Below are 143429 nucleotides of genomic sequence, written 5' to 3' on the forward strand. Positions count from 1 at the left end.
GTTGAAACTCTGAGGGAGGGGCTGCTGTTTCTCCCCAGACCTCCAGGAGGAAGCAAGATGGCCACTGTCCTGTGTGGCCATGACTCAACAAAAACTCAGCACCCTCCACAGAGTTCTTGTCCAGTCTGCCCTCCCTCTGCCGGAACCCAGGGTGAGTGGCTGTAGCTAATTTAGTGCTCTGTCCTGGCCCTCTGTGCTGTGGAGCCATCTTGAGATTTTAACCCCAAGGGTGCTAGTCACAGCTGAAACCACTGCTGTCCGTGGGCTCCCCGCCCACCACCCTCTCGTGCCTCTGCGAACCTACCAGGCTCCATTCACAGTCCCTGGTTATACGGTCCTCTCCAGCTGCTTTTCTGTAGCTTTTTCCCAACGACTTGTTTTTATTTTAGTTGTAATTCCAGTTCGGTCTGGGGAGATAGTCTGTGTAGCTTCCACTCACTACGCCACAATTTTTTTCCCTGAAATGCCAATATTTTAACATATAGTTAGCCAATTAAAGAAACTTCTTGGTAGACATTAATTAAAAACAAAACACCATAGTGAGGAAACCTGTAATAATAGGGTGTGGTGACCAAAATGGCAGACTAGAAATTTCTATCGTCTTCCCTACAAAGGACACTGATTTTGACAATCACCTCTGGATGGGAGCATCTTTGTAGGGGTTAGAAATCTAACAGAGAAGATCAGACACCATTGGAGCAGAAAGATCCAAGATTAGATGTATTAAAGAGGCCAAGATCATCAGTTTTATTTCCCTGAGTTACGCCTCCCCTAATGTGTGCCTCTTGGGGATTTGGGTTGGAGACCTCCAGTCTTACAGGTTTTATATTTTCCTTGGAAGACTAATGTTCTTAGGGTCAACTTGATCCACTCAAGCTTGTTTTTAAATTAATAATGCACATTAGGGGAGCCTTTACACAGAATAGTTTACTCAGGATATAAATGAAGGAATAAGGCCTCATCTGGCCTCTCTATTAAATGACTGGTGTTTAAAAACTGCTTTCCAATGTGACTGATCACATAAAAATTTCTTCCAGTGTTGTGTGTGCCCTGGGAATCTGACATTTCTTGTTTCCTGGTAGTTCTTCCTCTGGGAGTGATTCTCTGCGCATTCCTGTGGGGTCGCCCTGCACTGTGCTGGGATATATTCCGCCATAGCATCGAGAGACCCCTGTGCAAATTTGCAGGGCTCTCTTATTCCACAGTTCTCTCCACTCTGCTCATCTAAAATAAAGTTTTAGTGATGTCACCTCTTTGAGAGCACTGATTTTTGTTTCTTCTGTTCATCATGACGACATATTGTGCTGGGGTGTCTTCCTGTGCTGTACCCTGGAAAATCCCTCCTCCCAGTGAAGACACTTGGAGACTAGAGCTCACGTCGCTTTCCTCGGTCTCTGGGCGCTGCGGGCAGGCGTGGGGTGTCCATGTGCCTCACGAGGCTGCTGCCCTAGATTTGCTTCAGTTTCCTCGTCAGTATGGCTGGCACCCTCATTATTCTTTCCTTGTAGTTATCGATTTTATTACAGTTTTCCATGAACCACCTTTTATCTCTATGCATTTTCTCTTGAGTTTGTTTTCTCTTTTACTCTTCTCATATATTTCTTTTTCCAATTGATTTTTCTTTTATCAGTGTTAATCAAGTGTAATTGAAAAATGGGAATACATATGTGTGAAGTGCACAGCTCTCTGTTCTGTTATTTGCACAGGTTGAGAAAGGAGCACCAGCTCAGCCAAGGGAGCACATGCGTAGCTCACAGTTCCCACTGTTTCTCACGTGCTGAGAACACTTAAGCTCCAGCTCTTAGCAATACTGCACACAGGTCGGTCCTGGGCAAGGACCCCTGGCGGGGAGCGCTCTGCATGCTGGGAAGTTTCTGTTTCACTAGACAAACAGGTTCTGATAATTTCTTACAAAGCATTCTGAGTATTTTAAATATTCCTTAGTTCCAAACATAGTTTTTTGATACCTTGATATAATATTTTTAGAAACTCATAGCTTATTTTCTCTGACACTATTCAGTGGATGACTTGGTTTTTTACCATGTTTTCATCTACAAATGATTTTTGATGCTGTAATATTGTTTGAGTTCTTATTAAAATGTTTACTGACCACCTTCTTATGTTCTCCTTATGCTCGTTTCCATTTAAAAATGTGTTCAAAATCAGATGTAAATATTGAGAATGGATTCATTTCTGAATTTCAACCTTCATTTCCTTTACACAAACAAACACAATATAAGTGCAAAGACGGTTATATAACAGAAGCTGGTCAAACATCAGGATATATTACCTATCTCAGCAGCAATGGTCAGAGCAACCCAAATGCATTAGTAAGTCATTCTTGATGACCGTGTTCATTATTTTAATGACTGTTAAACCAAAGTTTACGTGAACTGAATTCTTTTTCTTGGCGTGACAGAAGGTACAGTAGTTCTATTTGGAAAGATGAATGAAAAGTTTTGAGAAAACACATGCAAGTTTTTTCCTTTTAAAATAATTACTGATAGGGCAGGTATAGTCCATCTTTACTTCAGGGTTTTTCCACCAGAAAACACCCTGTGATGGGCAGAGGGGGGAGGGAGCTTTTCCTGTGTTCTGATGTCAACTCATCTGTTTTAAGCTGAGACCTTTGCCTGTGGTCTCTGTAGATGATCCGACTTTTATGTCAGTCTTTTTTTCTAGACATAAAAGTTAAGTTTTTGAGTGGAAATATGGACTCATAGCACATAATTTTGGGATAACCTCACTTGTGTCATTTATGTGTTTGACAATATAAGGTAGGTTCTTTCTGAAAAATCATTCCCTTTGGAAAACCCACTGAAACAGGCAGTTAGTGGCCAACGACTACACAGACCAGATTCTTCTGTGTTAAAAATTTCTCTGCTCTACTACCTCGATGTTTAGGATAATTTTTTCAAAAAAACGGTGTGCTTATTTTATCTTATTCATCCCAAAGCCACTCAGGGGTACTTTTATTTACTTTAAGTAAAGTGCACATTTAAATGTCCATTTCTATTATTTTCAGTTATTAATTTCTGCACTCACTATGGGAGCTAGCTGAAAGTAAATGATAACGGTTGTTTCCTCCACAAACTCATTTTACATTAATTTGTGACCAATTATTTACTACAACACTCTTCTTAGGAAAGAAAAAATGTCTCTACTGTTATTTTTACTATTATAGTTTTGCTTAATTTTTTTAAAACTTCAAGCTAGCTGACTCCATCATATGTTACCAAATTTCAGGGAAATTATTTAAACCTTTATTAGCATCGCTCCAGTATAGTGTTAGTAAAAATTGAGACCATTTGTTAACATTGTACTGTCTTATACTAATTATATACCTAGAACTATTTCTACATTCTGTCTTGACAGGTATAAAAGACTGTCCAATCATTAAGAAATATTTAAAAACACTAAATAAGTATGTGAGCTTTAAAAATTAGTATGTTTTAAAGTAGAGTTTTCTAGAATGTTTAAAAATGTATGGTCATTGTTGGAAACTAGTTTTTTTGTTGAATCCATTTCTTTCCTCTGGCATGCTTGTCCCAGTGGCTAATAAGTTTACATCTCCATTCACAAAATGCGTAACTGCTTTGCTAAAAAAAAAAAAAAGGACAGTTTGTCTGTTATGGCCTCTTTTAATGCTAGCATGGAATAAATGTCTAAGTAAAATGGAATTGAAAAAATATCTTTAAATCAATTTTTAGATGACTTAAATCCTGGTAAAACTGCTGTGCAAAAATACATGTTCATTTGATGAGTAACGATTTTAGGACAAGGATTTAACACTGGTATTGTTAGAATGCTTTTGTGTGATACATGATTTCTTAGCATATACTAAGTGATAACGCACTCCGATTGGGATGCAACATAACGCTCTTCGATTGTTCGTGAAATAATATGGAAAATGAAACCTTCAACTCTATCGTGCGCTAGAATCTTGTGCTGTGCCAGTATTTGGGAATGCCACAGCCATAATCACTGGAAAACCATTCAGACCCAGTGACACATTGGACTATCAGTGCCTGGATGGACATGAAAACAAACGGGAACAGCATGGTTCCAGGGTGTGCGGTGAGGATACTTGGTCCCCCTTACCAACCTGCTTGAGTGAGTCTTTTTATTCCAATATTTCCTTTGTCAAGATTTGAGAAGTGTATTTGTACGCAGTCCTTGTTGGTGGGTGGGTTATCTAGGACACTTTTAACACATAAGATGTACAATGAAAGAAAGAGAGACAGTAGTTCCTAGGGAGTTTTATATAAATAATTCCCAACACGACGACGAAAATTTCTTCAACATTTAAAAGGCTATTTTTCAGAATCGGCAGGAAAGTGTGGGCCTCCTCCAACTATTAGCAATGGAGATATCAGCTCCTTCCCATTAACAATGTACCTTCCGTGGTCAAGGGTCCAAGACCAGTGCCAGGCAACTATCAGCTCCAGGGTCCTTGGCATGTAACCTGCCATTATGCGAAGTGGTCAGAACCCCCGCGATGTGTAGGTAAGTTCTTAGTGTTCTCTCCTTCCAGAGGACATGAGAGTGACGCTGCTGTGCTCATTTTCAGTCTAATTCTTCACGGAGTGATGTTCCAGACCTGTGCCCACAACAGCTATTCTGCTGGATGTCGGCTCCGAACGTTCATGTGTATGGCTGCATAGAAGCTTGGAGAATTGCTGTGTTAACAATGACAGATTTCACTGAAACAGCCAGGCCCGGCCGGTGTGGCTCAGGGGTAGAGCATCCACCCATGCACCAAGGGGTTGCAAGTTCGATTCCTGGTCAGGGCACATGCCCAGGTTGTGGGCCTGATCCCCACTGTAGGGCATGCAGAAGGCGACCCATCAATGTTCTCTCTCATCAATATCTCTATCTCTCTCTCCCTCTCCCTCTTCTCTCTCTAAAATCAATAAAGAAAATTGTTTAAAAGAAAAATAACAGGCCTGGTCAGATAGGTCAATTCTGATACAACGGACCCACTGTGGGCCAAGCCTTACTCCTGTTCACGTGTACCCTACAGTTGGGACCAGAGCAAATCTTGACTCCAAACGCTGGAAGGGGCAGGACCAGGGATAAAAATTAATGCACACAACTCAGAATAGTCTAGAAATGGATGCAAACTAGACTTTATTTTTAGAAACCATTGAATTTCAAAGATAAACTGTACATCTGAACTTTGAATGACTGAGTCAATGGATAAGAATAAGACATGTCTCCCAGTACAGGCATTACCTATTCCAAACACTAAGAAGAGGGTGCCATTATCATTATTCAAGGACATAACATCAGTCCTGGGTCAGAGGTGAGCCTTTATTTTGAGACTTTGATTGCAGAGAGCAGGGCGCATTCAAGAAGATCATCAAGGCACCATCCAGCGTCGTGTAAACATCTTCACAGACATGTGGTATGTTAAGGCAGTGAGGGAAATGCTTCGCTTGGAATAGTAAAGAAAGAAAGTTCTGGGAAATGTTTCTGGAGAGGTGCGTAGAACTCAGAGAGTATAGACTGTTGGATACAGACAGTACCTGGATGGACTGATGAATGCTTGAGTAGTTTTGGATATGAGGAGTCACAGGTATTATTTTATAAAGCTTCATAATGTAAGAGTTAATGGATGTGTTAGAATATAATTGGGAGGCATTTCTAAGGCCTAATCATGTCCCTGAGGGCTGAACTAGAATGTAATATACTTGGGGTAAGAGAAGAGAAAGTGAGGTCTGTGATATCTTTAAAATTTGATACATACTTGAATAAAGGTGATGTACATATCACAAGGGAATGTTGCTCAGACACAAAAAGATGGAATATTGCCTTTTGCGGCAACATGAATGCATCTTGAGAATATGTGATAAGTGAAATGTCCAACAGAAAAAGATACAAATTGTATGATTTCACTCATATGTAGAATATTAAATCGAAAACAATTCATGAACAAAAAAGAAAAATAACCAGAAACTCATAGTCACCACCACAGTGTGGTGTTTGCCGTAGGGTAGGTCTTTCGGGGGATAGTAAAGTGTAGAGGGGTCAAATATATGGTGATGAAAAAGTGTTTGACTTTGTGTGGTGGGCACACAATGCAATATACAGATGATGGATCACAGAACTGCACACTTGAAACCTGTATAATCATATTAACCAATATCATCCCATTAATTTAATTTTTAAGAGAGTAATTTGAAAATTTTAGCATGTGTGAATTCCTACAATGTAATAACAGTGTGCCTACAGGAAAAAGACAAGGTCTTAAACTTCTTTAAAATATATGAAATGTTGCTTTCAGTCACATTGCGATAGTGATAGATTAGAGTCTCCCTGATGTTTCTTTGAAAAATGCCTAAAGAAGGTAACACTCGCAGTGATTCTACAGATGGGGGCACAGTGAGATAGGGGAGTGAGTCTATGATCAGGGTGCGATTCAAACTTGTCTATGTGCATATCCTTGCATCCACAGCCTGTGCTTACAGAGAAAATGAAGATGATAGATAGATGATAGATAGATAGATAGATAGATAGATAGATAGATAGATAGATAGATGATAGATGAAAGATAATAGATGATAGGTACTTAGGTAGGTAGGAAGGTAGGTAGATAAAAAGATAGATAAATAGATACATACATACATAGAAATATAGAAAGATAAATAGATAGATAGATAAATGATTGATAGATAGATAGATGATAGATGACTGATAGATGATAGATGATAGATGACTTATAGATAATAGATGACTGATAGATGATAGATGATTGATGACGGATAGATAATAGATGACTGATAGATGATAGATGATGGATAGATGATAGATGACTGATAGATGATAGATGATAGATGACTTATAGATAATAGATGACTGATAGATGATAGATGATAGATGACTTATAGATAATAGATGACTGATAGATGATAGATGATTGATGACGGATAGATAATAGATGACTGATAGATGATAGATGACGGATAGATGATAGATGATAAATGATAGATGACTGATAGATAATAGAAGACTGATAGATGATAGATGACTGATAGATGATAGATGACTGATAAGAGATGATAGATGACTGATAGATGATAGATGACTGATAGATGATAGATGACTGATAGATGATAGACGATTGATAGATGATAGATGACTGATAGATGATAGATGACTGATAGATGATAGATGACTGATAAGAGATGATAGATGACTGATAGATGATAGATGACTGATAGATGATAGATGACGGATAGATGATAGACGATTGATAGATGATAGATGACTGATAGATGATAGATGACTGATAAGAGATGATAGATGACTGATAGATGATAGATGACTGATAGATGATAGACGATTGATAGATGATAGATGACTGATAGATGATAGATGACTGATAGATGATAGATGACTGACAGACATCTCAGGTGGGACTGGGGCCGCACCTACAGAGGGGCTGGGATGCTCAGACCCGTGCAGAGAACAGTGCTCCGCCCACATTCACCTGTACCAGCGATTTCAGTTATTTCGTCATCTTATGTGATCCCGAACCAGTCATTTGGGAGAAGCTTTATTAATCCATACAAGGAGAGATTATTAACTATTTTTCTTTCTTTCTTCTACTTTCAGAACCATGTGTAATATATGAAAGAAGCATGAGTGAAAGCAACATACAGTTGAAAGGGAAAGATAAGAAAACCTTTTATGCAGAAACAGGGACTCTCATTGAATTCGTGTGCGAACAGGGACACAGCGCGGTGACCTCAGTGCGATCCTTCCAAGCCACGTGTCGGGACGGGAGAGCGGAGCTCCCCAGATGTGAATGAAACACCACTGTTCGCCCAGACGTGGGCCAGCAGCCGCCGGTCGCTCCCACGCCTCCAACTTGCCACAGACCGCCCACATTGCCTGCTCCCTTCCACTGTACTGCACAGAAAATAAAGACAATAAGTAGTCTCACCTTCAACTTCACCTACTCCCAAAGGTGCTAATTACATCATCGCTCACACTTGTCCCAGACAGCGATTATTCACCCTCCTGGGGACCAGACTACTGGCCAATAGATTAATAAACAGCAATTTGGTTAACGGCCTGCCTTTCTGCATATTGAATCAGATGATTCACCAAACAAAACACGTGAGCTTAGAGTTTACTGAGAATAGCACAATAAAAAGTTAGGTGTTGAAATACTAAGTGAAAATAACCCCAGTGGGATATTCTCTTTTGAGTGTGAGCGGTGAGGAGGGGTCAGAGGGTGGACCCCTGGACTGAAGAAGAATCTCTGTGGGAAGAAAGATAGTTTTCATTCTCTGACCTCTTTCCAAATGTAGGGGTTGCACTGTTTACGCGGTCGATGAGTTGCTGTTTGTTTGACAAAATTGATCCATTATTTTAAAGCCGCAAAATTTAACATATCCGGCCATAGGACAATTTACCTGATGCTAAGAAAATATAGGAACTGAATTTTTATTTTCTCGTACGTTAATTTGAAAGCATATAAAAACAAGTTAAAGACCCTGCCCAATGGAGACCCTGCGGGTTAACTAATCTCCGATTCGTATTCGAGCAGAAGTCTATTAACCAAACTCGTTCTCAGTCTGGGTGAGACTTTTCCCCTCCCATTGTCTCGGTTGCATGCCTCTGAATGGACTGTACCCCAAAATAAGGTGCCTCACAGTAGGTTAATGTCCAGGATTGGGTGCCAAGAATGTGCTGGAACTCTCGGACTCGGTGGTGTGGTCTATGGTGAGTTTGCAAGAAAACAACGGATGCTTTTCTAGGACAGGGAAGTGCAGAGGGGAACAGGCCCAGCCCCTTGGCTGGTGCTCAGGGGCCCATGGGAACTAAAGTCAGGGACGGCCTAGAGGAAGTTGCAGGCACTTGGACAGAGTTAGAGCTGAAACTCCTGCTTGAGAAAGAACCTCACTCTTTCTCAAGAACTGTGCCAGGAACAGATTAGAGCGTTATCACCCTGCAGCCAGTCCGTTACAGTCACGAGGTTGCACAGTCCACATCAGGGAGCGAAACCAGGAAACGGCCACAACACACATTGTAACATGTACACACATTGTAAAACTCTTTGAACTTCAACATTTCCTGAGTGAGTGCACTAGCTTCCTGGTCGTGCACTTATATTCAGAGTCACACTCGATAACTGCTCCGGAGCGGGGTCGAGCCCCAAGCTGCACCGCTGGAACCTCTGGCTGAGACCCCATCGCGAGAGCGAACATGCTGCTCCTGGTCAGCGCCCTTCTCTCCGGGTGGGTGTCCTGGGCTCACGGACAAGGTAAGCTGAGACGGACTGAATATTTAGCCTCCTTCTGAAAAATGATGTTGCCTGTTCTCATTTGTCTTTGTTTTTTGAGTGAGTTGATGGTCGGAACCCCCGTGCTGCAGGGTAACCATGAGGAATGAATTCCTGTGGAGTATCTCACATATTCACCGGGGAAAGCACAGTGGGTTGTTCTCTGTCTTCTGAGATCCACAGGGTGAGCCACTGCACAGCGACTGGGGAGACACCTGATGTGCTCACCAGAACGGGACAGAAAAACCCATCACAGAAAAGCTAGACCGTGACTCCAGACGTCAGGGGACTCTTATTTCCAACACAAAAAATTAGAGAGCGTGGATGTTTTCATAATCTCCCATGGCGATGATTTCATAGATTCCAATGTCTTACCTCTCAGGTCATACATTTAAAAATTTTTAGTTCACCATGTCTTAATTTTAACTTTCTAAAGTTACTAAGTCATTCATCTCACCATCAGTTTACTATTTTAACAATATTAAACATATGCAACAGATATATTTCCTTTTAATTAATTAATTATTTTTAATCCTCACCCGAGGATATATTTTCCATTGATTTTTGGAGAGAGCGGAGGGAGGGAGAGATGGGGAGAGAGAGAAAGAAGGAGAAATTGGACGTGAATGAGATACATTGATTGGTTCCCACCTGCGTGACCCCAACAAGCCAGGGACGTGCCTTTGACCAGGAATCAAACCCTCGACTCCTTGGTCCACTGGCTGACACACTAACCATTTAACCAGCCTGACAACAGCCATATTTCTATTCTTTTTTTCTTTAAGATAGATATTTTTAATTTCCAGTGAAATCTCAATACGTTTCATTAGATTTCTGAGATCATGAACAATCACTGAAAATTTAAACATTTAAAAAAATTTTTGAATACACGTTGCATCACTGTCTGTCATTACCTTCATGATTTGTTACAGGCCGGGGTTTCATACATTATTTAATTTAGGCAATTTTCTTCAGTATCAACAATCAAAAGACAGTATTGCTCCTACGTGTGCAGTTAAGAGCACCCGGTCCCTGGCTCCCTGGAGGAAGGACCTGAGCATCCATTGGGAGGATGCTGGGAGCCGTCCTGGGACCAACCCTTCAGGGTCCGCAGGCCAGGGCTCCACGTGCTGGAAGGGGGAGACTCGGGGACCTGTGACAGTTCTCACCACCACTGCACAGCCCAGGCCCTTGCGGGAAGAGGAAGCGCAGTTGCAGAGGTGGATGCTGAGCTCATGGCCACACAGGGAGCACGAGGAGGGAGGGGGTGGCCTTGGGGAAAGGGATTCGGAGGGAGGGCACAGCACTCCAGGCGGGGTGTGAGGGGGGCTGGGGGTGGGCGGACGGCCGCTGTGCTCATCTCTGTGCCATTCTGCTGGATGGCGAGTCAAAATATGACACCGCTTTATTCTCATGTACGTGACTGTTTTCATGAGCAGTGATTTGTCCATGAGCCACGTGTCCTCGTTCTTTTCAGAAGTTACATGTGATCCTCCAAGATTTGCAAACAGTCACTACACTCCTGACAGGACCAGTTACGGACTGGGACATGTAATCACATACGGCTGTAAAAGTGGCTTCTATCCCCCACCCCGAGGAAATACTGCAAAATGCACTCCTGTGGGCTGGGATCCTCCTCCAAGATGTAGCTGTAAGTTGCCGACATATCTTGACCTGCTTCTTAATTCTGAATTTACTTCTCTTAAACTTAAATGTAATGGGAACCTAATCAGTCCAAATCCTTGCCTCAATGAGAATGTAAAGCCGAAAGGATTTAATCCTTTTTTAATGATTTTTGTTGTATTTTTTAGAGAGAGAGGAAGGGAGAGAGAGAAACAGCGATGTGAGAGAGGAACATCAATCGGCTGCCTCCTAAAGCAGAGAGAATCTAGAGGCATCTTTACTTCTAAAGGAGCCAGTTCTACTTAATATCATAAGCATATCTTTGTCAATAAAACACTGAATTTTTTCTAATGTTAAGTATGTGTACGTGCGTATGAATACATATTTCTCTCACTAATTTTCAAGTGTGAATTAAAACATTGTGTAAGCCTGGCAGGTGTGGCTCAGTGGCTGAGCGTCGACCCCTGCACCAAGAGGTCAACGGTTCGATTCCGGGTCAGGGCACATGCCCAGGTTGTGGGTCCAACCCAGTAGGGGGGCATGCAGGAGTCAGCCAGTCGATGTTGTCTCTCATCCATGTTTCTATCTGTCTCTCCCTCTGTCTTCCTCTCTCTCTAAAAATCAATAAAGAAAAAGAAAAAATCCCTGAGTAAGAACTGTACCACTTAACCCCTACTACATTAGGTGTGACCTCTGCGTCACCATGTTCCCCAGCATACGGCCTTCAGTCCACAGCTCTGGGTCTCAGGGGTTGCAGGTCGGGATGTGGGAGCAGCTGGGCGGCCGGCTCTGGTCACTCCCGCTGCTGCCCTGGAAGCTGCCCAGGCTGCAGGCAGAGGCTGGGCCGGGCTGCAGGATGTGCTTCCCAGGGGGGCCCCGAGTTCTAGCAGAGCCTCAGTGACCAGCCACCCGGGCATCTTCATGGTAGCTCGCTTCCCCAGAGCTGGGGACCTCAGAGACCTGGAGGACGCGTCCATGGTGCTCACGACCTGGACACACACTGTCACCTCGGCTGGACGTGCCCTTCAGAGGAGACTCCCTGAGTCAGCCCTCACTCGAGGGGAGGGGAATTGGGTTCCCTGTAGGAGGCAGGCCTGTGGGAGACATTGTTGGTTTTCTAGAACCATCACATGTCACGAGATGCCACTCAGTTCCGCAGGGGATTTAATTTCTGGAGGTGTTGCTTTTGCCCCATCGAGGAGGATTCTGTAGCTGCAGTCACATGTGTTTCTTCCTGTGTCACTTCATTGCCAAGGGCTCCACATTGAAGCTGCATCTTCTATGAATGAAAAATGAAATGATAGAAATGATAGGTCAGTGGCCTCAGTGTTAATTCGATGCCAAGTGCAAATGAATGTTCAAAGTATGATCCCCTTAAGGACACTGTAACCACATGGAACAGACTTTAGTGTGCATAACAATTACCAGGAAAGTGATTGTTTATTGATGGATTGATTAAAATAAATTTGACATATAGCATTATATTTGTTTCTGGTTCACAATATAACAATTTGATATCATAATACATTGTAAAATGATCAGAAAACAAGTGTTACTTGCATCATCTGAATATTATAACTTTTCTTGTCCAAGAAACCCTAATGAAATGAGTATTATTATGTTCATAAAAAATATAATTCTCCAATGAAACCATTGATCTCCCATTTGATTTCTGTTCAAGTGAAACATTACTTATGTTGTTTGTTTCTTTCTTTCCATTGCAAGTTAAGCCCTGTGAATTTCCCGAAGTTAAACATGGACGGCTGTATAATGAAGATAGATATAGACCATACTTTCCAGCACGTGTAGGACAATGGTTTTACTATTCCTGTGATGACAACTACTCGACCCCTTCACAACAAACCTGGGGTCACATTACTTGCACCCAACAAGGATGGTCACCGGAAGTGCCCTGCCTCAGTGAGTCCCCTCTTCACCCCGTGTATGTAGATATTTCAGAGTGGACAGAGCGACGCACAGTGAGGACTCTTAAACCTGTGTGACAAGAGCCGGTGGAGGGATGACTTCTATGAGCAGAGACCAACACAGGACTCTTCTCTCCCAAAGGTTCTTCCTAAAACCATGAGAGATGAAAATAGACTCTCCGGGAATCCCTATGTCATTTATAAATAGTTTAATTGTAAAAACTAAGATAACATTTCATAATGACTTTAAAAAGTACATTTGGTAGCATCCCTAGTTTTTTTTTAATTTATGTGTTATGTTTTGTTGCTTCTGCATTCTAATTTAAGTATTATGAAGATAATTTTAATGTATTACTTTAACCAAATTTATGTCTTTTCATCATCATTTTGTCATTCTTAGGAAAGTGTGTTTTCAACTATTTGGAAAATGGACGTTCTCCAGCTTCTCCACAAACACACCTCCAGGGGGCATCTGTCCTGGTGAACTGCCATCCTGGCTTCAGTCTCCAAGACCAGCAGACCACCATGAACTGCACAGAGAGTGGCTGGTCCCCTCTGCCGAACTGCATTCTTGTCGGTAAGAAAAATGCCCTGAGATCCTGTCTGTTGGATTTTCCAGGACACACCTGTGATAACTGGCAAAAGGTGTTACCTGCTTCTTGTTTTGCCAGTAAACCTACGTGACTTCACTTTTTCAACTATGAATGGGTGTAAACGCCAATTTTTAACATATACTTAGCCAATTAAAGAAGCCTATTGGTAGACGTTAATTAAAAACAAAACACCACAATGAGGAAACCAGTAATAATAGGGTGTGGTGACTAAATAGCTGATCGGACATTCTGTGGTCTTCCCCACAAAGGACACCGAGTTTGACACTCACCCCTGGGTGGGAGCATCTTTGGGGGCGTCCTGGAATCTAACAGAGAGGTTCACACACCATTGGAGCAGAAAGATCCAAGATGGGATGTATTGAAGAAGCCAGATCAACAGTTCTACCTCCCTGAGTTACCCCTCCCCTAACGTGTGCCTCTTGGGGATTTGGGCCGGAGACCTGGAGTCTTACAGGTTTTATACTTTGTTTTGAAAGGCTACGATTGTTAGGGTCAACTTGATCCACTCAAGCTTGTTTTTAAACTAATAAGCCTGGCATGGGGAGTCTTTATACAGAATAGTTTACTCAGAATATGAACGAATGAATAGGCCTCTTCTGGTCTCTCTACTAAGTAATTTGTTTGTTAAGGACACCTTTCCAGTGTGACTCGTCAAATATAAATACTTTACCACTGCTGTGTGTGCCCTGGGAATCTGACATTTCTTGTTTCCTGGTAGTTCTTCCTCTGGGAGTGATTCTCTGCGCATTCCTGTGGGGTCGCCCTGCACTGTGCTGGGACATATTCCGCCATAGCATCGAGGGACCCTGTGCAGATCTGCAGGGCTCTCCTATCCCACAGTTCTCTCCACTCCGCTCATTCGATTCAAGTTTCGTGATGTCACCTCTTTGGGAGCACTGATCTTGTTTCTTCTGTTCACCATTGACCTGTGGTGCTGGGGTGTCTCCCTGTGCTGTGCCCTGGAAAATCCCTCCTCCCAGTGAAGACGCCAGGAGACTAGAGCTCACGTCGCTTTCCTCGGTCTCTGGGCGCTGCGGGCAGGCGTGGGGTGTCCATGTGCCTCACGAGGCTGCTGCCCTAGATTTGCTTCCGTTTCCTCGTCAGTATGGCTGGCACCCTCATTATTCTTTCCTTGCAGTTATCGATGTTATTACAGTTTTCCAAGACCCACCTTTTATCTCTATGCATTTTCTCCCGAGTTTGGTTGTGATTTGACTTCTGCTCCTGTTTCTATTTTTTCCCATGTGTGTTTCTTCTGTCAGCTTTAATGGAGTGTAATTGAAACACGGGATTGCATCTCCATTCGCACACTGCTTTACGGCATGGCTAGAACGAGGGCACTATGTCTGCTATGGGCTCCTTTGATGTCTCGCCAGGAATACTTGTCTAAGTGTAACTGAATTGAGAAAAATGATATCTGATTTTCTAAGATGTTTGATGTAATGGTGGGAAGTGATTTGGACAGAAGCAAAACGTAGAAATACGTACATGCTGCACTTGATCTGCGTGGACAGGTAAGAATTCGGGTGTAAGGGTTTGTCTTCAATCATTACCTGTATGTCTCTCTCTTCAGGCTTTTCCATAGCATTGTTCACATGTTCCTTTTTTTATATGTAGAATCGTTCAATGTAATTAAGTGAAGACTGCTGACATAGTTTCAAGTTATAGGAAAACTGTTGCCCAATGTCCAATGGTTTGGCGTGTACCAATTGCTCTAGAGTATAATCATTGACCAATATGTATTTGTAAAGATTTACTGAACAAGTATATTGTTGTTGTTTTCAGAGAGAACTTGTTCTGACCCACCCCGCTATGCTAATGCCATACTCATAGGCCAGAGGAGGAAATCATATCAGCCTGGAGACAAAGTAGCTTATAAATGTCCAGAATATTACCAAATAAACGGATCCAGTTCAGTGGAGTGTAGGCACGGCAGGTGGATAGGGGAACCACTATGCAGACTTATGATGATGAAGTTTTCAAATGTATCTTTAAAGTGTCTTAAGTAACATGATACAGAATTGCTTCCAGCATCATTATAAAGTGGACACAGGTTCCAGTCTTGGCCTGAAGAAGGAAGGCTCTGCCTTAGCATGGAGGGATGGATGTGCCCTCAGTGGTGGACTTAGAGCCCGTAGTTCTCAGAGTGTGTCCCTGAAAGGGTTGCATCGGTATCTCCGGGGAATGGGTAGAAATGCAAATGCAAAGTCACAGGCTCACGCAGACTCAGCATCAGAGACTCCGGGGTTGTGACCCTGACCCTGTTGTGGCCGTTCCAGCACATTTCACACACACATTGTTGGGAGAGTAGCTTCCGCCTCTCACTACCTGATACCACGAGTGTCACGTGACTCCACCCTGCTCACTGCACTGTCCTGGAGCACGCGGGCTCCCGGGGAGCGTGTTGGAACATTACAGATGTCTCCTGTTTCCCTCCATTTCTGTTTGGATCATGTCAGTGATGACCTTCTGCCTTCAACTGTATGGCATTCCTCAAAGCAGGTTAATTCTAGACTCATTCTGTAAGGAAGTGGCTACTGTGCTTATTACTCTGAGGTCCAAAAATTACAATTCAAAACCATGATGTTTGCAAACCAAATTCTGATGCCAAATAATTATGTATTACGAGTGTCCTGGGTTTATAGATTTCTTTTAAATTTATAGAATCTATGCTTGTTTTAATAAAACTTAAAGAAATATGTCCAGAAAAAATATTATTTTCTTTTCTTCTTTTTTTTTTCTTGGTCTTTTTATAAATTTTCATTGGCCTAAATATGTCTAGTAAACTTCAAAAACGGGTAGGAAAGAAATGTAAGATATAGAAGCTTCACTCTTCCAAAAAACATATTGGCTTTATCTCCTGTTATCAACCCTACATGTAATTTTATGAAAATTTTCATTCTTAATGGCGGATTAACTATTGATTTTAAATCCCCCAGAAGGATATTGGATTCTCATTTGTTGATATGAGTTCTAAAGGATTGTTACATTAGAGACCCATTCTATTCTTTTTCTTTTCTTTTATCTTTGTTGTTGAAAGTATTGTGGATGTTCCCCTCTTCTAGCCCATGGACGCCTCCTCCCCGTCCCCCATCCCCTCCCTGACTTCACCACACTGTTGACTGTGTCAGTGGTTATGCATAAATGCATATTGGTGTTTCGGCTCCTCTCTCCCGGCCCACCCCCCGTTTCTGTTTCCCCAGATGTTTCCTGTGGCAGTCCCCCCACAGTGGAACATGTCTTCATACAGAACCAGAAGACTCGGTATCGCTCTGGGGACACCGTACGCTATGAATGCAGGAAAGCTCTGCACCCGTTTGGGAATGTAGAAGTGACATGTTTAAGTGGGACCTGGACAGACCCACCTCGGTGCAAAGGAAGGGCACCTGATTCATCCCTTCCCCAATTTTAGAGAATATATATAAGAGCAAAGGGTGTTGATAGAAATATATAATGAAGAAGTTCCTAGGGAATGAAAAATAATGCAAATAAAATGATGGTGCTTGAAGTCCAATTCTTTTTGTGGACTGAATGAGTAATAAGGTAGGTTTATTGTATGAAAGCTTTGACCACATTAGAAGAGGAGTTGGAACCATGGAAAATTCTCTCTGGAAAATTAAGCCACGTCCTTGTATCTTCCTCGGTTTCTTTCTTCAGTATCCTATAATTTTCAGAGTACAGGTCTTTTATCTTCTTCGTTATATTTCTTCCTACTTACTTTATTGTTATTGTTGTTACAACAGTCAGTGGGATTGTTTCCTTAGTTTCTCGTGCTGATAAGCATTATTGGTGTATGAAAATGCCACCCATTTCTGAATATTGATTTTGAATCCAGCAAATTTCTAGTTTCATAGCACTTTGGTCAGATTTGATGCAAGACCTAACTTCAATCTTCTCAAATTTATGGAGACTTGTGTTGTGTCTAATATGTGGTTTCTTTGGTAAAAGGGACCATGCACTCAATGTGGGACAGTGGCCCCTACTCCAGAGCCACAGACTAGTCTTTGCAACAATCATCAACTCCAGATGTCCCAGGAGGAGCTTGGCAGGTTGAGGTTGGGTACAGACAGTTGTCCCCAGTGCAGGATCCAGTTCAGCAGGGCAGAGGCATCGGGACTCAGGAGGGGAGATCAAAATTGGGGGTAGTGCCGACCAAGCCTGCAGCAGGGAGGAAAGACTGGCCTCCATTCCAACCCACACACCTCAAAGATTGTGAGTCTCTGCCTACAGCTTCTCCAGGAAAGAACTGCCCCAAAGGTCCCTGTTCCATGCAGTCAACAGACCTGTAAAAGGGCTCACGCTCAGGAGGGCGCTGCTGCCCGAAGTTAGGGTCTGGGTTAGTGCTCTCCTCAGGCTGGTGCTGTAGGAATAGGAGTGCTCCGCCCTGGGAGTTGGCACTTGAGGGTGGTGTGAGATAAGGGCCTAAGACAGGGACCTCAGTGGTTGACCCTCCATCTCTCTCCCTGGGGCATGGCTTCCAGATTTTCTCTTTGTGACTCCCGAATGCCCTAGGTCACCTTCCTTCTACTGGAGCCCTGGGCGAGTGTCTGACAGCAAGGGCCTGTGCCTTGTCCTTGAGTAGAGCACCTGGGATACTAGCAGACCCCTCCTCTTCCAGGCACACAGACCCCCACGGAGGTTCACTGCAGATGCTCTGCCTGCTCCTCTTCCAGCCTCCACTGCGCTTCCTTTAGAATCTCCGCAGGAGGTGGGACCCCAGGCTCCTCAGTGGAGACTTTGTAGCCCAGATACCTCTCAGCCACCCCTGCAGGTGCGGGGACCAGCCCTCTCTGCGTCTCTGTCCTTCTTACCAGTCTCTGTGCAGCTTCTTCTGTAAACACTTGGTTATAATCCTCCTTTTCACGTTGATTGTTCTATAACTAACTGAAAATCGATTTTTAGCTGGGAGGAAGTGAGTGTAGCTTCCCCCTAATCAAAAATTACCTTAAATTCTCCTGATCTCTCAAGAAATCAACTTGTATCTTTATTTTAGATTCCAAAGGGCAATGTGGGCCCCCTCCATCGATTGACAATGGAGACACTACCACATTTCCATCCAAAGTCTATGCTCCAGGATCTTCGGTGGAGTACCGGTGCCAGTCCTACTATGAACTGCAGGGAGACAGGACAATAACATGTCGGGATGGAGAGTGGTCAGAACCACCAAAATGCTTAGGTAAGGACTTCAGTAATCTCATGGTCCTGGAAAATCTGTGTAATGAATGTCATGTTTTGCTGTTTATAATACAACTTCGATAGACTAATTACCATTCTGTTGGTTGCTTGACTGCCAAATAGTAATATGTGAAGAAATAAAGTTTGAAAAAATTTTGAGCAACAACAAAAATTATTTTTTCTCTATTTCATTTTTTTACATCACCATTTATCCTCCCTACACCCTTTCCACCATCACCCACCCCCTTCAGTGATTCTTTAATGGAAGCTCTACATATTAGTGACATTAAGATCTTTGGTTATAACATTTAATTATCAGACATTACACATAGTATGTCGTTTTAACATCATTAATCATTTTGAATTATTTACATCTACATGATAGCTTTTCAATGAGTTTGTTTGGAAGGTTATAAGAATTAATTGCTGGATCTGTGTAGAAGTTTCTACATGAAAGTCTAAAATCATGTGGAAAATATTTGTACTGTACTTAACATTTTATGTTCTTTTTATCTTCAGAGCCCTGTGTATTATCCGAAGAAATCATGGAAAAACACAACATACAGTTACAGTGGTCATACGAGAAAAAAATTTATTCTAAAACAAATGATGTTGTTGAATTTAGGTGCCGACGTGGATACCGTAAGGCGACACCAGAAACTAAATTTCGAGTACAGTGTCGGGAAGGGGTACTGGCTTATCCCACTTGTGTAAAACGGTAGTTACGTTGCAGTCTTAAGCTTAACGTGTGCACATTCATTCTGAATCATTTATTATTAATCCAATTCTTCACAATTTAATTTTTTCAAATATGATTTAACTCATTTTTATGTATAAAAAAAATGTGTGTTCAATATCATGAGAAAGATGTCATTATAACCTGAGAGAAGAAGGAATCACTTCTTTAAAGCATCAGATTAAAATATGACCAAACAAAACGCTCTCTGTTCTGTTCATGGGACGTCTATGGTAGAAAGTAGATGCCATCTCTTCTCAACCCGCTTCTGCCCTCCATCCTCTACCTTTCTCAATGCTTTCTCCAAATCTGCTGATGCATTTGGAGACTCTTAGTTTAGAGGAAATGCAAAAGGTGCTTGTCTCCATCTTCAAAATAAAAGTCTTCAAAAACACATAAACACCAGAAATGTGAAAAGTGACAATCTCATTATTTCTAAACAAAGAACAATAAGAGGAAAGGCGGTATCTCATTCAAAAATTAAGAGAAAAAATATAAGAAAACAAACGGTCCTTAAATATCTTCAAGGCAAAGGAGCACATTCATAATAAAATACACATAAAACTGCACAGACATGCCATGAGTCTACCAAAGAGGGAAAATGTCTAACAGGTGGACGGCAGAGCCCTGTGAGAAAGGAGTAGAAACATCTATGAAATTGTTTGATGACCCATTAATTTCCCTTCTGGCGGTTTATCCAGACAATATGTCCACCCGAGGGTGCTCGTTGCATCATTCCCTCCCGCACAGTACACTCCCTGGACTCCTCAGGATTTCTAAGGGTCCATATCTCCCCAACAAACAAACGAGCAAAGTGAGCAGGCCTTTCAGGGTCTGGCAGAGCCCCACACTCAAAACCCCAAAGCGATGGCTGTCCCCCAAGTGTTACCAATCGGGGCAGGTTTTCTTCCAGCAAAGCGCCATCTCCAATGTCCAGGCTCCAGGACACAGTATCGAGGGCAGACTCCCGGTGTCCTCAGATCAAGTGGAGAGGAAAGGGGTTTGGGAGATTCAGAGTAAACACGTAGGACACGTGCATGTGTGTGAACCTGAGAATCGTGGACACGATGCTGCTGAGGCTACCTCTGTTTGCCTTTCCCTGCAAGTGTGACTCTGCATCGTCCACAGGGAACTTCACGTGGTTCCCCGGTGAGCTCTGCACATCTCTGGGCGACAGAGGACGCGATGCCCGGTGTCCTGGCCAGTGCAGTGAGCGCATCACACTGGGAAAGGCCAGCGAGAGCCCACAGAGCCGCCTGCAGCAGAAGGGCCCAGAGCCCAGCAGTCCTCCTGCCCGAGGGACGTCCAGGGTTGGAAAGGTGCAGAGGTGGTGGTCCAGCCGCATCACCATAGACTTGCCTAAGGGGCTTGTACAGGAAACCATCTTAGAGCATGACTGGGTTATAGAGGCTTCTCCAGATGGGGACAGCAACTGCACCTGTTCACCTGATGTGGTTTTGTCGCTTGAGAAATTAATACATTTCCTGTAACATCTAAGAACATGCTGGTAGGTGTACTAGGCCTGACAAATGCTGTTTCCCCCATACCTGTTGGGACAGACCAGCTACAGCAATTCTCTTCCTGTTGACTAAGCTGTCAGGACACTTGTGCTGTCCTACCTCCAGAGTACATCAAGTCAGTTGATCTAAGTCATATCGTAGACTGCAAGGACCTTGACCACCTTCCCCATCCATAAGAAATCACACTGGTCCATTACGTTGGTGACATGATGCTCATTGAACCTAAGGAAAAAGAAGGAGCCAAGAGCCCATATCAGTTTGGCTAGACTGGTAGAGCACCATCCTAGGGACCAGAGTCTCGGGTCCAGTTCCAGTCAAGGACACGTGCCTCAGTGGCCTTTGTCCCAGTCCCTAGTCGGGGTCATGCAGGAGGCAACGAGCTGATGTGTCTCTCTCACACTGATGTTTCTCTCTCACCCTCTCTCTCTCTCACTGTATCTGAATATAATTAGATAAATATATCCTTGAATGAGGATTAAAAATAAAAGAATTTGTCAAGTATATTGTTTAATATTTTATTGTTGTTATGTTTATAAAGGACAGTGTTGTTATAACATTTCACTTTCTAATGTTTGTCTGTAATGTAAAGTAAAAGGTTTTGTATATTAGTTCTGGTAGCTCTTTTTTGGTGGAACTCTTAAAGGTTTTCTAAATTACTCATATTTTTTCCTTTCCTTAGGGTATTCATGCCTTGTTCCCCTGCCTTAGTGAACTCAATATCACCGGGATGGAATATTTTATTGTTATGAAACACTCTTCATTATTGTCTGATGTTTCTCTTTTGAATTGTATCGTATGTGATGTTCCCATAACCACTCACCTCCGCAGGCTCTGTTCCTACAACCTTTACATGTTCCCAGTTTTCCTTTCCACTCGTCACGTGTTTACGTTTAGACTGGTCTTTTTGGAGACCGCTTACAGTTGTTTTCTTCACATTCAATTCTGCTTCGTGGTTTACTGGCTTTTCATTTTAATTCAATACCAATAATGAGAAGTGATGACTTACGGTACCGTTTGCTAATTGCTCCCACTTTGTCGCATCCACTTGTGAGCATCCGTCCGCCTCCCTGCTCCCTGCTGCCTGGGTCTGTGCCGCTACATTTCATCTCATACATGTTGGCTCCTACGTATCTGTGCTGAGCAGCGGACTGGGGCTCCTATGACACACTTTTGGCATCACATTGCTAGTTGATTATTACTGGTAATTGAGCATTTTTGCAAAACTCTTTGAACTTTGATATTTACTGAGAGACCTGAGTGCACTAGCTTCCTGGTCGTGCACTTATATTCAGAGTCACACTTGATAACTGCTCAGGAGCCGGGTCGAGCCCCAAGCTGCACCGCTGGAACCTCCGGCTGAGACCCCATCGGGAGAGCGAACATGCTGCTCCTGGTCAGCGCCCTTCTCTCCGGGTGGGTGTCCTGGGCTCACGGACAAGGTAAGCTGAGACCAGCGATGGATACTCACCTTCTCTCTTACCCGTGACTTCATGTGGTTTCTACCTTATGGGTCTGCATTTTTAATGAATCCACTAGTAAGAATAGTCCATATTGTGCGATTATAATAGAGAATAACTGTTCAGGAAGATTACCTTATATTCAGCTAAAGGGAAAATAAAATAATGTTTCATTTTATTGCCTGAGTTTTACAGCAAACGTCTCTCAATGCCAAATATGGAAATATTTGAATGTTTTCACACAAATTTGGGATGCTTTTTGGGACAATCGGTATTTTCATAATCTTACCTGTGGTGATCGTTTTATCGTTTTATCTGTGAAAATTCATTAAATCAGTCATTTCATACATATGTAGTTTACTATATTTCAATTATAACTTAATAAACCTGCACAAATAATCAACATTACAATCAATTTAATATTTCAATAAAATTAGCAGCAGATAAAAAGAAATACGTATTTTAACAAAAAGTAAGATATATTCTGCCCTGGCCGATTTGGCTCAGCGGTTGGAGCGTCGGCCTGCGGTACAGAGAGACCTAGGTTTGGTTCCCGCTAAGGGCGCGTACCTCGGTTGCAGTTTGTCCCCAGCCCTGGTTGGTCGTGCGGGTGGCAGCCACTCGATGTGTCCCTTCGCATCGATGTTTCTCTCTCTCTCTCTTCCTCTCTCTCCCTCCCGCTCTATCAAAACAAAGGATGGAAAAATGTCCTCGGGTGAGGATAAAAAAAAAAAAAAAGTAAGATATATTCTTAATTTCCAATGAAATGACAATAAATTTTTATAAGCTTACTGAATTCCCTGGTAAATGCTGAGTAAATAAATTTCTTCCATAATATTATCCCTATTGTTCATTGATGTATATTCACCTTTATAGCAATATTGTCTACATTATCGCTGAATCCAATCCTATGTCTTGAAAAATTGTATCTGATACAAATATAATTGGCAGTTTCTTTAACTTATCTTTCATTAAAAGCAATTTATTTTGAATACTAGTTCTAATAGCATTTATTGCATGTATAGAACTTTTAAGAATTTATTTCCATAATTATGTTTTTCTCCTTCCTTCTGAAGTCTTTATCATATCTTTTCAAAGCCCCTTATTTTCCTTTAAAATCAAATACTGTCATCCCTGCGTGACTGTGATACTCGAACATGCCTTCGGATGCTTCGTTCCGCCGCTCACGAGCAGGTTGTGAATCCCAGGGGGCTTCCTCAGTTCTCGAGAGAAATCCCTCTACCTTGCGTTCTGCGTGCTGGGCTTGTCTGCCTCCGCGGTTTCTACCCGGGCAGTTCCTTCCCTGCCCTCCACCACAGCCGCTCCACAGAGCTTCCTAATCAGTCCCACATAGTCTTCCTCGATGAACTCTTTCTAAAAGTAACCTTCGAGCCCTGGCCGGTGTGGGTCAGTGGTTAGAGTGTCAGCCCGAGGACCAAAGGCTCTCAGGTTTGATTCCGTGACCACATGCCTGGGTTGCAGGTTTGATCCCCGGCCCTGGTCCTGCTCTGGGTGTGTTCAGGAGGCAACCAAGTGATGTCTCTCTGACATCGATGTCTCTCTCTCTCTCTCTCTGCCCCTCCCTCCCTCCCACTCTCTCTAAAAATCAATGGAAACAATATCCTTGGGTGAGGACTAAAAAGATGAAAAAGTAAACTTTGTGCTCAACACCCTGCGGTTTGGGGCGCACAGTCTTTGTCAAAGAGAAAGGAACCCACTTGGGGGAAAAACATTTTTGTATATTTCATTGACATCAGTTGAATTGTCTGTTTCCAAATTCGTATGTTGAACTCTAACCTCTCAGATCCGGAGGGTTGCTAGGTTCAAACGCCTTCATTCTCTGCCTCAGCATTTGTATTTCCCTGCGCGATTCTGATCTTGGAAATACTTCGGAAGAACTTCAACCTTAAACATCACTGCTCCTCAAACCCCTTTGAGCCCTTAACGAGAGATGATCCCAATTCTCCAGTCAGTAATACAAGTGGGGAAAGTCAGCAAATAGAATCATAAATGCGTCCACAGCATTAATCAAATACAGAAGAATTCTTTATCCACGCGGGATACTACTTTTTTTTTCCTTCAGGAAAAACTTGTGACTTTCCGGAAATACAACATGGAAACATATATGAGGAAAACAGATATAAACAAACCTTAGCAGTTGCTACGGGAACATATTTCTACTACTCCTGTGACCACAGCTTTGCGTCTCCTTCACACTCACTCTGGACCCGAATAAGCTGTACAGAGGAAGGATGGTCACCGACACCCAAGTGTCTCCGTGAGTAAATACCCCATCGTGACCCGGATGGATGACTCCGTGTAGTCAGGGAGGGGCCGGGGAGAGGGGCGTGTGCAGGAGGACTCAGAGTCTAGAAGTTACAACATCAGGGGCTGGAGGACCCAGAAAGAGTAAGCTATGTCATTCTTCAGAAGTTAGATCAGCAAGAAGTAGCCCTGGCCAGTGTTGTTCAGCAGTTAGAGCATAGGCGCTTGGACCCAAAAGTCCAGGTTTCCATTCCCTGTCAAGGGTACGTACCCGGGCTGCAGGTTCGATCCCTGGCCCTGGTCGGGGTCATGTGGGAGGCAACCAATCAATATGTCTCTGTAACATCGATGTTTCTCTCTCCCTTCCTCCCTCCCTCCACTCAATCTAAAAACCAATAGAAAAGTATCTTCAGATGAGAATTAACAACAATAAAAAAATCAGTAAAAAATGAGATACAAACTTTGTGAAATACCTAACCTCTTTCATTTCAAATACTAACGGTCGATCATTTTAACTGCTAACACTTCATTTTAGCAGCCTCACCTGGTAGTCATAGGAACACAGATTTTTCTCAGGAGGGTTCATTTATACATGTAATTTCTGTTCAAAATAGGCTGTGCCTTTGGATGCTCAGGGAGCATTTTTCACTATTCTCCTCACTTCTGTGTTTCGTTAGTTGCACCTTAGTGAGTCGGGGCTCGCACTCTCGGGAAGAGTGACACCTGCAGGAAACAGGAGGCAGAAGAAACAAAGAGGCAGACAGAGAAGGGACGTCTAGACAGCTATTTAGTCGATGAAATGAGAAAAAAGTGCAGTCTGATATCTCAAGGAACTTGACAGATGTACAGATGTTTTTATGCATAAGTAATGGTCAATGACATTGCCTATTAAGATGTTAACCTGCATGATATAATGTTTGCACTGGATGGGGGTTTGGGGCAACATGTACTACTCTGCCGGTGCAAGACTCATGAGTCCTCTTTTGGATTTTCAGGACAGTGCTTTTTCCCGTGGGTGGAAAACGGTCATTCTACAGCTTCAGGACAAACACATCAGGAAGGAGACACTGTGCAAATCATCTGTGATGAGGGCTACAGCCTCCCCAACAATCAGAGTGGCATCAGGTGTGCCAACAGTGGCTGGTCGACCCCTCCTGTGTGCAGTCCTGTCTGTGAGTAGACCACTGTCCTCCGGACCCCTGATTCTCCTTCACTGATAAACAAGCTCTAGGACGTATGCGCGGGGTCCCCGTTGCTGCTGCGGCACCTTTGTGCTGTTAGGGTTCCAAACCGGGCTGAGCAGACGTGCCAATATCTGGAGAATCGCTAGAAAATGATTGTGCCTACTCGCATAAATTCAACGTGGGCAAAATTAGAAAACGCTCATCAAAAACACACTGAAAAGCCTTTGCAAGACACATGTTTATGTAACACGAACTTCATATTTATAATGAGATTATGCAAAATCAATTGATGCGAATAAAATTAAATTTTACACAGAATGATCCTTAAAATATCGCATTTGCAAAACCATATGGTCAGGGAACAAATTTACTTAGCATTTACCTTTTTTTGGTAGAAGTTAACTATATACCATTTACGGAGTAGCACCGCCCTGGCCAGTTTTTGCTCCGTGGTTGGAGTGTCAGCCCACAGACCGAAGGGTGTAGGTTTCGATTCCTGGTCAAGAGCACCTACCTGGGTTGCAGGTTGCTACAGGCCCGGGTCAGGGTCTCTCTCACACCAGTGTTTTTCTTTTTTTTTTATCCTCACCTGAGGATATTTTTCCATTTTTTGTACAGATAGAGTGGGAGGGAGAGAGGGGAAGGGAGAGAGAGTGAGAAACATCGACGTGAAGGGACACATCGAGTGGCTGCCACCCGCACGACCAACCAGGGCCGGGGACAAACTGCAACCGAAGCACGTGCCCTTAGCGGGAACCGAACCCGGGTCTCTCCGGACCGCAGGCCGACGCTCTAACCGCTGAGCCAAACCGGCCAGGGCCACACCAGTGTCTCCCTCCCTATACCCCTCCCTCCTTCCCTTCCACTCTATAAAAGTCAATGGGAAAACATCCTCCGCTGAGGATTCACTGCAAAAACAAAGACTAACACACAAGCACCAATAACGCCCACATGGCCAGAGCTCTGTATCTCTGAATCTTAGGTTGCCAGGGTATAATTCATAACATGGAAAGCTCTTCATTAAGAAACCACATGAGCCCTGGCCGGTTTGGCTCAGCGGTTAGAGTGTCCACCTGCGGTCCGGAGAGGCCCGGGTTCGGTTCCCGCTAAGGGCATGTACCTCGGTTGCAGTTTGTCCCCGGCCCTGGTTGGTCGTGCGGGTGGCAGCCACTCGATGTGTCCCTTTCACATCGATGTTTCCCTCTCTCTCTTCCTCTCTCTCCCTCCCACTCTGTACAAAAAATGGAAAAAAAAAAATGTCCTCGGATGAGGATTAAAAAATAAATAAATAAAATAAAATAAAAAGAAACCACATGAAAAAGAAGAAAAGTAAAGTCGACCTGGAGTTTATTCTTTGCTATGCAAACAAAACAGTAGCCGGAATTGAATAAGGGGCGTGGGAGCGCACGAATCAGGTCCCTGGAGCGCAGCCTTCGCCCGGCCTGCGGAGTCTCCCCGCCCCCGCGGGAAGTGTGGTCGGGGTTCATCCATCTCATCAGCGTGTCCGGCTCCGGCATTCAGTTCTGTCTACTCTGCACCTTTCTTGTGCCGTGTAAGTCTGAGGCACCTTTACCTGGCTTTCTAGACTCCTTTAGGTACCGTCGGGGAGAAACAGCTGTCTGCGGTCTTGGGCTGCTCCTCTCCTTTGGCGAGAGAAAGAGCAGGCTGTGCCTGGGGCTGTTTACTGTGACTCTCTGGCTCTTTCTATGTGGGAGGTTGTCCCGTCCTCTGAGGGAAAAAGACACCCAAGCACCTCACAGTGGTGGCGTTCGTTTAGTTCCTGTAACCCCAGGTGGTTTGCTTTCCCCTCTATGTCAACCAGTCTTTTTTATTTTTATTTTTTTCATTAATTAATTTATTTTTGTTACAGATGATTCTCCTTTAACCCCCAGACACCCTCCTCCCTCTCCCGCCCCACCCCCGGCCCCCAGCCAAGCACTGTTGTCTATGTCCATTGGTTATGCATACATTCATATAAGTTCTTTGGTTTATCTCACCCCTCCCCTCCCCCACTACCCACCTCTGAACTGTACTCCTTTCTATGTCTCTGGGTCTATTTTGTTCATCAGCTTTTTTTGTTCATTATATTTCACAAATCAGTGAGATCATATGGTATTTGTCTTTCTCTGACTGGCTTATTTCACTTAGCATAACAGTCTATAGGTCCTTCTATGTCATCTCAAAGGATAAGAGATCATTCTTTTTTACAGCTGCATAGTATTCCATAGTGTATATGTACCACAGCTTCTTTATCCACTCATCTACTGATGGACACTTGGGCTGTTTCCAGATCTAAGCAATCATAAATAGTGCACAGTCTTTTAAATGTGTTTATTTTATTTGTCCAGAAGTTGTAAATAGGAGAAGGGGTAGAAAGCTATGCTTCTTATCCATCTTTCTGAAAAAGAATTCATATACCCTTTCTACCTTCTACCAATTTGTTGCTTAAATTTCTGCCAGTTTTGTCTTTTTAATGAAAATAAAAATTAAATACCTCAAGTCCCAAGGGACCCGGCAGTAGGCTGTAGGAGAGCACAAGGACCTTCTGTGGCCAGAGCCGTGTGTCTGTCCAGCATTAGTTATTGCAAAAACGTATGTTTACACCACAGTATGCAAAGCAGATGCATTTCGTTGTGATGTGTGTGAGCTCCACTGTGTCATCAACAGAAGGGCTGTAGGACATTGAGATGCTCACTCTGTATGATCAGAATTTCTCCAGTGACTCCTTTCCTTCCTCAGATGACACAAGCCTTCCTAGTACACACTGCAGCGGCGTTGGTCATTCCTCTGTTTTCGGTCTGATGGTCTTGTCTCTTCATAAATCAAATATTTCTAGATTCAGAAAGAAAATGCGGGCCTCCTCCTTCTGTTAGGCACGCGGCCATTACCACAATCCCATTCGAGACCTATGCTCCAGGATCTTCGGTGGAGTACCAGTGCCAGTCCAACTATGAACTGCAGGGAAACAGGAGAATAACATGTCGGGATGGAGAGTGGTCAGAACCACCAAAATGCTCAGGTGAGGACTTGAATATTCTTGTGGGTTCTGAGAAAAGCAGTGTAATGCCTATATTTTGCTGTTCGTGATCAAATTTTGATTAATTAATAAACAATTCTACTGAATTCTTGACTACCAAATGTTAATATGTGAGGAAATAAAGTTAATCAAACAAGAATAGCAACAACAGATTCTTTAGTGTAAGATGCTCATATTAGTAACACTGTGAACTTTGATGATAACATTTAAAATGATCACACATTACGCATATGTCATTTTTACATCATTAATCATTTTGAATGGTTTACATCTACATGATGGCTTTTCTTTTTTTAATTTTTTTTTTCTATATTGATATTAGAGTTAGAGAGAGAGGAAGGGAGAGGGAGAGAGAGATAGAAACATGGATGAGAAAGAATACTGATTGGCCGCCTCCTGCACGCCCCCCACTGGGGATCGGGCCCACATTCTAGGTGTGTGCGCTGACCAGGAATCGAATCGGCAATCTCTTGGTGTATAGATCGATGCTCAACCACTGAGCCACACAGGCTGGGCCATGATGGCTTTTCAAAGAGTTGACTTGGAAAGGTTCCAAGAACAAATTCCTGGATTTGTGCAGAAGATTCTGCATGCAAGTCTAAAATCACGTGGAAAATAGGTGTCCAGTACTTAACATTTTATGGTCTTTTTTTTCCCCTTCAGATGCATGTGTAATATCAGAAGAAATTATGAAAAAACACAACTTACAGTTTAAATGGTCATCCAAGAAGAAAAATTACTCTAAAACAAGTGATACTGTTGAATTTGACTGTCAAGCTGGGTACCGCAGGGCGTCACCACGAGCTCTCTTCCGAATACGATGCAGGGAAGGGAAACTGACGTATCCCACTTGTGTATAATGGTCGTTATGGCGCAGTCTTACAATTAAGCTATGCACGTTCATTCGGAACATTTTATCATTAACCCAATTCTTCATCATGTAATTTTTTCAAGTATAGTTTAACTCATTTTTATTCAAAAACCAAAATGTGTGTTCAGTATTATGTGGAAGATGTCATTATAATCTGCGAGACCAATGAATCACTTCTTAAAAGCATCTCATTAAAATGTGACAAATCAAAACGCTGTATGGGTGGTTCATGAAACGTCTTTGGCCAGGAATCACTGGGCACCTGTGTCTGTCCATCATTCACTGTTTTCAACTTCGTAGAGTGGAATTACATCTGACTAAGATCTTTGCAACTGGCCTTTTCTTTTGAGAAAATGTCTGTGATCTCCATCCACGCTGCTGTATGTAGCTGTAGTGGGTCACACATGTCATTGCCAAGTGGTGCCCCTTGGCTACACAAAGCAAAAAGCATCCATCATTCCCCCTCCGCCAGCAATTGGCTATTACAAAACATCTTCTCTAAAAGACCTAGTGTATAACTCTCAAAGGAAATGCACACTTACTTCTTTTAAAATCGACCTGTGTGTGAAATCAGTCACCAAAGCATTCCCGACAGTGACGGTCCCATTTTAACCTTCCCGTGGTGAAATAGGGGACCAGGGGACCCTGATAGCTACAGAAACTTGGTAAGATCAGACTGTGAACCAGCCATTGTCGGGGTGTGTGGTGATAGTGTTTCTCTTTGAGTGTTATAAGTAGTGATAGCAAACATATACATAGGTTTCTGAGGTTTTTTTTGTCATGTTTAAGTTTGGATGTTTATTTTTTTCTGCTGGTGTATGAATTTACTTTGTATGTGATGTGTGTGAGTCTTTTATCCAACATGGATTGCACCTGTCTCCTCCCAACCTGTGGCGCGCTTTGCTTTTTTGGAATAATTTTTTGATGGGTTGGAAATTTAAATGATTCCTGAAATCCAGTCTGTATTTGATTAAATAAATATTGCTCTGCCATTAATGATGGAAAGAATAAGACTATTCTTGTCTTAGGGCTATAATCCAACTTTCCTTCATTTATTTTGCTTCATTGTGTTTACTATATGAAAATCGAATTGTTACCTCCCCATTTCCTGGGGAAAACTGTGTTTCCCCAATCAATCACCTGGGTGCACGAAACAAGTGATCGATCCGGGGGTGTGTGTGTGTGTATTTCTGGACTTCCTTCTTCCCATAGGTCAATGTGTTTATCATTATGACCCTTCCATACAGGACATGGACAACTATGCTGGGCGCGGGGCGGGGGAGCGGGAGCGGGAGGAGGGTGTCAATGGGAGGAAAAGGAGAAACATCTGTCACAAAAACAAACTAATAAAAAATCAATTTAATCAAATAGACATTTCCATACAGTGATAGAGAATATTTATTCTATATTTAGATATTGAGGATTAAAATCTCCCATTTGTTCTCTCATGATTGCTCTAGCCATGTCCACGTGAATTTTTGATGCACGTTGACAATTATTTTTGGTCAAATAAGAGAATTTGACTCGGGTCATATTCAAGGCATAAGTTAATTAGGGAGAATGGGCATCTCAGTGATCATAAGGGTTCCAAGCCATAAACATCATGAACTTGTTCTTCATGTGTCTTTAAATTTTTTCTCAGTAATGTTTTGCAATTTTCAGTGGAGCGCTCTTAGAAATATTTTGGCAAATGTATTCCTTACTGTTTTCAGTTTTTAAAATACTTATGAAGGACAATGTTCTTTTTAAATTTTTGTTTTCCAAGTACTGTTCCGAATATAAAGAAGCTACACCTATGTATTAGGTGTAGTTCTGGTGGCTCCTTTTTGTGGAATTCTTAACGTTTCTCTAAGTTGTAAAATTATATTTTATTTACTTATTACAATTGGATTGAATATTCTATTGTTATGAAACACTCTTCATTATTCTCTGGTGTTTCTCTTTTCAGTTGTATTTATCTGGTATTAACACATACCTTTCCCAGGATGAGTTCATACAAGGTTTGTATGCGTCAGCATTTTGCTTTCAACGTATCAGTGTTTTTATATATAAATTGGAAGTTTCCTTGGAAACATTTTTATCCAATTCTCCTTTACCTTCTTTTGTATTGGCCTAGTTGATTTTAATTTAACATCAATAATGAGTATCGGTGGATATGTACACCGTTTTCCAGTGGCTTCTAATTGGTCCCATCTATTTGTTAGTATTCTTTAGAATCTCCCCTGCATTCTTTTACATTAGTCTCATGATTTTAGCATTTCATTTTATACAATTTGCTGGTTATTATGTATCCATTTCTAGTAAATGGTGTAGGTCCTCATCTCCCCTGCTTTCATTTGACCAGCGCAGCCTCGTCAGTTTCCGTGGCCAGGCCTTTGCAAACACCAGCCCATGAGCTCTGGAGACCCTCGGAGCCCAGAACTCGGCCCCCATCTGACCTCACCCCCAGCAACTCCCGTCACGGACATCTTCCAACCGATGACTCTGAGTTATGCTCAATGCTCTGCTCTTTTTCAATTTAAAAAATGTTCAAATCACAGTTTACAGTTCATATTATTTTGTATTTGTTATGCTCAATGCTCTGCTCTTTTTCAAGTTAAAAAATGTTCAAATCACAGTTTACAGTTCATATTATTTTGTATTTGTTATGCTCAATGCTCTGCTCTTTTTCAATTTAAAAAATGTTCAAATCACAGTTTACAGTTCATATTATTTTGTATTGTTTCAGGTGTATAGCATAGTGGTCAGACAATCATCCGTTTACAAAGGGCAGCGTACAAGTTATTACAAGATTACTATGTTCCCCACGCTGAACTTCACCTCCCGTGACCGTTCTGACTTCCGCTCTGTGCCTCTGAAACCCTTTGGTACCCAGCCCCCCCCCTCCATCCCCCCCACCCCCCCACCCCCACCCCCAGTGCTCGGCTCTGGTCTCCAGGCTTGTGCAACGCGAACAGCTTGCGTTCCCGGGCGAGTGGGCTACGAGGTGGAAATGAGCAGCTAAGAGGGTTTTCAGGGACACTCTTGGGATGCACCCCTGTGGAAGGGAAATAAAGGCAGTGAGGTGCAGACGCTGACCCGAAGGGAAGTCTCGGGTGCTGGTGCCCACGGCCCCGCGGGGAGCTCTCGGGTGCTGGTGCCGTCGGCCCCCCGGGGGGCTCTCGGGTGCTGGTGCCGTCGGCCCCCCGCGGGGCTCTCGGGTGCTGGTGCCCAGCTCTCGGGTGCCGGTGCCCGTCCCCCGCGGGGGGCTCTCGGGTGCTGGTGCCCTCGGCCCAGCGGGGAGCCCTGGAGCTGGGACCACTCTGCAGAGTTATTCTAAGTTGGGGTGAGCAGACTTTTCTCCATTTTTATTTATTTATTACCTTTATTGTTGAGAGTATTACAGATGTCTCCCCTATTAGTCCCCCGTTGTCCCCTCCACCCGGTTCCCACTCAGGCCCAGGCGGGCTCCGCCTGCTCTCTGTCCACGGGCTATGCACCGACACAGACAACTTCTTTGGTCCACCTCTCCCCTGCCCCACCCTGCCCCCTGAGGTGCAGGTCTGTTCTGTGTCCAGGCCCCTGACGGGAAAGAAGCCAATCAGAGAAAGACAAATATCATGTGAGCTCACTTATATGTGGAGTCTAAGAAACAAAATCAACGGATGAACAAAACAGATCCAGAGACACCGAAGTGAGGGACAGACTGAAGAACCTCGGAGGGAAGGGAGGAAGGGGCCGGAAGAGAGAAACTGGTGTGTTTTGTTTGTTTGTTTGTTTGTTTTTCCCTTTATTGATTTTAGAGAGAAAGGAAGGAAGAGAGAGAAAAACATGGATGAGAGAGAACATCAATTGGCTGCATGCCCCCCACTGGGGATCGGGCCCACAACCTGGGCATGTGCCCTGACGGGGAATCGAACCAGCAACCTCTTGGTTCATGGGTTGACACTAAACCACCGAGCCACACCAGCTGGGCAAAAACTGGTGTGTTTTTTTAAAACCACTGTAGCATCATGTCAAACCGTGACTTCCCCAAGTCTCTTCTGTGTTTAATAAAGTAAATATTCTAATACAATGAACAGTTTCTTATTACAACTGAGTTTATTTTCTTGAATATTGATTTAAAGATTGAATTAAAAATAGTGGACGTAAATGGACAATGGAAGACAGAAAGATTTTGATGCATGGATCAACAGTACAACAGACAGAAGGCAAGTAATCAAGATTAGATCAATCACTCAAACTAGAAATAAAAGGACCTGTTCCGAATTTTATTTACAAGCAAAGAAAATGTTCATCATAAACAATTTAGATTCAAATCTTCAGGCAAGTTAAAACTTAAGAGTTTTCTAATTCAACAGTTTCCTTCTCGAAATTATGTTTCTCAAGGGATTCTCCGATGTGTTGAAATAAGGTTTTTCTTTCTGCCACATTTCATGTCCTGAAGGGTTCTTGATAAGACAGTGTCCTTAGAGAGAGAGAGATTTTTTTAATAAACATCATCTCTGGTTAAATATTTATTACAGTCTTGGCCCTTTGATATTTCATATAATTAGTCTTTTTTTACTAGATACTTCTGAAGCATAAAACCACACTTGAAAAATGATGCCACCAATTTGTTTTTATAGACTCAGTGTCATTTACAACAGTAACACTGGTCCCCCACACACACACACACACACCTTTTTCTAAGTTACTTACTTATTTTTCTCTTAGGAATTAGAAACCCAAGATACATTAAAACATTAAATAGCATAGAACATTTTTCTATTCTGATTTTTAACACAGTTAAAAATTTTAAAAAGTTATACACCATCATTTTATTGTATTATTTTAATGATTTGCTGGGGGGTGGTTATTTTTCATTTATCAAGAAGTAGAAAATAGCCCTGGCCAGTTTGGATCAGCGGTTAGAGCGTCGGCCCGTGGTCCAGAGAGACCCAGGTTCGGTTCCCGCTAAGGGCATGTACCTCGGTTGCTGTCCCTGGCCCTGGCTGGTTGTGCGGGTGGCAGCCACTTGATGTGTCCCTTTCGTGTTGATGTTTCTCTCTCTCTCTCTCTTCCTCTCACTCCCTCCCACTCTATCTGAACAAAAAGTGGGAAAATGTCCTCGGGTAAGGATAAATTAAAAAATAAAAAAAGTAAAAAATATATTTTTAAAACTATCATATGAGGAAACACTACAGTAAGTAATTCCAAATTTGTACATAGAGATGCATTCCTGGTAATAAATACCATCCTTTTAATTATAGTCATTAGCCTGCTCTGCTATCAGCAGAAAGATTGGTACAACTGTGTGTCCGACGTTTATTAATCATTCATGAACCTATACTGGGAAGTGGGAGAAAATGTGATTTCTATCTCAGAACACATAGGCTAATTTTTCCACATTTAAATATTGCACGCACGCCCTGGCCAGCAGTTAGAGCACCGGCCCTTGGACCAAAGAGTCTCGGGTTCAATTCTGGTCAAAGGCATGTACCTCGGTTGCAGTTCGATCCCCGGCCCTGGTGTGGGTTGTGTGGGAGGCAACCAGTTGATGTGTCCCTCTCACATCAATGTCTGTCTGTCTGTCTCTCTCTCTTTCTCTCTCTCTCCCTTCCTTCCTGCCTCCAACTCTATCTAAAAATCAATGGAAAAATAGCCTAATTATTTTTATAATTTATTAAAATAATAATAATAAATTAAGTAAATAAATATTGCACCTATAAATTGATTTATTTACCAAATTGCCAAAGTGTCCCATAGCACACAGTGCTTTGAATTCAGACAACTCAGAAAGCTTGTTGAATTAATTAATACTTCTAGGAGCTTGCTTGGTTTTAAAAAAAATAAAGAAAAATATTGTTCTTCTGTATAATGACCACAAAGTGCAAGTGTTATAGAAGCTAACATTTCTGAAATTTACAATGCGATGGATCTCTCGAGTAACAATATGAGCAAAAAAAAGCTGTAGGCCTCTTGTTACCTCTGTCTTGGAACACATTTTGGGTATTTCAGCTTCCCTTTGTCACAGGGCACTCTGAGTTCAGTTTTAATAACAGACGAGTCCATCATGTAAGTATCTCTCACGCAGAGAAAATGAATATAGTCTCCATGAAAAATAAACGGTCTATTGTCGAAAGTCCATTTCAGGAGTAAATTATTCTGTTGCATTTCAGCCCAAGATAATATGCAGGGCTCTGAAACAGAAAAAAAATAGATACATCTTGCTACATCTTGGGGTGAGCAGGAAGCATTGTGTTGCCAACTACTCATGATGACATTAAAATTTCCAGGCAGGAGAGTGGTAAGGACATTAGTTAAGATTGATATTTAAATCGGAAGAAAACATAATCAGAGCTCCCAGGCCGCATCCTGCCATTTTCACTGTGGTCCTTGGTGGACATCAGTACCTCCGTGAGGATCCTAGCTAATGAGATATTAACTTCCTTTATCTTTCTAGGTGGAAAGGGATGTGCCTTTTTATTTCTACACCGTGCTCATGTTTTCTATTTATAGTACCAATCACACTGGATGGCAGACACTACTGTATATATTTACCTTATCACCATGGCACATTGGTCTTACCCCCACCGTCCATCAGTACCTGGAGGGTGGTGTGTCTGTAACGAGTATTTGTTAGAGCGAGCTGGACTGTAATTATTTATGATCCAGAGGAAAGAATAGAAACCAGTGATTAAATAACACAAACAAAATAACACAAATGTGGCACGTTAAGCCTTGTAAGTAGCATTGAAACAGGAAGTAAAGGTGGTTTTATTTTATTAAATAGAGGTAAATAGTAGCACATACCTAAGCACGATGGTGGTGTGGTCCACACTCCCTCTATGCAGTAGGAATATTTAGACCCTTGTAGGAAATGGTACTGGAAACACCTGTATTCCACTGAGGAACCGTTTTCATAGATGCCAGTTTTTGAACTAATAAAGACTCCATTGTTAATCAGTAGAGGAGAGGGACAGAAGCCTTTGGATTCTGCAAACACATATAACAATGAATTGCTATAATCAGGACTCAGCGCTCTCATAATTGCCAGAGAAATACAATGAAATAGTTCATGGAAAAGCATTTATAAGAAGTAGAAAGTACATGTTTTTAAATTGTCACCTGAGAGCATTTCTGCAATAGTTTCATACTACAGAATTTCCTGTTGCAGTTAGAATCGCATATTATAATATGTAAGTACACACTGAAAATTAGCCAAGTATTGACGAGCATGATTTTATTTTTCCCTTTCTATCTAGCTGAAAGTGAAAATGTATGAGATTCCTCTTGAAACCACACTTCATGTATTCCCTTCCTTATTTTTTTCTTAAAAGTCACAGTTTTAGGTCCAAGGAGTACACAAAACCTGTCTCTACATCAAGCCCCTTTCTGAGAGCACGCTCCCCAGCAAACCCTAAGGAGAGCAATGCATTCCAACACTGGCTTGTTCGAAAGGCGGTGATCCATCCCCCCCATGCCCGGTGGTATTGATCAAACTTCTTGACCTTTCCCTTTGCAAAATTCACTTCTTGAAATTAAATGATGTCAGCTTAGTCACCCTGTTTAAGTGTATGCGTCGACTGGAAACTGATCAGACCATTCCCAGTTTTATACATTAGAAGGTGATGGTGGAGCGTGGCCTTGGGTCTTCCACTTTGAACCCAAGTGTTGACACTGATCACCTGCGAAACTGTAGAAAGCACCGCAGTTTTACCTTTTTTCACACATAAAGGGTACTGCACGCGTCCTCTGTCACACCGCACAGATAATGTAGACGGTGGAGTTGATGGGGATAAACCAAACCCCTGTTTACATGAAAAGTCTATTAAATCTCCATGTAAGATCTCTCCTTCATACTTCCACTTCATCTGTATGTTGTTTCTGTGCATGTCGTCCTGGCTTACAGTGCACGGCTCTGGAAAGCAAAACACTCCTTTAAGTGCTTGACTCATCCGGCAAATAGGGAAGTGATATGTTCTTAAAATAAAAATGACGACAGGCACCAACCGCAACATTTTATATTTAACATTTATCATTATTAAAGCTCCTCAAACACACACATAAGGAAGGATTTACTTTTTATGACTATCAAATGAATGTATACATTCTTTATTATCTTCATTTTATATAGTAAAACCACTTAATTTGTTTTTTATAATTTTACATGCTTCCATTACAGGTGACATACGATATTATATTAGTTTCAGGTGTACAACATAGTGATTAGACATTTATAGAACTTATGAAGTGAACCACCCCCCCATAAGTCTAGTACCCATCTGACACCATCCGTAGTTAATACAATATTATAACCCCTTGCTTTTGTCGTTTAAAAGGCTAGTATTTTAAATTAAATGACTATTTGATTTTAACTTGTAGGGAATTTATCATGCCATTCTCTATTTGTAAAAGTCACAATGTAACATGTTAATTACAACTGTGGTGACCAGTCACATTACTTATAAATGGAACTCTGACTAGCAAAGGTATAAAATGAGGCAAACCTATATAGGCTTGAAATGAGGACAATATTATTTTCTCAAAGTTATTTCAGCTCAGGTAATTATTTAGCTAGCTCCCTCAGTTCTCTACTTGAAATGTGACCGTTAGTTATGCCATGTCCTTTTCTTTGTCTTTATTGAATTTTAGAGAGAGGAAGGGAGAGGGAGAGAGAGATAGAAGCATCGATGAGAGAGAACATTGATTGGCCGCCTCCTGCACGCCCCCCACTGGGGATCAGGCCCACAACCTGGGCATGTGCCCTGACTGGGAATCAAACTGGCGACCTCCTGATGCATGGGTTGATGGTTGACGCTCAACCACTGAGCCACACCGGCTGAGCTATACCATGTCTTAATGCAAAATATATTGAGAATAACTCCAAGCTCGTTTTCATGTGCTCAACAAGATGAAGAAAGGGTGATCAACCATTCAAGTGTAGAAGCAGTAGCAGATACTATCGCCAATACGCGTCCTAAGGAAAGAATTCGATTGATTGGTCTTCTCTCCAAGTGACTTTCTGAGAACAGAAGCAGAGACACTGAGCACTATAATGATGGGAGATTTTAGTTAGGAGAAAGCAACACAAAAGGTGATGAGTCACAGGCCTGGTGGGTGTTGCCAAGTGGTTAGAGCGTCGGCCCACACACGAGAGGGTCACAGGTTCATTCCCAGCCAAGGGCACATCCTGGGTTGCAGGTTGGAACCTGGCCCGGGTCAGGGTGTGTCTGAGAGGCAACCAATCGACATGTCTCTCTGACATCGATGTCTCTCTCTCTCCCTCCCTCCCTTCCACTCTCTCTAACAATCAATGGAAAAATATCCTCAGGTGAGGATTAACAACAACAACAAAGTAATGAGTCACAAAAAATATGCGTATACATAATGCCACTGAAATGCACACTTACAAATGGTAAAAATGATACAATGTTGTTGTCCCTATTTTACCACCATTTTTAAAAGTAGCAGGGTATGAACGAATGTCGTCCTAGACTCTAAACTACTGGGGATTCTCTACTTACAGAAATAAGGGAAAAAAGAAAAGGATTTATACCAAATCATTATTTCCACACTATAAAGCCTTGTGTGAAAATTGCTTAAAAATACAAACACAGAGCAAAAGAAAAATCCACATGTTCTGTTATAAGAGTAACAGGCTCCAGGGGTCTCATGTACAGCATGGGGACGACAGCCAACAGCATTGTTTTGTGTACTCGAAAGGTACCAGACAAGCAGATATTAAATGCTCTCATTAAAAATAGCAACAAAACATGGTAATTACGTGAGGGCCATCTTAAGTAACATAACTGTGGGAATCACTTCACAATACTATACGAGTTTATCAAACCATCGCACTGAACACCTTGATCTCATGCAATGTTACACATCAGTTGTATCCCTAAAGCCGAGGAAAAGCTTTTTTAGGAGATGTCGACGTGTTTTCTGTCTTACCTAAGCACACAGGTGGGGGTGTCCAGTGTCCGTAGTCACAGTAGGACATCTGTGTTCCCCTCATTATGTAATATTCATTGCACCTATATTCCACAGAGGCCCCGGCAGCGTATCTCCCCGATAACTGATCAATAACAGCTCCGTTCGTTATGTTGGGTGGGGGGTTACACGTCTCAATGTTTTCTAAGAAAAAGATTATTTATAAAATCAATATGAACTTATAACAGCATAATGATATACTAGACTTCCCCAGACGACAGTGTCTCACTATTTGTATCTTATAACATAGACAACTGATTCCTAAATTCACCAGGAATGAGAAACGCGATGGAGCTCAGGTATCTTCCAGGTTGACTAAGACCAGGTGGAGAAGGAAGGTTTTCCACCTTTCTTGCCTGTGAGTGACTGGTGATGTCGATGTTCTTCATGGATGGAAGGGTAAGCAATGCTCGCTACCCTGAGAATCAGGGTCAGATCTAAACCTGTCCCTGTCATTATCCCCAGGAGCGGGGACGAGCCGGCTGTCCCTTCAGTGGAATGAAGACCAGGCACGTCTCCGAAGGGGAGTGGAGGGCTCTGAAGGGCCCCCGTGAGTGTACGATGGCAGGACTGCGGAGTCAGAGCAGAGTGCTCTCTCCTGACCTTGTGGGGCACAGAGGGAGAGGAGGTCATCCAGATAACGGCCGGTCACTCCTTCCAACAGGTCCTTGTTTTCTCGAATGAGGCAGAACATCACCAGCATCAACCACCTGGGCTGCTTCTGGTTAACATTTAAAACCTGTTCCTTATAACACACTCACTTGGAAAAACTAACTAACTAACTAACTAACTAACTAACTAACTAGTAGCCCTGGCTGGTTTGGCTCCGTGGTTAGAGCATCAGCCTGTGGACCAAAGGGTTGCGGGTTTGACTTCCAGTCAAAGGAAGGTAGTTGGGTTGCAGGTTCAATCCCCTGCCCGGTAAGTTCCTGCAGGAGGCAACTAATCGATGTGTTTCTCTCTCTCCCTCCCTCCCTTTCACTCTCTAAAAATCAATGGAAAAATATCCGCGGGTGAAAATTAACACAAAACACCAATAAATAAACAAATAAATAATAAAGCCCATGAGTCAGGGCATCAAACCAGTGAGAGCAGCGAACCTCGCCCCTAATGCACATTCGAAAGGGCTGTGCCTGCCCGGGGACCCACGCGGGCGGCCGTCCTGGGCCCGGGGACCCACGCGGGCGGCCGTCCTGCGCCCGGGGACCCACGCGGGCGGCCGTCCTGCCCCCCGGGGACCCACGCGGGCGGCCGTCCTGGGCCCGGGGACCCACGCGGGCGGCCGTCCTGCCCCCCGGGGACCCACGCGGGCGGCCGTCCTGCCCCCGGGGACCCACGCGGGCGGCCGTCCTGGGCCCGGGGACCCACGCGGGCGGCCGTCCTGGGCCCGGGGACCACGCGGGCGGCCGTCCTGCGCCCGGGGACCCACGCGGGCGGCCCTCCCGCACACGGCTCCCTACATTCACAAACAACCACAACAAGGAAACCCAAAACCAGCGAGCGCCTAACTGTTCCAGGCAACGGGCTCTCGCCCTAAGGACGCGGGTTCACTTGAGAAGGAAACACTTGGCCCCGCAGCCTCAGCTGTGGGTGTCGCTTCACGCGTACCCACACACTCGGGGGGGGTTGTCCACCTTCCACGCTGGCAGATTATTTCCTTCGGCCCCAGGCGGTGGAAGCCGCGGCTGCAGACGTAGGTCACTCGGTCCCCACTGCGATACGCCTCGGAGGGCAGGTGCACGGCCCCGTTCTGCACCGGGGGTGGCGCCTCGCAGGCCACCTTCTGTTCCTCTGCAAAGGCACAAGTTCAGGGGGGGACGTCACTGAGCAGGAGGGCCCGCCACCTTCCTTCCAGGCAAAGCGTGGGGGGCGGGGGGCGCTCACCGACGCACTGCGGAGGCTCCGTCCACTTGCCGTTGTCACAGCGTATTTCCTCCGGTCCCTGGATCTCGAAATTCAGCTCGCACTCGACCCGCGCTGTCTCCCCGTCACGGTACGTGGTCGAGGGCGCTTGGATTTTGGCTTTTACGGGCAGAGGTGGAGGAGGACATCGGTTTCTTTTTCCTTGGGGAAAAACAGCAGCAGATTAAGCCATGTGATTACCAAAAAACAGTGCTTAAGGGTCAGGAGGCACTGCCCGAGCCAGTGCGGCTCAGTCGGCTGGGCGTCGTCCCATGCAACGAAAGGTTGTGGGTTCGAGTCCCAATTGGGGCACGTGCCCGGGTTACGGGCTTGATCCCCAGCAGGGGGTGTGCAGGAGGCAGCCGATCCATGTTAGTGTTTCTCTCTCATTCATGTTTCTCGGTCTCCTTTCTCTCTCTCAAAAAAAAATCACTAAAAAATATTTTTGAAAAAAGATTCATCCAGGCCGGTGTGGCTCAGTGGACTGAGCAGCGCCCCAGGGTCTGAGAGGTCCCAGTTCCATTCCTGGTCAGGGCACATGCCTGGATTTAGGGCTCCATCCCCAGTAGGGGGCGTGCAGGAGGCATTCAATCCATGTTTCTCTCTCACATCGATGTTTCTCTCTCTCCCTTCCTCTGTCTCTCTCTAAAAAAATATCAATAAAAACATATTTAAAAAAAAAAAAAAAAAAAGGATTCAATAGGCATTTTCATTGTGCCAAGTATCATAGAAGTATGGCAGACAGACTCTCGGGTCACCCCCTTGATCCCCACCTTCTGATGTTCAATTCCTGGTTATACTGGTTCCCACGAGGAGGACGTGAGACTCGCTTCTAAGCAACAGCCCACAGCAAAGATGATGGGGTGGACGAGACACAGCTACGGACACAAGGTTTGCAAAGCAACGTGGCAAGGTCATTCTCGCGCAGAGACTGTCTCCGGCTGGTTTGTGACAAGCGAGCTGCCACGCTGTGGTTTCTAGAGGGCACGGGGCACGGGCACGGGCACGGGGGCTGCCTCCACGGGCAGCCGGGAGCAGCTGAGGCCCTGACTGCAGACAGAGCCTGCGGGTCCTGAGTGCTGCCAGCAACCACGCGACTGTGGGAGCCTGTTCGGCCCAGTGGAGTCTCCAGAGGCTGCAGCCCCACCCACAGCCGGGTCCAGCTTTGCTGGACACCGAGGCTCAGGGACCAGTTAAGCTCCGCCCTGAATCCCGGCCCACAGCAACCGGCCCGTGTGTGCAGTTTAAGCGGCTACGTTGTTGATGACGTGGCTTTGCACCAATAGAAACCTGACCAGCAAGCATTTCACCGCCCTGAGCCCTCTGACCCTCCAATGAACGTGAGTGGGCACTGCCACGTCTCCCAGGTTACAGAGCAACTGCAACTTGGGAAGCGGGTAAGTGCACCTGAGTCTCCCTGAATTAAAATCTGCCCCTGACGATTTTGAAATACGGACTGTCTGCATGTCCTGCAGCTGCTTCGGCAAATTGCCACAATTTAGTGGCTTAAAATAGCACAGATTTGTTCTTTTACAGTTCTAGAAGCCGAAAGTCCAGGCTCAGCTCCACGGGGCTAAAATTGGGGTGTCAGGGGAGCCGAGTTCCTTCTGTTGGCTTAGGAGAAGACAGGAGTCGCCTGTCCAAGCTTCTGGAGGCCGCCTGCATTCCTGGCTCATGCGTGACCCCTACTTCCGGTCACCCCATCTTCTACTTCTTTGTCCCGTCTGCTTCCTCTTCTGTGATCCAGCCTTCCTCTGCTCCCTCCTTGTGGATATCTTGGGGGGGGGGGTGGGCAGTATCCAGCCTGCCCTGTCTCTGAGGACTAGTGACCAGGAGAAATAATGAGCAGGTGGCCGTGCTGACCAATTTGGATGGAGGGAGTGTGGATGGGGTGACGGTAGATCTGCCATTTGTGTTTGAAATAATGCAACCATTTGCTCACCGTTGTCCTCTCTACTCGGACACCGGGCTGTTGAGCAACACTGGAAAGCTTTTTAAAGAATTATTAAACAAAGCATTCAAGTAACTGTTGAGTGCATTTGAAGAATTCCGATAGCGCCGGGCACTCCACTGCAAACCCTGGTCTGCTCCCTCTTGGGTTCCTCTTAGCACCTATTTCAGATCTTCAGCACCCTCTTCCTGTCTTTCTCCCACCTCAGTCATGACCCTGTTTTCTAGAACACAGAGAACACAGAGGCTGTCTAGCCCCTGGCTTCTTCTCCCCACCCCTCCCCAGTCCTCCAACTCCTGTCCAGCTCTGAAAGCCCAGCTTGAAGAGTGTCCGCACACCCATCAGAACCGGTCATGACTGTTCAGGTCCTTTGACACCTGCCTTTGTTATTCCCTGGGCCACATGGTATCAGTGGTTTTTCCCCATCTGTTTCCTTTGCTAGAGGTAAGTCCTCCTCCACAGCGCTTCCGGCATGATTAACAGCTGTTTAAAAGCTGTATCCACTCAACGATGTAATATAAAACGTAAGCTTTCTTTAGATGAACTGTATTTAAGTTGGCTGAAACCAACATTGATGTAAAAGACAGTATTTACTTGAATTAGAATTAGAGGCTTTTTTCCATAGAATCAGAGCTGATGAAGATACCCTACTTGGGCCAGAATTGTGTATGGTGCCAGGTGCTGGAAATCTTGGGGGGACCATATAAAGTACATGACTGTCCAACCACCCTGCTGGACACCTGGAACTAATACACAATAATACTGAATGTAAACTCTAATTGAAAAAAAAAAAAATGGAACTTAAAAGAATCAAGCATCACAGTATTTTATCAAAAAGAGAAAGAAGACATGATTGTTTATTTCTCTGCGTGAAATTTTAAAAATTACCTTCGCAGACAGGAGAGTCTGGGTACCAGCCAAAGTGATAGCACTGAATTAAATCAGATCCACTTAGATAGTAATTTTCACGGCAGAAAAACTGAACGACATCCCCTTCTTCATAGGTTTGCTTGACAGGGAGAAAATAACCATTTTCTATTTCTTTTAACGAAGAGCATTTGAATTCTAAGAATGAACAAACAAACACGTTAAACTCCACGGAAGCGTTACTTTTTCCGCTAGAACAAGACTCACCTGCCACGTACCTGGCATACCTGGGATAGAAATGAGCACGTTTGTCACATTTCATGATACAAATGAGAGCTTGTCAAATTATCTATTTATTAAAGATCATGAGGCTAATTTGAATTGAATTATCTGAGCTAGAAGACGGGATTTTTTATTTTCTATCAGAGAGCTTTCAAGGGTCACAGCCTACTGTCAACACAATCGAAACCAGAAGCGAAAAAAAAAAAAGAAAAAAGAAGGATGAAATTGAACATAATTAGCATCACATAATTGACATGCACTTGTGTCCAAGAGGAGTGTCCAGGGTGGAGGAAGATGTGTTCCAAGGAGAACCTACTGGTGCATGTCGGTGGGACAGACCAGCCGTGCGTGTGACATTCGGCCTCCTCCGTCGTCCCTCCCCCCGCCGTGTAGTAGCCAGGATCACACTGGTAGCGGACCGTGTCCCGCACTCGGAACATTTTCTGCGTGGTGGAGTAATTCCCATGCTGTAACTCGGGAGCCAGACATGTCTCTAACAGAGAGTACAGTGACATTTTAGGAACTCGATCACTAACCCTAGAAGAGCCCAGAGAAATCCCCAAGCGAATTTTCCCTGAGTCTTAAGAACAGAGGGCGGAACCCACCCCTGGAAGAAATGAAAAGGGGTCGGACGGTTCTGCCTCCGTCTCCCCTTGTTCCACACCCCTGTGTCCGGCCCCGCCCTTCTATTCTTCCATGTGGAGTCTAGTGTATTTGACCGAAGGCCACAGCTCGACGGAAGGTGGGTGCAATAACAGTTATGTGCATCCGTGGATTTGCACAATTTAAACAACTAACAACACGCTCACAAAGTGGGAGCTTTCACGTTACTGCAGTGTCCTAAGCACCTCTGTATTGGGTGACAGTACACAATACTGCATGCTGTCCCGACCTCTTCTCTAGAGGAGGAAGAGTCACGGAGGTATGTGCTAGACACGGCTTTATCTGAGGTTTTTTTCCTTTTATTCCGCCTCAGCTTTTCAGTAGTATAAAATGAGTTCTCTGCTGGCCAAGGCGTGTTGTGGGAGCTGGAAACTGTGGGCGGGGGAAATGCCTGGCATTTGAGGAAAACAATATAATCACTCCTTACTTTGCAGACATGATGAAAATTTCGATTCTGTTCAATAAAAATGCCCATCCAGCCCTGGCCTGTGGGTCTCCATGGTTTAAAGCATCGGCCCTATGACTGAAGGGTTGAGGGTTTGATTCCCGGTCGAGGGCACGTACCTGGGTTGCAGGTTCGATCCCCAGCCCTGGTCGGGGTTGTGCGGGAGGCAACCAATGGATGTGTCTTTCTGACATTGCTGTTTCTCTCTGTCCCTCCCTCCCTCCCTTTCACTCTAAAACAAACAAACAAACAAAAATCAATGCAAAAATATCCTCAGGCGAGGATGAACAAAAAAGAAAATCAATCAATCAGTCAATGCAAACACCCATCAATATAAGAAGGGAGTAGCCTCCAAGCTCTTATCTTCAGTGGTAGGAAATGATCGTCAAGCACGTACCATGCTCCTTCCTACAGGCCGGTTGAGAAGACCATCCGTCCTTCAGACACTGTACCACCTCTTCATCCTGCCCCCCGGCGGTTTTGTATCCCGAGTCACAACCGTAACGCATGCTCTCTCGAATTGTGTACAATAATTTTGAATCAGAGATGTGACCGTTGACCAGGTCAGGCCTAGTGCATTTTTCTACAGGAAAAAAATATCTTTCCTTAACTTCATGCCATGAAGCTTGTCCTCTACTAAGTCGTAAAAACTAAAGGCACACAGTTTATGTCAGGCTTGGGGTGTTCGGGAGGAAAAGGTTCACCCTACAATGCCTCGCCTTGGTTTCATTTTGGAGACATCCTGCCTGTCCTTCATCAAGCGCGTTATGAAAACTGACTCCGCGTGATGCGCACATTCTCGGCATGTGTTCATTTCGGCTCTTTCTGCCATTCCCATCTCTCCCTGTCTACGGGGAGGAGATCCATCCGAGAGCTGACCACTCACTGTCATTCACAGCAAATAAAAGGACATGGTCCGCACTTACTTCCTACTCTGTCGAGTCACTGTGCCTGCTGACTGCCGACAGCACCCACGAGAGCCCACCCTACCTGATGGACCCTTCACTAGTCTGCAGATGTCCATCTCTTGTCTGGCTTCCTCCTCGTCACTTAAAGTAACTCGCTCTCGTCTCTGTTCCCTCAACGTGCTGAGTAACAATGTCAGGCTTTATGTCTATTCTCTTCACAGGGGATCATTAACAAGTGAAGAAAATAATGTTTTCATGAGAAACATTATTTGCAGAATTTCAGAATATGCCTTCATGTTGTAAAAAAGACAAACAGACAGTGGGCCGGCTATTTCGTTGCGATCTGATGAAAGGACCGGCCACCTGCCGCCGCGAATGGACCCCTTGCATCGGCAAGCGAGGGACTGGGGTGACCCAGCCGTGAAGCCCACACGCTGACTGACTTACTGAAGCATCTGGGTTCTGGGGACCAGCCTGCTGCTGTGCACGTCGTTTTCGCCTCTTGCTTCCCCTTGTCCGTTGTGTAGCCAGCCAAGCAGGAGAAAGACAGTTTTTGGTCTATGCTCATTGGAAAGTAGAAACTTTCAAAAGTGTAGAAATACGGGGCAATCCTCCCATTGTGCACACTAGGAAGACCACAGGGTTTCTCTGAAACAAGTCAACAGTCAAGCTGAGCATCGAGACACGTGTCTGAAACATGACCCCTGCGGCCAAGCGACATCCCCTGTCCTCGCAAGGCAGACATGCTGGCTGCACTTATTCTCATCAACCTAAGTGTTTCAGGACTTGGGTGACCATCCTCTTCCGTCAGAATTGACCTGCCAGGGCCGCCGGGCAGCCCCCGCCGGGACAGCGGTCCCTGACTTCACAAGACGGAGCTTTCTGCGGAACAGCACGCAAACCAGTGATGCTACACTCTCGAGACAGAAAAGTGACCCCGAAGGAAACAATGCGTGCAAATATTATCTTACGGGGGAATTACCGGCCTCCCATTTGTTTCGCTTAATTTGAATTGCAGATCCCTTTTTCTTCCTTTTTCTTTCTTTTTTGGTGAATCCTCCCCCGAGGATGTTTTTCCATTATTTATTGATTTTTAGAGAGCGTGGAAAGGGGAGGGAGAGAGAAAAACGTAGATGTGAGAGAGAATCATCAGTTGATTGGTTGCCTCTCGCATCACCACGACCAGAGCCGGGGATCGAACCTGCAACCCAGATACAAGCCCTTGACGGGGAATCAAGCCCAAGACCCTTCAGTCTGTGGGCTGACACTCTAACTGCTGAGCCAAAGGGGCCAGGGTGCAGATCCTCATTTTGGTAGAAAATTTGTAGTAAACTATTGAACTGAAAGGGAATTATTATTCATGAGGATATTTGATTTCAACACACTCCCTCGGGTGTTTATTTTAGGAAAGTCTTATTGGTGTGGCTCCCTAGTTTTCCTACTCAGTCTCACCGACATTTAATGACCGGCCTGGTTTCTTATCTCTGCGGCCTGATTATATCACACGAATCTCACACGAGGGGATCTGTCTGTAAACACTCCTTACGATTACAGAGTCCACAGCTACTGGATTGTCTAAACTGTTGTCCTGCGCAACCGCTGAGACAGCTTCTCCCCTCTCAAAAGCGTCCTTGTTGGCAAAGTCAATAAAGGGCCCTCCTACTAATCGCCACTTAATGACTTCAACCACTGCATAAATTAGGATTAAAACCATCAGGAGCTGCAGAGCTTTCTGGTACTTTCTGGTTCTTCTCCTCCCCTCCCCCAAACTCCCCACATGAAGCTCTCACTTTACGAACCCAGGCTTTGCAGAGTTAGGGACGGATTCTAGCATGAAATGAGAATTAAGGCTAACACACAACTTCTGAAGAGTAGTGCTGGCGGCCGGATCTCCCTTGAAAAGATTTACAGCTTGGTCTTCTGTGCCCCAAACCTAGAGATACAAAGTGTTTTTGGTCTTGTTCTGTTTTTCTAAGTTATGTTGCTGTAAGAATAATTCACTCGTTTTTCCCAAAGGAACACAATTGATCTAAATATTATAGCAGATTATATTTATAAGAAGTATGTTTTTTTTTAATAAAATGGATACATAAAAATGAAATACTACATTAAAAGCTCAAGTGAAATGAAGGTTAGAATTTCCTTTTATAATTTTGAGAGAATAAAGAGTATTAAAAGTTCATTTTACCTTCTGCATAGAGTTCTCCTGAGATGACTAATATGATAAAGACGGCCAAGTCTTTGGACCTCATCTTCAGTGGTGAGTTTAGCAAAGATTTCTAACAATTCAGAAGCCCTGGGGACTTGTCATTAAGTACTCAGTACTTCCGAGGAAGAAGTTAATTATTTACAACATCGAAGTCCTTTTCTAACAAGCCTTATATTTCAGCTAAAATGTTTTCCACTAATATTGAAATAATGCAACTGTGCTCACTGACAATACTTTTCAAGCCAGAATTCAACAAGAACATGATGACCAATAATGGAAACAATAGCAGCAGCAGGAGGAATAATTAACTCAGGCTGCATAAAAAATAAACTGGATAAATTTTCAACTTGATTCCCTATTATAAGTCCACAGAGTAAAGTTCACCACCGATTTCTCTACCGCAGCTGATCAAATGAAGAGATGAACTTGGGAACATGAGATCACAGACACCTGGTGTTACACACGGTGGGATCTGGGTCACCCTGCTTAAAGAAAACTGACCTGAATAATCTTAAGCAATGACAGCGTGATATTATTGATCACAACAGCTAATGTTCCGCGGCAGGTGCACCGTGTTATCACTGTTCTGAGCTCCCACCAGGCACCAGGTCATGGTGTACTCTTGTGTGCATAGCAATGAAAACATAGGTCAAAATGACTGCCCTTGGGAGTCTCATATGTTTTAATGGGTTTCATTTTATTTTTTAATTATTTTTTAACTCATCTCTATTGTTGAATTTATTACAGATGTCCCCCGTTTTTTCCCCATTGACCCCCTCCTCCCCAGTCCCACCCCCTCCTGCCTTCCCCACACTATTGTTGGTGTCCATTGGTTATGCAGACATGCATAGAAGTTCTTTGGTTTATCTCTTCCAACTTCCCCCCACCCCTTTTTCCCTTTGAGGTTCATCAGTCTAACAACAAATTTGTACTTCTTAATTCCTTCATCTTTTTCACCCATCCCTCCAGCCCCCACCCATCTGGCAAGCAAAAAAATGTTCTCTCTATCTATGAAGTCTGTTTCTGTTCTGCTTACTCATTTTGTTTGTAGATTCAGTTGTTGATATGTATTAATTGCCATTTTATTGTTCATATTTTTGTTCTTCTTCTCCTTCAAGAAGACCCTTCAATATTTCATAGAATACTGGTTTGGTGGTGATGAACTCCTTTAGCTTTTTCTTGTCTGGGAAACTCTTGATATGTCCATTGATTCTAAATGACAGCTTTGCAAGATAGAGTAATCTTGGTTGTAGGTCATTGCTTTTCATCACCTTGAATATCTCTTGCCACTCCTTTCTGGCCTGCAAAATTTCTTTTGAGAAATCAGCTGACAGTCTTATGAGAGCTCCCTTGTAGGTAACTAACTGCTTTTCTCTTGCTGCTTTTAAGATTCTCTCTTGTTGTTTTGTTTTTGTTTTGTTTTTTATCCTCACCCGAGGACATTTTTCCATTTTTTGTTCAGGTAGAGTGGGAGGAAGAGAGAGGAACAGAGAGAGAGAGAAAAACATCAATGTGAAAGGGACACATTGAGTAGCTGCCACCCACATGACCAACCAGGGCCGGGGACAAACTGCAACCGAGGTATACGCCCTTAGTGGGAACCGAACCCAGGTCTCTCAGGACCACAGGCCAATGCTCTAACTGCTGAGCCAAACTGGCCAGGGCAAGATTCTCTCTTGTTTTTAACCTTTGGCATTTTGATGGTGATGTATCTTGGTGTGGACCTCTTTGGCTACATCTTGTTTGGAATTCTCTGTGCTTCCTGGACTTGTATGTCTGTTTCCTTCACCAAATTTAGGAAGTTTTCTGTCATTTTTATTTTAAATAGGTTTTCAATTTCTTGCTCTCTCTCTTCTTCTGGCACCCCTCTGATGCAAATGTTGGCACTCTTGAAGTTGTCCCAGAGGCTTCTTAGACTATCCTCATTTTTTTAGACTCTTTTTTCTTTTTGCTATTCTGATTGGGTGTTTTTTGCTTCCTTATATTCCAAATCAATGGTTTGCTTCTCAGCTTTACCTACTCTACTATCGAGTCCCTGTAAATTATTCTTTATTTCAGTTAGTGCATCCTTCATTTCTGCCTGTTTTTTTTTTTGTTTGTTTCTTTGTTTTTGTTTTTTTATGTTGTTGATGTTCTCACTAAGTTCCTCGGAGATCTCCTTAAGTTCCTTAAAGGTCTCACTAAGTTCTTTGAGCATCCTTATAACCAGTGTTTTGAACTCTGCATCTAATTGAATGCTTATCTCCATTTTGTTTAATTCTTTTCTTGGAGTTTTGTTCTTCTCTTTCATTTGGGACAAGTTTCTTTGTCTCCTCATGTTGGCTGCTTACCTGTGGTTGTTTCTATGTATTAGGTAGAGTTTCTATGTCTCCTAGGCTTCATAGGGTGGCCTGTTGTTGTAGGTGTCTTGTAGGGTCCAGTGGCACAGCCGCCCTGATCACCCCAGCTGGGCCCTCAAGGTGCACCCCTAGTGTGGACTGTACACCCTTCCGTTGTAATTGAGTCTTGATTGCTGTTGGCATGTCAACAGGAGGGATTTACTCAGGCTGATCAGCTGCAAGGACTGGCCATGCCCACTGACCACTGGCCTCTGACTACCTTGGAGGATCATCTGTGTAGGTGCCCACCAGACAAAGCAAGACATACGTAATCAAGGCTCTGGTACCCACTGAGTCTACTCCTTGAGTGTGTTACCTGTGGAGGTGGTTGGGTGGTGGTGCTTCAATATGGTCTGAAGCTGTCCACTGGGTGTGCTGGATCTGGGACAAGGTCAGCCACTGCCTGTGTTGTACCCGGGGCCACCAGGCATAAGCTATGAAGTGATCTGCAGATGGCTGCTTCTTATGCTGGGCTTGGAGGTGCCCAGGAAAAGCCAAGTTGTGAACCAAGACTGCTTCTAATGTCAGGCCTGGAGCCACTTAACTAGAGATATAGCGCTCACTGAGACCAGATGCTGCTTGTTTGAGAGATTTTAGGAAATTCTGAAGCAGGATCCAAGACAGGCCAGTCCTATGGTAAAGGCTTTGGAAACAGCTTGGGTGGGCCTGAAAGTTGGGTGGGGTGGGGCCTCAGGGAGTCAGCAGGGCGGGGCAACCAGTGTGAGCCAGGTTGCTGGAGTCCCAGACATGGCGGCTGTCTGCCCCCCAGGGAAGGGCTCGCCAAAGGAACCAAGGCCTCCGCCAGCAAGGCTGTCTGAGAGAAAGCTGCCCCTCCAGCCCTCATCCCAAGGCCAAACAGCTCATTCCTTCGGGCGCGCCTCAAGCTGCCTCCCCTCTGAGCTTAGAGGAAACAAGTCTGAATAAGTCCGTGCGCGGGCCCTTTAAGAGGAGCTGCCTGGGGCTCCAGCGGCCTCAGCCTCTCTGAGCCTCAGTTCCCACTGGTTTTACAGCCAGAAGTGATGGAGAGTCTCTTCCTGGCACTGGAACCCTGAGCTGGGAGCCTGGTGTGGGATGGGGGCCCCTCAGTCCTCAGGGAGGACCTTCCCAGCCGAGGAGTCCCCCTGATGTTTATCCGCCACACGTGGGTGTGGGACCAGCCTGTCCCCTCCGCCCTCCTACCAGTCTCCCTGTGGTTCCTCTTTAATCTCGTAGTTGTCGGACTTGCCTTCAGCTCGAGGTCAGGCGGTTCTGAAGGATGGTCGCTCTGTACTTTAGTTGTAATTTCGATGTGGTTGTGGGAGGAGGCGAAACTGGTTGACCTACCTACTGTCTTCACTGAAAGTCCTCTGATGGGTCTGACTCTAAACTACAAAATAATGCTGCGAGGTGGGCTCTGATGACTTCAATTTTGTAACTTTTTAAAAATACGGCACATTACGAAACAATGCACAGATCCTAAGGCACAGGTGGGTGGGCTCTCATCCTGAACACCCCGTGACACCAGCGCCCGGAAGGAGGACCCAGTTTCCTTCCAGGTCACTGGCTGTGCTCGCTCCCGGTGGGAAGCGCCCTCGTGACTTCCAACGGCACAGACCAGTTTCAGTGGTTTCATGCTGCATACATAAAATCGTATCGTATTTGTTTGTGTCTAACATCTTATTTTAATATGTTTTTATTGGTTTTAGAAAGAGAGAGAAACACCAATCGGCTGCCTCCTGCATTCCCCCTACTGGGGACCAAGCCCAAAACCCCCACATGTGCCCTGATTGGGCATCGAACCAGTGACCTCTTGGTGCCTGGGACGACACTCAGTCCACTGAGCCACAGTGGTCAGGCATGCCTGACATCTTCTGTTTCACATTTCGTTTGTAAATGCCATCCACTTATCTACATAGAGAGTAGCTCTTTCCTTCTCTATATGTATTTCATTGTGTTCCCACGCCCCAAGTACCCTAGTCATTGGACTGTTCAGGTGTCAATCACCCCACCAGTGAGCTAGGGTACATGGCCACACAACTGGGAGCAATGCAGGCTACACAGACTATCAGGGAGGTAGTAAGACCAACCCCCAATGGATTTATGGCTCAGAATTTTCAACTTGATTCCCTATTATAAGCCCACAGAGTAAAGTTCACCACCGATTTCTTTACCGCAGCTGATCAAATGAAGAGATGAACTTGGGAACTTGAGATAATGGACACCTGGTGTTCAACTGCATAGAGAAAACTGACCTTAATGAGCTTAAGCAACGATAGCCTGATGTCATTGATCCTAACAGTTAACGCTCAGAGCGTCCGCGGCCCGCGGCAGGTGCGCCGTGTTATCACTGTTCTGAGCGCCTACCAGGCACCAGGTCATGGGGTACTCCTGTGTGCACAGCAATGAAAACACAGGTTAAAATGACTGCCCTTGGGAGTCTCCCATGTTCTACTGGGTTTGAATCTAAACTCCAAAGTAATGCTGCGAGGTGATTTCAATTTTGTAACTTTTTAAAAAATAATATGGCACATTACGAGACAAATGCACAGACCATAAAGCACAGGTGGGTGGGCTCTCATCATGAACACCCCGTGACACCAGCACCCGGAACGAGAACCCAGTTTCCTTCCACGTCACTGGCTGTGCTCGCTCCTAGTGGGAAGCACCCTCTTGACTTCTAACCGCACAGACCAGTTTCAATGGTTTTATGCTGCATAAATAAAATCGTATCGTATTTTATGTCAGACATTATTTAATATGTTTCCATTGATTTTAGAAACAGGACACTAGTGAGAGGGAGAGAGAGAAACACCAATCCACTGCTTCCTGCACGCCCCCTATTGGGGATCAAGCCCCAAACCCCCACATGTGCCCTGACTGGGCATCGAACCAGTGACCTCTTGGTGCCTGGGGCAACACTCAGCCCATTGAGCCACAGCGACCAGGCACGCCTGACATCTTCCATCTCACATTACGTTTGTGAGAGCCATCCGTATATCTACATAGAGAGTAGATATTTCCTTCTCTATATGTATTTCATTCTGTTCCCACGCCCCCAGACCCTATTCACTCAACCTGTTCATGGACTTTGAGGCGTGTCAATGAGGGTGACACAGACTGTCGTCGGGGAGATAGTAAGACCAACCCCCAGTGGGCTCAGAACTGGCAGAAGACCAGCTGCAATCACCAACGTGAGGCTAATCTCACCTTGCAGCAACGCCCAGCCTTGTTCATACAGTGTATACATTAGCATCCTACACCCCACACCCCAAGTTGTAGGATCAGTAAATCCGCCGTGGCCAGTTTGGCTCAGCACTAGAGTGTCAGCCTGAGGACCGAAGAGTCAGTGGTTTGATTCCAGGTCAAGAGCATGTACCTGGGTTGCAGGTTCAATCCAGGCCGGGGCCCAGGTCATGTAGGAGGCGGCTAATCTAAGTATCTGTCTCTGTGTCCCTCCCTCCCTTCCACTCTATCTACAAATCAGTGGTGGTGGGGGGGAGGATATCCTCTAGTGAGGATTAACAACAACAACAGAAAGGCAAATCCCACCAGGAGGGGTGGCTCTGTCTTGGGTGGCCCCCTGCCAGGAGGGGTGCTCTGTCTGCAGGGTAGTCCCCCCGCCAGGAGGGGTGCTCTGTGTGCAGGGTAGCCCCCCACAAGGAGGGGCGGCTCTGTCTGCAGGGTAGCCCCCCACCAGGAGGGTGCTCTGTCTGCGGGGTGGCCCCCCACCAGGAGGGGCGGCTCTGTCTGCAGGGTGGCCCCCCACCAGGAGGGGTGCTCTGTGTGCAGGGTAGACCCCCACCAGGAGGGGGGCTCTGTCTGCGGGGTGGCCCCCCGCCAGGAGGGGTGCTCTGTCTGCGGGGTGTTCCCCACCAGGAGGGGTGCTCTGTCTGCGAGGTGGCCCCCCACCAGGAGGGGTGCTCTGTCCGCGGGGTAGTCCCCCACCAGGAGGGGTGCTCTGTCTGCAGGGTAGCCCATCACCAGGAGGGGTGCTCTGTCTGCGGGGTGGCCCCCCGCCAGGAGGGGTGCTCTGTCTGCGGGGTAGCCCGTCACCAGGAGGGGTGCTCTGTCTGCGGGGTGGCCCCCCACCAGGAGGGGGGCTCTGTCTGCGGGGTGGCCTCCTCTCTATCTCACTGCTTCAGTATTAAACTCTGTTTCACCTTAAACTCTGTGCTGCCCAGTTTTAAATCTTTCCTGCGGGAAGCCAAGAACCCCCAGTGGGCCGTGGACTTGCAAGTCCCAGGATCCCTGGATTCTATTATGAACGTGGTATTATACTTCTCAATCACATTTAACCGTCTGTGCATGTATCCTTTCTCTGATGCTGTCAAAGTAAGTTGCAGATGTCTGTGCACGCCCCTCTAAGCACTTGAGCAGATACATCATGGACCCAAACTCAGTGTTTTTACACATCGTTCTTTGGATATGAAATTTACAAAGAAACGCACAGCTTTTTTGTTGTTGTTAATGCTCCCCCGAGGATATTTTTCCATGAAATTTTTAGAGTTGGGGGGGGGGGCAGGGAGAGAAGCATCGACGTGAGACACGCTGATGGGTTGCTTCCCGCAAGGTCAAACCTGCAACCCAGGTGTGTGCCCTTGACCAAGGAATCGAACCCTTGACCCTTTGGCCAGAACAAAATGCACAACTGTTAAACACACCTTCTCTGGTCAGGAGACCTCAATCCCCTGCCAATGACCACAGTCCCAGAAACTCCCCCCAGGCCCCTCCCAGCCCCTCACGGGCAGCAGGTGCTCTGATAACCACCATCCGTGCCAGTGCATCCGCTTTGTGTTCCAGGACTCATGTACATGGAAATATGCAAGCCCTCGTTTCTTGTAGCTTCTTTCACTCAGCATACTGTTTGGGGATTTATCCACATTGTTGGAGGTTCCAGTACTTCATCCCCCCACCCCCCCTTTTTTAAATTTACTGATTTGAGAGCGGAAGGGAAGAGAGAGAGAGAGAAACATCTATTTGTTGTTCCTCTGACCTATGCGTTCATTGGCTGATCCTTGTATATGCCCGGGTGGTGACTGAACCTGAGCCTCACTGTGTTGGGATGACGCTCAGCCCACTGTACTTCCCGGCCAGGGCCACTTCGTTCCCTCCACTGCTCTGTTTTACAAAGTGATGCTCTGACCTTAGTGTTGCAGTTGAAGGGCTTGTCAGAGACCACAAAGCTAGTAAGGGTAGGGCCAGGGTTCAAAGAAAGTCATTTTTATTTTTATTTTTATCCTCACCTGAGGACATTCTTCCATTTTTTGTTCAGATAGAGTCGGAGAGAGAGAGAGAGGAAGAGAGAGAGAGAAACATCGACGTGAAAGGGACACATTGAGCAGCTGCCACCCGCACAACCCAACCAGGGCCGGAGACAAACTGCAACCAAGGTACATGCCCTTAGCGGGAACCGAACCCGGGTCTCTCCAAACCGCAGGCCGATGCTCTAACCGCTGAGCCAAACTGGCCAGGGCAAGAAAGTCATTTTTAAAGAAGTAAAATATATTCTGAGATATCAAAATTAAATATCTAGTTTTTTAATCAATTAAGTTACTAGCTTTTACTAATTTAATAAATATAGGAAGTATATTACATCTAGAAATCAGATGGAACGAGAACATATATTTAACATTTCAAAACTTGCATCTGGAAACATCTTTTACTTCAGGTAAGGACAAAGGTAAACAGCGTCACTTTTCAATGTTTATTTTTTTACGATCAATATATTTACACGGTACGAACTTCAAAGGGTATGAAGTGAAAAGTTGCTGTCACACACATTTCTCCGCCACCCAGGTCCCCTCTCTAGAAGGCAAATAAAGTCCTTAGTAGCTTCTGCATTTTCCCAGACTTATCCCAGGCACAAACAAGCAAATCTATACCTTCTAGCTCATTTCTTGTTGAATGAACAGTAGGTATTGGAGATCCCTCCATTGCAGTATGTTTTTCGACCAGCAGGGTCTCCTAGTATATGGACATATAATTTGAATCAAGTTCATCACTGTTGGGTAAGAAAGTTGCTAAAATGTCTGTAATGTACAGCATGTCATTTTGCACGTGTGGATATCAATTCCCAAAGTGGGATGTGCGTTGGTAATACAGATAAATATCCCTCCATTTTTCTAATGGAGATCATGCCGATGAACTCTCCCGGCAGTACGGGATGTTTTCCCCCAGTCTCACAGTGTCTGCAATTTGACAAGTCAAACCACAGAGTAGGATTTAAATTTCCCTTACAAATGAGATCGAAGCCTTTGACATGGACCTGAAAGCCGTTTTTATTTTATAGCTGGGCACGTTCTTGGCTTATTTTTCCATTGAACTCTTGGTCTTTTCCTTACAGACTTGTGGGAAGTTTTTATAGCTTAAGGAAAATGAATTGGGGCTGTGAGTTTGAGTTGTATGTTACTTTCTTTCTTGGTGTTCTCTTTCTCTCTTACATTGGTTATGGTAGATTTTGCAAGTTAATTCATCTTTTCCTTAGAAGTTTTCGGATCTGTGCTATATAGTGAGAATCAGTCCGAAGTTGTTTTTCAAAAATATTGCCAGTTTCTTAGAGTACTTTTCTTTGTGAATGGAGCCAGTTATGAACACGAGCTCGTTTCTGCCCCGAGTCACCATGCTGCTCCAATTATCAATCAAATAATTCATATTTTATTGCCACTGATCCCAATTTCCACTTTTTTCATATGCTAGACTCCAGTATACATTTTAGGTCTATTTCTAGAGTCTCCATTCTGTTTCATTACTTTGGTCATGATGTTAGCACCAGATTTTTAGCTGCATGAGTCGGTCGGAATACACGTGAGCACGTAGTCGGTCGGGCCCTTCCCCGTCTTCTTCAGAAATGTCGGGCCTGGTTTCGCCTGCAGCTATACTGGGATTCTCCCTCTCGACCACTTTTTCACGACACCAAAACTCAGTGGCCGGTTGAACACTATAAAAACGAAAAGCAGGCCCTTAGCACCCTTAGCTACTAGCAACAAACAATCTAAAAGATAGTGTTTTTGTAACGAGTAAATATTTTTTAAGTACGTGGCTTTCATCGCTAAAACAAAATTAGAAGTTATAAAGATAACAAAGCTGGGGGGGAAATCACTCACCTATTGAGAAAAGTTTGACAACTTGAAATACAGAATGCACAACATGAATTTCTTTCTCTCAAGATGAAGCCGAACTATGGGGTGAAAAAATAATGAGCTGAATTAGGGAGGTGTAGATAAAATTTCCAAGAATGTAAAAGTATGGTTTTATTTGTAAAAAAGCCTAACTCTGCAATATTATTCATATATGCATTTTTTTAAATTGGTTTTTAGAGAATGAGGAAGAGATAGGGAGAGATAGACACATTGATGAGAGAGAACATCCACTGGCTGCCTCCTGCATGCCCCCCACTGGGGATTGGGCCCACAACCTGGGCACGTGCCCTGACCAGGAACTAAACCAGTGACATCTTGAGGCATGGGTCAATGCTCAACCACTGAGCCACACCAGCCGGGCCATATATGCATTTAAAATGAAATAAAAAATGACACAATGATCAGAATGACATCTGGAAATCTGGGTTATTCCAGTTGACAAGAGGGTTCAATTGAAACTCACCTGAAATAAAACTAGATTTCAGTTCATTTAGATTTCTTCTTTAACATAATGTAATCCTGGTAGAAAATAGCTACTTTAAGAGTAAAAGGCTTAATTACTTCTCTTCCGGTCCTCCCAAACACCAGTACACACACAGACACACAACACAGACACAAGCCTTTAGCTTACAGGAAGGCTTAGAAGCCTGGTAGGAATAGACCACATACATTTAGGAGAAATGTTCTCCCTGTAGAAATAGGATGGTGTGGGCATGCTCTCCCCCCAGGGGCGCGCTGTGCCATTCCCTTCCCCCCACCACTCCCCACAGGCACGTTACCTCCTAAACTCCAAGGGACCCCGAGAGACTTGCCCCCAGGGGAGCAATGGGCAGCGGCCGCTCGTCCCCGGCTGACCCCCTGAACCTGTCCCCAAGGCCTCTGTTCTCTGACCACCCACTGAGCCAAAGCAGCGCCGCCTGGGCTCTCCTAAGCCCGCCCCCGTTTTACTATCCTGAGTGGGTTTTGCTGCGGCCAATACATTCCTGCTGGCGTCGCCGCACTTGGTCTCCACCGAAGTCTTTCCTTCAAGACAAGAACCGAGGTCTCGCCAGCTCGCCGGTAACAAGTTGTAGCTCAGCTACGGGCCCGGAAAAGCGGCAAAACCAGAGAAGCGAGGCCGAGGCTGACCTCAGGCCCAGCGCACTGAATAATGCCCCCGCCCTGGCGCTGACCTGTCCGTGGGGACCCGGACCCTGCAAGGACACGCCTGGAACGCTACTGCGTCTCCTACCGAGATCGTCCCCTGCGACCTCCCCTAAACTCTCCCACCAGAAAACCCTTAGGAAGGCGGGCCCAGGAGCACCCCTGCGCCCCCCACGCCCCAGGCTCATGACCATTACCTCCCTCACCTCTGAGCTCCGGGGACCCTTCCTTTACCTCTAGAACTTGTTTCCTAAGCCCATTTCTTCTGTGAAGTCCGCCTCTGTGAGGTCCCAAATAAATGTTATGTAAAAACATAATTTTTAAATAGGACATTGTGTAACATTTTGAGAGTGTTAGTCTGCATTTCAGCAGCACCAAGTTTCGGCCCCTGGGAGCTGTCTTCCCGCGCGGGTACCGTGGAAGAACGAGCTGCCGCGCACACCGACGGCCGGCAACCCCTCCGCGGACCTCGGCACCCAGAACCACGCGGGCTGCTGACCCCGTCCCGCGGCGTGACTCCAAGCCAACAGACGGTCTACCCTAAAATTGTGTCGAAAGAGGAAAACAAAACACTTTGGAGGGTCAACAAAAAACGGTGTCTGAAAAATACGACCACGAGCTCCTGAAACACTTTCTTGGAAGGAAAAAAAAGAAAGCAAATGTATCCCAAATTTGTGCAGTTCATTTCAGTACACGTTTTAATATACCAACGTGATTTTTAAATCTAGCCTAACCAAATTCCAGACACTTTCAGACTGATAGGGCTAAATCCTTCTTCTAAAAACATCTGAGGTAAGTAGCTACATGGTCTCTCCCTCTCCCTCTCCAGCTGTGACTGATTTTCTCTCTTACAAACCTTTATGGCTTCCGCTTATGGACAGATTCTAGGACCCTATCGGATTCCAGAGCCCCGGGAAGTAGGCTTCTGTGGTCCCGGAACCACACAGATGCCGCATTGAGAACAGTGACCCAAAGCTGTAGAAAGTAAGTGTGTTTCACCCCACGGGGGGCCTCAGTGGTTGAGCACGGTCCCGGGCACCAGGTCACCCCGGCTAGATGCCCAGCCAGGGCGTATGTCTGAGTTTCGGGTTCCATCTCCAGTAGGGGGCGTGCAAGTGGCAGCCAATCGATGATTTTCATTTATCATTGTCTCTCAATCCGTCTCCCTTGCTCTTCCTCCCTCTGAAATCAATAAAAATGTATTTGAAAAAAGAGTGTTTCAACACTGAATCATTTTGGTCTGCAGTATCTGACTAGACAACAAAAATCATAAGTGATACCACAGTCTTCCCAGGTCACCGGAGAACCCCAATCAGTTGAAAGTCAGGGTCCTCAGCGGTCAGTCTCCCTAGGGGCTCACTGCCAATCTGATGGTCCAGTTGGCCAAGGACACAGACAGGGACGCTGTCTATCAGCCTTGGTGGGATTATTCTCTCCTCTTCTCACTGTGGGTGGGCAGAATCGTAAATTTCCAACATTCGTGTTACAAAACACCTCGATTTACCTATAAGACAGAGCTAATTTATTTTATTCCCTTAGAAATATGAGGATATTCAAACTAACATGTTTTAAGATAATAAACACAAATAAATTATAGTCATTTTATGACATTATTTTATGTGCATAAAAGAAGCAACGACAAATGTAAAAACAGTTTATTTAGTATATGTATTTTTAAATTTTAATACAAAATCAGATTTTACAAGTTCTACAAAAGAAGGCCCACTTTCCATGCTCATGATTAGCGTTCACGCTCCTCGCTGTGCACACGGAAATGCGCACTGGCTAGTAAGGAATGCCAAGCGTGTCCATCACCATCTGAACAGCCTGCAGCGGGTTTGTGATTTCTTCCACGTTATCCCTGCGCAGAACCCAGTCCGGCTTCAGTCTGTGGAAAGAACACGGGTCTCATTCACCAGCTCTCCTCCTGCAAGTCCCACCCCACTTTCAGTTTCAGCGAACACGTGGCTGCTCCCCAGAGTCCTGAGCACGTCCTGGCACCTCCCACACGTCACCAGCTCCAGACTCTCCCCCTTCCCCCGGGCCACGCAGCTCCCCTGCTCCTCCGCACCTACCAAGCCCGGCTGTGCTTTGTCGCCGTGGCTCTCGGTGCTCTCTCGGCTCCTGTCACCATTCTCAGTAACCTCAACACCCACCTGGTCAAAGAGCCAGCCACCTGTCCGGTCAGTCTGGCCCTCCCCCGTGTCCCACCTCAGCCCAGCCCTTCTCAAGGACCACAGGCCATCGTCGTCAGAAGGGCCCCACGCCAACCTCTCCATCCGAGCCATCCGCTCTCCAGTGCCCGCTCGGACTCCCTCTCAGGTAACGTAGCGCCTCCCCTGCCCAGTTCCTCCACCGCTGGGCACCCATCATCCACCAGGGCGCTGCCCCCACCCCTGGTCTGCTCAGGTCCACTGACTCTGGTCCCTCTTCCCTGCTGAATTCACCGGGAAAGTCCCAGATGGATCCAGACATCCAGGCTCTCCGTTCCGTGCCCCTGGACATCGCTAAAGAAAATCACAGACCCGGCCTGACCGCCCTTGTGCCCATTACTGCGGGCACAGATGGGCACTGAAACCGCCGAGGAGGCTTCCCTCCTCTGCCCCACGGGGACCTGCCCCTTTCTTCTTTCCCAAAGTCCCCCCCACAGGCTGCCGAGCAGCTTCTGCACTGACGTCCGTCATCTCACGCGTGGCCGAGAAAGCAGTGTGCAGGGGGCGCACCCTGCTCACACAATCCCACACTAACGCGCCCCCACCTTACTCCTTCCTGCTAAGGGTCCAACATCTACCAGCTGGTGAGGGGTGGAGCCCAGTACGACACCCACACAGGGAAGGGGCTCAAACCGGACGCCCCGCCCACGCAGCAGGGCTCAAGGGCAGCAGCACAGCCTCCGCCCACTTCTGTCCCCATTTATGTAGCGCAGACAGGGCGGAGCCAAGGTTCTGAAATCACATCTTCAGCAGCTGTCTGTCAGGAGCGGGCGCTGCTGTGATAGGACTAGCTCATCGCCGTGGGCGTGGCTTCACAGCCCCAGGCAGTTGTCAGTCACCTGAACTGCAGCCTGCCAAGGGCTGTTTGAACTGCCGCCAATACTACCCAAACCCTGACTACATCAGAAGGGAAATCCAGCCACGTGCTAATAATAGCTTTTAAAACATAATCACCATTAAAACTCGCCAAATCCTTCAGTGAAAACCACGCAGGAAGGGTCTCTATCAGCACGTGCTCCCGTGGCGGGGAGTCACACCCTCGCAGTTCAGCAGCACGTGCTCCCGTAGCGGGGAGTCACACCCTCGCAGTTCAGCAGCACGTGCTCCCGTGGCGGGAGTCACACCCTCACAGTTCAGCAGCACGTGCTCCCGTGGCGGGGAGTCACACCCTCGCAGTTCAGCAGCACGTGCTCCCGTGGCGGGGAGTCACACCCTCGCAGTTCAGCAGCACGTGCTCCCATGGCGGGGAGTCACACCCTCATAGTTCAGCAGCACGTGCTCCCGTGGCGGGGAGTCACACCCTCACAGTTCAGCAGCACGTGCTCCCGTGGCGGGGAGTCACACCCTCGCAGTTCAGCAGCACGTGCTCCCGTGGCGGGAGTCACACCCTCGCAGTTCAGCAGCAGCCGGGACAGGCTCCGGCGGGGCCCATCCTCCCACACCCACGGCAAGCCCGACTGTTCCTCTCGCACTGGGAACCAATGACATCTTTTCTTCAATATTTTTAGATTATGAATTTCTCCTAGGCTGGCTTCCATATGTCTCAATCCACACTCACCGCCACAGGTCACCACAGAGCTGCGGACCCCATCCCGCCACACCCAGCCGCACTGTCATCCCCAATGAACTCGCCTCCCAGCGGCAGCTGCCCTGACGGGACACTGTCCTCAGAATGTCCTCCTGCCCGCTAAGCCCTGTCAACTCGGGCTGGCTCTTCCTCTACTGACCGCTGGAGGAACTGGGGTCACCTTGAGGTTCCGCTTGGGACTTTCTTTTCTATGCCTTGTCTTCCCCCAGGCTGATCACACCGTCCCCAAGGCCTTACACCGATCTAGAGGCTCCTGATCTAACGGTCCCTCATCTAGGGTCGGGCTGTGCCTGCAGCCCTGGCCCCAGCCTGCTTGTCCAGGCTGCGGTGCCCTGGCCTCACTCCCGAGATCGCCGCCCTGAGGCCCACCAGACTCCCCTCTGTCCAGGGCCGTTTCCCCGTCGTCCAACTCAACACGTCACGTCTCCTGGTTGTCAAGGTTCACGGAATGCATGAGTGACAGCGACACAAAACCACAGAACACAGTTCCCGCTCACCTCGCAACCATGCTGGTTCTCACAGGTGTTTCTGGAATCGTGGGGATGCTGATGGAAGAATTCTTATTCTGCTTACGAAGTATTCTTTCAGTGCTTATTTTATGTTTACGAGCTGTAAGTTTGTAGATGCTATAAACACAGTCAACAACTTTGGACCTGTTTCGGACATCCTAAAAAGGAAAATGCACATTGATTAAACTAGTAAGAAGTAAATTATGCGTCCTTTCTATGCTACCGAATGAATTATAATAAACACTATGTAGTAAACTTAAGAGCTTTTAACAATCAAACACCAAGCTCTCCAGGTTCAGAAGGCAGACCGAGCTGAATTATAAACGAGTCTGTAAGACGACCATGAAGAAGGACAGTATTAAAAACGCACACTGAAATCTACCCTGAATCAAGAGGCGAATGCAGTCAATGCCATTACCTTCACTTACAGGTCTCGAGACTCCACCTCCTCAAGGTTCCCAGTCACCAGGCCTTGGTCGAGCACCACCTCGTGCCTGGCGGCTACACACGCACACTCGCTCTTTCCTTTACAGCACCCCCGCATCCAACATGCTCCCCAAATCCATCCTTCCATCAGCAGCCAGAGCGACGTGAACACCCAAACCGACAGCAGGACTTACAGAGGCCCGATCTGTCGCCTTCAACAACACCGCTAACAGACAGCACGTCCTGGTGAAGATGCTCCCGCTCTTGTCTGCGACTCTGTCCCCAGGCTTTTCTCGGTAGGTCTTCAGAAGCTCCAGCAGTGTGTCCACACAGAGGTCCACGCCGTACACGGCTGACGTGGTCTCCTCATACTGGAAGAGAGCGGAATGAGGGCCCGACCTAGAGGCTCCTGTTCTGAGAAACAGCCCGAGCTAACGAAAACGTGAGCCCAGGTCTCGAACCATCCGCAGCAAGAGAAAGGACCACACAAAATGTCGTTTCGACATGACTATCGATCCTGAATCCATCTCAGACATCTCTGCATTTTAACTGTTTTCTTCCCAGCCGACTTTAAAGTTCCACAGGAAAGGAATCGAACCCGAAACCCCTGAAAGTGGCCGCCCTGCCGGCAAGGCCATCTCGGCGAGAGCTCTCGGGAGAAAGAGGACCCGCCTGTGACGGCGACCACGGGCGAGATCCGGATAAAGGCACATTTCACTAGTCCCCCCAGTCAAGCTTCCTGAGAGGAGGCTGAACCCGCTTTGAAACAAAGTCTGTTGGATACTGGCAAGCCTAGAACATAGTTCCATGCCTCAGTTTCCCCACGGCGCCACTGCACTCATTTTGAAATGTGCACGGTAACACACAATGCCGCGACAGGAAGATAAAGTCACAAGACTGACGGCTGATGCTACTTGGCACTTTGCATCACATGCACGGGCTCTAATTCTGCAATAACATCGTGAGGCAGGTACCAGTACTGCGCCCACGTCGCCATAGAGCAGGGGACAGGGAAGCACAGAGGCTAAGTAGCCTGGAGTGGGCTGTGGGGCGGGATTCAAACCCAGGCACTTTGGCATCAGTGTGATCTTCCCCATGACTGCTCCATGAGAGAAAACGGGGGCAAAGTCCTGAGTGGTGGCTCCAGGGTTGGGTCGGGAAGACAGGTCTGCCACGTCGTCACTTTTGACTGCGTGCATCACACTTGAGGACAGTACCTGCCACCCGTCCCAACCCAGGACTGGAACGTCACTGGGCAGGGCAGCATCTCTCTCTGCAGACCCGAGGCAGCGCGATGCCTGAGAGCACCAGCCGGAGGCGGACGGAAACGGCCCAGGTTCAGCTCTGCCCCTCGTCACACCTGAGTCCTCAGGTAAGAAACTTCCTCAGGTAAAAATGACTCCCTCGCTCTAAAATGGGAACAGTGGCATGAACGACCCCAGAGGCAGGTCTCAGTAAGCGCTAGTGATCACTGTTACTAACATTACAAAGACAGAAGAAACAGAACCTGAAGACTCAGTGTCTCTGAACACTCATGGCAACAGGTCAACCATCTTCCCCTGACTCCTGCCCGGGAAAGGATCTAACTGGGGTCTGCGTCCTGGCGACGAGCACACGGCGACTGCCACCTGCAGAGCCAGCTTTCCGAACCCAAGCTCCCGGCAGAATGGGATCTACCTTGGCGACGTGCAGCAAGACCTGCACAGCAAGGCTGACGACCTCCATACACGGGACGCTGCGGTTGCAGCTTCGGATCAGGACAAATATCTTCGCGATCGCTCCGCTCTGGGCCATGCTCTCGCAGCACAGCGGAGACAACCTGGTAACTACCTCTGAAAGGAAAGAGAGACATTCGCAGCAACAAAGTCAGTTTTCAGCTACTACCGTGTCATTATGACATTTCTCGTACACTCAGAGGTAGAAATGCATTCCTGACCCCACGCAAGACGTGGCTGGGCCCGAGGACTCACCCAGGTGCTTCAGAGCCTCGAGAACAGCAGACAGGTGCTTGTATGTCAGCAGGTGATGGAGCGCGAACGCGGTTCGCTTGCAGAGCTTGTCTTCCTCTCGAATCTCCTCGTTAATAATCTGGAGACTTCTGCGAATAGCTCTGATTTCTGTACAGTCATTCTTCTTCCTCCAAGAGTAGCCTCTCCACAGTGCCTGAGAGACAAAGCTCGTCATCGGAAGACCACAGCCCATGATGTTTTGAACTTGTATCTGCCTTTATTTCCACGAAGTAAATATTCTCAGTAAATTTCTATGTGATCAGACACTTTGCAACTACGACCTCATTTCAGGTTCTAAGAAACAGCTAAATCAACTTTTCCAAACAGAAATACATTACTATTCCTGTATGTAAACTGAGGTTCACACATGGACTAAAGATACCTAACTCTATTCAAAATGCTTATATACTTTTTCGTCTCTCAAACATCAACTTCCCCCAGGGATTCTGAAAGAAAACGGGAGTGAGTAGCAATGAAACGGCGGTAGCTTCGTATTTCTGACTTATTCCCACTCAGCCTGTCACAGACACGCGACCCCTTCCACAGGTCAGAGTTCACCTAAATGAACTAGGGTCCTGAACCACCGGCAGGCTGTTATTTCCGGTCACCTGCAGTCTGACGATCCCACCGGCAGCTCTTTCCCGCCGCTTCCGGAGCAGGAAGCGGCGCACGGCTCTCTGGATGACGGCCGCCGCCCTGTCCCTGTCCCGCTGCCCCAGGCGCTGCTGGGCCTCGTGCTGGATGTTGATGACGCTGTGACAGATCTGCATAAACCTCTTTAGCTGCAGCCGGGTTCGAAACCATCTCTGTTTAAAACATATGAAGACCTTACTTTGGGTTTTTGAAAGAGAATGAACGCACACACACCCCCAGAAACAGGACGCTCTGTTCTCAGCAGGACACCGGAGGCCACGGTCACCCTGCTCGGTGGCAGCACCCCCCCCCCCCCGCCCACCCTCGGGGCTCTGCGCAGCGCTCCGCAGCGTGCCCCTCACGCTCCCTTTCACGTGTGAGTATGTGAGCACACAACCGGGGCTCACATCAGAATACATGGAGAACTCCCGTAAAGCACGAACATGGACGCCCAACAGAAAAATGGGCAAAGTAGATACAGGAAAAGCCACACTGAAAAGCACACAACACACAGAAGAATGTGAATCCAAAACAACGAGATTTCATGACAAGGGCGGAAATCAGAGACCCTGCTGCGGCCACATGCTGGCGAGGACACGGGCCTCACAGGTACATCCCCAGCCTCACTGCGGGGGCTGACCTGGATGCAGATGGCCGACTTCACGCGCTCTGCCGCGTCCCTCGCCGCCAGGTGGCGCCTGTACGCCCTCTGGATTCGGACAGCTGCCAGGTGGCGCCTGTATGCCCTCTGGATTCGGACAGCCGCCAGGTGGCGCCTGTACGCCCTCTGGATTCGGACAGCCGCCAGGTGGCGCCTGTATGCCCTCTGGATTCGGACAGCCGCTAGGTGGCGCCTGTACGCCCTCTGGATTCGGACAGCCGCCAGGTGGCGGCGCACGGTGCCCGTGAAGCCCAGGAGCCCTCTCCTGGCTCCCGGTTCTGAACTCTGGAGGAGAAAATATATCAGTAACCAAATACTCGACTCCTAATCAAAGTTTACTCCCGTAGATCCTCCATATCAAATTATATAACTTAGTAATTAACTTTTCATTAAACTTATTTAAATTGTAACTCGAAAGTGGTTATGACCCTTCACCCTATTTCCAGTTGTGTGAGCCACTGCTGAGAGTCTAGAAAGAAACTTTATTGTGTGCACTTGCCTAAGGCATAAGGGCACTTCGTTTAACCAGAGTGCCAATGACAGCCAGTGAGCTCGCCTGTGCTCAGGCTCGCGTGAGGGGTGTGGACTAGACTCGGGAAAGGCTCCGGCACTGCGGCTGGAGAAGGAGACGCTGCACCGAACAAAATCAGGTGAACTGATTTCTCGTCGCCCAGCGAAGGTCCGGCCGGCGCAAGTCTCCATGGAAGCTCCTGCAGCGGCCGGGAGGCCCGTGCACCTCCCAGCGCAGAGTGCAGTGGCAGAGTTATGATTCGTCTCACATCTCGGCTTAAAAACGCCCTATTTCATAGATAAGGAAAGGCGGTGGTCTGCAGAGAAGAGGGCAGCTCCGTGAGGGGCCAGCCGGGAGGGGAGGCCCTGAGTTGCTCGACAGGACATTTAACTAACACGAGACTACAACAGAGCGCACGGGGGGGGGGGGGGGGGGGGTGTGCGCGGGGCACCAAGAAAGCGCCGCAGGCCCACAGCGGGCTGCACGCACACCTTAGAGGTCTCATTGCAGCGGTCCCCACAACCCGTCTAGCAAGCGTGAGACTGAAACGGGAAGGACACAGGTCAACGCCTACCAGCAGAATGACCCTGGGCAAGTCACTTTGCCTCCCTGGACCTCACCTTCCTCACCTGTAAATGGGCTAATAACAATCACCTCACAGGATTATTACGAGGACCAAGTAAGTAAATATACAGTAGTACGTGTAATAATAGTGGCTATAAGCACAGTAAAGATGACATGAACACCACAATTTCCAAGTAAAATTTTGATGTCTTTAATACAAGACCAGGGGCCCTGCAGTTATTCTAAAGATTCGATGTTAAATATTTTAAACAGACCACCAATTGTGGCTTAAAGAGTATGTTATTAAGTGTATGAGTTTTACTGGATAAAATATGCTACATCTATTATCACTTTCTCAACATAAATTATTTATTCTAAAAGTCACTTCAAAGTTGGGTTTGAAAATGTTTTATAATTGCACATATATAAACAAAAATACTCAAAGAGTATTTTTGTGGTAAATATAGGTCTTAATTAACAACAACGTGTTTAAAACAATGCATAGGTAGGTCTCGAAAACACTTTTTGTTCTATTTCCTAACATAGTTCTTTGCAAATGAGCTGTTTATTTTTAGACCTACTTTCATCATCAAGAAGTGTTCATGAGCTACTCTTCCAGAAAGTATAGCTCTCCATCTTCTCTGAACGATAATTGTTGACGCTCTCACATTCAAAAACCTAAAAAGTAGTTATTGGAAAGCAATTTCAAATTACTTTAATCTATTCAGTAAGTATTTATTGACCCCCATTTACATAAATACAAGAGAATAAAGAAAATATAAGGAAGTGAGAAAAGTATAATTTATCTTAAGTCCTAACAATCGTCATTTTACACACACACACACCCCACACACGCTCTCTCTCTCTCTCTCTCACACACACACACACACACACAGTTGACACCATGAAGAATAAATTTTGCAATTGGCAATATTGCAGTGGATAAGAAGTTCTAGAATAACAAAGAATTCTGAAAAGAATCAAAGGAAAGTACTAGTCTAACACTAGTGTGCCCCCGAAAAGACCTTTGAAAGCATCAGTGACTGATACAATGATTCATCAATTCTGGGTCCTGAAGAAAAATTCTTATACTATGAAGTAAAAAGTAATATAATCTGCTAAGAGCTTCTGAAAATTTTTTAAAAAGTGAACGAGGAGTAGGGAAGTACAATTAACAGAAACAAGTTGGTAAGTAGGTCTTCCTCGTTGAGGACAGAGCAGGGGGAATAACACAAAGAACAAACAATCACTAACATTCTGCCAGTAGTTAAACCAGCAAACAAAACGAACCAATTCACTAAAAAGGAAACCAACCTTTGTGGATCATTTTATTCACTTCCCACCCTCAATTCCTACAACCTGAAGGAATCAATATTTTTCACTGAATTACATAAAAAAATAAGAGCCTTAGAGATACATATTTTGTTTCATTAACAAAGAAAACAACAGAACCAACCATACAAAGTAATCATAGCAATATTTAAGAGAAAAAGCAATAAGCAGCAGCATTTTACAGAAAGACACACACATGCCCCCCAGCCCCGCCCACAGCGACGCTACCTTACCGCGTCCTGGTCTGTTTGGCCCGGAAGCAACCCTGGATGGCTCTGACAGCTCCCAGCACAGCCAGGTATTCCTGCCGTGCCTTCCAGCACCTGTACCAGGCTTGAATCTTGCAGGCAGCCTTCACTTCACACGCGTATTTCCTGGCTTTATATCTCCTCCACACGGCCTATTAAACACACAAATCAAACATGCAAGGAGATGTTTAATATTTTTTTTTGTAAACGGAAAGATCAGTATTAATAAAGTTAAGCAGACAAAAAAAAATCAATTGCAGATAGAGTCCCTTCCTGATCTTCTGTTAGCCTCTTTCGTCCCTGACACTTACTGAGCCTCTGAGAATGCGCCCACCCGAGAGAATGCTCACCACAGACAGCCTAGCCTTATCAAGAGGCCCACGCCCTGAGGCCAGCTGACAGCTGGGCCTGATACAACCCTCACAAACACTTTCACGTGCTAAGATCTGCAGTCAGCCTCAAGATCTCCATCCATTTGGAAGAACAGAAAAAAGATAAACACTATGTTGGGGGAAACACTGTTTCAAGTACATGACTGTCTAACCACTATACTGCACACCTGAAGCTAATAAAATAACACGAAATGTCAACTGTAACTGAAAAATAAATGTATAAAAAGACTGAAAATGAACACTGACGATTCCACATCCTGGGAAGGAACAGGAATCGCCCCACCTCCCGCCCCACCTGCCTCACAGACACCTGGGTCCTGTGTCCACCTGCGGCGGAGTCCTGAGAGCAACGACCAGAGATGCTCTGCTGTCCCTGTTTCGCGGCAAAGGACAGCCTGAGGGACAGCTGCCGCGCAGTGAGCACTTGCCCCGGCACTAGCAATACAAGTCCCAACCCAGGAGGCAGCAGGTCACCAACTTAGACAGGATTCAAGGCTCGGAGCCACCGAGTCACTTGCTGATGTCACAGGGAATAAGTGGGAGAGTATCTTATTTAATCTTCACAAATGTCTTGTGAGAGGAAAATTCAGTTTTTCACTTAAGACCAATCTTACCCAGTAGAGAACTCCCACTAATCTAACCAGTCTTCCGGGGGGCTGGGACGGCACCCACTGAACCATCAGGCAGGGGTGAGCACTGCCCCAAACGATCTGCTCTGTGCTGCCTTTTCTCCTTCTCAAAAACGCTTCACGTTGGAAATGGTCATGTAAATAAGGCATCATTCTTTCCGACCTGCTAAGCTCATTTCACAAACTCTAATAAATAGCGATCAAAGAAAGAATGAAAGCTTTACATTTAAGTAATTAAATACCTGGATTTTTAAAGCGCTGTCTTTCATTTTCTGAAACTTCCGTTTCTGCAGAAACCCTCTCGTTCTCGCTTGCATAACGATGCTGCTGCTCCTGATCTGTAAGTACACTTGTCTCTGACGTCTTGCTGACACGCAGGCGCGGTAGCGGTTCTGCAGGACCACCGCTGCTTTCCTCAGCAGCCGGTACCGGCTCCTGGTCTGCCGAGCCCGGAACCACAGCTGGAGAGCGACCGCAGCCCTTCTCTGCGGGACGGACCCGCCCTGACACACAGCCATCCCAAGGGCGGACGGAACCCGCGGGGCTGAGTCCCCGACGGCCTGCGGAGCCGTCACGGCGGCGGCCTCGCTCTGAGCACGAGCAGCTGCAGGAGCTCGAGCCCCCGTGCGTGGCCTGGCCGAGCGCCCAGCAGCTTCCCGCTGAGCCCCAGCCCCGCCACAGTGGGGTGCACCCTCAGCAGGGGCTGCCCTCGCGCCCCGGCACGCATTTCCCAGTTCCCGCCGCCCTCTCGGGCCTCTAAAAGCAGCCGGAAGCGTGCGCACCGACTCCTGGCCGGCTAGGAACCGCTTCGTGTCCGCTGCTGCCCTGACGTGCGGCCTGCAGCGGCTCCGGATCACAGCAGCTGCCCCCCTCTGTGCCTGGTAGGCCGCGCGGGCCCTGCGCGCCCCGGAGCTGGACTGAATGCGTGTGGCGGCCGGGCGCCCGCGGCGGCTGCCCCTCGGAACCCTCAGACCTCTGCAGGAGGGCTGCAGACCGGGGGCTGCTCGGGTGCGCGCTGCAGTGACTGTCCTGTGTCTTCTCGGGACAGAAACCACGGTTGCTCTAACATGGAGACAACGCCTCCTTGTTCTGAAGGCTCTGGAGTGCTCCTGAATGGCAGCGGCGGCCTGGTGAGGTCCCCGAGCCTGCTTCGCGTCCTGACCACCTGCCTGGGCACAGGCCGCTGCCCCCGCGAGGGCCGCGAGCTCCAGCGCCGCCTTCTCCGCTCTGCGTCTCTCTCGCACTTCCGCGGCCCACCAAAGCTTCCGGCGGAAGAAGGACTGCCCGTGCGCCCTGTACGTGCTCTGCGCCAGGACAGCCGCTCTGCGCTGCTCCTGCGGCCGCCGCCTGGCTCTCATCCCCGGGGGTGCAGCCTGCAGGACCCCGGCGGAGCGCCCCCGCCTGGCGCAGTCGTCCCCCTGCACCCGCGCGGCTCTGTGGGCTCGGTAGCGCCGCTGAAGCAGGATCGCGGCGCGTTGCAGGGCCTGGTATCTCGCGTGCGCCCTGTGCATTCTGAAAGTGGCCTGGATGACAGTGGCAGCCTTGTGCATTTCCCGCAACCTTTTCCTTACCATCCAACTTCTGAACCAGGACTGGACTCTAATGACTGCCTCTTGGAACCGTAGAAACCGCAGGCGATGCTTGGCACGGTATCTTCTCTGAACCCAAACAGCAGTCTTCCTGAGAGACAGGAACCTCCTTCGCATCGCCAGCGTTCTGAACCTCCTCTGGATGAGAGCTGCGGCTACATGCATGACTTTCAAATGTCTTCTAGCCTTCCACCCCCTGAACACAGCCTGAATGCGTATCACAGAGCACCTCAGCCTGTCGTACCTGCGGAACTGTTCGCGTCCTGCCTTCGCTGCCCGGTACCTGCGCTGCACGGTCTCGGTGACCCTCTTTAGCTTGTTGAAGTGTGTTTGCTCTCGGTGCCGTCGGTAGCAGGACTGGATCAGCACTGCCGCGGTCTGCATCCTCCTTAGAGTCTGCCTGACCCGCGCTCCTCGAAAACTTGCCTGGAGAATACCAACCGCTTGCAAGACTGCCAGGTACTGTGCGCGCTGAGCCCGAGCTCGGGAACACGCCCTGTATCGCCTCTGAAGGACCACGGCTGCCGCTCTCAGTTCAAGGAACCTCGTCCTGGCCTGATGCATTTTAAACGTGGCTTTAATCAAGCTGGCGGCCCTGTGCATGCGTCGGACGTGTCTCCTGACTCGAGCACCTCTGTATACAGCTTGCACTCGAGTTGCTGCCTTCTTTAAATTAAGATATTCCTTGCGTTGCTGGTTTGCGATTTTCGCACTCCGGTACCATCTCTGAATGAGCACAGCGGAAGCCCTGCAGGCTGCATCTCTCCTCCGGGCCCGGTGAGCTCTGTACCTGGACTGTATGACGGCGGCCGCCGCGGCGCGCTGCTGCGCCCTCTCCCTCCTCGCTCTCGCCCTGCGGAAGGCTGCCTGCAGAGTTAGGGCAGCTGTCTTGGTCTTCAAATACAGGAGCCGCTGTCTCCTTCCGAGACTGTAAGCCCGATAGTGCGTCTGAATCCGACAGGCAGCCTTCCTCATGGTTTTCCACTTCCTGCGCTGCGCATACATCCGGTAGTAGGACTGGATGACGACAGCACACTCGTGTCGCTTCTGAGTCTGTCTGCTTGCTGTCCTCCTCCTCCACGCCGCCTGCAGTGTCAGCGCCGCCTGCCGGAGCTCCACGTACTGCAGGCGCTGCCTCCTTCCTGCAGTCCACGCTCTCTGCTGTCGCTGGATGACCAATGCTGCTGTTCTTAGCAACCGAAACTGCTTCTGGGCCCTGGCCATTCTAAAAGCAGACTGAATCTTCAGCGCCGCTTGGTGTTCCCTTCTGATCTGCTTCCGAATTTTCCAGCCACGATAAGCAGCCTGGAGAGAAACCACGGCTCTCCTAGTCTTGGAAAGCTGTGCCCTCAGGGCACGAGCAGTCTTGCACGCTCGGTACCACCTCTGAATCACGATGGCAGAGTGAAGCACACGCCGATACTCCCTCCTTGCCCTGTAGCCTCGGAAAGCAGCCTGAATTTTACGAGCCGCTGTGGACCGCTGTGTGATGAGCTGGCGCACTCTGCGGCCCCTGAAAGCTGCCTGCAAACAGGTAGCCGCTCTCTGGGCTTGCATGTCCCTCTGGCTGGCCCGCGCTCGGTGTGCACGGTAGTGCTTCTGAATGACCAGTGCCGCGTTACGCACTCTCAGGTAGTTCCGCCGCGCCTTCCTCATCCTGCAGTAAGACTGCAGTGAGATGGCGGCCTTCCTCTGCGACCGCACCCGCTGCCGGACCAGGTGCCCTCTGGCCAAGGCCTGCAGTCGGATGCAGGAGGCCCGCACCCGCCTGTACTGCTCTCTCCCCAGGGCAGCCCTTTTCAGGGACCTATACCTCTGCTGGATGAACAGCGCGGCAGCTCTCAAACGTAAATACTGTTTCCGAGCTTGCTTCATCCTCACAATGGACTGTAGCTTCACTGCAGCGCGTTTTAGGCTCAGAAACGTTTTCCTGGAAACACAAGCGCGACGGTAAGCCTGAATCCTCACGATGCACGCGCGGGCGTGAAGAAACGCTCTCCTGGCCTGCGCCCCCCTGTACGCAGACTGTACAACAATCACCGCGGCACGTGTTTCCTGGTAGGACACCAGGACTTTCCTGGCTGCAACATAAGCTCGAAAATGAGCCTGAATTACGAGGGTGGCTTTCTTCATCTGCGTGTATTTCTGTAACTGTTGGTGTTGCCTTACGTGCGCCTGCAATCTGATGATGCCTTTCCTGAGACTCAGAAATCGCGCTCTCTCGCGTCTCATTCTCCAATAGGACTGAAGAACACAAGCGGCCCCAACCTTCCTGTGCAGATTCCGGGCTCTCATGGCCCTGAACGCGGCCTGCAGGCGGATGGCCGCGGCGCGTGTCTGCAGGTAGCTGGTGCGCTGGGCCCTTCCCTTCAGGTGTGCTTGCCAATGCCGCTGGATTGTCAGGACAGACGCCTTTTTCCTTCTGTACAATGTTCGGGCTTGAAAGCCCCGGAATCTTGTCTGAATGACAAGAACACAAGCTCTCAGTTGCGTGTACGCCTGTAATTCTCTGTGCATTCTATACCACGACTGTATGACGGTGGCGGATCTCTCTTCTTGGGCCCGCTTCCTGGCCCGCCACCCCCTGAAGGCCCTCTGCAAGGTCACCGCAGCTCTGACTCGCAACTGCACCGTGCGGCGCTGCCACCTTCTGAACGCGGACTGGATCACAAGGCACGAGGATCTGAGCGCTTCGTATCTCTGCTGGTCCTGCCTTCTTCTCAGGCGGGCACGCCAGCGCCTCTGCACCGTCACTGCAGCCCAAAGACAGCGTCTGTAGGAAGCCACAGCCATGATCATTCTTATCCGAGACTGCAGGATGATCGAATACTTTCTCAGTCTCAGAAACTTCTTCCTAGTGGAATAGCTTCTCCAACGTCTCTGCAAGAGGTAAGAGAGGACACGAATTAAGAGACATATCTTCTGTACTCATTTGAATGTAGTAATTTCTTAATATCTTGCTTAAAAAGAAATACATTAAATAAAACAATATCTTTTGAAAAACGTATCTGTCTCTTCATGTGTAGTCTCGTTTCTATACAGATACAGCTACAGCACCTGCGAAGGCCTTGTCTCTCCCCCACTCCCGGCACCTACCGAAGAAGCTCAAAACCTAGAGCCGAAGGAACATTTCTAATGCCTTTCTTCACATTGGCCTCAAAGCAGAAGCAACCAGCTATCCTTCATAGAGGTGAACACATTTTAAAAAGCCGATATATCCATGCAATGGAATATTATTCGATGATTAAAAAAAAAGAAAGAGTAAGTCATCAAGCCAGGAAAAGGTGTAAAATAGACTTTACATCATATATGATGATATGAACAACTAATAAGTAGAACAAAGGAAAACACTGAACGTGCTGCAAACATGACGCAGTAAAACAGGAGCAGTTTCATCACCAGCAAAGGAAACCATACAGATGAAGAGGATTCCATGATAAAAGGTCCAACTTCCCAAGAAGACAGAGTAGTTCCAAATGTGTTGTCCCTGACAACAGAGCTCCGAAACAGGGAGCCAGAGCCAGAGAACAGACAGAAGACGGGCCGCAGTTACAGCTGGAGCCTTAAACGCCCCTCTCAGTGAAAAAGCAGAACCAGTAGTTGTAAGAAACCAAACCCCATCAACCAAAGGGACCTAACTGACATCACAGAACACTCCGCCACTGATGGCAGAGGACACATGAAGGACACAGAACGCTCACCCAGGTAAGAGCTCAGCAAACGTCTTCTGTAAAAGGCCCACAGGTGGGAGACAGCTGCGACTCACTGACAAAGGACTTGCACCCAGATCAGAGAGAAACAACTCTCAAAGCTCCGTAACGTAGCTGCTTGATAATAAAAACGGGCAAAAGATTTCAAGACATTTCACTAAAGAAGATGCTCGGACGGCAAGGAAGCACTTGACAACATGTGTCGTTAGCCACTAGGGAGACACAAACCAAGCTGAGAGACCACCATTCACCTACCAGAATGACTAGAAAACATGACGGCGGCGTTGGCAAGGACCTGGAGCAACCAGACGTCTCCCGTGGTGGGAACGGCCCAGCCACTCCAGACACCGGTTGACAGTATCTCATAAAGCTAAGCATACACTCACCAAACAACCCAGTGATCCTACACTTAGATATTGACCCTAATGAAATAAAGTTACCTAAAACTGTGAACAGTGCAATACCTTTCAACAGACCGATGTAGAATCACATGTGGCACCTGCACACAGTGGAGCACTACTCGGCAATGAAAAGGAATAAACTGCTGACACAAGCAACTACTCGGATGCGTCTCAAAAGCATTATGAAGGGTGAAGAGAAGTCAGTCTCAGAACACAGGCGGAAGCAGTGTTTGAAGACGATGCAGAGGAAGATGCGCGTCAGCGTGTATTAGGTAGTGGTGTCTTGGGGGAGGGGGGGAGTTAGCTGGTTGAGACACAGCTTTGCAAAGGCTGGCGACAGTCTACTTCTTGACCCAGGTGGTGGTTACCTGGGTGTTCGCTTTGTGGAAAACCATTAGGTTAGGTTCTATGTCTGTGTTTTGTGCACTTTCCTAAGTGTAATAGTTTACATTTTTATTTATTTATTTATTTATTTATTTATTTATTTATTTTTTATCCTCACCCAAGGACACTTTTTCATGTATCTTCAGATAGAGCAGGAGACAGAGAGGGCGGAAGAGAGAGAGAGAGAAACATCGACATGAGAAAGACACATCGACTGGCTGCCACCCGCACGACCCAACCAGGGCCGGGGACAAACTGCAACCGAGGTACGTGCCCTTAGCGGGAACCGAACCCGGGTCTCTCTGGACCGCAGGCTGATGTTCTAACCGCTGAGCCAAACCGGCCAGGGCTAGTTTACATTTTTAAAGGATTGGAAAAAACAGATAATTTACTAAATCAGAATCCCTCACTAATCAATTGCAATAGCCAGGCACAAAAATTTCCAAACTTATGAAACAGATAGAATTATGGGGTGATGCTTCAAATGGCATTTGCTAGGGGGGATTTAAGTAGTGCACCTCTGATGTTATCAAGTAGACTCTAACATTAAAAACTAATATATAGCCCTGGCCGGTTTGGCTCAGCGGTTAGAGCGTCAGCCTGCGGTCCACAGAGTCCTGGGTTCGGTTCCCGCTAAGGGCACGTACCTTGGCTGCAGTTTGTCCCCGGCCCTGGATGGGTCGTGCAGATGGCAACCACTTGATGTGTCCCTCTCATGTCGATGTTTTTCTCTCTCTCTTCCTCTCTCTCCCTCCCACTCTATCTGAACAAAAAATAGAAAAATGTCCTCGGGTGAGGATTAAAAAAAAACAAAAAACTAATATATAGATGGAATTAACGTCTATTATATAAAATAAATGTGCTAAAATCTTTACTGAATATGAAAACACCACAGCATCCCACAGACTAGTCATGAAGAGCATTCTCGTCGCACACACCCACCCCACGAGACGAGAGCCCGGGCTCACAGCAGAGGAGCGGAGCGCGGCCGGCACGTGGATGCCCAGCAATGAGGCATCTCACAGTGCAGGGCTGACCCTCTGACAGGAGGGACAGCAAGGGCGGCGGAGGACAGCGGCACCTCCATCAGGCTGAGCCTCCGCTCAGCGCCCAGCTTGACAGGTGCGGGGGGAGCAGAGAGCTGTTCTTGTCTCTTTAATCTTTATAAGAGTTTGAGTCAAACTGACGGCATCTGCCAGGAAGCAAGATCTCAAATGCTCCCTCGATGTTTGCTGAAATTAAGCACTAGATAAAATGGAGAAGCCTAAACTACAAGAATGTAAAACTTGATCACATTTCACTTTCTTCCTTAAAAAGTTAAAACATTTTAATTGAAAAATTCCAGGATACTATACCTGAATAACTAATGCTGATTTATTTTGAACTTTTTCTAGGTTGTCCTTTTTTAACATCGAGACTTTTCTCCGTCCTAAGAGTCTCCGCCAGTACTTCTGAATGACCAGGGCTGCGTCGGCCTCCTTCTTCAGTCGTCGTTTAGTCAGAAAACTGATTACAGCTGATTGAATAATTCTTGCAGCTTTGTCTCTCTCCTAGAAAAAAAATGAATTAAACAATCACTCGAGACCCTCAAATATTATTTGTATGAAAACCATCTGTTAAATATTAATCAAATTAGTCCTGGGAATAAAACACCCCCAGAGTTGGAATATGGGTAGCGCTGGGCATGTTGAAATGGGTGATAGGTGAACTTGCAGATACGTTTACATGATAAAACCAAGACTCCCAGGAAATATCTTAAGATAAAGATCATGGACATGTCTGATACATCACAGACCGTCAGTAATCAATATAAAGGCAACCTAAATGTGGTATAATTCTCAGATTATGGCCCAGTAAATTTATGCTTAACTTTAAAAAAAAATGCATCATATTAAAAAAACAAACCAAACCCTAAAATAGACAAGTGCTCTACAGTATAAGGTAGTATAGCTTTGTTACAAATTGAACAAAGGAATTCACAAAAAGGGAGAAGCAACACCCCCTAACAGAACATGTGCGGCCGTGAGCCCAGGGAAGCCAGAGAACAGAACACGGGGTGCGAGACAGAGCGTCAGAGCTGCCCACAGCACGCGGGCCAGAGGGGCGGGGGGCCCGCGAGCACTGCAGCCGGACCCTGCGCCTCTGCTCGGTACTTCCGGTCACTGCGGCCGGACCCTGCGTCTCTGCTCGGTACTTCCGGTCACTGCGGCCGGTCCCTGCGTCTCTGCTCGGTACTTCCGGTCACTGCACCCTTTACCCTGCGTCTCTGCTCGGTACTTCCGGTCACTGCACCCTTTACCCTGCGTCTCTGCTTGGCACTTCCAGTCACTGCGGCCGGACCCTGCGCCTCTGCTCGGTACTTCCGGTCACTGCACCCTTTACCCTGCGTCTCTACACGGTACTTCCGGTCACTGCACCGTGGACCCTGCGTCTCTGCTCGGTACTTCCGGTCACTGCACCCTGGACCCTGCGTCTCTGCTTGGCACTTCCGGTCACTGCAGCCGGACCCTGCGTCTCTGCTCGGTACTTCCAGTCACTGTGAACAATGACACACATTGAACACTAGGAATCAGGCCCCATTCGAAATGCAAATGTAGGGTGGACGATACTTCTGAAATATCTGATAAAATATATTAAGCATGGCTGCTTATTTTATTTGGTTTGGTTTCTCCAAATCAATAGATATAGCTTTATTAGTGGAAGGAATGGGGAGATAAAAGGATGAAAAAGTTTTTCCAACTTGATCAAAGAGACCACTTCTCAGACTGTCAAAAATGATATTGTTTCAAAATTCAGAAGATACTTATTTTATATTAATGCAACGTTTTGTACAACTGGGGTCACGAAGGGAAATACTAAATAACATCCCTATCCTTAGGTCCTAGACAATTTGAGAAATAAAACAACGGAAACCCAAATGCTACTTTAAAATAATAAAAGACCCACTGGAAGACAGTTCCATGGAAGACAAAATGAGCAGGCTCACTGAACCTCAAAATCAGACGGGCACGCCCAGGCCGAGCAGCACTAGCCGAGGTCAAGCCTCCCAGAGCACAGCGTAGAAACAGAACTCTGTTCCTCGGGGGCCAGTAGTCCGAGGAAGGCGGGAAGAGCCGAGCTAGGCATCCCGTTTATTTCTCACACATTTACACGGTGGGTATGTTATTCCACCTACCCTGTAGCAGATAAGAAAAGGGTGGGCAGGGCGGGAAGATACGCAGAATAAAGGGAACAGCAGGAATGAGGTAGAAATAGCCATCCCCTGCAAGCACACACGATCATCACAGTTTCCTTAATCATTTCAAACATCAGTACAACGTAAAAACTACATCAAGATCGACAATCTGCATCATGCTTTCATTCTGAGAAGTACCTGATGGCGTCTCAGATCCGCTGTGAGTCTGTACTTTCTCCAAGCTACCTGGATAAGCCGAGCGGCCCGGGTTTCTCTACGGAGATCCAGCAGCCTCGCACAAAGAAATGACAGGTAGGTAATAACCACCTATGAGAAAACACAAAAGGTGGAAGCAGGACAGCAACACGGGACAGCAACTCGCGTCTCTGAGACATTTATTTTTCAGGTGTCAGGTGCGAAGTTCTTGCTTTGCGTACCTTTTCATCTGGAATCGTATTCGACATGTCTGAATGCTGAATCATAGCTGGTATCCCACCAAGTTCTCTAACTGCAGACCTAACCAGCTGAAAATTCTTTTTCTCGTTCTCTAGGAGCTCTTTGTGGAGTTCTGGAGTATTTTCTACCAGGCAAGTAAGAAAGAGGTTAGACAGCTCTGGCCCAAAACCAGGCACGGCAGAGACCGAGTGTGAAACGTTAGCCTACAAGAGGGACTGACCGTGACCGAGTGCTTTCAGAGACAAGTCCAGAGAGCTCTCATCAGACTCGGACGATGAGTTTAAGACCACCGAGCCGGTCTGCGCACACTCCACCGTCTGAGTCGTCCGCTGGCATATGGCGTCCAAAGGCACACAGCAAGGGTGGTAGTGGTGGATCAGGTAGCACAGCACACGGCCGTCTGAGAAAGACACCGTGAAATTCTCCACCTGTGGGAATGCCAGAAAAGGCACTGACTGGTGTTGGGGATAACAGATACCAACGGCGTTCTCCATGTTCCCCTTTAATAGCTAAGACTGTCACATTAACTGCTCCTACCGTCCAGTACAATACCACATTCACAGCCAAACTCTCAATTAGTCATTAACTCTTCCAAAAATAGAATTTGATTATATTATTGTGCTGGGTCGGATCATGTTCGTGAAAAATTTATGTCCTTCCCAAAACCTTAGGATGTGACATTATTCAGACAGAGGTTCATTGCAGATGTAACTGAGATGAGATCATACTGAAGTAGGTGGATTTTTAATGCAAGTCGTGTCCTTATAAGAAAAGGAGAGACAGACACAGGCACACAGAGAGACTGCCTTGGACAGAGGCAGAGGTTGGAATACAATGTCTACAAGGCCAAGGACGGCCAGCAACACCGGAAGTTCAGGGAAAGGCATGGATCGGATTCTCCCCAGAGCCGTCATGACCTTTAGAACTCAATTAAAACACAGAAGATCATCCATATATTAGACAGTGTTTTGACAGTACTTGTTTAAGGTATAACAGTTTACCATGCTTAGTTACATGTGCTCTGTATCACTTTCATGGTTTATTTTCCTTACCAGACATTCTATTCATGCGTCAGGACAATTCATTGCCATGTGTTTACACTTACAGGTGCATGTCATACAAAAAGGCAGTATCAGTCTAACAAGTGATGACTCAACTCACATTTCCTCTCTCATGCTGCAACTAGTGGGAAGGCTCTCTACTGCCCCCCTCTGGCGAAGGTTCATTTGCATTTACCTCCATCATGAGGTACAATCCTTGGGTGCCCAGTTCTAGGCAAGGGACTCCTACTAATACTCCCAACTAGAACATTTTTTTATTTCTTAGTGATACATATAATAATGATGATTGATACAACGGGTGACATTGGAGGAAAAGTCTGCTTATACATATAAACTGAATTATTTAAGAAATGCCAAGATGGAATGTACGCCTTAAGTTTACGGACTTTAACCAAGATTTATTTGGATACTGGGCTACGAGGAAGATGAAGAAGCTTGCCTGTTTATGGTAGAAGGCACAGACAGCGTTCACCCACTCCATCAGCAGCCTTATGCTCTCACTGTGCTCGCAGGGACCTCCCTGCCTTGTGTCTGTCTTCTTACTGAGAACGGCGTCCGAGTGGCGTGAGAATGCAGACGCTGCTTTCGTCTTCCACGTGCGTTTTAAAAAGTTGATTTCTTCTTTTAACTCATCTAGATTAACAGAAATATCCACCTGAAACACAAAAGAAAATAAATATCTGTGTCCTTTAAGAAGATAATATACTTTTAACCTACAGAAGTTAAAGCCTCCTATTTTTTAAGGCAACCAAGTCTGCGTGAAATGATGGAACGGGCCGTGGTTAAGGCCACAGGATTTCAGGCCACAAAGCCTGGCTTCCAATCTCCTCTTCGTTTCCTACCCATGATGTGACCTTTCCCTTCAGTGTCTTCACCTGTGAGGTGGTGATCACACCCACCTTAGGTGGGGGGGGGGGGTGAAGATCGCCCCAGTTCCTGGGACAGAATAACATCTACTAAGTCGCAGTTATTATTGTTAGTCTGTACTCAACAAATGGATAAAACACGTAAAATGTATCAAATGTATACTATCACCCTGGCTGGTTTGCTCAGTGGTTAGAACGTCGGCCTGTAGACCCAAGAGTCTTGAGTTCGATTCCCAAGCAAGGGCGCATGCCTTGGTTGCACATTCAATCCCCAGACCCAGTTAGGGTTACACATCTCTCTCACATCGATGTTTCTCTCTCTGTCTCTGCTCTCTCTCTCTCCCCCTCCCACACTCCCCCCTCCCACTCTATCTGAAAAAAATCAGTGGAAAGATATCCTCCGGTGAGGATTTCAAACAAATGTATACTACCTGGAAAGCCAGTGCTATTTTCCAAAGCAATGCGAGAGTCTTTTCTCTATGCCTGTCCACAATGTCCTTAGACAGGATGGCATTTCCTGCAAATGAAGAGAGCCTTTCAGCACACGTAGGTGACAGAATTCTCCCTTGAAGGGGCGGTGTTGCTCAGTTTTTACCGTGCTCGTCATTCAGCTCGACTCCTCGGGACCGGAGGACCTGGAGAGCAAGGTCGACATTGTGCATCTTCTGAAGACGACTGATCGCCGGGATTCTGAGCTGCTTCGAGAGGTCCCAGCTCCGTGTAAGCAGCTCCATGGTTCGCCTGACAGACAGGAGAGGAACTTTCAAATGAAAGTGGTATATAAAAATGTAGATGAAAAGAACTTCACTTAAATACAGTTATCACCCACATAAATCCCCCCAATTTAAAAAGTCCTACGTTAGCCCTGGCTGGTTTAGCTCAGCAGTTAGAGTGTAGGCCCACAGACCGAAGGGTCCCAGGTTTGATCCCCAGCCCTGGTCAGGGTCTTGCGAGAGGCAACCAATCGATGTGTCTCTGTCATATCAATGTTTTTCTTTCTCTCTCTCTCTCTCCCTCCCTCCCTCCTTCTCCCCCTCTCTTCCATCCAATCTAAAAATCAATGGAAGAGGCCCGGGCAGTGTGGCTCAGTGGATTGAGTACCCTTGCATGGACTGAAAGGTCCTGGTTCAATTCCCAGTCAGGCCACATGCCAGGGCTACAAGCTCCACCCCAGCGGGGGGCGTGCAGGAGGCAGCCGATGGATGTCTCTCTCTCACATCGATGTTTCTATCTCTTTTGCTAAAAAACCAATAAAAACATATTGAACATCCTTGGGTGAGGATTAACAAAACAACAACAACAACAACAATAATAATAATAGAAGAGTTTTAGGTAACAAAGTCTCTAAAACACTATCAAAACTTCGTTGTTCCACAGTGAGCAAACAGAGTCATTTCTCATATCAAGCCTGGGTGCTGAGGTCAATGAACAAACGTAAGAGAGAAAAATGAGGCCTGTACACACAAATGCACAATGAACAGAACAAAGGTCCTCGGGAAGAAGAGTCAAATATGGATCGACTGACGGGTGGAGGCTGCTGGGTCCACATCAAGCAAGTGCAGGACCAGCCTGCTCACGTCCTCACACCAAAGCCAGTTCTGAACTCCAGCTCGATCCTGAGTGACTGCCATGTGGTTTGACCCCGAGCCCGAGCCGCACCCAATTCTAGTGTGGACCTTGGGCAGGCCCGTGGATCTCCCCGGACGTGCCCTGGGGTGCAGGAGGTCAGTGCTGTCTCAGCGTCCACTCTTCACTTAGTCCCACGCTCTTCCCCGCCCGTTCTGGGCACCACTGGTCCTCACACCCAGACACGTGCCGCATGGAGAACACGTGGTAGGAGACAGGGTGTCTGGGACTAAAATTGACAGCATTTTCCCAAGAGTGTTGCAGACATTTATTTCAGTTTTTTAACCCTAAATTCATTATTTCACATGTAAAAGCAAGAAAGATTGTCTAAATACGGAAAAAAGCATTTTACAGAAAATGTAGTCAATGCCCGAGTAAATCAGTTGTTTCTTATACTTACACAAGGCGCACCCCGCACTGCAAGTCCACCGCAAGATTAGTGACAGCGAAGTCAAACTCATCCAGTGCTGTCTGAACGTGGCTGACAGGTAATCCCAACCAGCTCAGGTGACGGGAAAGGTCACCTTCACCACTCAGAAAGTCCCGTGAGAAAGCCAGAAGAATGTCTTTACTAGTCTATGGAGAAACAAGTCACAGGTATTATATCCCAACAGTATAATTTTGTTTACCAAAAAAGTATCCTTTAAATCATTATGTACATGTAAACCTTTTTAAAATGCGCTCATGCTCGGCCAGTGTGGCTCAGTGGTTGACTGTCGACCCATGCACCAAGAGGTGGCCAGTTCGATTCCCGGTCAGGGCACATGCCCAGGTTGTGGGCCCGATCCCCAGTGGGGGGCGTGCAGGAGGCGGCCCATCGATGTTCTCTCTCATTGATGTTTCTATAGTTCTCTCCCTCCCCCTTCATCTCTCTACAATCAATAAAGAAAATATAAATAAATAAATAATAAATTAAAATGTTCTCATAATAAATAATACACTCTAAACTAGCACCAATTTGCTAATGTGCGTTAGGAAAGAACTCCCACCAACTGATGCTCAGAAGCACCGTCTGCTCATCTCAGTCCAGGTTCAGAGCAGGGTGCTGCCCAGGTCAGCCAACAAGGGGGGGCTGGAGCCGCTGGGAGGACTCACTAGCCACGCCTCCTACTCCACCCCGAGCACTGCTCCTAGAGAAACTAGCTTTTCCTGAAGAGAAAATATACAATAAAAGCAAGCAACAGTCTTAAGCGTGAACTATGCAGGATAACAGATAAGATGAAAACCGCACCTTGAATTCGGCATCCTTACAGAAGAGACAAGGATCATGATCGATAAGTCGGGAGATTTTAGCATGATCAAGGAAACAAACCAACAACAGCAATTTCTTCAGTGTAAACTTCGACAAAGCTTCCTCGTGACCTCAGAGAAAATAGAAGAAAGCACAGCAGGTCAACCTGTGACAGCCAGTTCCACCTCAGACGAGATGGCGACGTGCCAGTGAGAGAGCAGCAGTCGCACATGAAACACCCCACGTGCCTTTCTCAGTGCTCCGCGTGATCGGGCTCATTTAATCGCACTGCGGCCGGAGCCAGGGCACACTTCCAGAGAGGCAGGAGGAAGAGGGGCACGCAGGCATCGGGGTGCAGTGCAGTTCCCTAACGAGCGCCTGCGACATGCAGACACCATCCCAGGGGCCACACGTACTGCAAACTAGAGCAAAGACCTCCACGGGGCCACAGCCTGCTTCAGGGAGGGCAGCCAGTTACAGGGGTGGGGAGCATGATGGGACATGGAAGGAGAAGAGCAGGGCAGTGGAGAGAGGACCGTTTATGTCAGTGTCTCTGGCAGGTAATTTCACACGGAGACAGCACGATGAGAAGCAGCTTGGGATGGAGAGAATGGGGGGAGGCAGAAGTACTTACCATCTCTATACAGATGAGGGACAGAGGGGTGTCTGTACTCAGCAGCTATGTCGGGATTCCAAAGCAGGCGGTTCAGAATAAACACGGCCATCCCCGTGACATCACTGTTGTCTTCCAAGGCTAGGAGTTCTCCGAAAACCGTCTGGAAGGACATGAGAGCTCATGTCAGCACTATGTTGCCTCTGTGTTTCTCACTAAGCTTTCACTGAAGAAATGAGAAACTTAACTGGATTCCAATTTAATTAAAATAAGAAATCTTAGCAAGGACACGATCGAGTTGTGTGACACTAACGGGCTCATCATCTGTTCTCGCTAGGCCTCAGTTTCCGGATCAATAAAATCCAGACTGTTATAGAGATTCCTTTCAGTCTCAGAGGTTTTTCTATTGCAGGAGATCCCAAACCTACAATAAACTGGAGGATAGGCTATCCCACATGGCAAAGGTACGAAGCCTAAAAAATACAAAACTATACCAGTAAAAGACAGCAGATTTTTAAAATAATAGCATATCTTAATAGTCAGCTACTGATGTCTTTCTACCTCAGTCCGTTTTAACATTCTACACATCAGAGCCACGCACGCAGGAGAGCGCCCGCGCTGATGCCCCTCTGTGAGGAAGGCTCAGAATGGTTGCCTGGCTCAGCCGGTGTGGGTCCACGTCCTGACCACTGACTGTCACCAGGCGGTCCCTTCACGTCTGAGCTTGTGTCATCGGGGAAGTGGAGATAATCATACGCACCTCAGTGGGTTTTATAAGGTTTAAATCAGAAAATGTACTTCAAACAGCCTACTTTTGTCATTTGTAAATGCCCACAAAGAGGCTTACTATATGTGTTCACATATCTAGTACCAAATAATACATATATTTCAAAAAAATTACTGTGAAATCAAATGGCAATCATATATATTGGCATGGTCTACTTACTCACGAGCATTTGTTACAGGACCTTTAACTGTAAGACTGAAAGAACAGACTAATGACTGCGCGGGTGAAACCGTGTTTGCGCAGAAGTCTGCTGAAGGCTCACGCTGCTCAGATGCAGTCTCTCTTCACCAGCAGAGGCACACTCACCTCCAGACCGATGCGCAGCCACAGAGGGTGATAGGACAGCAGCCAGTTCAGGACTTTCTGCCGCTCTCCTGAAACGCGTGCAAACAGTCCAGCCCAGAGCACAGCAGATGAAATTTCACGGAGAGGAATCGGCGGGCAAAAAAAGGACAAGCACATATATGAAATAAGTTAATTTAAATAAGCTGCAGGTCCACTCAGAGATACATGATGCTATTCAAATATGTGAGATTGTAGGCAGCAAAGCCAAATCGTGTATATATTTAACTCTGAAAATATAAAATCTGTTTTTAAAGAAATAGTCTTAAGGTCTCTGTAATCTCCTTACCCACATCTTTCCAGAGGTGTCTGTCCTTTCGAACAGTTAACCGCCGGGCTTCAATTTCAGTCTCTAGCTTTCTGATCGCCATCACCATTTTCTCAGATGTGAACAGACGGCAGGCTGCGCGACGTAACCGATTCAACCTGCACCGGGCGGTATAGGCCCTGAGCGACATCTCGTCCTTCGTGGGAGCTCTGGGAACGCTTAGCTTGTGTTGGCTCTCCGCTCCCAAAACAAGAGTAGCAGCGTTGACTGCGTGAAAACAAAGGGTGGTTCTGGTTGGACAACATGCAGACACACCCTAGACCAGATGCCCTCCATGCCTGCTCTCCCCCTTCCCTCTCAGACGAAAGGGGGCGCCATTCACTTGCTTCCTATGCCAACCTATCACCCCAACCCGTTGATTCTGCCTGCAAAGGTACCCTACGTCTAGCCACTTCCCACAACCTCCACCACTACCACCCAAATGAAACCCTGTCTTCTTGAACCCAGGACAGTCAAAGAACCTCCTAACTGGTTTCTCTGCCTCCATCCTCTTTCTACATTAAAAAGATAAGCTCCTAAGGAATGTGATTTTCTAGATTAATTGAATTTTGAAATACAACTTGCATTTTTATCAAACACATTTTCTCTCAAGTAGAGAACTAGAATAACAGGCTTTGTTTACATTGGAAAAAAGAAAAGTAACCTTAGAGATCATCCAATCTAAGGTCCTTTAAATCCTGACTTTGTCCCTGTGAAAGGACAGAGCAGCCTCTGCCCCAACACCCCGGGGGACCACCATCAGGAACACCCCGGGGGACCACCATCAGGAACACCCCGGGGGACCACCATCAGGCGCCCGCACGCCAGTTCCCAGGCAGGGATGGCAAGGTCCTGCCTTCTCTGGAGCTGAGCGCCCCCTGCAGCTTCCACGGGAGAACAGCAAAGTTCAGTTTCTCTCAGGAGCAAACCCTTCCCGTGTTTGCACGTTTCCATCTTGTCCTACATGGGTCTTCTCTTTTCCAGGAGAAACACTGACGTGCTTAAAAACTCCCCACAGCAGCTGGGTCTGAGAGCCCGCACTTCCACAGTCACCCACAAACGTCTGAACCAAGGTGCCCGGCAGAGGAGAGCAAGAGGAGGAGGGGACGATACGCCTAAGTGACAAGGCGCGGGCTGCCCAGCCTCCTCCCCAGGACCCTGCCGTGCAGGGATTGCAAACCAGCACCTGGCGGCCACATCCCTGGGGCGCAGCCTGAACTGGCACTACGAGAACCCACCTGGCACTGCCCTGCTGATGCGCGAGGGAAGGTAAGAAGGAAGCAAAGTTCAGTATGCCCAGCCCAGAATTCCCTAAAAATGCTGTCCGGCACAATCTTTACCATTTATGTCAATAATCACTGAACCATGCCATTAACTACAATAAAATATGCATAATTAAAAAAGGAAAAATCCGCGTTAAGCCCTGTCAAAACAAGGGTACTATTTAACCGAAATATGAATTTAGCGTTTACCTTCCGAGACATTTGTTTTCACGGTGAAGTCATCCGGCGTCAATATAAAGTTTAGCCACCAAGTGAAACCCTGTTGCTGCTTCTCCTTCCAGCGCTCATCATAAAACATGTTTTTTGCGGCAAACGGCATTGGGTGCCTGGGAATGCCTAAGGACACAAGGCGGTTAGTGCGCAGGAAATCTGCCCCTGAACCGTTACATGATACACAGCAAAGACCCCCCCCCAGCAAGGCACCCAGAACGCTGAGGGCGCCCCGGCCCAGCTGGGAGCGGTGGGGAGTGGTGGGTAGGAAATGCAATCGACGCAGCAGAAGGAACTAAGGCCGCAGCCCCCGTGGGTCCACAAACCCCGTCCCAGGGAGCCCAGCGCGTGCAAGTCTGAGAAAACCCCTGTTATCTGAATACACCCTGTGACAGTTCCTCAAGGCTTCTGTTCAACAACAATTCCAATTCGTTTCCACTGGAAATACAATCACTGCTTCATTCAACATCAGTTTTCCAAAGACTGTAAGGGCAGTGGGCACTTGCCTGTTTTCAATCGTTTTATTAAGGTCAGACTGGACTGGGCCACGGGAACAATACGTTGTGTCCTTTGGTTTGTTTTAGAATTAGGAGTTCTGTATGCTAAAGAATCTAAAATAAATCATAAAGTAGAATAATACATTAAAAAATGAAATAAAACCCCTGAATGAACTGTTTTAAAGTCAAAAGTTGTGTTCTCCACAATCACGTCCATTCAGCAAACAGTGGACAAATACTGAGCGCCGGGCCCCTGCCGTGACTCAGTGGGTCCCTCACACACAGTGGAAGCTGGAGACTCCCAGCATTTCGGGAAACAGAAGAAAGGGGTCCCGACTACAGATGTAAAGCCAGGAGGAGGCCACCGGAGCGGCCAAGTTAGCTATGATGAGAACCTAACTTAAACCCAAGCAGCGGAGACAAATCAGTCACCAGTACAACCAGCGAGTGTAAGAAAGGGGCAAAGGAGGTGTTCGAGGTTTCAGGAGAAAAGAAGGGAAAGTGGAGAAAGTCTGTAGCAAAGTGACAAAGTCAATAGACCAGAAAAATAGAGCTGAACTGAAAAGAGTTAAGAGTTTACTAGAGGTTAGAGGTATGCATTTGTTCATTATTATTCTTTTAATCCTCACCAGAAGATAAGTTTATTGATTTTAGAGACAAAGGGAGGGAGGGAGGGGGAGAGAGAGAGAAACATCGATCGGTTGCCTCCTGCATGCACCCCAACCGGATATGAAACCCACCACTAGGTATGTGCCCCGACCTGCTGTGCAACCCGCCACGTCTTGGTGTACAGGACAATGCTCCAAGCGACCGAGTCACCCAGCCAGGGCAGAGGTCATGAATGTAAACACCAACCAGCAAGGTTCAAGCATAAAGTAAGCAGTATTAGATTGGGACTGAATTTTTTAGACAAGCACAAAGAGGGTAAGTATTTGAATAACTTTTCAAAATCAAAAATCACGATGAACGAAACACCTCAAGCTGAAACGGGAGCAAGACCACACCATCCAGACGCAGCCGCGGCAGTGGCCCGCCCTCCCCTAGCAGGTGGCAGCCCACGCTTATCAACAGCAAACTTGTGAACACAAAAGCAGAAACCTGCCTTTTATGAGTAAACTCTCACTGGACTTTTTGTAGACAACTCACCAGTCTTCTTCTTCAGGTTTGTTCTCCCTCTCTTGCTAACATGCTGTGGGACGGGTGTCACCAGCATTTTTGTCTTTTTAGCAGCTGATGTTTCAGACTCCCCGGGAGGGAAATGGAGCCTTTTGGCCTCTTGTTCTTCTGTGTGCTCCACAACTGGAATCACGTTCGCATCTCGCCTGTCTCCTTCACTCTTTCTTTTACGAGCAATGAATGGTGTCTGGGAGGAAGGCGTCACTACTTTTTTGCAATCCTTGGACCTACTCACTACTGGATCTATCACCGGGAGGCAAGAATGAAAAGCGTCTTTCTCTTCGGGATTATCTGCGGTTTCTTCACCTTCCCCTGCGACACTGCGGAGACACCTTCTTGCCTTCGGCTTGCTGGCCTCCGTTTTGTTTTCTCTGGTACCAGCGGGCTTTGATTTAGTGACAGTGGCAGAAAGTATTGGGCGTTTCTTAAGCTGAGTATTGTGGCTATGTCCAGGAATATCTTGAACTGCAGAAAATTTGGGCTGATTTTGTTTTGTAAAACTGTAACGGTTTGTTTTCATTTCTAAAGCTTTGGGTTCTTCAAAAATAGCTTTGGGAGAGTTTGAACCCTGACATTCAGGAATACACAATAAAACTTCACTTTTTCTCTGCCCTTGAAGAGACTGTGAGGCCTGAGAATTTTCTTTTGCTAATGGTGATAATTTACAAATTTGCTGAGATATAGATATATATGGCATATTATCTTTTACAAATTGATTTGGGGATACAATTGGATTCACTGACTCTGATTCTAGCTCCCGATTTGGTCCATAATTATCCTTCAGGAAAGAATCTGGACTTAAAATTGTCTGATAAATTTCATGTACAGTTTTTGATTCCAAGTGCATGGACCTGGAGTTACCTTTCAGAAACGCATCTGATGAAATGCATGGCACTGGTTCCAGTTCAGTAGTAACTGCCTGGCTGTTCTTTACAAAGGAATCTGGACTTAGAAAATCCCCGTGGCTTTGCATAAGGTTCAACGTCGAAGAACAGTTTGGGGAAAGAATAAGTTTACTACCCTCCTCCATTTGGCCATTGATAATATTTATGGAAGTTCCAGTTATGACTTTCTCATTAAAATCTTCGGAAATGTGGGCACTTCCTAGTTGCCACAGCTCCCCGTTTTCATGAGCATCAAGAGACGAGTAGGCAGTGGACCGACGGACACACAGTGGCAAGCTCGTGTCCCCATGGCATTCTTTGAAAGTGGGACTAATGGGTGAAATGGGTATTTTATTCTCTTCGAGGATTAAAGAATTGTTCTCTGTTGGGGAACAGCCTCCTTCTCTCCCACCCAGGTTTTCACAAGCCTGGAGTGGGCTCCTGACTCTGTCAACTTTCTGGGAAACACTAAACGTCTTATTAACATTCTGAGTATTTGAAATCCTCTTCTTATGATTTGAAGAGGCCGAAACTTTCTTCTTATTAATAGTATCCCAAAGACTCCTCTGCAAAAATAAGCAAAACATTCAAGTTAATGGCTATTGAATATTGCCTTTAATAAGAAATTGTATGTATGTTACTCACTTCATCAGAAGTGTTATCAAAATAATTTTTACATATTATCATTTTCTTAGAGTAAATCACAGAATGATTAAAGCTTATTACCTTTTTCTTTTTTGGCCCTTCTGCATTTCCAAGTACTATAACTTCATGTTTCAGAATATCATTTACAAGAAATGTCACAATCTCTCTTATTCGGCCTTCTTTTAATGGTGTCCAGTTAATAGAAATAACAATTTTTTCTTTAGGCTAGAATCAAAGGAACATTTTAAAATTACTATAACAGTAAATGATGCATATAATAACCAAAACATATTACATACAATTTAGACAACAATGCAAGCTTAATAACTAACTGTGACCAACACGCTACATCATGACATTTAAGTCAAATATACTCTCCTATCTCATTTTATTATTAGGAGAAAAGCCACTGATAATAACAAAGTTCATAACAAGATAAAATTGTACTAAAATCCTAATTGTAAATAAAACAATGAAGCGGTCTCCAACTCCTTTTGAATTATCGGTAGTTTTTAAAATGTTAATCACATATTTCCACTTCTTTAGAGTATGTACACTATTTCTAGTTCAAATATAGAAGAATTTGCATTATGAAGATCTGTCAAAAAAATATGAAAAGAACCAACTAAACTCCTTTTCCTACAAACCTCTGTAACCACATCATCATGGCCACCAGCATGTTGAACACGATGTTCCGGGCAGTCTCAGGCACCTTCTAGAACACCTTTCATCCCACATGCCTAGCAAGCAGCACTGTGATGCTCACATTTTACAGACAAGGTAAGCAGGGGCCAGACATCTTTCAGTATTTTGCATTACAGACTTAAGTCAAACTATTAGCAACCAGATACCAGGCAGTCTGACCCCAGAGTTCACACGGACATCTACATCCCACAGCCCCAAACCCTGCCAGGACAGAACAAACTCTGTGTCTGTGGTTTTTCAGGGCAAAAAAAAAGGACACACTCTGTTTTAAAGCAGAAACTGTCAAACATCAGAAACAGCTGGTTTAAAAAAAGAAATAAAAGAACAGTGAACCCTCACTCTACAAAACAGTAAATTCTAAAACAAACAAACAATCGCTCCAATAACGAGGAAGGAATTATTACACAGGCAGGAAGACATCAATCTTGCCCTAGAGAGAAGTGGAAGGGAGAGGCAGGTCTCCCCAGCCTGGGAACCAGTTGACACTCTGGTGGGTGACCAGCTTGGAACCTGGTCGTGGCCTCTGAAGCCCTTGAGGACAAACTGGTGAGACACTCAGCTGTGTTTTCCCACGTGCAGAGGTTCTTCCGAATGGCAAGGTTGCAGTGGCCAAGCGAAGAACTGACATTCTGTGGTTTTGGTGACAACAGTGGGTGGGGACATGACTCTGGCCAATGCCAAGCAGAAATGCTTGCAAACCACACGGATAAAATTAAATTGGATTCATTCACCGTGGAAACTACACGAGCGCACAATACCACAGTACCCGCTGCCCATCCTCTGGACAACACAGGACGGCACTTCTGCTGGAGTGTAGACACCCCGCCCAAAGCTCCTATTCCACCAGAACAAGCCATGACCCTGACTCCATGTGGGTACGTGTCCCTCCCACACACGGAAGCTAAAATGCACATCGAGATGACCGACGGGAAGCAATAGAGAGATGCTCTAACCAGGGCACTCCACAGGGCATTACTGAAAACGGACAGACCAGGGTGTGTCTTCAAAGCGCCGCCCATCCCTTTAGAACCGCAGGTCCCCCGGGGGATGCCCGAAGTCGGGGCGGGGCGGGGGAGAGGGGGATGCTTCTCTATTTCAGCGATTTTCAACCCGTGGGCTGCAAGAATGTTGACAACATGCAACACCTGACTATTGAAACCTCTTTCCCTTAGATGGTCAGGTTAAACAAACAAACAAAACAATGACAACAGCCAACACACTAGCCGGCCAATGCGAATGAATCAAAGTTATACCTATTTTCTTTTTTTCAAATCGGCCAAAAATATATAGAGATTTATTTATTCATTCATTCATTCATTCATTCATTCATTCATTCATTCATTCGGGTGTGCCGCAGACTTTTAGCCATTGGCTTAAGTGAGCCCTGGGATGCAAAGGCTGGAAACCGCTGCTCCGCGGAACCCGACAGAGAAACGCTCCGAAGGATGCTCCGCGCAGGCGCGCTGGAGAGCGGTCCCCGCCCAGCCGCCCCCCTCCCTCCGAGCTGCGCGACCCTGGTTTCTCCCGACGCGCGAGGACCGGACTTGCTCCTCCAAGCCCCCGTCGGTAGTGGCCCGTCCGGGCCCCACCCCCACCCCCACCCGGCGGCGCGGTGACGGCGAGGCCCGCGACAGCCCGGGCGCACACCCACCTGCAGCTCGAAGGCGCGCGGCCAGACCTGGAAGCCGCGCTCGGCGGCGGGGCCGCGGGGCAGCGTCACGGCGGCCGCCTCGGCGTTGGGGTTGAGCACGGCCAGCGGCAGCGTCCGCGACGCGCCGGGCCGCACGTCCCCGAAGCACAGGAACGGCCTGGGGCAGAAGTGGCTGAGGACCAGCAGCGGCGGCGGCCCGCGCTCCGTGGGGCTCGCGTCCCCGCCGCGTCGCCGCGTCGCCATGGCAGCCCGAGACCCGCCGCCGCAGGCCGCGCCGGGGCGAAGTCGCCTTGCTTCTCTCCCGGTCGCCGGCACCCCCGGAAAAAAGGCAACGATCCCCACAGACTCGCCAGCAAAACACGGGCGACACAGGTGTCGCCTCGGACTCCGCTTAAACTTCCTTCCTCCACCAATGGGAACGCGCGGCACCGCCCCCGTCCTCGTGGAGCCAATCAGTGAGCAGCCGCGCCGTCAAACCTCCTCAAGGGCCAATCGGTGAGCAGCAGCGTCGGGCCAATGAGACGGCCGCGCTTTATTTAAATGTCGCTCTCCGCCGAGGGGCCGAAAACCGAGGCGGGGGTCTTTGCGACGTTCTGAAACCCGCGGCTTGCAATTGAAATTGGCCTTTTGGTTTCGTAGAGGTAGTATTGAGGGGAGGCAGCAACAGCATTTCCAACGGGAAGGTAGCCATCCTTGCGGTTGCCAGGGACAACCTTTCTTAAAACGGTTAAGGAGGCAAATAATGGCGTAAGCCATCCTCCCATCCAAGGGACCCCGCCCAGAATTACATTCAGTAGCATCCCTTTCGCGGTTTCCCGGGCCGAAGGGGAGCAAATGAAGACAATTAAATGTATGCTTTGTGTGAACGTGCTTATTTCAGTATGTTCAGCAGGGGGTCAGCACGTTTACATGCTGTTTTTTTTTTTAATTTATTTATTGGGGTGACATTGATTGATAAAATTATACAGGTTTCAAGTGTACAATTCTATGATACATCATCCATATATTGCATTGTGTGCTTGTTGGTTCTCACCTAGGGATCCTGGGAGCAAAACTAGATGAAACCTGAGATTTACAAAAATTTACAAATGATGGTGTTGACAGGCAATCCCTGGACAAATAACTCCTTGGTTTTGTTTTAATTTTAGGTATCTAATGATACTATTAATATATACCAGGGGTGGTTTTAAGTCCTTGACATGTGTATCTCAACCCCAGGAACTAGGACCCCGTCACCTGTGTCTTCCAGATGAGCACTAGGGCCAGGAAGAGGCAAAGCAAGGGTGTCACAGGGGCAGTCTGGCCTAATCTTGCCCTAACCCTATACCACACTGCCTCTAAAGACAGGAGGAAACTAAAAATATGTATGGTTGTGTTATGGGTACACAAACAATGTGGAAAAAAAGCCCCTGAGTGGAAAGACAATGAGGAAGGTGAGATAGGAAATTATATTCACTGACACCCAAAGTGGCCTGAAGTCAAACCCGGTTACCGTAACGCTATTGAAACAAGATCGTTCTAGGTTTTTTTTAATCCGTTAAGACTGATGTACAATGAGAACACTACTGCATCGTTTTAAGCAAAAATGTTACCATGAGTTATGATTTCAATGTCAATATTATTTCATGCTGTCGATATTATTCTTCAAATTAACATTACAAATGTAAGCCCTCTTAAGCTTCCATTACTGAAATGGTTGTTTCAGTTCAACACAGTATAGTTTGTTTACTAGTCACTATTAGTATTTAAACTTATATTAGCCACTTAAAAACCATTACAGTACTTAATGGTTCATGAATGCATTTAATACGTAAAATGTTGCCAAATAATATCTAGCTTAAGAGAAATAAAGTTTACGTAAGTGTGCTCCGGAATGCATGGTTTCCTATTTGTTCACAGTCCTTGCACTCATCCAGAAGGCCTGAAGAGTACTGCATCCCCACCACACTGAAACTGTGTTCAATAAAAGTTAGGTATGGACTGAGAGGTCCCAGTTCGATTCCTGGTCAGGGCACATTCCCAGGTTGCAGGCTCGATCCCTAGTGGAGAGCATGCAGGAGGCAGTCGGTTGATGTTATCTGTCTCACATCAATGTTTCACTCTCTCCTTTTCTCTCGCTCTCTGGAAAATCAATAAAAACATATTTAATAAACAAACAAACAAATAAAACCTAGGTATGCCTTATGAGGACCAAAGAACTTTACATTTATTTTAAATATCAAAATAACACAAAGATCCAGTTCAATATACAGTATACTTCCTAGTCTTCACAGAGAACGGAATTTTTCTCTAAAGACATTTGTACTTAAGTAACACAAGACAGCCAAAGTATAAAACTCACAAGATAGCGTTATACACAGTTGACAAAATAATGAATTTTGATATTTTAGATTTTTCTTTGTAACTGCTTTGAAACGCATCTTTAATGATTAGAAACAAAGCTTATGATTTTGAGACTGAAAACTGAGTTCAAAAGCATTTCACTTTAATATACATCATAAATCCCCTTAATCGGAACATTTACTATACAACAGGGCGCAGCCAAGGCTCACCCCCGCACTCATTGTTGGCAGCCACACTCGTCAACTAATACAGTTTTATCTACGGGCCTAAGGAAAGTCTGAGTGTTCGAAGGAATAAAGGTTGGTGTAGACCACAGTATGCTGCCCAACTTGAATGCAAGTGGGAGTACCAAGCAAAGAGGCGAAATGACCGGAAGTGCACATGCTCTTCATTCAAGAAATGTTGTAGAATTTCCAACAGTAATGCAAGCGCTGAAAACACTTCTCTACCTAAGCATTCGGGAAAAAGAGGTATGTTCATCTCTGTGTAACCTCTAGTCAGTGCATTCTTAATTTCCGTTTGGATAAGGGCTGCAGAGGCTAAATTTAAATTCTCTGGGGACTTTCCAATAGTCATAGAGTTAAGATCGATTAGTACACAGCAAGTTCACACAAGAAGCAGAAACGAAACGCAGGCGTTCTACCGAAACCTCTCATCTTACACACAACCTAATCCTACCGACTTTTTTCTTATTAATGCTACTTCCAAAGAGGAAGTACAGAAAGCATGTTAATGTTCCAGGATAAAAGGGTCATTAAGTTGTAATAATTTTGGAAATAAGAGGGTGATCCCCCCCCCTCAAAAAAAAAACACTACAGACATTTTATCGAAAGAGGAATGTGCAAAAGCAAGTGGAGGATCTAAGAAAGAATTGTCTCTAGTTCCTAAAAACTGGTTAGAAAATGATCCTCACGTTACCCATCATCATTCACTCTAATAGCAAGGAACATTTACCATCATTCTATTTAAAGTTGAGAAATGCTACTTGTTTCTTACACATTTTCTTCATTTTAAATTGGGCACTGAATCTCCCAGTCATCCAAACACGACGTGAAAAGTCCTAACTCTTCCTGAGTTGACCAACTCAAGCTGTGTGCTGGTTGGGACGCTGCTGCTCCTGAGGGAAACTCATCTCAGACCATCACCTCTCGTTCAGCTTTAGGCAAACTGACATCAGAACCTGTCCGGTGTACAGCTGTGTGGTTATAGCAACTGAATGTTGGTAGAAAGCGGGGTGAGGAGACAGAGAGACACACACACACCTCATTTTATTTTATTTGTTAGATTCCTAAGAAGCGTCTAGACAGGCCCAGGAGGGGCTTTATGGTGACTATAAAGACCAAAAAGACATCAAAAACAAAAACAAATAGTCACACCAGTACTGAGTGCCTATTTCCCTACGTAAACATAAAGCAACCTAAGAAAAAGTGCTGCCTGGCCAGCAAGCAACACAAACATAAGACCCATGACAACAAGAGAATCAAAATCATTTATGAGCCAGCACAATGTCGCCTGCAGACTCGACTCTAAGCAACGACAACACGTTGAAAAGGCACAGTGCACTCAATCCAGAAAAGACACTGCCCAAGAGCTCACGCTCCCAAGTCTGACTTGTCGCCAAGGATACGGCAGAATGATCTGGAAAAAAACTCAAACTTACAAACATACCAGTTTAGCTGTGTTTTTAATTTGTTTGCAGTTATAGAATAAAAAACAATGCATGATATTTAATTACTTATTAGCCCGGAACTAACAGTTCATAGTCACTCCGCTAAGATGTTTTGACAATTTAAAGGTTGACAGAAAGTTATTAGTGTATTTATTTCATGACCTACCATCACTTAAAAGGAAGTCACTTAATAAAGCACCAGTTTAAAACCCTATTTTTTTGCTACTCCTTCTAGCAATAAATGACTAAATTACTTAAAAGTCTGCAAAGATCACCACCTTCAGAGTTGGTTAAATCTTGGTGGATGGGAACAAACCCTACCCTTACCTATTTTAGGCTGCAAAAAACAGGTGGGGTGTTTCATACAAAAATAACTTCAACTTGTCTTGAAAAAAATTCTAAGGCAAATGATTTTAATAGTGTAGTGTAAAAAATAAGCTTATTATTTTGCACTTAATAGTGTCCACTTAAAAGATAACATTCCATTGATTAAACTGAGGAACTGAGCACTCTTTATTTGTAATTCATTTGGCAGGCTGACTGTTCCCAGAGTACTTTCTTCTCTTCTTATTTTATACATATAAACACAAACACTTACTCTTAGTATTCAAACTAACAATTTTTTTTTTTTTTAATTCATAAGCCTAGGACTTCAACTGTGCTTCTTTGGACAAATATTTATTCAAACAACAAAGAATTTAAATTCTTTTGAACTATTTTAATACCTACTAAAATCTTTGGTGCATTTAAGTAAAAACCGATTAGGTTAAACTTCTACACTTAATAAATTATTCAACTTACATATTAAGTGCTAACTGCTATCAGCTACAAAAATTAATTTAAAACAATAAATTATGCTCACAAAATAAAAAAATTCTGAATGAGGCTAAACTTAGTTGCAAGATTCAAAACTTTTAAGTATACATACAGGACTAATGAACTTTAGAGTTCACGGAACATTTGTCCAAAAACCTCCCAAATAGTACAAAAGGTTAACAGAAAAGAGTAGGCCTCATTTCATATTTTTGTGCCAACTTCAAAAACTTCTATACATTCAGTTTGCCCAAATCCATGAGGCTGTCACACTTTCAAAGTTTCTCATCATGTAATTTGGAAATCGGAGGAAGCAGAGTTTGTCTGTTCCTCCGCTGAGACCCATTGGCCTGTCACCCTTCCCAGCCTGTTTCGGACGTGGGGGACGCAGTGCCCGGCACCCGGGAAGCCTTCACTGATGCTCCGCTTCTCTCCCTAGCAACCAGTGACTGCCCTTGATGACATGAACCGAACTAGTCCGCCACCTCAGGTTCGTTCTCTCTGCGGTGGGAACACAGCGTGTCCGCTCTTTCCGAGATGGTTAGGGGGTTTACATGGGAGAGCTGCGAGAGCATCGTGTACCCCACTATTCAAGTTTGAGTTAGCTGCAAGAACTAAACAGATTTCTATTTTGCTTTACGGAAGAGATGCATTCCAGATAAGTTGTCTACTGTAAACCAATTCCTACAATCAAATCATACATTTAAAGCATTAGGAGATGATTATTAAAAGAACCTTAAAGTAAATACCTTCAAGAAACAAAGGCATCTTTTCAATGTGAAAACATGATACTCTTTTTTCCGCCACCAAACATGTAATGCACCATATACAGACACGTACATACCATCTGCCTTTCTCCAAGTCCCGAATCGTCTACACTGCTTACATATGAAGCATGGCACACTGTTGGGGATGATTTCTTTTCATAGCAGTAAGTTTTTACAGTCTTGTTCTTTATGATACAAATCATAAGGATATACGTCTTTTTAAAAGTCCATTTGAAAGGCTAGCAGACTAATAGTACCTCATACAGTCAAGTTCCATCATGTAAGTACCCCAGATATGGTAACATTTGTACAAAAAAAGAATGTTTCAAAAAGAAGAATCAATACATTAATTATATCTACTCATCCTAGGATAAGTATAACCAAATCCTAAAACTGAGGCAAAACTCAGGCTGGTTTTCTTATTTACAAGAGCTACTTGGGTTAAGCGCTTCAATTCTCAGCACTTCTTTCTTTTATTCCCACTAGCGAGGCGAACGTCCTGCCCAGTACCTTCCTCCCTTAAGTGCTTCGGCAAACACGTTTCCCCACTGAGTGGTTACATTCTAGTCATTAAAACTTCATTATTTTATTTGTGATTTTTTTTCACAAGGGCTGGGCCAGACATTACAGTTTACACAAAAAAGTGCTTAAAGCAATTAGGAGTGTAAACAAAACTGAAATAGAAAACTCTTAAAATTGCATTTTCCAGTAGTTTACATCCAAAGGACATGCTCAGGAAAACCCACCCTGCCTACCCTAACCCTCCAAGCAGCTCTCCTAGGCAACGCCACCCTAGCTGAACCTGAAACTGACTTGAAGAGGCGGAAAGTGCACGTCTTTAAGGGGACTTCCCACTCCCTGGCTCCGACGGGCCCTCCATGTCCAGCAGTGAGCTCTGCTCTCCCCGCCGTGCCGGCCACCACGTGCTCGGCTTCTGTCTCACGCAGAAACACACCTTAAGGGTGCAAGGCGGCAGGCTTCCGTGAAAAGCAAGGATGAATCTGGACTGCATGTAAATGTGTGTATACACAGTGGCTCCTTTGATTAAGGACACAACGAGTTTAGCTGGACACAGACTGTGGGGTTTGCTTGGCACCTTTCCAACAACCGTGTGGACTCGCTTGGTTCTGTTTCCCAGAATGGCAGTGAGCCAAGGTCAACGAGACCAAAAGTAACCTGTAACTTATACGCCATTAATTAGCGGTCATTGCTCCTCCTTGAGTGAGATAAAGATAGATCTGTGATACATTGTTAATGTGAAAAAAATGGCAAATACTAAAGGTGAAGTTACCTTGAACGATACTGTCATATTTTGCTTTCAACACATTATCAACTGCATAATTTAATGCCGAGATCTATATTTGCATTTCTGAGTCATAATAATTGAAGCAGAGGTAAAAACCAATAATTTGGATAATTACTTCAATTCTGCATTGCACTAACAAGCTACTCCGACACTAAGCTTTCTGGCTTTGAGTTTGTGAAAAGACCAACAGATAATGATAACCTGAAATTATGGCCAGATTAAGAAACAACACAGAAATATCCAAGACTTTCTTATAAATTCAGAGTCCTAGTATCACTGTAAAAACCTAGAGGAATAATAATGAACCTTATGTTAGGATAAGGAACAGTTCCAATCACCAGAGACTCTCATAGATTCTTCGACAGCCCGCAGGGTCCTTAAACTTATTTGGAAGATGGGAAAGGGAGGAATGAGACTAAAGAATAAAATTTCCACTGATGATTAAAACAAAAATAAAACAATGTCAACAGCTAATAATTTTGAAGTTTGAGATACCATTAAAAATTAGCACTGAATAATCTTTTAAAATCACAAAAATGTTCACTTCAAATATTATACCTCAAAATATGTCCAAATACTCGTTATGTTCAGGAAACAGATACTCAGTTTTCTGATGCGAGTCGGCTCTGAGCACTTGGGGAACGAGACGGTTAGTCCTGCTACTGCGAGGCCTCGTCGCCAGGCCGTCAGCACGCGACCACCGCACGCAGCCTGCGGAACGTGTCGATTTCCTCACGAGTGATGCTCAGTACTGGAAATGTTTTGCACAGCAGTAGAATTATCGAGGCCCAATAATGTTCCGAGGTAAGACTGTTCCCTGGGATCCAGCATTTGCTCAGGTCGGACGGGATGAACTATATTTGCAGGCTGAGGAGTCAGAGTGTATTTTTCCAGAAAAGCTAAGTCAGCCGCGCGTGGGTACTCAGTTATCTGTGGCTGTGGCGACAAGATGTCATGCGAAGGTGGTGGGAGTGTGGTGCTGTGACGCCCCAGATCACTGGGGGTGTCGGGCATCTGAACGGGAACCAGCGTCACCGGGACACACACTTCGGCAGGCACGTTCTGCAGCATCGTCTTGGCCTCCGTCTGATACACTTTGGGCTGCTCCATGTACTGTTCCGTTCCTGCCGGGAAGATTTTGTCCCCTGAAGAGCACTCTGCTGGCAGGGCCACGAGCTTCTCCTCGGGAGCACTCAGGGGGTCATCGGGAGACTTGATGCCGTGCACGTGGTCAGTGTGGTACTTCAGCTTGTCTTTCCGCTTAAATGTCGCGTTACAGTGCTGACAGTTGAAAGGCCGGGCATCAGAATGAATAACCAGGTGTTTGGTCAAGGTTTTCTTAATCCTAAAAGACTGATTGCAAATCTGACATTTGTATGGTTTTTCACCTGCATGAACAAAAATGAAATGAAGTATAAAATGCACTCGCTTGGTAAGACCATGATTTTAAGTGGCAAATTTTCCACATGAATTCTTACAAGAACTTAATAAAAGTAATGTTATATGCTGTCACAAACTAGAGAGCTGGTGACGAGAATAATGGGCTCAAACATGTACGAGACCTGGTCTGATCCTGGCCACCCCACTTACAGGGGCCGAGCCTGGGGCAGGCGCCCCGGCTGTGAGCAGTCCCCTCGCGGCAATGGGAGACGCCCGCCTCCCGCCGGCCCGGTGAGCGGTCCCAGCAGAAGGTGAAGCCGCCGTGCTTACGTGGGGCCTGGCCCATGGCAGAGCTGGATGCACCCAGGCTGTTATCATCACAGCTCACTTCTGTTCTCCTTTTATCCTCAGACTAGCCTCTGTGTGCCCCAGTTAGACTTCTTCCTCTGGAGGGGGTGACCTGGTCCTGAACGGCAGCCCTGCACAGTAATCCATCCTTTCCTGTGATCACAGCTTGACGACTGGACCTGCCCGGACCCAGCCCCCGCCCGCCCCCATGTATGAAGCAATCAGTTTTCTCCTCCTGAACAGCAGCCGGACAGAAGGCAAGCGAAGTGGAAACGAAGCAGCTAACACTGCACCGTGAGCTGCGTCCTCAGGAAGGGAAAGCCTGAACAGGGGCACGTCCATGGGACGACACACGGGGACCGCGACAGCCCGAGAAGGGGCCCCCGGGGCCCACGTTCCCAAGTGCAGGACCACCGCCAAGGGGAAGAGGAAGGCGCGGAGAATGGCGACTTCTGGAAAGGAAAGCGACCTTCTGCTCTAACCACCAGGAATGACACGGACTGCGCAGGGAAAACTACAGAGCTAACTCTGAGCAAGACGACGAAGCCATATTTGGATTACTCTTTAAAAGAATAAATTCATGTCTTTAGAGAGGTAAACAGATATAGAGGAACCATAAACAAAAAGAAAGGAGGAAAATGAGAGCTAAGAGTTGAGTAAATTCTTAATGAAAAAAGTTCTCCCAGCTCTGGTCGGTTTGGCTCAGTGGTTGGAGTGTTGGCCCACAGACCAGAGAGACCCAGGTTGGGTTCCCAATAAGGGCACGTACCTCAGTTGCAGTTTGTCCCTGGCCCCAGTAGGGGTCGTGTGGGTGGCAACCAGTCAATGTGTCTCTCTCACATGGATGTTTCTCTCTCTCTCTTCCTCCCCCTCTCCCTCCCGCTCTGAGGATAAACGCAAAACTGTCCTCAGGTGAGGATAAAAAAAAAAGTTTTCCCAAATTATACAAAATGATATTCAAAGTACTGAAGCTGTTATAATAGAGAATGGAAGACCAGAATGTTGCTCATTGATGACATCGACTTTAATATAAAAAGTAAAAATCTCAATGGGGAAAAAAACCAAACAATTTAACCAAGAACAACAAAGTTTAAAGGCCTATATTTTACTCCATATTGCACAAGAAAATATAGAAACTACCCAGTAAGTTTTACCTGAATGCGTCCGAAAATGCATTTCAAGACTTGATTTGCCTTTAAAAATTTTCTTACAAACATCACACTGATGAAAGGTGGCTTTATATCTAAGAAAATAAAAAGGTTTGAGTTTTTTTTTCAATGTAATTTTAATAAATAATACACAACAAATCTAAGCACAATGGTGTCAAAGAAAAGCCCCCATGAGACTGATTGTGGGCTGAGGGAGCCCCTTTCTTCATGGAATAAATACCGATTTACTTGAAAGAATAAAAGACAAACTACCATCACAGACTGGAGTATTTGGCAGATATTTTCTCAAAACTTAAAGTGAGCCTGACACTTCAGGGGAAAAAACTGGCAATGTTTGTTAATGACAAAAGGTGAGCGTTCAAGCTAACGTAAGAATGTCGGGACACCTGCGTCGGCCCCTGAGGCCCCGGCAGTGTCCTCCCTCTCTGTTCTGAGCCACCGGAGGCAGCATTAGCCAATAGGATCTGCTGACTCTGTCCTGTGAAATATGCTAACATTGGAAAATCTGCATCCCTCAGTGAGCCCGTATTTTCGAAACGACAAATGCACAAATCCGCTATCATGTGCCAGTAACGCACCCATTAAAGTACAAGACAGACCAAGAGTTTAAACGGACAGAGGATGAAAACACCTTGCTTCAGGTTCTACCTTGCTACTACCCTTGAGAAACTACCGCTTGATGAGTTTTAGTGAAGTAGCCAAGAATAACATCCACACTTATCTAAGAAAGGGGCTATTCTAATACTCCTCCTTTTACCAGTTATGTATCTGACGGAGGCTAGATTTTCTTCATTTACTTCAACCAAAATAACATGAGACAGCAGATAAGCCAATCCAGCTATTAAGCCATTAAAGAGATTTACAGGAATGTAAAACAATACTACTCTTTTAATAGTTTTTTTGTTTTATGAAGTATTTATTTCACATAATTGCTATTTATGTTAGCATGTGATGGGTATATTATTTTTTAATGAATTAAAACATAAGAACTTACACTGGTTTCTCATGTTAATTCCTAAGGACTTCTATTACTCATTTACACTACACGTGTACGTGGTAAGTGACATGAACAGAAGCTCCTGCGCGGCTGAATCACCTGCAGGGGGCAGGGCCTGAGAGGAGGAGGGTGCAGCACTCCGGAGCGGCAGTGGACGGCCTGTTTCCACCCGCCCAGACAGTCTGCTGACGAGCTCGCTCCCTTTCCTACCCAGCGCCGTGGGCACGTTCACAGCCAGCCCTTCGCAGGTCGCTGGCATCCAGTGAGCACAGCAGGAAAATACCCTCTGAACCCAGTGATTCAATGAGTACGTCACTGAACACAATCAACGAAGGAAGCACCAAACCAACACGTGAAAATGTAACAATTAACACAAGTCAACTGCCTACTGGTCTTCAGACCAGTGGACAGTTGCTGCTTTTCTGTATAAGATGTGTGTTTTGTTGATTGTGCTCAGCACTATAAACTAAGCTTCCAGGCACCTTAGACCATGTCTATTACTTAGTACTTGCTCCAAATATCTAGTCCAAGCTCCTGAATTCATTCCACACTGTACACTCGATAACTCAGTGGAACTTGGATATCTAAGTTGTATTAAAAAGTTGATGTTCAGACAATTCATGCCCCCTTCAAATAAAATACCATTTTAATACTTAGTGTGATTAAAAAGATTTAATTTCTGACTACAAACGTTTCCCAATAATTGCTGCTTCATTAAGTGTAATACATAGGCCGTATATTTATATACAAAGACCCACAGCAACCAAACAAGTGAATTCTCCGGAGAATGCCAAGATTTTATATTAGTAAGTTCCACTTCTACCACCTTCTAGCCTTTGAACAACTAAAAACAAGTATGAAGGCTTTGCTCAGTTCCTTCCGGTCTGCAGAGAAGCTGTACAAGCGAGAGAAAGAAAGCTGGTTAACCAACCTATCCCCAACTAAACAAAATACATTCTGAGACACATTGTAATGTTCCTCCAACCTAGACTTATCTAATGCAGTCATGACTAGAAGTGCTTTTTCACTTACTTTTGCCAGACTTTCTCTCCAAGGTGTACGCTTTTGTAATGAACAGTGAGATGATCCCTACGGCCAAAACATTTTCCGCATTCTTCACACTGATGAGCCTTTTCACCTTAAAATCCAAATATTTTTATTACAATATGCATTTCATATTTTTTCCCAGAAACAAATTACTGAACAGGAAGGAAACAGGGGGAGAAATATACCAGGAAAGCCAAGCCACCCTTTATTCTGGGTATCTGCTCCATACTCCTTACTCAAGTATCTTTCTTCAATGAATCTATGCCTATTTTCACGGGCGTGAATCCTTTCCCCACGTCAGTAGCCTTTTGCTGCAGACTTCAAATCTTACCTTTCAATGCAACAGAGCAAGATAAATGGAATTACTTTAAACTCAGGATTTTGGGGGTAAACATATATGTGTGGATATCATACATCTTAAATGAACATACACTGAATCAAGGTAAGACCGTCTTACTCTTTATAAAAAAGACCTGAACGTTTTCAGATCTTTGTACTTTACTTTTAAAAGACTTTCATCTGTGAGGATTTCTTACATTTACAATGAGCCAAAATACAAATATAAAGGGAAATCCTGGCTGAATCCAATTTCTCATCTCTATTTTTATATTCAGTTACCAAGGCTCGGTCTTTAGAAAACACTTTCTCAACCTAATACCAGTGTGGAGTTAAACCACGTGGCCTTTAGAATTAGGAACTCAGAATTCTCCACCTAAATATGAACATGTAAAATTCCAGTGGGAAGGTCCTACATAAGACCTTTAGTAGCTCTTAAAAATGGTAATAGCCACTCAACCTGCCTCACTGGGATCATCTCAGAACATGATGGCCATCTGCCGTATGCTGGTGTTTGGCTGTTTACAGCAGTAATAATAATCACCTGCTCTACTGCGCTCAGAGATGGACACTCCCCACTCGGTGCCCACAGAGCTGAAACTGATCAGCCTGACTTAGGTACTCTTTTCCCAAGACAGGGTTTCAAAAATTCACTGGGACATAAACTTTAACACCCAATTACAATGATTTCTCTTCAAATGTCTGTTTTGCTAACTTCTTTCAACTCCAATCAAATGACAGGTACTATCTCAGCGGCTCCTGTAGGGGGCGTCAGCAACAACTGCTGCATGTACCACATGACATGCACAGTATGAATGTTGAGCATTTGATTAAAACAACTTTAAAATATAGTTTATAGTCATAAAAGGCAACCAAACAATTAAAATCACAATGAAGAAAAACAGGTCATAAAATTATGTCCCTTTCAGATGCTTTTTCAAAAAAGGTAGGTAGAATCAGCATCAGGAAGGAGTGGCCAACATACACCGAACTATCAGAATTACAGCCAACATAAACATGGTGTAGTATGTCCTTGTCAGGTGCTTTGTGGAGAAGGACTGTGGACACATCCCACCAGACCCACCTCACCTGAATGTATCTTCTTGTGCTTCGTGAGGTGGTCGTGGCGGATAAATGTTTTCCCACACTCATCGCACTCATATCTCTTATCGTCGTGATGCACTCGTAAGTGGAGTCTGGAAGGAAGCGGATGGAGACCAGTGGGCAAGGGGGCGCAGAAGGAAAGACGTGACGCATCCACGGGGTGACGGGCTGTGACCTGGGGCCCGTCCCACTCTCACCCCACTCCAGGCTGCCTGCCCGACTCCCCCGCCCTGCACAGGCGCCGCTGCGGGGCCGGGAGCAGACAAACGGCAAGTGCACAAGGGCAGACACCGCGGGGCCACGTGGCACAGCCCGCAACCACGGGAACCCCGGAGCTGACAGTGCTCATTAAGTAGCAGCCGAGAATTTAGTGAATCGATAAGTGATCAGCTTTCTGACAATTACATTTTACTACATTTTTCACATTTAACCTAACAGAATACAGCTCATTTTATAGTTACCCAATGACAGACTATACAAGGTTTAAATTATTAAAAGTGATTTAACGGGAATTCGTTTTACCCTCACAATCCTCCATCTACGTGTGTCCCAGGGACATGAATAGCTTTCGCATTCAAGTTGCCCGAACACGCTGATTCTACCATGACTAAACAGTAAACTGACTGAACTGTGGGTAAAGGGGAAGCGTTCTGCCTAAACTCAGAGAGACAGATACTAAATGAAAGGGTAAATAGCAAAGCCTTGAAATTAAAATTCTTCACAGCATTAATAAAAAGCAAAAGTATACACATGTCTCACAGTACTCAGTTGCCTACTATTTATTCAGAAAAATGAACAACTTTTCAGAAACTGCAAATGTGGTCAAGGATTCAGTTATAAAAATAATTAAGTTTCAAATAATGACGACTTTCAAAAACTGAGAATCCTGGAGTTTTCAATTTTGCCATATTTTCATACCAAACTATTCTTTGACAACCCAGAGTGAAGAAATAAAGCTTACAACACCAGAGTTATAATACATTTTGATTCAAAGAAAAGTAACAAAATAAATCTTTCAATGACAACAATTTAGACAATAAAGCATCCAACAAATGTTGTGATGAGGAAATGTTTTAAAATATTTTATATCACAGAATGAAGACATTATTAAAAGTTTAGGGGGGACAACAAAACTGGGGACAGGGCGGGGAGGGAGGGGGAGGGGGGAAAAGGAGAAACATCTGTAACAAAAATAAATTAATTAATTAAAAAAAGTATAGGGGGTAGTGTACAAAGTTTTTTGCACAACTTTGCTGGTCATAAGTGCTAATAAATGCTTTAATTTAACAACTAAACCAATGACAAGAAAATAGAACTGAAATGAAGATATAATTTTTGCTTACATATAAAGAAAAAAAATGGCTTAACTTACCTGTATGAACTTCCATGGCGAAAACTCTGCCCACAAATACTACAAAGGTGAGGCTTTTCTCCACTATGGATCCTCAGATGTTCTTTCAAAGTAGTTCTATGTTAAAATACATACATTTAAACTAAAGATTTTTTTATTGTTGAAAGTAGTACATATGTCCCCTTTTTCCCTATTGACTCAAGACTATTACAATGTATAAACTAAAGAGATGTCCCGAAAGCTTACTAGAAATGTGTTCAAGCTAACAGAGACTCTTCTTCTAGGGTTAGTCTCACCTGCACACAAACATTTTTGTTGTGCCTCTTCCCGTAAAAAAAAAAAAAGGTAAAAAAAATGTAACTTTGACCTCCTTTGCCACTGGATTGCTCAATGATTTAACTATCTAGCTGAAACAAAATCTGGAGAAGTACAAACAGAAAATACTCAAGTGCTACTACTGAATTCGGTAAAACTGATGTGATTTTGGTAGAGCACATCAATAATGACAATAATGTTCAATAATGACAGGGAGCCCAGTTTATTAGTACGAATCCGTTTAAACGGGTGTTCAGTACTTGTTAAAAGAATGTTTTAAGGCAAAGAAAACTTGCAGGTGTCTGGAAGTTCCCGATGCCAGTGTGACAAAGGGAACCACACAGAATCCAACTGTGGTGACTCCCACAGACCCTGGATGGCCTGCGTGAGCACTGCTGGTCCGAATCCATCAGCAGCACGTCCTGCAGTACTGACGTTCAGAGATTTCCCACCTCGGCAATGGGCTGGGAAAGTTATTTGGGGGAAAGAAAGGACAAGGCAATGCGTCTGCCTTTCGCAGGCTTCTGACTGTCCCTGGGTTCTTACTTCAATCCCACGACATTGAGCATGAAGTGGACTCTGAAATGAAGGCAGCTCTCTGCCAGTAGGTGGCGCGCTTCTCCAAGGCCCACCAGCACCTCACAGGTGAGCCTGCAGGAACATGGAGCTTTGTGGAAAACATCCAGAAAACTATCTCAAGACCCCTACCTTTAACTAAAGATAAAAACACGGAAAGGTTGTGGTGGTTTTGGGTTATTTGCTTTTTGCTTCTGCAGAAAGACCTTTAAGGGGAAACAGAGCTTATGCTGCATAAAATCACCTTAATAATTCATGGATCTGTAAATACAAATTTTTATTTACAAACAGCATACCGATTTTCCTATTCTGCCAACATATCCATCTATTATTTTAAGAAAGTGGAATTTCAAATGCTTTTATTTGTAAAACTTTAATATACTGAAGAGTATAAAACTCGTGCACACTGTTTAAAGGGTATTACTAGACACTCATGCGCAGAATGAGATACAGCACACTGTACCTTGCAATGCCTCCCCCGCTCCCCCGGCCTCATCCACCCTACCTCCCTGTCCCAGAAATCACCGCCACACACTCCCTCTTCTCTGCTCTGCTATCCACGCAGGACACACCACGGAACACAGCGCATGTTTCTGAAAACTGAACAGCAACCGCAAGCCTAACACTGCTGCCCCGGGAGACGGGCGCCCACAAGCTCATGTGAATGGTTCTCTGCCGGTCTGGCCGCAGCTCCGAGTGTTGGCAAGCACCCTCTCCAGCAGGTCAGTGGGCAAAGCCACGAACCAACACTGGAAAACAAGGTGCATCCCCCTCATCCCCCGACGAGCTGGACCGGACAGGTACTGGCTGCTCTGCGTTCTGAACTAAGCTCTCAGGACCCGCCCCTCCCTCTCACGAACAGGAACTCGGGAGCACAAGGTGCTGCGAGGACAGCAGGGGACCGGAGGACTGCGGCTCCGTGGCACAGTCTCAGCCACACGAGTGGGCCCGAGCTCCGCTGTGCAGCGCTGTCCCTGCAGCTCACAGCACGGATCTGTGCGCCGGGGTAGATGTCGTGTCACGTGTTCCACGTTAGTTACCACCTCAGCCCACACATCCTGACTTCACACCGTCGTCTACACCACCTTATCTAATCGCTTCTTTTACCTTTCAATCTGAAATTACAGCATAATTTAAGCATGTTGTGTCTTGGGTTTCCCTAATCCAGGGGTTCTCAACCTTCCTGATGCCACGACCCTTTAACACAGATCCTCGTGTTGTGGTGACCCCCCAACCATAGAATGATGTTCGTTGCTACTTCATAGCTGTAATTTTGCTACTGTTATGTCTTAGGCGACCCCCGTGAAAGGGTCGTTCGACCCCAAAAGGGGTCGCAACCCACAGGTTGAGAACCGCTGCTCTAGCCCTTACATACCACATTTCTCAGTCATTTCTACACAACAGTACACGATGTTTCTGGGTGCGCGGATAACTCCTCACCTCTCTCGAACGGATTTTCCACAGATAAAGCAAGTCCACTTTCTCTTTCCACCATGCGTACATTCTATATGGCGTTTCAAATTCCCAGTGTCATTAAACTGGCGACCGCATATATCACATGGAAAAGGACCTAAAAAGTAAAGAATAGTGGGCACTTAAAATGGAAGGAGTAGCCACTAAGTTAAACTTCCTTGGTGTGTGTGAGGTGACAGGCCATGGGGACCTGGGGACCTGGGGACCTACTACTTGCGACTGGCATCGGAAGGGGTGACACGCCTTGTGGGACTGAGCCCGCAGCCTGTGGGATCTGACACCGTCTCCAGCCAGTGTCAGAGTTAGTGACATGCAGGACACCCAGCTGATGTCACAGACTTGTTGTTATTGTGGGGAAAACCCCACAGTAATGTTTCTGGAACACCTCTCCTTACTGATACCATGGAGCATGATAGAAAAGTAAACATCTTTTTTTTTTTATCCTCACCTGAGGATACTTTTGCATTTATCTTCAGATAGAGCGGGAGGGAGAGAGGGAGGAAGAGAGAGAAAAAAACATCGACGGGAGAGAGACACATCGAGTGGTTGCCACCCACATGACCCCAACCAGGCCGGGGACAAACCGAGGTACGTGCCCTTAGCCGGAACCGAACCTGGGACTCTCTGGTCCATGGGCTGATGCTCTAACCACTGAGACAAAGCAGCCAGGGCAGAAAAGTAAATATCTTTCAACAACAAGTCATAAACACCTAGTTCGACCACCATTCCCAGCATGCTCTCTTCAACCACTCTAACCACTGACCGGCCGGCATCTGCTTGTCTCCTTCCACAGACGGGAGAGGAACTGCCCCAGACAGCTTATCCCATTTGTAAGTTCCAATACTTAGAAAAATTTCTAAGTCATGCTCTATGTTATCATTTCTAGTATTACAATTACTGTTTTCAAACCTTTGCAACTAAACCTATACCTTAGAATTTCCAGTCAATGTTTTTAGAATGCCTATTTATTTACTAAATGACATATTTAATAAAAGTTAAAATAAAAAAGCAGGAACAGAAAAGGAAGTGGAAACACGTATGTTAATCATAAAAATTATTGTTATGTATTATGTATTTCCATAAGGTGAGACACAAGAAGACAACCCATGGCTTCATTTTCCAGATGGAAGAAGCCCACCAAATCCCCAATCAAAACTTTTTTCCTAGAACTAATGTCTAAAGAAAGTTCTCACATCAAAATGCAGTCATGAACATGCCTCCAACTAGGGTTCATATATTATACACATAATAATGAATAAATATATTTACATATATATATATATATGGTTCATAACGACAGCAATTATAAAACCTGTCTCCATAAGATAGCTTCTTAGAAATGCTCAGAAGAAATACTATGCTAGAACAACTTACTAAATTCAGAGAAGGCTACACAAGAGAAAAATCAGTTTCCAGCAGACACTAGCATTATATACTAGAAACGCAAAGATGAAGTGTCCCTTATTACACAACAGTCTTAAAGCATCTGAAGATAGCTTGTTCTATCTCCCTTCCCAGACAAAATCTCTCTGCTGCCCAGACAAAACATTTCAAGTCCTTCACAAGTTTTCCCACGAAATAACTTTAAGACCTTATGTCACCATAGTTACTCACCTCTCGAAATCCATTTGTCAATATCACCTTGAAGGTGGTATCCAGAAATGAATGCCATAATCCAGATCAATTTAAAATCAGTGAGACAATTACCTCCTAATTTTGAACAATACATTTTTACTGATATTATTTCAAAATTACATTGGTTTTTGACAAGTCATATGACATTATTGGTTCAGATTGTGCCTTAAAAGCCCCTGCTATTAAGTCCATCTGTAAAATAAGTTTGGATTCTGGTCCATTTTACAGTTTCCCCAATGACTAAAGGTCAGATCGTCCCCATGCCTATGAGTTTGCATTTATTCTTAATTAAACTTAATTTGTTTTAACCTTTTGTACAGCAGAGTTTTCTCTTTACATTTCTATTCTCTTCTATACGTATTGCCAGCTTTACACTAGCTACCAACTTCATAAGCAGGAAGTGCATACTGGCATCCCAGCTGTCAACAGGTACGTTGACCAGGACAGGAAAGACCTCTACTTGGCCTGACAATACTCATTACTGAGATTCGGACCACATGTCTCTCCACCGTGCCCACAAGCACTGGGGAGGAAATTCATCCAATACCATACTGAATTCCAAATACACTAAGTTTATTGCACTCCCTGGAAAATGAGTTTTTTCCCAACACAAAAATGCTGTATCCCAAGCATTCACAAAGCTATCCAACTGTCGCTGGTGAATAATGCAGTTCAGAACCACGGACAATCTGCCACGGAAACAGTAAGCAGACAGATGTAGTTCCTGGTCTCCAGGAACTGCGACAACTGCAGTGCTCCTCCCGCTTCATGCAGCTCCTTCTCCCCGGGGAAGGACAGCGGGACCCCGCAGGCTGTGTCACCAACAACTGCTGGACTGCGCCTAGGACAGGCCGTCGGCTTACCCAGGTGGAACTTCTCCTGATGCTTTAACCGTGCAAATCGTGACTTGAAGTGTTCTTCACAATAGGTACACTTGAAGGGTTTGTCTTGAGAATGCAGAATCATATGCTCCTCCAAGTGAGGTCTTCGAGTAAAAGATTTCTTGCAAATCTAAAAGAACATGCACACGAAATGTAAGGAAACCTGAATTAAAATACAAAGCTCGTGATGAAAAATAAACCCATAAATTGGAGTAGTTAAAAAGAAAGTGTTCAAAGTGCGGCTCTGGGGCTTACAAAGCCTCACAATTTTCATCAAGGCTGCCTGGATCCTCGCTGCCATCACAGAAGGAAGCTCAAGTAGCCATCAAGAGACCAAAGTAGAGAGGACGCAAGGGCCCCAGCCAACTGTCCTTATTCAGCTGCTAGTTGTGGGCCAACACCAAATTGCTAGCCGTGTGAGTGAGCCACTCTGAAGTGCCCCAAAGCAGGCCAGATTAGACCACCCACCGGCTGGAGATGACTGAGAGACTTCAGCTGAAACCTTGTGGGGCAGGAGAATCACCTGGCAAGCCCTGCCCCAAGTTCACATCACTGACCCAGAAAACGGTGAGGTACAATAAAATGACTGGTTAAGGCCACTAGGTCTTGAGGTGGTTTGTTATACAACAGCAGATCATCAGAAATGGAGGGGAAGTTCTAACATTAGATATTCTCCGTCAACAGTGGTATCACAGTTTGCACACAGAACTTCAAATACATGGCATGGTGATTACATTAAAATAACGCTAGGATGTCTATGTGTCAGGTCCGTCATCTAAAAAACTAACCCATACCAGCCTTAATTTATGAAGTATTAGAATATCATTGCATAAAAGAAAATCCAAAAGGCAGCTATGCCAACTTTGTATTACTAGAAAGTCTAATTACTTTCCCAAAAGGTACCATGACATTTAGTTTTGTTCTCTATTACAAATTAAAAGCTATTACATCACATTTCCAACTTTCACTCTTAGTCTTCTTAATGGAAATAAATTCTTGTGCATTTTCAGGATGAAATCTGGAAGAGAAAAATAAAAAGATTATTAGGAAGAAGTTATATTAGTCAAGTCGATATTCCATACAATCTGTGGACAGTGATAACAAGAATCAGACAGATTCCTTTCTTACTGAGACAGAAGCATGTCAGTATTTTAAGAATATACATACCAATATCATTTTAATAAGTGAATGTATATGCCCACATTAATGTAGAAATTGTCAAAAAGTCTAGATGTATTTTGAATACATTCAGGCACCTAGCTATTCACAGATACTCTTCAAGGTAATTCACTTGATAATTTTTTAGTCCAGATTTCAGTACACTAATTTCTTAGAGTTAAATATGCAAACTGTACTACATGTTCCTTCGCTCACAATTTTATTTTGTCCACTAAAGACAAAGCTGAGCATGAGGAATAAGCTGCTTAGAGTTCTAAAACCATATTCTTTTGAAATACTATGCTTGCCAAAACCCAAGACGAAAAACAGGATAACCGAATGCTATATCCTAAATCTCTACAGTACAGACTAAGGAGCTCATTTCAACATCGAAAACGTTCTTCTCAATAGCATTAATAAAAAATGCCAACAAATTAACATTTGCTGCTCTTACTAAATGTACAGTCTGCAAAATGTTCAGAAGGGAAGCACCAGAGACGGGCCCCGCACAGAGGTGTTCAGCGTACGCTACATGTACAGCAAAAGGCACGATAAAGCGTATGGCGGAAGCAAGATCATACTTGCCTCTTCACATGCTTGGCTAAGGTCTTCTTGCTTGCATGAAGTTTATTACAATAAGGGCACTTGTGCTCCTTCTTATGAAAGTCTGTTTCATTACTGTGCTTCTTTCTGTGAACAGTTAGGTTAGACTTTGTCGAATAGCGCTGGTGACAAATATCACACTCAAAGGGCTTCTCACCTGTGTGAACACGTGTGTGGCTCTCATATTTCCCTATAAAAAGAGAGAGATCAAAATGAAATTCAGTACATTTACCAGAACGACTGAAATCTGACAGTGGCGGGGGAGAACCTCATGATTAATAACCTACTTAATACACAGACCCGCATCTAAAAAAAGTTTGCCTAAATTTATAACTTTGATAAACCTCAAAGACTTATTGTTTTGAGCTTACTGTTCAAATTACATCTTTCCTTGAAAACTGGGGTCACCACTTCCCCTGCGTGTTCAAGGGATGAGATTTAATACAGGACTTTATTGGGAGACAGGTGTCCTTGCATGGCCCAAGGTAATACTTTGAATGACTTTTCCAGACATCACAAATAACAAGCAGGTTTTATAAAACCAGAGTTAAGCTAGGTTATGGTTTAGATCAGCATTCTTCAAACTGAAGGTCATTAGTGTTCAGAGAGACAATTCCCTTGGGTTGTGACTAGCATAGGGGTGGTGGGGGACAATGACAACAGAATAGGGTAGAAAAGACCAAAGTGCATTCACACTAGCTGGCATGTCAGAGACACTCAACTCTACTAGATTAATGAATAATATGAGCAGCTAGCATTCCTTGAACCCCTTCTACACTTCACACATTTTAAGTGATTCACAAGGACCATCCCCATTCAATCCTCACAACCCGGGAGAAGGTACTATTAGTGTTGCCCCAGTCTACTTACAAAGGACAGACAGGTTAGTAACTTGCTCAAGATGTGGATTCAAAAATGCAGGTAGTGGGTCATCCCCACAGCTCATGCTTTTTTTAACCAATATGTCATAATCTCAATCGAAATCAATCTCTCTCACTCTCTCCTCCCACCCCCCTCAGTGGTGGGGTACATACCCAACCCCAGTGAGGCTAAGCAAAAGGGGGTGAATAAAAGAGAGGGGAACGTAAAATACATTCAGAAAGGTAGGCTGGAAATAAGCCTACAATGGGTCCTATTTGTTCCGACAATTACCTACACTGCCCTTGGTTTAAAAAGCTGCAAAATGCCTTCTTCTCAATTATCAGGACCTTCATCTTGAATGGTATTTTCCCAAGTTATGTACAAAGAACTCTAGTTTCTTGGGACATGAAGTACCCCAAAGTGTCTTGTGATAAAATTATTTCAGGAAATGCCAGATTAAGTAAAACAAACAGGTTTCTTTACTGGACATCTGACAGTTACTACAGAATGGGGATTACAGTACATGGCTTTCCCACCCCAATTTGAACGCAGAAACCCTCGCCTGAAGCGTCTCACGGGCCAATGTTCATGGCACAGTTGGAGATCTACGCGCTGGGCCTACAAGGACATTTGTGAACAACCCTCTGCTCACTCATCTCGAATCAAATTAGGTCCATTCATCTCAAGTCAAATCAGATCCAATTATGGCAGAATACGGGAAGCATGTGCTAAGAATACAAAGTCTCGGGAGCATAATTGACTAGAACCAGAAAATGTTCTCGGGTGCCTCAATCCAGAAACATTGTTCTCTTCTCTGCACCAGCACAGCACTTGTTCCCAGCTCTTTGGGAGCATGTATCCAGCCCGAGTTTAAAAAGCTTACTGTTTCCCTCTGCTCTTCCCACTGGCTGAGTTCCTCAAGGGAAGTTCTATCCTGTGGGCGCGGAGCCTCACCGCAGAAACAGTACTACTTTATTACACTGGGTTGTCAGAGGTATTCTGACGTGGCGTGACAGGCATGATAAAAAGCAAAAAGATGTAACCACTGTGGTGTCATCAAGTATACTGCCGCATATTTTGCGAGGAAATGGTTACCAATACCTAATAAAAACCAATTTGCACCTATACCAGTTACATATGTAACTCAACATTGCAAGACACTCTGGATAGATTAAACCAAGTGAGGAATTTTTACATGGTCAGACTGCACTGACACGCTCATTTGATTGTATCTGGTAGAATATATGTCACAATTCTGTAACTTTGATTTACACATAAATAGTTTAATTATTGCAATTAAAAAGCTCAGAACAGTTCATATAAGAGACCTCCGAAAAATTACTTTACTAGCAAATATTAGATCTCTTGAACTTAAATATTCTTTAACTTAAGCTGATGGACCCCATTTCCTACATACACCTTTCTAATAAGGAAAAAGTTGATTTATTCATTGTTATAATAACCAAAGAATTTCATTAGGACACTTCCTAAAGGCTCTACCTACAAAATTAAATTACATTCAGTAGTTTTATTCTCAACTATGTATTAGTCTAATCTGAAACATCCCAATTCTAAACAGTACTAGACACTGGAAAAGTGACTGTATTTCTAACTCACATATTACCAAGTTCAAGGGGAAATGGAATACAATTATTAAATCTAATATAATGTAATTCAATTTTCTATAATGACTCAAAAATAGCACTTATCTATAAAATTAAATTAACATATAAATCAAATCTCTACATTCATGGTAATTGATACTCTGGAGTTTCTTATACCAAATACATGAACTAATGATCTGTCAGGACATGAGGAAGAGAAAATAAAGGCTAATATCGATCCTTAAATTAATTCCTGTATCACAACAAATTTAAACAGGATCAAATATTTATTGAAGATCAAATATCCACCCCAGTTACATGTCCTTTTTAAAATGTACTTTCCATGTTCGTTTTTTAATCGTCACCTTCAAAATAGCCCTGAAAAGTAAGTTTCTAGAGACAGAAAACAAGGTCTCTTTTCTTACCTATCCGGTCAAAGGTTTTATCGCATTTAGGACACTGCAGGATTTTTTTGTTGCTGTTCTGAATGACCACGGGAGTCAGCCCGCCATGAATGCTTCCTACAGACTCGCAGGCCTCGGGTCCCTCCTCCGCGTCCTGTTGCTCCTTGTCACTTTGTTCTTCGGTGTCTGAGCACTCATCTGACATTTCCTCCTCTAGCTCATCTTCTTCGGCGTTATATTCGCTGCCGGGATCCTCAGAATCATTTCTGTCGGACTTCTCCTTACTGAAATGTTCTTGGCTCAGATGGTCGGACCCATCGCCGCTTTCCTGCTCATCATCAGAGGTGTCGTCACACTTCACAGGGCACTTCCGGTTCCTCTTCGATCTCCTCGCGGAAAAACTTCTCTCCAGCATTTTTAACCCATGTTTCTTCCCTAACAAAAGGGACCTGTGGGTTTTGGCCAAGTGATTCTCTAAAGACTTCTTGTAACAAAAATGTCTGCTACAGAATTTACACTGGTGATTATTCGATAGCTTTCCGGTTAGTTCGCTTAGGGTTTCTTCGGGTGACTTCTCGGCTAGCTCGGCCTGGAACGGGGCGACGCTTTCATTATTGAGCAACTTCACGGCGTCGATGATGTCCAGAAACTTCGCGGCCTCTAAAACTAGGGGTATCTCATATTTGTACACGAAAAACTCGGACGTGTAAAGAAACTCGAGCAGGTGCTGAAAGACGGAGTGGGTGACGTGATCCAGGGTGACCACATCCGTGCTCGGGTTCTTGCTCAGACACGCGTGAAAGTAGCTACTGCCAACGGCCACGACGACCTTGTGCGCACTGAACTCCTTCCCTTCCACTACGATGAGCAGGTCACAGAAAGAGGGCTGCTTCTGCCTGTCATCGTTCAAATACTTGAGCAAATTCTTATTATACTGCAAAGAACTCAGGAGCTTCCTCTGGTCCGAAGGCGGGGGCAGGTCCTGGGGACGGTGGCGGGCTTCGGCCGGCCGGCGCTCCGCGCAGTGGGCGTAGGTCAGTGGGTCACGCGCCCCCGTGACATTTCCTTGCGGGGAATCTTTCTGGTAGCCCAGGTGGATCTTCTCGTCAAGACTGGAAGTCACCCTTCTCCTTTTCTTCATTGCAGTACAACAGTTTCGGCACAAGAAGCGTCATAAGTGTCTTGAGGGAGGGTGTCAAAGAAAAAACAAAACAAAACAAACACAAACAACTAGATTGTCGAGGGGAACAGCTCCTGGAGGGGCGTGCCCGAGGGTCTCATGGTCTGCAAGAGAGTAAGGAGGGCGTGAGACGCCCCGTGGCGAAGCAACCCTGCGCCCCGCACGCCACCCGCCGGCCCATCCTTCCTAAGTCACCAGGAAATGGGGGTCCCACTGGCTGGGGCAGCGGTTCGGGGCGGAGAGCGCCAGGGCCGCGGGGCGGGCACAGCCCACAAAAGCAGCGTCAGGCGGCCCCGGCGCACCTCTCGGGCCTGACGCACGCCCAGGGCGCGGGGCAGCGAGGGGCGCCCCGACCCCCGAGGGCGCAGGTGGACCAGGGCTGCGTCCGTGCTTTGGGGGCGCTGGGCTGGTGACAATAAGGCCTTCGCGGCCGCGACATCAAGTGTCCCCGTTAACGTGCCTTCCCGGGGCGGCCGAGGCGCACGACCTCGGGCACAGGGCGCGTCCCCCGGCCCACGCCACCGGCGGAGGCGACCCCGGGAGGGCGGCCGGCAGGACGAGCGGGGTCAACCGGGGGGACGACCCCGCCAGCACAGGCGCGCCGCAGGCCCAGCCCCGGCGGACGCGGCGCTCGGCGACTGCCGGCCCGCTCCCCTTCCCACCCCGGGGTCCCTGGGCAAACGCCCCGCGGATCCATTACCGGGAACCCAGGGCTCCCCTGCTGGCTGCCGGCCGCTGAGCTGCACTCCGGGCGCGCTCGCTCCAGCGCCGACCGACCCACTTCCGGGTTCGGCCCCCCTCCCTCCGCGCTGGCCCCGCTGAACACGTCAACGGCGCGCGCCGCCGCCCGGCCGCCCCGCCGCCGGCGCGCGGCCCTGCGCCGGCCACTGCGCATGCGCGCGCGCCCCAGTGCTGCGCATGCTCCATAGGCGCTGCCGGTCTGCGGGGGCTCCTGGCGACCCGGCGAGTCCGTGACTCCGGGCTTTCGCGGTGCGTCGGCGGCCTGCTGGGAGGAGCCCCGCGGAACCGAAGGGGGGGGGGGGAGCCGTGCCGGGGAATGGACGCGGGCAGGACGGAGGGAGTTGAGCAAAGGGCAGAGGCGCCGCAGTGCTAGCGGACTGCATCCTCTCTCTGGTCCCCAAACTCTGGCGTCGGAGGAACCCATGCAGACGGCGTCTCCTCCTTTTTCTTGAGTTAAACGGTGGTTGCTCCTGAAATTATTTTTATCCTCTCGTTGCGCATAGAAGACGTGGAACATGTGCATAGACGTGTAATAGAAGCTGAAGCCAAAACAAAGGAAAAACCTGGAAGGACAACTTCTGGAGCTTCTGCTGAAGATGGTGAATTTCGAGCAGAGCCCCAGGGGATGCGGCCTTTGCTGGCCTGAGGACTTCCTTAGACAGACTCGTAAAATTAATGAGGTTCTGCCCTGCAGTTGATACGACTTCAAAAGGGCACAAGAGAGCGTCTGTTCATTATTTCGATTGCAGTGGTTTCAGTACCCCTGTGACCACTGATCAAATTGTACACTTTAAATACATGCAAAGCATTGCAGTGCAATCCTAAAGTTATTTCAAAAATGGCACAGACACATGAACCGTAAGAATTAAGTAAAATAAAGCAGACATATCTATAAGTAAAACAACTGAATTAAATAAAGTGGAAGAAGAAATAAAATCTGGAGCTGGAAGCATCAAAACATCACTTTGGCGGGAGGAAGGTGTTCTGGGTGGGTGAGAACAAATTTACCGGACAGCTAAATGCTTAGGCTGATGTCAGGTTGCAGGGGGATGGCGAGGCTTTCGTTTGGGGTGTGTAAGGCAAAGGCTAGGGAAGAATTAGAGAAACAGAAGCAATTTTTAGAGGCCTTGTTGCAGTAGAGAGAAAAGCCAAAGAGGGAGGAATTTCAAGGAGAGATGGAAAGTTAAGAAATTGACCTCAGTTTTAGGTGATTACCTGTGCCTGATTTTGATAACGTGTCATTGATTCTCAAGAAACAGGAAAAGACAGACCAAAGGGCCGTTAACCATAAAATCAGCTTAAAATACGGTGGAATGAGTTCATTTTGGGAGTCAAACTGATCTGTGTTCAAAACATATTTTTCACATCCTGTGTCAACTTTTATGCTCCTCAAACCCAAGTAAAAAACAGGGACATATGTTCATTCTTCCCAGACTTTCTGAAGAATGGTAATTTCACTGACAGTAACCACATTTTTTACATTGAAGAAAATCATATATTTGGAAGTAGAATGAAATACTAGCCTGATGACACCATATGATCTATCTGAAATATTTCTATATTAAATACATAGTCAAGGATATTCTTTCAGAAAATATCCAGTATATGCATATGCAAGTGGTCTGATTTTATCTTTCAATTTAAAAAAAAAATTTAAAGAGCTTTAAAGCTCTTCTACTTTCCCAACATTTAATAGCATATTTACATAATAGACTCAAGCTCACAGCAACTTCCTGGGGGCCCAGAAGAAATGAATAGTGACAGACATACATTAGTGTAGGTCATAAAACATAATTGCATTCAAAATTTTTTAGGGAAAAGCACCTTTGAATATAGCAAGCCTATAATGCAAAACACCCTAAATTTTTACGAATAAACATCTTTTTCCACTGGAGGGTGCCATTTGTCAGTATATCAAGATTTCCACAGCTCCTTTAATGAGTGTATTTGATAAATAATAACAAAGAGATGTTTATTTCCGAGTCACTAATGTAGGATGCTGAGCAAAGTTCATGAAACTTCACGTAAATGAAATTTTACTGACTAGAATCTTCACTTATTCTACAATATACTTGTGGTTTAATTAGGAAAAAGTGATTTATAAGCTGAGCATATTATATTCCTTTAGTCTCCTTTTGGACACTATGTGTGACTTGGTTGTTAATAGCATAAAAAAGTAACCTAATAATTAATAATGAAGAGAAATACAGCCCTACCGATAATCTGTAATACAGGGTGGGGCAAAAATAGGTTTACAGTTTTTCATACGGAAATAATACAGTAATAAGTAATAATACAATAGTAAACTGTCACATACTCACAACTGTAAACCTACTTTTGATCCACCCTATATTATGACTTTTTGTATTTGTTTTTTTTAGCAGTCTGTGTATTCCTTTAAAATTGTCCATAAAATACAAATCACGTTCCTATTATTGGCCTTTACACACAGTAATAATGTGTAATCTAATATAAGTATAAATTTAACAAGCATAAAACTAATATATACATTTAATTGAAAAATATTTGCTTTTATCATATATGTCTTATAGAGTATGAAGGCTATTAGATAATGTGTGCCTTAGATAGAACACTAATACAACATGCATTATATAATAACAACCAGTATTTTTCAAACACCAACTAGGTGTCAGGCAGAATTCTATACTGGTTAACTTTCCATGTGGCTACCACTGACACCATAGCATGGGGGTGGCCTCTGACCACCAGGTGGGGGTAAATGTTCTAACTTTCCCGTGGGGCGCCTATGACACCACCGCAGAGGGGAGGGGGCTTCATAAAGGCTGAATGTGGTTGGAAACCCGGGTTCTCCACATGGTCTCCATTGTCCTAGTTACCTACCCAGGCTCCTCCGACCCTACACTAGAGGGAGAGTTGGGGTGATTCGTTCCAGCCTGGTGGAATGCCAGCCCTGGCTCCCCACTTAGCCTTTGCTGGAATGTGGACAGGTGGGCCACAGGTTTTTCTCTAGTGTTTGGCTGGAGTTGAGTTTTATTGTTTAAAAGTTTTCTGCCTTGCTAGGTGGACTCTTGCCAGTCCTTTAAAGAAAGCAGGCTTTTGCTGGACGTGTGTGCGCGCGCACGTGTGCACGCATCTCTTAATATTTTGGAATTACCGGCTTCTTCAGTTCTAAGTCTGGGATATATGAGGTAAAAAAAAAAAAAAAAAAGAAAGAAAAAGAGCTTAGTTTAGTGTCCTTTTTTAAAAAATCCTCACCCAAGGATATTTTTCTACTCATCTTCAGATAGAGTGGGAAGGAGGGAGAGAGAAGGAGAGAGAGAAAGATCGATGTGAGAGAGACACATCAACTGGCTGCCTCCCACATGACCCCCACCAGGGTTGGGGATGAACTGCAACTGAGACACACGCACTTGATTTCTTCTCTCCATCGTTCAGTCTCCTTACATTTGCTTTGACATCCTGTTCAGGGTTTTTCATTAGCAGAAGGAATAGGGAAAAATACACCCACTCCATTTTCCTGGAAGAGGTCTCAAGAATGTTTTCAGATTTTTTAAGTGATTGAAAAAAGCGCAAAAGAAAAATAAAATTTCATGACACGTGAGAATGCTATGAAATGCAACATTCAGCATCTGTAGATAGAGTGTTAAGTGTCCATAGCTGCTTTTGAGGTTGAGTAGTTGCATCAGAGACTCTATGGTTCACAAACTCTAAAATATTGACTATCTGATCCTTTATAGAAATCAGCTGGCCCCTGGGCCACATAACGGAATGAACTACTAGCCTGTTACTAACAGAGCTGGATAGAGTACATTCTCAATCAGAACTAGAGGGAGAAAATGTAAATTCAGGTAGCTTCACTGGGCCTTAGGTCCTGGGGCATACACGTTGAAATGTCGGCCAGGAAAGATGATGCTGCTGTAGAAGGTTCTGTGCACCCCTGTTAGTACTTTTTCCACCTTTTAATATCTCCGATGTGACTTGTCATCGTTTAATTGGCAGCTTTTTCTTCTTTCTTAGTAATACATAAAATGATGATGAATCTTACAAATGATGGTGTCTTCGACTCAGCGAAGCCTATCACGGGTCTGGAGTACTCAGACATAAATCCTTGTGCAATTAAAGTATGTACATTTTTTTAGCCACTCCGATTATATTGGATAACTTCTGCTTATCGGTGACCTGAAAATCACTCTTTTAAAATTCTCATCAGCGCGAATCCCTTTTCCAGTTAAATGAATTTCTAGCAAAGTCTGATACAAGCACTGTTGCCTATTTTTTTTTTTCCTACTGACACAATGTTCTCCAAGAAGCTTGAATGCTTCCCCCCAAATATTTCTTCTTAGGGTTATACATGTATTCGTGTATCTGTTATTCTTGTTGGCATGTCAGAATCCTATAACCAAGGTCATCACTGTCATAATTGTGACCCATTCTTAATCCTAAGAGTCGTAAACAGCGAGTCCGAACCTAAATTTGCAAGGCATGAAGCAGGAAAAGGAAAAAAACGGAAAACCCAGCGGCGTCATTTCCCACTTACCCCACCTGTCTGGGGCACTTAGCAGTGAGAAGCAGATTATCAGTACAGACAGGTTTCATGATTAGAGGGTTCATTAGCAAGAAGGTACAGAATACTAATCACGAGGCTTTCATGCACGCTGCCAGGGTCTGACCCCGTGGGCCTTCCCAGCCCCAGAGGAGGTGCTGCCTGGCGGGAGCAATCACAGGCGCGGCAGGGAAAACGTGTTCTCGGCGGAGGACTCGATCGAACGCGAGCAGACCCACGTCACGTGCCACGGCTCCCGGGGACTCCCCAGCATCTCCTCCGGTAGGTTTGTGTGGTCTGCGAAAGGCCCGGGGGAAGTTTGCGTGTTACCGAAAAGCAGAGTGGACTTCGGAGCGCTGGACAAACAACCGGCACGGGAGTCCGTACCTTGAATAATCGCATCGACCCTGAGCGACTGTTTCGGTCAATACGAACTCTATAAGCACAGGGAGTACTCAGCTATTAACACTGCAGTAATTAAAAGTGTTACAACTCTTGTAAATATCTTCATTTTTAAATAGTGTGACACCGAAAAGGTTACTATATGAATATATATCAACCAAAATCACATCTTTTAAGCCCAGAAGAATATTTTTATTGATTGATTTGAGAGAGAGAGAGAGAGAGAGAGAGAGAGACATTAATTTGTTATTCCAATTATGGTTCATTCATTGGTTGATTCTTGTATGTGCCCTGAACCGGGGAGCGACCTGCAACCTTGGCCTATTGGGAGGATGCTCTAACCAACTGAGCTACACCATGGGCAGGCCACCCACTCAGCTGATGAATGGCTCTCCCCTCAATGTTCCTACACTGAGCTCCACAAAATATCATCCCTGCAACCATTCTCTGTATAACATGTTTCTCCAACCACTTACCATCTTTGATGTCTTTGTCTTTGGAAAAACCCCACGTTCCCTGCCTCTGTGAGGTCCCTGACTAAATCGGGGCCAGGGAACCAAACCCGGGAATCTCCGGTCTGTGGGCCAACACTCTAACCGCTGAGCCAAACAGGCCAGGGTGCGAGCTACCTTCTTGTTCTACCTCAGTTCCTCGCGGCTGATCTGCTAAAGAGAAAGGCTTTGCCATTAAAGGGACTTTGGGCACTTTTCCTGACTTTGAAGTATTTCTTGCAAATAGTCCCTCGTGTTGCATATTTCTTGCAAACACAATATAGGGCTTTGAAAAAGGGTAAGAACTCGGCTCTAGCAAGGGTCCTGTGTTCAGCACTCACTCTGACCAATTTCTGCTTCTGTGATTTCTGATCATTATTTTAATATAGAAAATGTTCCTTCTTAACCCCGGAGTGGTGAGCAGGACACGGAAGTGGCCACGTAGAAGAGAGAGTTCTGTTACGTTGACACCTCGGTAAAGTAATTTGGCAGTTTATAATCATGCTTAAAAGGAGACTCATCATAATCCACACTGCATTTTATCCCGGTGCTCTGTATTTTATCTTTACTTTTAAAGAGTTTGTATTTCAACATTTGCTCTCATAATCAATGGGATACTCTCAATTTTCCCCAAACGAGAGTGGTTCAAATATCGCCTCTTCCAGAGAGAAGCGGGCTCCCTTTCCAGTGTCCATGCTTCTGTTTTACAAATGAAGACAATCTATTCCACGGAGTTCCCTAGACACAAACAAGAGCAGTGTTCCCGAGATAATCTTGTCAGATGTAAGGATAATCAGGGGGGCCCAGGGCCTCTGCTCTGTCTCTGAAGGAGGGTGGGGCCTGGACGTGTTGACGATGAAGACAGGCGGAGGGTGCGCTTGTCAAAGGGGCCCTGTGATTTGTGGCTGTTGAGTCTGAATATCAATGAAGCAGAGCCGGGAGCCGCTGCTGTGGAACAAGCCCACAGGACCATGTGACCTGGGTCACTGTCTGTGTCAGCGCCAGAAGGCTAGTCCCATGTCTGGTTGACAGCCGAGCATGTATCAGAGGTGGGCGAAGACAGAGCGGACGCTGTAGCCAGGTACCCCAAGGCATCTGCGGAGAACCCAAGCCAGACATTAAGTACAGGGACAGAAGAACACCTGGCTGTGACTCACACACTCACACACTCACACACACACTCACGCACACGCACACACTCAGACTCACGCACACGCACACACTCAGACTCACGCACATGCACACACTCACAGACTCACGCACATGCACACACTCACGCACGCGCGCACACGCACACACACTCACACTCACGCACACAGACGCCAAGGGTTTGTTTCAGCCTGGTTTCCTTGAACGAAAAAGTTGTTATGTAAATAGTTACTCGTCCTCTTTGAAACAGTTTGCCGCACTCAGTAGGAAGGGAGACCGCGGGGGTGCGCGGAGCAGAAACAGGCAGTGAAGTGAGGGAAAGACCAGGCAGAGCGAGCGTGCCCAGCGCTTCCCAGCTGAGCCTCCTTCAGCGCCCTGTTCATTAACATTCCCAGCACGTGCTGCGGGTCACGTGTAAGGGGAGAAATAGTAACCCCCGAAGTATACATCTCTTCCTGTAAAGATCTCAGAACCAGTAACTATACACAAATAATTTGTTTTCACTCTCTCTGAGTGGGTGGTTTCATTGACAGACTCTAAGTGAATACTTTGTAATTATTTGATTCATTCTCTAGCCCCAATATTTTTGTTAGTTTTTTAAAAATGAATTTGAAATCTCATTTTGTTTAATTTTTAAGGAGGCAGACTTTTTTTAAAAATATTTTTTTCTGTATTGAGTTGAGAGGGAGAGGAAGGGAGAGGGAGAGAGAGACAAACATCGATGAGAGAGAACATCGATTGGCCGCCTCCTGCATGCCCCCCACTGGGGATCGAGCCCACAACCTGGGCATGTGTCCTGAGTGGGATTCGAACCAGCAACCTCTTGGTGCAGGGTCGACACTTAACCACTGAGCCACGCTGGCCGGGCAGGAATCTCTAGGGTAAGAGATTTGCTGTCGAGCTGTGGTGACACGGACTTCCTAGTCAAAATACTCATCTACCACATGGACATGGTGGCTGTTTCCAACTGCACTGGGATATTGTGAGAATTAAATAAAGTAAGGTGTGTGCTGTGCCCTCTCTGCTCTCCCAGGAGCGGTGGCCTTAACTTTAGATCGACAGTCAACCTCAGGACATTCACCACAGGCTTTGTCAAGCATCAGGTTAGGTTAGCTTCCATCAAGTTCACAGGTCGAGCATTGTGGTACATACAGTACTCGGTAGGAGCTTAATACATGGAAAAACAAAACGCTTTAATGATGTGTGCAGGTGTTAGAAGAATGACATTCGAGACTCGATATAATCGCAGTGAGGGTGATCTTTGGGTCATCAGAGAAAAGCATATGGTACCTAGTGACTCATTCAAAATAGCCAAAGTGGTCTTCAAACCCATGCAAAGTGACATCAAACATTTCCTGTGTGTGTGCTATGCACCATGTGACACAGACATACACACTATTGATTATTGTGTCGTGACCACCTACAAAGAAGCGTGGAGTTGGCGATAAACACCCTGTCAACACAGTTCAGCCAGAGACACTTCCAGAGCATTTCCTTCTGTCGGCTCCAAAGCTATGCCTGGACAAAGCTGAAATAAACAGACGGGAGGCATGAAGTGCCAGGGGTTAGAAAAACCTACGTTGGGCCCTGGCCAGGTAGCTCAGCTGGTTAAAGCATCGTCCCAAAACACCAGGGTTGAGAGTTCAGTCCCAGGTCAGGGCCCATAGAAGCAACCACTGAATGCATAAATAAGTGCAACAACAAATCTCTCTCTCTTGCTTCCCCACTAAATGTATTTAATCTTTTTTTCTCTCCTTTGTTTCCAGCAACATAGAAGCATTTAGAAGCAAAACTATCTTGGGGATGGGGCAGGGAGCAGGGGGACGATGGCAAATGCATGAAAAACCAGCTTCTTGTCTTTTGGTGGTTACTATAGCAATAATCATATGGGAGATTTTCAGCTGCAAGTGGTTTCTATAACAACATGATAGGGGGCTTTAGAAATAGATTTGAGGCAAACAGATTCTTCAGGGGTCTCTTAACCCCTTTTCGACCATAGGATTAGCATCCTTTTAGAGGATAGATATTAGCTGGCTTATTTGAGGGAAGTCTGAAAAGATATTGCTTTTATTTTGTAAAGATTAAACATTTGATTGTTCTATAAAGACCTGGCTTTAGCTGATAGGACCTCGTGCTTCTTCCTTTCGGGAAATAATTGATAGCACCCTTCCTCACTGTTTCTGCACCGTATCGTCAGAATAGTCTTAAAGCGAGTCCTCTCCTTGTATGGCCCCTGCAGTGTGGACAGCAGTCAATATCCGCTGTGATCGCACCGGTTCATTGTCTCCTAGACCGCCTGAAGTTGTTCTAGTGAGCCCCTGTGCACACTGTTACCGCCCTGGATGGGTGGTGACCTGTCTGCTCTAACAAAAAGAACCTGAATACTTACCCATTGCTGTGCTTCTCCAAGTTAGGCATGGTTCCCGCTGGCTTGTGCTTTGATCAGTATTACCCAAGGAAGTGGACTGAAATTGCTCTGAATTTACGACATTGTATCATGGTAAAAAGTGAGACAGAAGAAAATGAAGACTGCTGCTTTGTGCACCAGTGTCACTCAGGATCCCCGACGAGGGAAGACCAACACAACGCTATGACAGTGAACGATACGGAGATAGATGCTGTGAGGCCGCACATGAATTTCCAGAGAGAATAAAAACATGGAAGCCTGGCCCTGGCCGGTTTGGCTCAGCGGTTGGAGCATCGGCCTGCGGACCAGAGAGTCCCGGGTTCAGTTCCCGCTAAGGGCACGTACCTCGGTGGCAGTTTGTTCCCGGCCCTGGTTGGGTCGTGTGGCTGACAACCAGTCGATGAGTCTCTCCCACATCAATGTTTCTCTCTCTCTCTTCCCCCCTCTCTCCCTCTTGCTCTATCTGAAGATAGATGCAAAAATGTCCTTGGGTGAGGATAAAAAAAAAATATATATATATATATATATATATATATATATGCCTTAAATATAGTCACACCATTGATTAAATTGGGTGTGCTTGATTCAATTCAATAACGAACTATTGATTATCTGCTCCATGCTGGATACTGGAGACACATAGAGTGATGAATCATAGATGGGATTTGTTTTTAAAATTTCAATTATCATATCAAGTCCAATCACTGTTATGCAATGAAATGTTAATTTCTTTATTAAATGTATTTCTTTGAAATTAATGAATTATTTGCTTCAATTTATTCTTCATTCCCCATTTACCTCCCCCCCCCCGCCCTCCGCAAAAATGTTTTAAGTGCAAAGTCATAGCCACGCCTCCCTAACAGAGGTGGTTATGGCCACGTCTGAGCACGGGCGAGTCCATCTGAGGCACAGAGTCTCACGCCGTCCCGCGAAGGTCGCGTCCACGCACCTCCTACAGTAGAAGGTCCGTGTTCAGCTGAGCTGCCCTCCCACCCGCGAGGAGCCCTTGCAGCTCGCGGAGGGATGTCGGCAGCCGGGCCTCTCCCTGAGATTTCTCAACAGGGCTGCGCTGCTACCTCCTGGTGTCCTGTGCTCGGTCACCAGGCCTCAGAGTTCACGGCAGATGCGCCTCAGCCGTCCAGGGGGCTGGTTTGCCACACGGGTCCCTGGGCGATCCGGGCCCTCGCCCGTGCGTGTCAGGCTGTGCCGATGCTGGAGCACGTCGGTGTCCACAGGTCCGCTCAGAGCGCCGTGTGCCAGGGCACAGCGGGCATGAGCCACGCGGCGGCTCTCCATCCACATCGCGCCCACACCGCAGCCGAGACGGCAGTGCTCCGGCTCCACTCGCCGCCACCGAGCCACTCGCTGAACGGAGAGAAAATGAAACGTGTTCCCCACGGCGTCCAAGTCACCAGTAACCACAGAAACCTGGGTGCTCCCCAAAGCTGGCCCAGATCTTAGCCTGGCCTAAGGAAAATACATCGCTCTCGCTCTGTTCAAGTGCGGTGAGCTAGGAAGTGAGCAGAACCGACCTCCCCGGGAAGACCCAGGTCAGCAAAGCCCACGGCGCAGTCTTGACTGCACGTTCAGGAGACAGAACCCCAATACACCCGGCGTAGCTGGACGTGCTGGAGGGGCATACATCCTCGTTCCGAACTTCAAGAGTCCACTTGCTAATTGCGGAGACAAGTCCCCACGGGGCAGACAGACAGGGGAACGCAGCGGTCAGCGGGCAGCTGTGTCTGAACAGCGCTGGGTCCCGTGGCCGCTGCGGCCAGATTAACACGAAAGCGAAGCTGCAGGCGAGCCTCATGGCCAAAGGATGCCTTGCTCGGGCCTCCAGGGGGCGCATGTTTCAATGTGCATCCTGGCGAATCCATTCTCGGGAAGACCTTTGAAATGCAACTTATTCATGGTGACCACACCTCAGGCTTCTAAGTCTGTGGTTTTACCCACCATGCATGGAGCCACATACTGACCCCTGTAGTAATGAGGAATATGATTTTTCTAAAATCTAAGAGATGGCAAACAGAAGAACTAAAATGTAAACCTCTGGAAATGGCGGCGAAGTGAATGGAGCGACACAGACCATCTCCTAAGACCAAACTGGATTTACAACGAAAATAAGGGCAAATCGTCAGGAAAAGGCAGCCGAAAGACATCTTGGAGGACCACTTAACCAGAAACACCCACTCAATCCTGGTAGGCTTACGAGGATGCGAGAGGGGACCGAGAGCCCAGGGTCCGCAGCGGCCTGGGCAGGGACCAGGGAACTGGGCCGGAAGTTACTGCTACCGCCTCTCTTGCCACCCTGCATGGGCCCTGGGAACTCTGTAGCCTGCTAAGCTCTCAGCTGGAGCCGCACAGACTCGCGGGCCCCAGGGAACTCAGCTGGGCCAGGGAACTCGGCGGGAAGTTAATCCTACCGTCTCCCTTGCGACCCAGCACGGGCCCTGGGAACTCTGTAGCCTGCTAAGCTCTCAGCTGGAGCCGCACAGACTCCCGGAGACCAGGGGACTGGGCGGGATTCTGCTCCCAAGGCTGAGTCACGTGAACTCTGCGTGCTAAGCCCTCGGCGGGTGCTGCGCAAACTCACGTGGACCAGGGGACTGTGCTAGATGCTACTGCCACCTCTGCAGTGTCCCGCTACCGCGGCTCAGTCCTGGGGCTTCTGCTGAGTGCAACCCCCTCAGCTGGTGCCAGAGCCACAGCCGCCCTTGGCTGGAAGCAGCGCCCTCGGGTTAAAAGTCCCAGGTGGCTCCAGGACGCAGAGTCCGGACAGAGGCTAAATTGGCAGCAGCCACTCACCTTGGGCTCCGGCAGAGGGAAGGAAGACTGGACTGGAACTGTGTGGGGACACTCGGGTTTTGGAGGGTGCTAAGAGCTTTCGCTGAGTGCAGCCACGCAGGACTGTGGTCATTTTACTTTTTCTCAGGGCCCTGGGGAGAGGCGGTGGCCCCTCCCTCAGAGATTCAACCCCACCTGGTGGCCATTGAAATGCTAATTGAGGCCCATTAACAAGGAACACCTGCCTTACTCTCAGGAACTCCTCATACACTGAGCACCTGAGGGAGTTTTCCAGGCAACTCAGAAACCAAGGGTCTGCAGGTGACCTCTACTAATAGCCTCCAGGCAAAAAAAAAAAAGCTAGAGGATAACTACCATTCCCTGGGCGTGCAACACTAACCAGAAAAGCTAGGACTTGACGGTGGTGTTTAAAGTGGGTCCTACCTGGCTCATCCAAACCCAGGAGAGGGAGCCACAAACAGCAGAAAACCAACACCCACTGGGAAAACTTGGCAGACTCCAAAGCCCACTGTGATAGCCAAAATGGTGAGAAACAGAAACAAAAGCCAAATGAAAGAACAAGAGACCTCTACAGAAGATGAAATAAATGAGGTGCAGTTAAGCAAGTTAACAGAACTAGAATTTAGAGCCATGATGTTGTGGAAGCTCATGTAAGGACATGAGCACCATGAGTAAAGACATAGAAATGTTGAAAATAAACCAGCTGGAAATGAAAATCCAACAGGAAGAAATGAAGAATGACATATCAAAAATGAAAAACACACTGGAAGGTCTAAAAAGCAGAGTAGGGGAAGCTGAGGACCGGATCAGTGAACTAGAAGACAGGCTAGAAGAAATCAACCAATCAGAAAACCAAAAGGAAAAAACGATTAAAAAACAGGAAGAGAGCTTAAGAGAACAGTGGGACAACTGGAAAAGGAATAATATTCGCATCATAGGAGTCCCTGAAGAAGAAGAAAGTAAGTGAGGGCTAGAGAATATATTCAAAGAAATAGTGACAGAAAACTTCCCTAATTTGGTGAAGGAAGAAGGCATTCAAGTTCAAGAAGCTCAGAGAGCCCCAAGTAAGAAGAACCCAAACAGGCCCACACCAAGACACATAGTAATCAAACTGCCAAAAATTAAAGACAAAGAGAGAATCCTGAAAGCAGCAAGAGATAAGCAACAGGTTACCTACAAAGGGAACCGCATAAGGCTCTCAGCTGACTTTTCACAAGAATCACTACAGGCCAGAAGGGAATGGCATGAAGTAATCAAGGTCATGAAAAACAAGGATCTGAATCCAAGACTACTCTACCCAGCAAGGCTATCATTCAAAATAGAAGGTCAAATAAAGAGCTTTTCAGACAAAAAAAGAAGGCTAAGTGAATACATTAGCACCAAACCAGCACTGCAAGAAATGTTAAAAGGACTGCTGTAATTACCAGGAGAAATGGGAAGGAAAATAGAACCACAGTAAACAAAAATGGCAATAAATGACTACATATCAATAACCACCTTAAATGTAAATGGACTGAATGCTCCCATAAAAAGACACAGAGTAGCTGATTGGATAAGAAAGCATGACTCATCTATATGTTGTTTACAAGAGACCCACCTCACAACAAAAGACTCACATAGATTGAAAGTGAAGGGATGGAAAAAAATCTTTCAAGCAAATGGAAAAGAAAAAAAAAACTGGGGTAGCAATACTTATATCTGATAAAATAGACTTCAGATTGAAGGCCATAACTAGAGACAAAGAAGGCCACTATGTAATATTGAAAGGATCTATCCAATAGGAAGATATAACCTTGATAAACATATATGCACCCAATATAGGAGCACCAAAATATATTCAAAAACTACTGGAGGACTTCAAAGGAGAAATCGATAGCAATACAATCATAGCAGGGGACTTCAACACCCCGCTCACATCACTGGATAGATCCTCTAAACAAAACATTAGCAAGGAAACAGAGACTCTAAATGAAGCACTAGACCAAATGGATTTAATAGATATCTACAGAGAACTACACCCCAAAACTACAGAATTCACATTCTTCTCAAGTGCACATGGAACATTCTGAAAGATAGACCACATGTTAGGGCACAAACTAAGTCTCTACAAGTTCAAGAAGATTGAAATTATATCAAGCATCATCTCAGACCACAATGGTATGAAACTAGAAATCAATTGCAAGAAGAACATACAAAGACATTTGAACACATGGAAGCTAAATAGCATGTTATTAAACAATGAATGGGTCACTGAGGAGATCAAGGAAGAAATCAAAAACTTCCTGGAAACCAATGAAAATGAAGACACAACAACACAAAATCTATGGGATGCAGCGAAAGCAGTTCTGAGAGGGAAGTTCATAGCATTACAGGCCTACCTCAAAAAAGAAGAAAAATCTCTAATAGACTACCTAACCTCACAACTTAAATAACTAGAGAGCAAACAAAAAGAAAACCCCAGAGCAAGTAGAAGGAAGGAAATCGTAAGGATCAGAGCAGAAATAAACGACATAGAGACCAAAAAAACAATTCAGAGGATCAATAAAACAAAGAGCTGGTTTTTCGAAAAGATAAACAAGATTGATGGACCCTTAGCTAGACTCACCAAGAAACAGAGAGAACCCAAATACATAAAATCAGAAATGAAAGAGGAGAGATAACAACTGACACCACAGAAATACAAAAGATCGTTAACAATTACTATGAACAATTATACGGCAACAAATTCGAAAATCTAAGCGAAATGGACAAATTTCTAGAAACACATAGTCTCCCAAAACTGGATCAGGAAGAGATTGATAACTTGAACAGACCAATAACAACAGAAGAAATTGAAGATGTAATCAAGACTCTTCCAGCAAACAAAAGCCCAGGCCTGGATGGCTTCACAGGGGAGTTTTACCGAACATTCAAAGAAGAACTAATACCCATTCTCCTCAAACTATTTCAAAAAATTCAAGAAGAAGGAAGACTTCCAAACTCGTTCTATGAGGCCAGCATAATTCTAATTCCAAAACCAGAAAAAGACACAACAAAGAAAGAAAACTACAGGCCAATATCCCTGATGAACATAGATGCCAAAATCCTGAACAAAATACTAGCAAATCGAATCCAGCAATACATCAAAAAAATTATCCACCATGACCAAGTGGGATTCATCCCAGGGATGCAAGGCTGGTACAATATTCGCAAATCCAGAAATATGATACACCACATAAATAAAATGAAGAATAAAAACCACATGATAATATCAATAGATGCTGAAAAAGCCTTCGACAAAATCCAGCATCCATTTCTGATAAAAACGCTCAGCAGTGTGGGAATAGAGGGATCATATCTAGACATAATAAAGGCCATATATGAAAGACCTACAGCCAACATCATACTCAATGGGCAAAAACTAAAAGCATTTCCCTTAAGAACAGGAACAAGGCAAGGATGCCCACTTTCGCCACTCCTATTTAACATAGTACTGGAAGTCTTAGCCACAGCAATCAGACAGGAAGAAAAAATAAAAGGGATCCAAATTGGAAAGGAGGAAGTGAAATTGTCATTATTCGCAGATGACATGATACTGTACATAGAAAACCCCAAAGACTCCATCAAAAGTTTACTAGACTTAATAAATGAATTTGGCAAAGTAGCAGGATACAAAATTAACGTCAAGAAATCGATGGCATTCTTATACACCAATATTGATCTCACAGAAAGAGAAACTAAGCAAACAATCCCATTTACCATTGCGGCAAAAAAATTAAGATACCTAGGAATAAACTTAACCAAAGAAATAAAGGACCTATTCGCAGAAAACTACAGGACATTGAAAAAAGAAATAGAGAAAGATATAAAAAAGTGGAAGCACATACCTTGTTCATGGATTGGAAGAATTAACATCATTAAAATGTCCGTATTACCCAAAGCAATCTATAGATTCAATGCAACCCCCATTAAAATACCAACGACATATTTTACAGAACTAGAACAAATACTTCAAAAGTTCATATGGAACCAAAAAAGACCCCAAATAGCCACAGCAATTTTGAAAAAGAAGGACAAAGAAGGTGGGATCACAATACCAGATATCAGGTTATACTACAAAGCGACTGTAATCAAAACAGCCTGGTACTGGCACAAGAACAGACATATAGACCAGTGGAACAGAATAGAGAACCCGGAAATGGACCCAAGGCAATACGCTCAATTACTATTTGACAAAGTTGGTAAGAGCATACAGTGGAGAAAAGACAGCCTCTTTAATAAATGGTGTTGGGCCCTGGCCGGTTTGGCTCAGCGGTTAGAGCGTCGGCCTGCGGTCTGGAGAGACCCGGGTTCGGTTCCCGCTAAGGGCACGTACTTCGGTTGCAGTTTGTCCCCGGCCCTGGCTGGTCGTGCGGGTGGCGGCCACTCGATGTGTCCCTTTCACATCGATGTTTCCCTCTCTCTCTCTTCCTCTCTCTCCTTCCCACTCTATTTGTACAAAGAATGGAAAAATGTCCTCGGGTGAGGATAAAAAAAAAAAATAAAATAAAATAAATGGTGTTGGGAAAATTGGACAGCTACATGCAAAAAAAATGAAACTAGACCATCAACTTACACCATACACGAAAATAAACTCAAAATGGATAAAAGACTTAAATGTAACTCATGAATCCATAAAAATCCTAGAGGAGACTGTGGGCAACAAAATCTCAGACATCATACGCAGCAGAATTTTTACTGACACATCACCTAAGGCAATAGAAACAAAGGAGAAAATGAACACGTGGGACTACATCAAACTCAAAAGCTTCTGCACAGCGAAAGATACAATCATCAAAACAGAAAGGCTACCCACTGTATGGGAGAGCATAATTGCCAATGATATATCAGATAAGGGGTTAATTTCCAATACATATAGAGTGCTCTTACAACTCCACAAAAGGAAGACAAAGAATCCAATTAAAAAATGGGCAGAGTAACTAAATAGACACCTCTCCAAACAGGACATACAAATGGCTAAGAAACATATGAAGAAATGCTCATCATCACTAATCATCAGAGAGATGCAAATTAAAACAACAATGAGGTATCACCTCACACCTGTCAGAATGGCCGCCATCAACAAATCATCAAACAACAAGTATTGGCGAGGGTGTGGAGAAAAGGGGACTCTAGTACACTGCTGGTGAGAATGCAGACTGTTGCAGCCACTATGGAAAACAATATGGAGTCACCTCAAAAAATTAAAAATTGATCTTCCATTTGACCCAGTGATCCCACTTCTAGGAATATACCCTAAGAAGCATAAAACACCAATCAGAAAGAATATATGTACCCCCATCTTTGTAGCAGCACTATTTACAATCGCTAAGATCTGGAAACAGCCCAAGTGTCCATCAGTAGACGAATGGATCAAAAAGCTGTGGTACATATACACAATGGAGTACTACGCAGCGGTAAGGAAGAAAGATCTCTTATCCTTTGAGACTACATGGAGGGACCTTGAAAGTATCATCCTAAGTGAAACAAGCCAAACAGAGAAAGACAAATTTCATATGATCTCACTTATTTGTGGAATATAATGAACATAACAGTTTGAGGAATGGGGTAGTCCCAGAGACACGGAAGCGGGGTACAGACTGACAATCCCCTAAGGAGTGGGGAGGTGGGGGAGGGATGAACCACAGAACTTATACGCATGTATGCATGAACAGTGGACATGGACAACAATCTGGGGAAGGGGCAGGGAGGGGAGGCGGAGGGAGGAATCAGTGGGGGAAAAAGGAGAATCGTCTGTAACAAAAATTAATCAATAATAAAAAAAAAAAATGTAAACCTCTGTCTTTCCATAAAATCACTGGCTGGCGATTCCATTAGATTGGCCTACACGGAGTATCTAAGACCACGTAGACAGACACGAAGACGCACAGGACAGACAGCGAGGGCTGTGTTCCAGAGGCCCTTGGGATGCAAAGGGGAGGGAGGGCCTTATGTAACCTGTCTGCCTCTTGCTTTAAATGCTCCATATGGATCCCATCAAAGTAACTCATTTACCCGATGATTTGCTTGATTTTATCAAAAGAGGCAAACGTAAGAACTTCACAGCGAGGCTTAAATGAGATTTCAGGTTTCCTTGCTCACTCATTCATTATTCAACAAATCTCTATTGACTGCCTACCACGTGCAAATCGTTTGGGCTACGTCCTGAATAAAGATGGGCCCAACCTGCCCACATTCTTCCTCCTCCTCCGCCGGTGCCAGCCCTGGGGTGAAATTCCGTCCTCTGTGGGTATGTTGGTCTGCAGAAAGCCAGGCAAAGGAACGGCCAGCAAGCTACTCACCCCTCCCAGAGAGAAATGCTCAGATCTGGACATTTCCCCTCTGGAGCATCGTCTGTGGCTCCTCCCCATTCTAAAAGCAGCTCATGATGGATCTGATTGGAAACCAGGAAGGTTGCAAGTATTTGCTGTTTGAAATCCGAACTCTGGTGGAAATTGTAAGGTGGTTCACCAGTGTGTCAAGAGTCAGCCAACCCGCCACACTTCCGAATGGAACTGAGGATGCTGAATCTTGAATAAAGGCTATATTTTTCCTGGATAGCTGAATAGTCTTCCTGTGGCCACTCTCACGTCATAAGAAATGTCTCCGAGCCAAAAGCTAAAATGGAACTCATACTACATAGCGAGATAGTAAAGACTGTCTTGGGTGGAACGCACCCCGGAGAACAGCGCCCTTCTAAATCTAATCCGCGTGTACCTCCCTGTGATCCTGAGCAAGCCTGGGCAGTCTCTGGGAAAATGCCTTTGGCGTGTTGAATGAGTCCACCAACAGAATCGCTACGTCAGGATAAACTTGGGTCTGTGTTTTGTTTCTTAAAACCAAATTCCTGCCCTGGCTGGTTTGGCTCAATAGTTGGAGCATCGGCCTGCGGACCAGAGAGGCCAGGGTTTGGTTCCCGCTAAGGGCATGAACCGCAGTTGCAGTTTGTCTCCAGCCCCGGATGGAGTCGTGTGGGTAGCAACAACTTAGTGTGTCTCTCTCACGTCGATATTTCTCTCTCTCTCATCCTCTCTCTCTCCCTCCTGCTCTATCTGAAGATAAATGCAAAAATGTCCTCGGGTGAGGATAAAAACAAACAAAAAACAAAATTCCTACAGAGAAAGTGAATTGTACTTTTTTGGGGGGATTAGTTTTGTTATTGCTATGTTTTGTATTAATCCAGTAAAGTTTCTGTTACAAACGCAAAGCTCTGTCTCTAAGCTCTTTATAAAAGTTAGAGCTCACATTTATTTGCACTTACCAAAGTCTTCCAGGCATTTAAATCCAGTGACTAACACTTCACAAAAACCCTCAAAGTAGGTTCTGCTGTTCTCTGCTCTTTTTGCAGCTGGGGAAACTGAGGCAGTGGGTGGCAGAGCGAGGCCAGGGGTGGGTGTGTGTGGTCTCAAAGACTTGGCTCCTCGCCTCGGCACTTCCTTCTCTTTCTGGCAAAGTTCTTACGATCGGCAGACACAAAGCTGCCCAAAACGTTGGTAAGAGAAAAACACTTGACAAAATTTTCAAATTCATGATGGATGATTTTTAAATCCAAGAATTACCTGCTTTTCCCATAGATAAGCGCAAAAAACCCACCAAGGCCAAGGGGAGAGATACGGTTATATAACCCTGTCTGAGAAACTAACACACTCTTCCCTGAAATCACCTTGGAGCTTCTCATTGCTCTGCGTAACCGTGCTCCACCTTATAACCGAGCTTTGTTACCAATGGCATGTTTTCCAACTCAATTATTAGAAAATATATGCACACATACATTCGCAAAATAAATGCATTTAGTGTCTGGGCACTCATCTTTCAGAATGGTCAAATTAGCTTTTACTTCTCAGCAAAAAAATGTGTATATTTATATTAAAACATATACATATATTTTTAGTCGTGGTGATACCAGAATAGCAAACACAAAAAGAGTTGCGTGCAGAACCTATATAAAATATTTTCTTTGCTCTTTGACAGAGCGTTTCGAATTGCTGTTGTCAACCCCTGGTTGGAGATGTCTCGAGAAAGAGGAGGTGAGTGACCCTTCCTCACCCTGAGCTGGTCCACATTCCAGTTTTGTCTGTTAGGATTACTCATGACATTTGCCTCCAAAGAGCTCTGCTGAACTTCAAAAAGAAAGAAAGAAAACGTCTGAAACCTCCTATTCTAGAACTTCTTATAGTATCCAGTAGATGGCAAACTTTACTGCAAGGAAACAATTCGGCAGACTATAGAAATTGGTCTGGAAATATCAATTCTACTTCGTGTGTGTGTGTGTGCATGTGCTATATATATCATAGAAAATAAAACTATCTAGGCCTGGCCGGTTTGGCTCAGCGGTTAGAGCATTGACCTGCGGTCCGGAGAGACCCGGGTTCGGTTCCTGCTAAGGGCATGTACCTCGGTTGCAGTTTGTCCCTGGCCCTGGTTGGGTTGTGCGGGTGGCAACCACTCGATGTGTCCCTTTCACATTGATGTTTCTCTCTCTCTCTCTCTCTCTCTCTCTCTCTCTCTCTCTCTCTCCCTCCCTCCCTCCCTCCCTCCCACTCTATCTGAACAAAAAATGAAAAAATGTCCTCGGGTGAGGATGAAAACCAAAAAACAATCTATAGTACATAATTTGTAGAAAATAAAACAATCTATAATACATAATTTGTAGAAAATAAAGCCATCTGTACTACATATATTGTAGGGAAAAAGCAGTAAGACTTTAGAAAGGAGCTCAGACGCAGTTTTTCACATAGAAGTGACATGGGAAGTAAGACATGAACATGAGAAGCCATACACTGGGAGAGGTGGTAAGAAACCCAGCATCTGGAAAGAAAATCGAAAGGAAAGGGCGAGGAGTCAAGGTTCCCCGCAGGGAACAGAAGGGCCTGCCCTCCGATCACCCCTCCTGATGGCATGTTAACTCCCTACGCACAGGCACTGGAGCAAACCCACCTTGGCTGCCGGGAAGACTCCATAGGAGGGGTTTGCAGAAATCACCATGAAGGAGCCATCCTCAGGGTGCAGACAGCTGTGGGCTCTGCCAGCGAGTGTGCTGGGGACAGCATGGGGAGCAGGTCCTCAACCATGTATTGGAAAGCTTCATTGATGTAATTTTAATTTTTTTGTAGATTTTTTTTTGCAACAAAAATGACACCCGGTGCCTCTCCAAGTCTCACCAGAACAACTCTACGCGCCATGGTTTGGCGGAAGACAGCTGCCATCGTTCAGACAAACACTGTGATGATGGGAGGAACCCTTGCTTCTCCGACCCCCGTCAAGGAGACGTCACTTGTGTGAACACTCCGGGAGAAGGCAGCTTTTTGTGCCAATGTCCTCCCGGGTGTCATGGGACCACCTGTGGAACTGCTGTGGGCTCCTGCGGCCTGAGCTGCTGCCAACGCCGGGGCCTTGGACCCGTCCAGCCTGTGCCCTGCGGGCTGCGCCGGAAGGTTCTGTGAGCCAGAAGGCAATGAGCGTGCCTCCGGCCCTTGCCACCACAGGGCTGTGTGCCAGGGTGGCATGGATGGCTCCTCCTGCGTCTGTGTCCCAGGATATCGAGGCCAGCACTGGGCCCTGGGGAGCAGGAATGCATCTCAGGTCCTTGCAGGAACGGGGCCATGTGCCTCGATGAGGTCGCAGGATACACTTGGCTTTGTCCCTGAGATTATTCTGGTAAGGGTGATGACTTGAGGAACCCAGGGGATGTAGTTCCCTTCCTCTTTCTCTTATAAGACAGAAGCGGAGGTGACATTTGATGTCCCATCCAATTGCTTAGGGGCGTGGTCTGGACAGGAATTAATCACTAGATAGAAAGCTTCCCAAACTACTAAGAACCCACCCAGCTTAGAGGTTTGTGTCCTGTTACTGTTGTTCTAAGTGGAGCCCTACATTAATTAAAATTTAGATTCGTTCTGGAATGAGTGGGTTTGGGGGGCCCAAGCTATCCAGGTCAGAGCAGGTGAGGTTTCCTCATCAGGGCAGATGCCTTTCGTCCTGGCTCACGTGTGCCCTCTGCTGCCCAAATCCTGACATTGCAGCCGGCTGGGAGGGCTTGTATCTGGGTGGATGGTGCAGGTTGGTGGGGTTCTAGTGCTGAAGTGTGATCCACAGACCGACGGTAGCAAGGCTGGTGGTGCACAGTCAGTAAGACAAACCACGGCTTTATCAAGAAAGAAGTCCCATGGAAATTGCAAGTAAAGGTAGCGTGTGTGTGTGTTTTTTTCCCCAAACATAGCATCTTGGAAACTCTAAGATGGGTTACTCTGAATTAAGCTTTATATATATTTCACTACTGCCTTCGCTCCTGGATAATATTTTGTGGAAGAACTGGACAATGAAGAAGTTTCTGTTTCTTAGCGAATCAGCCCCAGAACTGCTGCTCACTGCAGACATTCCGTTTCTATCCCTACATGCGGTTATCACGATGGGGCACCGTGCTTAATAACACTGGTCACGAATGAATGTTTCCAGATAGAATGGACCGCACGGTTCAGGCAGGTTTTTGAAGGTCAATTAATTGTACATATGGAATGGCTAGAAGCACGTGACAGTCAATATCCAAATGAAAACTAAAAGTCGAAGTTACCCAGATGCTTTATCTGCGAAGCCAAACATCTGGAAATACAAAAAACATCTGGATGTCTGACTGTCCTTATCACTTCTCATCCAGCTATTTCGGCGTCATGCACAGAGACCAAAGACTTCTATGTCAGTAGCATTGATAAGCTAGCACAAAAATGTTAATATT

At 45.7% G+C, this 143429-nt stretch overlaps 6 protein-coding genes and 1 long non-coding RNA gene across 7 annotated transcripts in view; 3 read left to right on the forward strand and 4 right to left on the reverse strand.

Annotated features, from left to right (window-relative positions):
• Positions 1 to 19621, forward strand: part of CFH (complement factor H) — a 93161-nt gene extending 73540 nt beyond the window's left edge. Inside the window, exons 21-22 of the mRNA XM_036277535.1 lie at positions 18448 to 18630; positions 19149 to 19621. Coding sequence (XP_036133428.1) covers positions 18448 to 18630; positions 19149 to 19351 — 386 coding nt within the window. The 3' untranslated portion in view covers positions 19352 to 19621. The remainder of the gene's footprint in view (positions 1 to 18447; positions 18631 to 19148) is intronic.
• Positions 19622 to 22266: 2645 nt separating this feature from the next.
• LOC118640765 (complement factor H-related protein 2-like) lies at positions 22267 to 29688 on the forward strand. Its single transcript, XM_036277773.1, has 5 exons — positions 22267 to 22324; positions 24426 to 24620; positions 25603 to 25779; positions 28628 to 28810; positions 29492 to 29688. The coding sequence occupies exons 1-5, from the start codon at positions 22267 to 22269 to the stop codon at positions 29686 to 29688; spliced, it is 810 nt and encodes a 269-aa protein (XP_036133666.1).
• Positions 29689 to 34112: 4424 nt separating this feature from the next.
• Positions 34113 to 48926, reverse strand: LOC118640649 (coagulation factor XIII B chain-like). The gene is made up of 12 exons (XM_036277624.1): positions 48863 to 48926; positions 47122 to 47322; positions 46164 to 46349; positions 44975 to 45151; positions 44398 to 44574; positions 41541 to 41720; positions 41265 to 41447; positions 39618 to 39800; positions 37381 to 37581; positions 36474 to 36656; positions 35647 to 35860; positions 34113 to 34146 (listed from the first exon to the last, which is right to left on the reverse strand). The coding sequence occupies exons 1-12, from the start codon at positions 48924 to 48926 to the stop codon at positions 34113 to 34115; spliced, it is 1983 nt and encodes a 660-aa protein (XP_036133517.1).
• An 8225-nt stretch (positions 48927 to 57151) lies between these two features.
• LOC118640489 lies at positions 57152 to 58397 on the reverse strand. The gene is made up of 3 exons (XR_004961395.1): positions 58344 to 58397; positions 57990 to 58177; positions 57152 to 57204 (listed from the first exon to the last, which is right to left on the reverse strand). It is a non-coding gene; the product is annotated as an uncharacterized LOC118640489 (long non-coding RNA).
• A 2852-nt stretch (positions 58398 to 61249) lies between these two features.
• ASPM (assembly factor for spindle microtubules) lies at positions 61250 to 95079 on the reverse strand. The gene is made up of 27 exons (XM_036277774.1): positions 94837 to 95079; positions 92562 to 92705; positions 90922 to 92401; positions 89785 to 89889; positions 89258 to 89404; positions 87768 to 88013; positions 87443 to 87510; positions 86371 to 86512; positions 85737 to 85867; positions 84906 to 85081; positions 83475 to 83620; positions 83311 to 83396; positions 82453 to 82668; positions 81173 to 81380; positions 80934 to 81076; positions 80695 to 80823; positions 78677 to 78871; positions 71480 to 75706; positions 70202 to 70368; positions 69218 to 69314; positions 67541 to 67846; positions 66876 to 67073; positions 66229 to 66421; positions 65936 to 66090; positions 64453 to 64629; positions 63821 to 63990; positions 61250 to 61410 (listed from the first exon to the last, which is right to left on the reverse strand). The coding sequence occupies exons 1-27, from the start codon at positions 95077 to 95079 to the stop codon at positions 61308 to 61310; spliced, it is 9798 nt and encodes a 3265-aa protein (XP_036133667.1). The 3' UTR covers positions 61250 to 61307.
• A 7138-nt stretch (positions 95080 to 102217) lies between these two features.
• On the reverse strand, positions 102218 to 120240 carry ZBTB41 (zinc finger and BTB domain containing 41). The gene is made up of 10 exons (XM_036277541.1): positions 118998 to 120240; positions 116090 to 116297; positions 115295 to 115364; positions 114329 to 114476; positions 111798 to 111927; positions 109488 to 109583; positions 108101 to 108207; positions 106661 to 106766; positions 104617 to 104705; positions 102218 to 103122 (listed from the first exon to the last, which is right to left on the reverse strand). The coding sequence occupies exons 1-10, from the start codon at positions 120115 to 120117 to the stop codon at positions 102467 to 102469; spliced, it is 2730 nt and encodes a 909-aa protein (XP_036133434.1). The 5' UTR covers positions 120118 to 120240; the 3' UTR covers positions 102218 to 102466.
• A 19491-nt stretch (positions 120241 to 139731) lies between these two features.
• Positions 139732 to 143429, forward strand: part of CRB1 (crumbs cell polarity complex component 1) — a gene marked incomplete at its 5' end in the record, with an annotated part of 9244 nt that continues 5546 nt past the window's right edge. The window contains 4 exon segments of the mRNA XM_036277775.1: positions 139732 to 139761; positions 141811 to 142106; positions 142108 to 142256; positions 142259 to 142354. Coding sequence (XP_036133668.1) covers positions 139732 to 139761; positions 141811 to 142106; positions 142108 to 142256; positions 142259 to 142354 — 571 coding nt within the window.

Source organism: Molossus molossus, unplaced genomic scaffold (assembly GCF_014108415.1).
Source record: "Molossus molossus isolate mMolMol1 unplaced genomic scaffold, mMolMol1.p scaffold_m16_p_23, whole genome shotgun sequence".
Taxonomy (NCBI): domain Eukaryota; kingdom Metazoa; phylum Chordata; class Mammalia; order Chiroptera; family Molossidae; genus Molossus; species Molossus molossus.

Bases quoted from the DNA above. Each gene is read 5' to 3' on its own strand.
- ASPM (XM_036277774.1), bottom strand. From the start codon at position 95,079: ATGGCGACGCGGCGACGCGGCGGGGACGCGAGCCCCACGGAGCGCGGG. The intron at 88,014-89,257 runs GTAAACGCTAAA...GTTTTCACGCAG, and splicing joins GAAAACAAATGTCTCGGAAG to TCAACGCTGCTACTCTTGTT. The intron at 69,315-70,201 runs GTAAGGTAGCGT...ACTACTTTTTAG, and splicing joins GCCAAACAGACCAGGACGCG to GTTTTTGAATGTGAGAGCGT.
- LOC118640649 (XM_036277624.1), bottom strand. From the start codon at position 48,926: ATGAGGTCCAAAGACTTGGCCGTCTTTATCATATTAGTCATCTCAGGA. The intron at 44,575-44,974 runs GTAGGTTCTCCT...GTTCATTCTTAG, and splicing joins TGTCCCACCGACATGCACCA to AATTCAAATGCTCTTCGTTA. The intron at 36,657-37,380 runs GTAAAACTGCGG...ATGTGTTTGCAG, and splicing joins CCCTTTATGTGTGAAAAAAG to AATCCAAAGGCTTCTGTCCC.
- LOC118640765 (XM_036277773.1), top strand. From the start codon at position 22,267: ATGCTGCTCCTGGTCAGCGCCCTTCTCTCCGGGTGGGTGTCCTGGGCT. The intron at 22,325-24,425 runs GTAAGCTGAGAC...TTTTTCCTTCAG, and splicing joins GTCCTGGGCTCACGGACAAG to GAAAAACTTGTGACTTTCCG. The intron at 28,811-29,491 runs GTGAGGACTTGA...TTTCCCCTTCAG, and splicing joins AGAACCACCAAAATGCTCAG to ATGCATGTGTAATATCAGAA.
- ZBTB41 (XM_036277541.1), bottom strand. From the start codon at position 120,117: ATGAAGAAAAGGAGAAGGGTGACTTCCAGTCTTGACGAGAAGATCCAC. The intron at 111,928-114,328 runs GTAAGCCGACGG...TTTACTTTTTAG, and splicing joins TCAGGAGAAGTTCCACCTGG to GTCCTTTTCCATGTGATATA. The intron at 104,706-106,660 runs GTAAGTGAAAAA...TTATTTTCTTAG, and splicing joins GGAGAGAAAGTCTGGCAAAA to ATATAAAGCCACCTTTCATC.